A 135,610-nucleotide genomic window follows, 5' to 3' on the forward strand; every position below is an offset into this window, starting at 1 on the left:
GTATGATACACTTTGGAGCAGGAGATAGCATGATTCCATCTGTACTAACAACAAGATCAAGGAGACAACTCTAAGCCTCACTAACACACATGATCAATAAAAGGTAATTTTATCGTCTAACTCTAAGGAGACAACTATAATTCAAGCACCATCCATAGGGCACATCACAGACATCTAAGCTAGTGAATGTTGCTTTCCAGAATAAAGTGAATTCAGAAAGTCTATATCATATTTCTGATAGCAAAGGATTTTCTCACCTTCCTGGTAGCAAATGAGAATTAGTTGCTGGAGCTTTAGAACCACCAGGCCGCTTAGATTTGTTGTCCTGTTCTTTCTCTACTCTCATAGCAGCCACTTCCTTCTCCATTACAGCTACTTCCCTTCTCATCTTTTTGGCCTCCACTTCCATTGCTTTAGTCAATGTATCAACTTTTTTGGCCAGCATCTATTTTAGAAGATCCATATCAAAAACTACATGAGTTTTGGAAATGACAAGGGTTTCTTGTAACAAAAGATTCTTCAAGCACATGTACCTCAATTGCATCATCCTTATCTTGTAAGCTTTGATCCTTTTCATGGCATGCTTTTCTAAGTGTAATTACCTCCTTCTGCAGGATATCATATAATAATCCAGAGACACAATCATCTGTTTCAGCCACACGGAACTCATTGATTTTCTCATCTGGATTCTCCTTCCAAGTGTTGTGTGATACATTCTCACCAGTTGCATCTGAAGATTTGTTCAATAATAAACCTGTTCCATTCACAAGGACTTTACTTCGATCTAATGATCTAGAACCACCATCAAATGACTTGGATGCTCCTTTGGCATGTTTCAGTATTGTGCTACTAGAAATAGAAGATCTCATCTGAAAAGATGGTCTTCTTGATAGGAAACCATTAACACTCTTTGGAATGTTGTCAGCTCCACCAAGAGATTGCCGACGTGAAGGACCATTGCTTGAATTCTTCCCCTCTACATTGCTACATGTTAGAACTGCTTGTTGACATTCTCAAACCCTCTTCTAAAACTTTGAGACGCAAATGAAATTTCTCCTGAATGTTTGAACAGAATGTTAACTCATTCAACTTTAACTTTTTTTTAAATAAGAATTTGCTGTACAAGGAAAGCACATGGAGCATAACTTCTAAACAGGTGGAGATAAATAACTTACTTTCAATTGGGCTTCAGATCTTGCAGCACGCTCTACAATAGCAAGCTTATCTCTAAGTTGCTGCATCTCACCCTGCAAACAAATGCAAGCTGATGACAATATTCATCATGTGAGAAAAAATCAATTAAAATGCTGTGGATAGGATGGCATAATTTGGATATTTTCTCCAGTTCATTCTTGAAATCATCATCTTCAAGTGTTAATGTCAAATATTTGGGTCAGCAACATAACCTTATACTTCCATTTGAAGGCACTTTATGCATGTTATTTTACTAGTGATATCATGTATTCAAATCTTCTAATCACTTTTAACTATGCTGACTAGAATTTTCTCTACTGTCTTATGAACCTTAAGTATAATCTATTCAACTAAATTAACTTGAAGTAAACCATAAAAAACATCGCTAACCTGCATGAACCTACGTTCCTCAAGCCACTGTTTAACAGGCATTACTTTGTCATTAGCATCTTTCCATTCATTGGCCACTACCACAGCAACCCTATTAGCTGACACTTTTGCTCGAGAAAGTTCCCGGTCAAGAGTTTTCATCTCTTCCTGAGCCAATAAATGACAAAGTAATAATGACACACACAGTTAAATTTAAAGTAGCTTCAAATAAAATAATTCTTTGTGATCAAGAAATCACAGTAAAGCTCAATATATTACACTCATCTCCTGAACTTTTCGCTGGTAATCCCTCACAGCATTTGCAGCTGCACCACCAGCAAGAACAGCCTCTTCTAGTTCTCGCACAGTCTGGCATAGCTTTTCAACTTCTGCAACTTTTTGCCTATGCATCTTATCTAAGATCTTGTTCTCCTCCTAAGGAAGCAAAGGACAGTTAAAAAAATAGCACAAACCACCTATAACTCTGTAGCCAGTTCATTGCGTACAACAAAATTCCATTCAATATCTTCATATTATACCTGGCAGATTTCTATCTGCTTCATCAACTCTAGGTTCTTATTTTGTAGGTCATCTACCATAGAAGCCTTCACTAAAGCAATCTGCACAGTTCGTTCTGCTTCCAGTAGTGCTGCTTCCTTTGATTTAGTAAGCCGGTCCAAAGCCCTGTTGTCATCCTGTAGCTTTGCAATCTGCACAAAACAGTCGACTGGCCCTGCCAGCAGTCGACTGATGCCGAAGAATTATAAAAGAAGCCTGCTCGAGATCAACTCAAGAATTCTGCTATTCTTTTATTCTTTCTCGCTTCTTTTGAGAACGTGTTGTTCTCTGATCTTGTGCTTTCTTCCTCTCCTCCTGAACATTCTTTCATATCATTTTGAGGAGATTGAAAGAGTTGTAAAGGTTTCTCCGCCTTCGAGGTTTTCGAGAAGGAGAAGATTCATAGTGCATCGGGTGTGTGCGTGCGTATGGATCCTTGGATTAGTCACCTCTGCGAAGGTGGATACCAAGTAAACAAACCGGGTTAGCGTTGATCTATTGTTTTCTCTTTTATATTTTGCTTCCGCTAACACTCTTGCAGAGAAACAATCAAGAGGCAATCGAAAAACGCTATTCTAGCGAACCAACCGATCCTAACATAATATTGACTGCAATTCTATTCAACAACGTTGATCTAGGTTGAGGACAGTAAAAAAGATCATGATATGACAAATCTAAACATCAGATTGTGCACTTCCAAAAAAATTATCTTGTGAGTTAGAAAATGAAGACTTACCAATTATAAAAACAATTCTAAGAAGGATGACAGAATATTTGAACAAGTGTACCAAATAGAAAGTTATTCAAAACCAGTTCAAGCGTTTACTTTATTTTAATTAATATACCAGCAATAAGAAAATTAAAAACACCTACATGCTACAACAATTAAGTTATTCTCTAACCAAGGCAAGTACAGTAGTGAATCAATGTGCACAATTTTTTGTCAAAGAAAATATTCAAATAATAATTTTTCTGGATGAACATTTCAAAATGATACCTCTTGACGTGCTAGCTTCAATTCGGCCTCAAGGGGCGCAAGAATGGCTTCAATTGGAGGCATGTCATCATCTTTTTGAGCTGCATGAACTCTTCGAAGTGTTGCTTCAGCTGCAAATTGAGCGGCCAAGGCTGCTTTCTTCTCATCATTTAGCTTCTTAATTTCAAGATTCTACAAATTCATATGCCCGAGAAACACCATCGTAAAAAATAAAATAAAATAAAATAAAAATGCATGAGAAGTTAGGGAAACCCAGGAAATCTATTGATTACCCTGCTGTCTATGAGTGATTCACTGAGCTTCAGCTTCTCATCCATCTTTGTCAATTCTTCTGTTAGCTGATAGAAGTGAGAATAAACAAGATATAGCATGTTTATCTAATGACTTACCAATAACTAAATAACTAAAAGAACGTTAAGTTAATTATTCACCTCTTCCACTGCCTTCTCCCTAGCACGTTCCGACAGACGCAGAGCCTTGATCTCGGCCTGCGCCTCCGACAATTCTCGATCTTTCTCTGCACGACCCCAAAGCATTCATCAACCAAAATGTAAAAAAACTACAAAATCCAACCACATAATTTCAAATAAATGAGAGGGAAAATGTGATGGGGAAAGAATCATCATCCTCACCTCTAACCTCATTCTCGAGTCTATTGAGCTCTACCTTCACCGGATCAGATCCATGGAGCAGATTAATGAGCTCCTCCGCCTCCAAGTTGGGTTTACTCGAGGCCCTCCGCCTCTGTGCCGACGCTGACTTCCCTTCACTCTTGGACGAAGCAGACGCCGCTAGAACCACCGGCACCAGCTGTGCCGTCAGCGAAGCATTCGTCCTCGCTGTCTCGCCAGCGAACCCCTCGACGCCGTACTCACTCGGATCTGCCATTTTAGACCTGGCACGCGCTCATATCAAGGTCAAGGAAACAATCCGATCCAAACGAGAGCCGATAACACAAACAAACAAGCAAGTCCGCGTCCAATCGCAGCTCCGAAACAAAAGAACCAGGGCTTCCTCCACCACGAACGCGATTCAGATCTTCCCTTCCTGGCGGTCCAATCGATCGCTCACTTTGTAGACGAACCCTTATCTTCGCCGTCGTCTTCCTCGCCGTCGTCTTCCCAGATCGCCCGCGGCGCAAGCAGTGTGATGTGGGGGAACCATTAACTAAACAGGGAGCTGGTTTTATAGCTGTCATTATTATAAGCACGTAGCCGAAATTAAACAAGCGACGCTTTACGCCACTCCGTAACCGTTTGACTCGATCGCGACGGGTTCGCTACCCTATCCAACGGCGACAACCGCGTTCGCGAGAGGATCAACGGCTACGCGATGGATTTAATTTTTGAGACTTTTACGGTGCTCATTTAGGAGAATAGACCACTATTTCTATTATTATTTTATTTCTGAAGAGTTTGTATGCTTACACCAGGAGGAAGAAGCAGAAGAGTGGCAACCGCGTCTCTAGCACCTTTCTTCAAAACTCAATATACAATTCGCTCGCTATTGTAACAACAATTTTTATACAAGGAAGCGAAATAAAAGAAAACTATATTTGCAGATACAAAATTTGACGCAACAAAATAACGCTATACAAAAGAATGAACAAACCGCGAAGTAAGAAGTCATCTCACGGGAAGAGCTGTCTTCTTACTGGAATTCCCAACGACAAAATCATCCTCCACGAAATTGCCATTTGCTTCATCCTCATCGAGTAGCTTCTCCACCAAGTCATCCCAGTTCATTCCGCTGCTCGAATCGGAAGCGCTGGAGGTGGATATGTTTTCAAAGTTCTCACACACTGACGATTCCAAGTTCTTCGTGGGGTTCTTTAGACTCTGCTACTGAATGAGGCAGCAGCTGCTCAGAGTTCATAGTCTTTTCCAGTGCATCCTTGTGTTCTTTCTCGTGGGTCTCCCTTCGTTCCATCATTTGCCTTGTTGGAGGGGTTATCATGGAATCTTGTCCGATCATTATCTGAGAAGAAAGTATTCAAAGAATTAATTCATCACTTTTGAATCGTATCTTCATATTTAATCTCAAGAAATATGTGTGAAAAGCATTTATAATTCATTCTTCAAGCATTTCCTTGCCAAATAAGCAAGCAAATAGGTTGTGAAATTTGTCCTGAATTTTTATATTCATGCATCAAAGTTCTATTTAGATGCCTAAATATTGGTACATAATGCTCCTCATTAACGTCAAAAGTGATGTACCTAAATGTAGCTCACATATAGCATATATTACTATTCTAAAGTTATCGAAAACCTGTAGCTACCAAAGTTAAGATTTGTTAGCTTTGCTTAAATATAAAAGCTCTGGTTGTGTTTAAACTAAACCAAGAGTGCACTTTCACAATTTCTAAGATTTATTGAGTCATCAACTATGCCATATTTCAGGTTAATAGCAAAAGAAATCATGAATTCCCAAGGCCAAATAGAATAGACACCTTCATCAAAATACTCATGTGTGACAGTTCACCATCTAAAGTGTCACATAGTCTTTCGCTTAGTCAGGGATCAATTTCACCTCAAGGACCAGGATTTCCTTTTTAATTTTTCACTGGAGATTTAATGAAATTTGTCGATCAGAATGGTGTAAAAAGCAAGAAATCACCATTCATAATCTAACCTTAGTAATACTGAATCTAGAACATAAGTATATCAATTAGCATGTGCTAAAATCTAAAGCATAAACAAAAGAACATATGAAAATGGGCACAAGTGAAGATACATAAGCAATGGTATTTACTTACTTCTAAAGCCTTTTGAGCTTCTTGTTCTGTCCAAATGATTCCATGATCAAACATAGCATTGCATGAGAGTATTATGTGCTCAAATCTTCCTTCAATAGGGATGGCAGTTCTAACCTCAGGAGGGAATCTTCCACATCTGATAATTATCGCAAATGGATTTATGCTTGTCAATAAAGAGCATCTACAATTTGAAATTGGAACTTCTATGTAGCAATCTATATTCCTTCAGACTTGCACCCAGAAAAGTAGTATTTATACATTAGACTGAATTGTTAGTGATAACAGCATCAGTTAATTTCAAGATAGTCTGCCATTCGAAAAAAGGTATAAAGAAAGGCGTGTACAAATTAATTTCTGAAACCACAATTTTGCTTCAGTAAGAAAGAACCTCATAAACATGTTTTGATTCCTTCAAGGAACCTGGATGTTAATCAGGCCATAGTAACCAGATGAAATGTGATCAAATGTTTATAAGACTACCATAATTGAATGCAAGGCCTAGTGGTGACAAGAAGTATAATGCATAACATGTTAACGTTCACATTACATGGTTAGCGCTATGACACCTACACAAAAACGACGATATCATGTATGTTCTTTCCAGCACTGAGAATGAGAATGGTATCAAGTATAATTTATTGCCAATGAGTCAAGTGTTCAATAAAGGGGATACACAAACAATTCCTCATTGTATCAAAAAAATTAACATGCACTTCAGAAATCTACTTGGGAAGAAGCTACTCTAACAGAAACATGACAGTGATCTTAAGGACTTGATACCTGCAAAATTTTCGCTCCACTATATGATACATTCGGCCAGGAGCATAAAGTCTTCTAGGGTCCTTGAGCTTTTTGGCTTCCGATATGAAGGTATCTCTCATGCAAACCAACAATAATAAGCACGGCAAGCTGCACAAGATGCAGTAATGTTATAATTGTATTATAAGGAAAACCACATATGAAAATTTCCCCTGATCTAGCAGATGGAAACAGCAGGAAACAAATACATTAGAAGATAAATGATTACCAGAAAATAGACCCAAAAATATGCTGCAAAGGGGTTGGTGTTCTGGGTAGAAAATCATCCTGAAATCACATGCATTTGCATTTCAATAATAAGATCCGCGTGAACACTTGTACTAATATGCTTAAAAGCTTAGAAGGAACATCAATTCCATATCCATAAGTTAAGCTCTGCTCCCATACATACACATACAAATATAATGTGCAAGCATTAACAAAAAACTGACTCAGCTCCAAGTCTCTTCAACTGGAGATTGGAGGTAGACACAGTACCATATACAAATATCGTAAGCTATGAAGCTCTCAAGAAATTCAAGTTACCTAGTGCAGTCATTGCCATGACTATCAACTAAACAATGTAATGCTATTGGTCTTATGCATCATATTGGCAATTTCATTACTAACATAAGGAGAACCAACAAATTACAATTATCCATTAGTCAATGATTTCAATGCCCCGAAGGATAAGGAGAAAAAAATGTTGGCAAAAGGAAGTTTGAAGGTCAATAAACCTCTAAAAAGGAATAGTTTGCTGCTAAAAAAACAAAAATGTTGACAGTTCCGTTTAAGTTTTAACTGATAAGATTCTTCACCATAAGAACAAACTAAAACTGTGCTACAGATTGTAGACTTGCCTGCAGTACGACGGAGTGGATCACGTCCGCGTACTTCACCGCAAGGTTCAGTGACATGCACCTCGCCGGCGCGATGGCGTAGCAACGGACCTGGCTCCTCTGTAACCCGCCAAACCGATCAAGATGGTTCACGACCACAGCAGCCATCAAGGCAGCAACGCCGGCCCCGAGGGAGTGTCCGGCAAGCATAAGGCCATAGTCCGGACCGCAATCCCTAAGGAGGCGAGTCAGGGTTTCGGCTTCGCGGTTGAGTAACCAGACGGCCGCCTTGAGCAGGCCAAGGTGGACGTACCCTCCGTCGAACGGTTGGGACCCAGGCGGGTCATCGAGGAGGAGGCGGTAGTCGGCGTCGTGTCCGAGGTTGAGGCCGCGGACGGCGAGGACAACCTGGCGGGCGGCGCGGTCGACGTAGACGAGGTACGGCGGACAACGGCCGCGGTTATCAGCATAGGAGGTGCGCTTGACGACGGCGTCGGGGTCCATGCGGTAGCCTCCGGGGCGGTCAGGGGCCCAGAGGGGGCGGGCGAGGTCGTCCTCGTAGGCAGCGAGGACAGCACGGCATGCGCGGGGAACGGGGGCGAACTCAGCCGGAGAGGCGCGGGGCCAGGCGTCGCTGTCGTCGGCGCCGACGCGCGCGCAGCGGCGGCAGGCCCAGCGGGTGCAACCGAGGCAGAAGACGCATTCGATGGCGGAGGAGACGACCATGGCCGCAGGCGGCGGAGGGAGGTAGCTAGGGCTTTTAGTGGTCGGCGGACGGAGGAGAAGTGGAGAAAGGAATGTAGGGGGACGCGGAGGGAAAACGCGAAGGAAAAAGGAGAGACAGCAAGCGGGTCAAAGAAGAGAAAGTGTTTGACCACCGGTTCTAGAACCTGTGAATGGAACATTCCATTGAATAGACCGGTAAAAGTACCTGGAATTGAAGAAACCGGTGAGAGAACTCGAAAACATCTATCCAATTCCAAATGTTTTCATTCTCTAATTAAAAAGTAGTAATAAAAACACGCAAAAAATGATGATGAAAAAAATTCTGATTCTAGGAACAAAAGAGATTGTCAAAGAGACCAGTGAACCACAAAACTCCGACGATACAGAGCAGCGTTAGAGCGCCAATTGTGTTTGTACAAAATGATTCACTACAAGGGAGGCGATTTCAACAATGAATCTATCCACCTCTGTTCATCTCACCTCCCAATAACACAAAAAAGGGGTGTGAATCGAACAAAACTTGTTCATGGATCATTAAATTGAGTCACATCCCTTGCACTTCAACACAGCACCACCAGTTACGATCCATAAAAATGACAAAGAATGTTGAGCTACAAGAAAACCAGACCCAGTGCGAGAACCGTAACGATCTGACGAATTCCTCTCGCGTGGTGGGAACTATGGGAGCCACTGGAGGCGGCTGCGGCTGTGGAGTTGGAGGAAGGCGCTAATGATGTACCATTCAGAAGTGGACTGCTGTTCCTTCCTCCACTGCGAGAAAGATAGTTTTATCATAAAAGCATCAGATCATTGTCTAACATAATATATTTCTGAAAACTAAATAAGAACTAAAGCTATATGAAGTGCACCTTCACTAATAGTATTAACGCTTCAAAAAAGAGTATAGTGCTTCAGGTTAATACCATTAGGAGTGCACTGGGTAGCTTGTAATGTGTGCACCACAGCACAACAAAATAAAGAAAGGGAGAGAAGGCAGATCAAATATTGCAACTGATATTTCATGATGAAACCAACACCACACAAATACAAACCAAACCCTATCAGACTCCATGAACAAAAGTGCATGAAGGAGATTGTTAAAATTATGAACGCAGTAGAAGAGTATTTCATGAAGACACAAATGTTCAGTTCTTCAGCAGGGTTAAATAAAAACTCATGGATTCGATACTATCAACTTAAGAGATAAAGATAATTGCACTTTGAATAAGCAAGCATGATTTAAAATGTCAACCCGTTTCAGAATTTCGATTTATGACAGGAATTATACGGTTTCGATACTGCATCGTGCCGTACCAAAAAGATGCTAAATGTGAAACAACCGAGACTGTGTAAAGGAAGAGTACATACCTTCCGGCAAACAGACAAGAATCATGACCTGCACAAGAAAATACCAAGAGATTATCAGGTGTTGCAATTTGCAAGAACTTAAAACTTCCAGTAACAAACTGAAGCAATATAGTAAAGCTAGCTTTTATAACTATATTACCCACCACACCAATCTGATCCGAGTTTACTCAGGAAAAATTATTAATGCCACACCAATTATGTAAGAAATTATGCCGTTAACATTCTAGAGAAAAAAACATGATCGCACATCACAGATAATCACAAGTCACTCGTTAGAGTTGTCATGCAGGAACAGAGTATCAGAACATGCACAGCACATATAATCTCAATTTTGTGAATTGTGAGCACTAGAATTATAACAATGAGATCAAAGAGTGGCAAAAGTTTCAACAGCTTACTTGGATCTGTAGTAGTGATAGCAGCAACTCCACTGAAGTAGCATGCCCCAGCAGCCATCCCTGTCCCATGGTAGTACTCATTGAATGCATAGGAAGCGTGTGTTTCCACTGTATCAGGATCATAACAGATCTGCCCCTGCATCAACGCAGAGCAATTCACCTTCCCTGGCCCGCACGCCCAATCAATCCCCGCCTGCAGCATCTTCGCATCCGCCCCTTCCCTCGCCACGCAAAACGTCTGGTTCGCCGTGTCGTTGGCCAGCAGCGTGCCTGATCCTGTCAGGTGCAGTGAGTAGGCAGGCACGCCATTGGCGTCGAACAGACCCCAGAACTTCTCCGACGTCACCCCCGGCCGGAGGTCCTCATCGTAGAGCTCGTAGATGTAGGTGGGCACCGTCACGCCTGGGTGCTTCGGCGTGCCAGTGCTGTTGAGCACGTGACGGATGAGATTGCTGTTGTAGGTGTTAGCGTTGTCAGTGGTGGCGTCCGGCTCGGTCGTCGGGTCGCCCTTGTGCGGCCAGCCGGATTCCATCACCACCACGGGCACGTTGGTGACGTTGAGATAGGCCATGGCGAAATAGGCAGCGTCAACGACCGCATCGAAGACGTTGGTATAGTGGAGCAGAGTGTTGGCGTCGACTGCTTCTTTATTGGGCGGCAGCGGGCGGAATAGAGCGTAGTCCAACGGGATGATGCCGTTGGACTGAAGGTAGTCATAATAAGGGTAGACATTGAGCATGAGGTAGGAGCCGGTGGACTGAAGGAACTTGAGCAAGGGCACGACCACGGGTTCCAGGGTGCGATTGAAGAAGGCCTGCGACGGCGGGAAGGAATCAAGGATAACGGAGGAGGAGTGCGGGGTGGAGACCTTGATGGCGCCGTCGAGGTTGGCAGCAACGAGAGCAGAATGGATGTAGCGGAGAGCCGGGACGAGGAGCGGGGCGGCATTGGGCAAGGCGGTGAGGACCTCGGATCCCACGGCGATGGCGGTGATGTTGACGGCGGGAACGTGGGCGACGACATTGCGGGCGACCCAGTTGGCTGCGGTGGCGTTGGACTGGCCTACTGCGAGGATCTGCTCATTGGGGACGGAGACGGTAACGCGAATGCCGGTATTGGCGAGCGCCGCCAACATGGCCGGATCGGCGTCGTAGAGACGGACGTGGTCGATGTGCTGCGACTTCAGCAGCGCCGCCACCTGCGTCGGCGACGGCATGTCGGAGAGCGCCACGCCGACATTGACGCCGATATAGGCACCTACCGGGAAAACAACGGGAAAACCATGGATTCTAACATGGGCAGACGCAAGAAAGTACTACTGAGACAGCTGGGAAGCAACATCAACAATCAAAAGATCTAGACTGCCCGTTATCCTCTTGCAATTTTGATCGAACGGCAGTCATGCAATTTATTTTATCCTATTTGCTTCGACATAATAAATCCTTAAAAATATACAAAAATGCAATATAGTTTGTAAAAAAAATAGAATCGAGTAAATAGTGATTGCATGGCCAAACAACATTAATTTTTTATAAAAAATCATGATGTGACAATACAACATCTGATTGCCCGTCCACCAAATCATTTAAATTATTAATCGAATCCGCTTTGAAAAAAATATGAAAAAAATTTAAGCAGTCGAAGTAGAGGCCAAGAGTGGGCCCAATGGATGCCCTGTCCAATCATAATCATAGCTCCCGTTTCAAGTTCTTTCTCTTCGACCTCAAAGTATTAAATCGAAAGCAACGAAAAACTCACTCATTAATTATTATTATCAAAAAAAATAAATTAGATATTCTCATTCTCCAGAACAAAAGAAATACTAAAAACATTTTTTTCACACCAACAAAAGCAAGGAACCACGAATGAGAGGCGGCGACGATGCCGCAAGACAAATGGAGACGACGAAAATGAGTAGAAGCGTAAAACCGGCGCGATTACTGAATGGAAGCTCTTCTTTTGAACCACAGTCTCCAGATCAACTAGCAAAAAAAGGGAAATTCCAGAGATGCGAATGGATCTCACCTTCGTCGGCTCGGGCGGTGGACAACAGAGCTAGTAGAAAGAGAAGAAGGCGCAGCTCCATGACTTCTCCCCCCGAGTCCTTTTACCAGATCGAAACCAGAAACCGAAGCAGAAGCGCGGAAATGGATCCAAATCGGCGATCGGAGTTGCCTTTGTCTTCTCTTCGAGGGAAGAAACCGGAGCGAGCCGGGGGAGAGGAGAGAACAGTAGAAAGGCATGGCTTTAAGCTTTTTTATAAAGTTTAGTAGCAGTTTGTCTTTGTCCGCTCTTCCGCTCCATCTATCGCCGTTGGTCGGCAATCAGACGACGGAGGACCAAGATGAGAGCTTTGGGAAGCGCTGTGGGCTTCGGGCGGCGAGAAAATAGAGCCGTTTTGGGGACGATGTGGGCTCCCGCTTCGAGTTCGTGTTGCAGACAGGGGGAAAGCATCGCAGTGGGGATGAGCTGGCATCAACGATCGATTCTCGAGCCGGTACAGGTGCGAGCCGTCGTTTTCCTGGTTCGAGTTGGTTCGATTTTGCACGAATCGCGAGGCGGAGATTTCAGCACGTGGAGGGTGAGGATGCGGGGAAGATCAGAGTGGTGTTCATTCTCGTGTTTCGTGATGGAAGTACAGCATTATTGTCCGGTTTACGAAATATCCTCCGCAAAATCTGCTCTAAACTAGTTTTACTGCTTTATTAAACTTTATCCGTTGGCGTTGATTAATTCAAATCTCATTTCATTTCATTTCATTTCATAAAAAATATCTTGAAATTATTATCTGTCATCCTTGCCTCCGATCCGATCCATTGTACTGCACTGCTATATAAGCACAGCACCTCTGTGTTTGTTTTTCGTCGTTTCTTCCGGCACAAGAAAATGGGATCGAACACATGCTCCTTGTTCTTCTTCCTCCTCCTCCTTTTGCTCTCTTTCGAGCTCAATCAAGCCTCAAATGCCGATCGCGGTCTCAGTCGCGAGGCGTTCCCGGAGGGATTCGTGTTCGGGACAGCGGCATCTGCTTATCAAGTCGAAGGGATGGCGCTTCAAGGAGGAAGAGGACCCAGCATTTGGGATGCATTCGTTAGAATCCCAGGTAATTAAGCGATCTTAAAACTGTATTTGCTTGTGACGCTTCAGATCCCTCTCTGATTATTGTGAGTGAATGTCGAGGTGTTCGTTTTGTTGGTGAATGCAGATATGATCGCTGGCAATGCTACTGCCGATGTTACAGTTGATGAGTACCATCACTACAAGGTTTATCCTTTCTCTTATCTTCCACAAGTATTCATCCTTTTTTTTCCCTGTTAATTATAATTGTTTTATTGCTTACAAAATACTGAAACAACAGTAGAAAAGGGGAAACATTTTATTAAACTATACTATGTGCGATCTAGCAGTTGTATCTTTGATCTTCAGAATGGATGGCAATTTATTTACATTCTGTAGCAGACAAAGATCTTAAAAAGGATGGCAAGGATTGATTGCTCTCTTGTAATTGCTTTGTGCTCATTTGCTCAAGTACCTGCTGTTGCTTTTTTGACTAATTAAATGTGGAGATTCTATTCATAATGTGTTCTCAAAAAAATAATAAAGGTTGATGTGCATAGGTTATGGGGCATGTCTCTTTCGCGTGTTTTTTTCTTTTCTTGCTTTTTTATGTTGACTGATATGTCATAATTGAACTAAAGTATGCCCTTTTGTCTATTTCCTGCTTGTTATACTTGGGTCCCTTGTGTCTATTTGTAATATAGAATTTAATGAAACATTAATGGATTTATGATCAAATGATCGTGCAGGAAGATGTTGACATCATGAAGGACTTCAATTTTGATGCTTATCGGTTCTCAATTTCATGGAGTAGAATATTTCCAAGTAATGAAAATCTATATATTTTATTTATTGTCGTATATTCACTTAAATTTATAGTTTTAAATTATGTACAATTTTGATATTAATTTTTGCCTTGTAGATGGAACGGGTGAAATCAATTGGGAAGGCGTAGATTATTACGATAGGTTAATCGATTACTTGATACAACAAGGTACATTAGTTTCTAAATTTAGCACAGAGCAATATTGTCTTTTTATCTTCTAATTTTGATAAATTGTTCAATATTAATATTTTTCATATATATCTTTAAAAAATTTGGTATGATCAGGCATTACTCCGTATGCAAATCTTTATCACTATGATCTTCCTTTGGCACTTCATGAAGAGTACTTGGGTTGGTTAAGTCCAAAGATAGTGTAAGTTTTACAAGTTGTAAACTGTAAAAATTATATTCATTAATATTTGGACCAAATGATTTTGCAATATTTATTGATTATTTGGTATTCTTTTAGGGATGCATTTGCAGACTATGCTGATTTTTGTTTTGAGAGATTTGGCGATAGAGTTAAGAATTGGTTCACCTTTAATGAGCCTAGATGTGTGGCGGCCCTTGGTTATGATAATGGTATTCATGCCCCAGGGAGATGTAGCACCTGTGAGGCTGGCGGAAACTCAACCATTGAGCCTTATATTGTAGCGCATAATTTGATCTTATCTCATGCAGCTGCAGTGAAAAGATACCGTGAAAAGTATCAAGTAAATTGTTCTTCATTGATTTGGTTTAATTCAGTACATAGAATAAAATGGACAGCTATTAAAAATGTCCAATTTAAACTTACTATGATTTCTCATCGAGATATGTTTCTTGTTGTATATACTCTATTCAGGAAGAACAAAAAGGCAAAGTCGGAATCCTTTTGGATTTTGTTTGGTATGAACCTTATAGTTACTCGGCACAAGACAAAGCCGCAGCTCAAAGAGCTAGAGATTTTCACATTGGATGGTAAGGCCTTATTTGATTAAGAAAACAGTGCACTATTTTTCCATTCAAATTTTTTATGTTTCTATTTGCCATTTTTTTTCATGGGGAATAGTTGAGCAATGATGCTTCTTTGTAGGTTCCTTCACCCTTTAACATATGGACACTATCCAGAATCAGTTCAAGACATTGTCAAAGAAAGACTCCCTAAATTTACTGATGAACAAGTGAATTTGGTGAAAGGTTCATATGATTATGTTGGGGTCAATCAATACACATCCTTTTATATGAAGGATCCTGGAGCAGTTGATCCAAAACCTGTTAGCTATCAAGATGATTGGCATGTGGAGTACAAATGTTAGCTTTTCTCTGACTTTTTGAATAATGGTTCAATTGATATACTTTATGTTATACTAATATTATTTGTTTCCTTATTATCTTGCAGTCGATCGAGACGGTGTGCCGATTGGTCCCCAGGTAAATCTATTATTTTGCTAAACTTTGTCATTGTTGAATTTGGTTGCATGTCTTTTACGTTAGAATTGTACAATCAAACCAACTTGAATCTAAAAGTTTTAATCAAATGATATTTTAGGCCAACTCGTATTGGCTCTACATAGTTCCGTGGGGAATCTACAAAGCCGTGACATATGTGAAGGAAAATTATGGCAATCCTGTCATCATTTTAGCAGAGAATGGTAACGATTCTCGTCTGATATATATATATTTTTTATTGTTAGACATATCTTATCGTAGACGATCATACAGGAATGGATCAGCCTGGAAATGCCACTCTTCCAGAAGCCTTGCAAGATACAACGAGAATTAACTATTACAAGAGTTACATTACCAACTTGAAAAGGGCTATGGATGATGGCGCAACAGTTATAGGATATTTTGCTTGGTCACTTCTCGACAACTTCGAATGGAAGCTGGGGTATACATCAAGATTTGGTATAGTATATGTAGATTTCAAGAACAAGAAGCGATTCCCAAAGAATTCAGCTTATTGGTTCAAGAAAATTCTAGCGAGGAAGTAAGATCAAGCATTCATGTGCCATTCAGTTCAAGTTGTGTCTAGATTGGTTATTAGTTTTAATAAGGGTGCAAATTGTGCACGGAAAGGTGCCTAGTTTTTGTATATATATGCAAAAATGGTCATGTTAGATATTTACATTCAAGTTTGTCTTTGTGCTGAATTTAATGAACTTCATCTGTTAAATTGAATAGGATATTAATTAATTTATTTATTGTCCATATAAAATTATCTAATGTCATCCAATTATAATAATTTCATAAACTCAATTATAAAAATTTGAAAATGGCAACTACAAGAAATAGTTTCATAACCACTTTAAGAAACAAAGAAAAACTATTCTTCAAAATCCCATATAAATATTGTGAATAAAGTTTTTTTTTAAGAGAAAATTGCATTAATCGTCAAAAAAAAAATCCTTAAATTTCATAATCCAAATAGTTTGTTTCCTTTTTTCTAAAATTTGTTCTAAAAAAAAAGTTCAACCGATTTTTTCCCCTCTCATTCGGGTTTCGAATTCTATCGAAATTGGTGCTGTTCCGGTTGAGAACAACTCCGGGACGTGTCACCGACCCAATTTTCTCACTGGAGACGAATTAAGGGTGCAGGATCTCTGGGTCCTGCAAGCAAAACAATCGTGAGCAGGAATGCCAGAGGTACTCAGGCGCGACCACTCCGAAACTTAAGTCAGCGAATAGGAAGAGTAAGCAGAAGAAGAGAATGGATGATTATCGCGTGCGCGTGCGCGTACCTAGGAGAAAGGGGGAGTGGTCTTTATATATGGGAAAGGGGAAAGTCACATCCCATCTTAATTAAGGCAGTTGTCCCATCGTTAGTTATTATCTTGTCAAGGAGATATGGAATGATCAGATTGCAAATCTCATCGTTGACATACGTTCGTAGGGTCATTTCGCATGTGGATGTCAGGACGACAACCATAATTGCGGAGTATAGGACTGTCAGAAGAAATGATGAGAGTGACGAAGTCGAGCACCGTGATGATCATTCGGTATGAACCTTAGCCGAGTCCGAATGAGGGTGAGGTAGCCGAGCCGACTGGGAGGCTGCAAGTTCACAGGAGAAATCAGCCCGTGAGGTGACTCGAATGAGGATTCGGCTCGGATCTATACATTGGACATTGAGGAGTCGATTTCATGAGAGATTGGCTCCGTGGGATGCGACTCGAATGAGGGTTCAGCTCGGAGCTATGCATTGGGCACCAAGGAGTCGGTTTTGCATTCCATATTCGAACCGCGTCCGGATGAAGAGCGACTCGGCTCATAAGAAAAGGACTCACGAGTCGAGAACTGACTCAGATTGACCCTTGAATATAATAGGCCTACTCGAGAGTCGGGCACGGTGCCGAGTCATCTACTTTAGGTTAAACCCGTACCTGACTCTTCAAGGCCGGTCCACCACGACCATAACAGGTGCCTTTCTTCCACAATTGTCTAGCTATTTCTATCGATGCCGGAGGAGCAAATAAACCCGCGCCTTACCCAGGCGGCGGCCGAGAGAGCTGATTCTGCCTCGGTCATCGCTGCATCCGCCCCTGTCTCTAAGCGGTCCCCGACCAAGAGAAACCACGTCGCCCTCGGCGAGCTCCGGTCATTCGCCAATACCAACGCCCAGATCTCCGCCTCCGACAATTCCGTCTCTCCTTCAAATCCTATACCAAATACCGAGAGGAAGAAGGCAAAGCACCGCCCGGCATCTTCGGCCGATGAGAGCTCTCAGCGCGATGATCCCCAGATGGCTACTCCTTATGCATCGGATATATACCAGTACCTCAGATCCATAGAGGTTCGTGGTTCTTCAGCATAGTGCCAGATTAGAAGATGTTTCTTTCTAGTTGGATTGGTCTAATTAGGGTTTCACTTGCGGAGGCGAAAAGGAGGCCGCTTTCGAACTACATGGAGAGTGTCCAGCGCGGCATCACGGCAGATATGCAAGGGGTTCTGGTGGGATTGGCTGGTCGAAGTGGCCGTGGGATATGAGTTGATCTCAGATACGCTCTACCACACCTCCTCATTCATCTATAGGTTTCTCTCAATGCGATCACTAGGCAACAACTGCAGCTCCTTGGAGTGTCTTGTATGCTCATCGCCTCGTATGTTATGTTGTATTGCTTGTAAAATTGAAACCACTCTCCCCCCATGACTATTCATCAAAGTATTGATTAGTTTGCGTTATTTGGATAATTTACATTTCTAATGGGTTCTTCATTTGTTTTTGAACAGTTCGAATGCGTATCTACATGTAGTTACACCTGTACAAATTCCTACAACACTTAACAAGGACTTCGAATAATCCAGTACAGGAACAGAAATATTTCGAGGGAAGAACAAGCATAAAAAATCCCCAGAAACTCAACAACAAATGACATTGGTTTAATCAAGGAAGAAACCATTCAAAAAGTAGTATTTTAAATGTGAAGAATAAAGGTAAAAAATCAAAGAGAACCCTTAAATCCACATAGTGGTAACTATCTTTAAAAACAAGAATCACACAGATTGCAAGTGATCGATCAAAAAAAACCCATTCGAATAGTAGTTCAAGATTGAAGAATAAACACTTACAATAAACATCTTATGCATGAAGATTCATAATAAAAGAGGGCAGCTACTTGGGGCAGTATAGGATCGAAATATACTGCATAATAGCCCCAATGATCAATCATAGGAAAAATCCCTTGGAAGTATTTCGAATGTGAAGAATAAGCACTCACTATAAATATGTTTTTGCATGAAGATTCATGACAGATGACGGCAGCTACAGAGCTACTTGGGGCCAATGTCCTTGAGGGCACAAATCTGCTCTTCACCCATTGCAGACATCACCGAGACAACTAGGTCTTTTCCCTCCCCGAAACCATCTTTGATCTGCAATGTTAATTGGGTTAAATTGGCACAGGATGAACTTTTTTCTTCAATAAATAATTTTGAAAATACAGGGAAAAAACATAGGTAAAGCAATAAGCCTACCTGAATTTGAATATACTGACAAAAAAATCAACATAGAAGCGATACAAAATATCTTACACATTGTTGATATAGAAGAATTGGGTAAATCTCAAGTTAACCAACAAATGAAGACTTCAGCATGTAGGCATAAGTATGATGCAGAACATATACAAAAGTAAATCTTATATCCACTTTGCCAAACCTGAGTAAGCAAATTTTCATCTGTTGGGAGCCTCAGATCATCTTTGGTATTTCCATTTTCAGTCAAAAGGCTCACCTAACAAATGCATGTGTTAATTAGAATGAGTTGTCAAATTTAAAGAGCACATTAAATATCAAATTACAAGAAAACAGCATATTGACAATAAAAAAAATATAAACCATACAAAGCCATCCTCAGAGATGTCAATCAACTGGTAGTCTGTGCGATTAACATGAGGTACCTGTATACAGATTGAACAAATTTAAATATCGAAGATACATGTACAAAAAAAATCTACTTTTCTGCATGATAAGTTTGTAAACACACATCACAATTATGTGAGGATGGCACAATATCCTCAAGCTTCTTGGCATTGAAGATGTCTATTGCAACAAAGTGACACTTTGCATGACCATGCTTTCCAGTCTTGCTCGTTGAAACCTCAACAACCTAAAATACAAAATCAAAGCTGTAGTGCTTAAAAACATTGAAACAAAAAAGCTGTGCATATGAGGAATTAATATCGCATATCATGCACAAGAAAATGTGCATTCCAAATTGCTTTAAAAATTTCCAAATAAAATTAACCAAAAAGGATATCATGATAGGTATTAGCACACTACTTATGGAGTTAGAAACCAAAGTCCCATGTATGCAATAAGAGGAAAAGTAACCTCCAAAATTTTTAAATGTTTATTTTCATCCATTAGCTTAAAAATAACACATCAAAGTCAATAACTCCTAGTTTCCAGTTTATATTGTCCCTTGAACATTTTCCAGTCAATAACTCCCAAATTTCCAGTTTATATTGCCCCTGTGGCGGTGTGTCCATTGTAAAAGTATAGCTTACTCCACTGAGAAATAGGAAGAGCCTTGAGAAACTCTCATATAGATGAACCATCCAATGGAATTATTAGTGACAAGCAAAGACCATCACTACAGTGCAGAGTAACAAAAAACAATAACAATAAATAAGAGAGTGCAGTTTATTTAATCACAGACCCATAGTTTAGATCACCCTCATTCCCTCAAAATGAGATGGATCAAACCACAAAATACGTGACAACTCAGTCAACGCGCCAAACAATTATCACAGCAAATCTCGATCAAACCAAAGAATCCAACATAGTTGGAAGGACATACACGGGAAATGGTTTCAACAAGTAAGGTGAATTAACATAAGCTAGGCAACTAACACACACAAGAAGAAGAAGAAAGCGCATCAATAATCGAAGAAACATAAATGGGTGGAGCGGGCAAACCAAAAACCTTGCAGGGCCTGCCCTTGATGACGATGTATCCGTTCTTCCGGATCGTCCCAGCCTGCTGTGGATAAGTCTTGGAAGCCCCGGCGTCAGCCTTCGACTCGAAGTGATGCTCCTCGTCCGACATGATCGCTGATGCAATGGACAGAAAATGTTTAATGGATCAAACAACACACTGAAGAAGAGGCGCATCAGGGCGACCGATCGATCTAGGGTAAAGGGAGGATCAGGGCGACCGATCGAACGCTCAGTACCTGGCAGGCGGAGGGCGGTGGCGCAGCAGCGATGAAGCGAAACGCAATCGGAGCAGATCAGAATCCGCTTGAAGCATCGCGCTAGGGTTACCTTTCTATAGATGCGAATATGCCGTTGGGGAGACTAGAACCGTCGGATCTGGAAATAACGGATGGATTCAGAGTGACATTTCGTTTCATTTTATTATCAAAATAATCACATCTCCATTAATAAATAAAATAATTTAAAACATACTTTAAAAATAAGTATTTTAATTTTAGTTTAAAAAGTGTTTTATAATAGAAAAAGTTTACTTGTAGAAGCATTTTTCATTCAATTTTTTTTTTTTAATCTTGTTAGAGAAAGAAAGAAAGAAGCTGCCACTCCCACTCATCGTCTTCCTCTTCTTCTCCTCCACCAGAGCCCCTCTCGTTATAACTGCATTCCCTCCCTCGCTTCCCTCGAGCGTTCGCGCTCTCCGTCTCCTACCTTTTCCAGGCTTCGCCTGTGGCAATGGATTTCCCTTATATCGACCAGATCGCCGCATCGCTACGGAGCTGCTCTCTGGGCGAACACCGTCCGACTCCGTCGCCGCCGACCAGCATCCCCGATGCGAGCGCCGGGAGGATCACGGTGGAGTTGAACTCGGAGATACCCCTTCCCTTCTGCTGGGAGCAGCGGCTCGACATTCAGGTGCGATCTGTTTCTCTTTCCTTCCTTCCTCCTCCCTCCGATTCTTCTCGTCGCCGTTGCTTGATCTAAATGCTCTGAATGCTTTGGCGTCGATTTCAAAGTGCGATGTTGAAACCCATTTTGGTGTCAAAATGCTTCCTTTATCTTCCCAGTGAAGAATACCGAGTTCTGATCGACGATGAGCTTCTGCGATTGCTTCTCCTTGTTTTTCTCTTTAATTTCCAATTCAAATGTGTAAATGCTCTTTTTTTTTATTTTGTTAACTGATTCGCTGTTTCCATCATGAAGACGGGGGAAATCCACTACATCAACTGGGAGACCGGCGAGAGGACCACCGCGGACCCTCGCTCCGCAGCCACTGCTTCGACATATTCATCGAGCTATTACTACACCGACGGAGACGAGGCCTCCGGTACCGGAAGCGGCAAAGAGGGATGCGAAGAGGAGGAAGACGACGACAATGGCATCGCCGACACAGCCGACCCCGACGAAGACGAAGCCTATGGTACCGGCAGCGGCATAGACACGAGCGACGAGGAAGAAGATGACTACAGTACAGCCGGCTCCTCCGACCCTTCCTCTACCGGAGACGACAGGCGAACCCTCGTCGCCGCCGGTTGCAGCGGCTGCTTCATGTACTTGATGGTCCCCAAGGGCACTCCCGCCTGCTCCAAGTGTGGCGCCGCCCTCATCCACCTCGGCAACTGCCTCTGAGAATGATGCGTGTCAACAGCGGTAGCTTCCATTTTCCCCTTTCTCATATTCTTTCGGTAGAGTGGTGGCGATAGTTTCGTCGGCGTCGACGGAGGAACTTGCGATCAGTGAGGATGAGAGATCTTGATTCGATATTTTGGGCGTCGGCTTTTGTTCCTGCACTCGCTGCCAATCCGCCGGCCGCCTGCGCGCAGGGACATACAGCCGAGTGATAGCGGGATTATGAGTTAGTTTTGCTTTCATTTTTCTTAAATTGTATTCTTGAATTGCATGTATGGTAGTTGATTATGTTTTTAATAGTGCTTAATGAAGATAAATACATTAACAAAAAAAAAGAATTACAAAAATCAAGGATAAATTGCAAAGAGCAAGTATATATAGATATATATTTATAAAAAACAATTTAAGACAAAGGAATCTGGCTCAGTAGGAAAAGCCACTGGGTGCAGATCCACAACCCAACAGAAGACAGTTCATCACACAGTCTGGGCGCGTCTCAATGATTGAGATTTTTACCAAGACACGCAGTCTTTTTTACCAAATCATTTTTCTCCTAAAATACCCTTCATTTTAGTTTTGAATAGGTTTTAAATTTAAATATATTGCAGGCTGAATGTTAAAAATTAAGATATAAGAGCATGTTAAAAAGAATATTTTGACTATAAGAGGGAATCTAAAAAAAAAAAGTAGATGTAATTAAGAAACAAATTAACACCGATTATCTGCCTATCTACATTCTGAGCAGGTTTTTGCAAGTAGGAAAAAAAAAAATCTAGCTGGATCCAACATGGTCCTTGTCAGCACCAAGCAGTCAGTAATAACAAAAGTTGATACAGGGTTTTCCACAAGAGAAAAACAAAATTATTTCATCCAGAATTCAACAGTTAGTTTAAAGTTTGGTGCTATGAAATAAATAGTCCTCTAGGAAGAGCAAGTTCCCTGTTAGTTCTTGCGACAGAAACTGATGGTGCATTGAAGAGAAGTAAAAACTCAGCCAGTGAAATCTCCACAGAAGATTGGGTGTCAACGCTTCTTCTTACTTGCCTTTGCAGCCCTTGATGGAGTTGCGACTAGATAGATGAACGATCCAACAAGCGACAGAACAGACACCAAGGAGCCGTATTTAGCTGCTAGCCTCTGCATATTACGCAAATAGGTCAAACAGAAAAAAAAAAAAAAAAAAAAGAACTGCAATGAAGAATAAGATATCGTGAGACTCACCTTAGCCTGAAGTGGTAGTTGGATCAGATTGAGTGAGATCAATTGTGTCAGTACATGGAAGTTGAAATTGCACATTAGATGTTATAAGGTAGAAAGAACTAAATAATAATGACAAAATTGGCTCGCGAAGCAACTCACCCATTGAAATTTCTTTTCAGGGGGCTTGTCAACGAGAACATCTATAGGCAGAATTGGGGTCGAATACGCTTCCTACATTAGGCGAACAAGCTACACCATTCAGCCATTGAAGTAGATAAAAAAAACTTTTAAGGACGTAACTAGAATTTAGGAATTGATAATACAATAACTGTGCTTTCCTTGTCGTTCAATAAGAAGTCCTAGTAGATTCATGCCTATACGGGTAGGTCCACTTTTTGTGGAATACAAGTCGAACCAATAATGAAAATATTTCTAGTGAATATCAGTAGATAGTTCACATATCATGAATGTTTGGAATCCAAATTATGCAAGGGCACATTTCACTTGCTAATGCAAATTGAAAGGTGATATCGGAAGAAACAAACCCAGTATATAACCTACTGTACTTTAAGAAATCATATGGGTAATTATTCTCATTCATTGTTCCTGCAGCAAAATGGCTGAGGTTCATAAACAAGTACCAAAATTTTTAAGCATCCTAACAAGTTTTAGCGGCCAAGATGTTCGAGCCATTAACTCTGACAGAATAACTTTTTCGTTCAAATAGTTTAGTATAAATTACTAAATACATGCCATCATGTGAATCATTTTCGTATAAACATTCTATGCCCGATGCTTTGAACAAGGAGCCAAAGAAATTACAGCAAGGATTCATAATGTATCACTCCAAAACTTTAGTTGAGTTCCATTCTAAACAGCATGAAGGAGAAAATACCTGTAGGACAGCCTTTGTAGGAACCCGGAATCTGATAACAGCAGGAGAACCATAGAATACGCCCTTTGATTTGGACTCCAGAACAAAAGAGTGAGAAGCAGAGGTGCCACTAAAAGTAACAAAAAGAAAATCATTTTATCAGATAGGATATTGGATTTATGATCAACAAGGTTTCATAGATTTACTCACGCATCAATCCTCTCCCACGTATTTGATGGACTGCTAGAGACGAGATCAAATTTATCTTGAGACCAACTATCATCTCTCAGGCTCACATCGTAAGCAGTTCTGTGATGTTTTCGATTGACAAACATTATACTAGAGAAATTTTAGACAGGATATAAAGACAATAGTAGAACAATATAGCAAATGTACACATTAGAAAATAGTGAATGAATGAACAAATTTCCATTGGTTATAGACTTCTAGTGCAGGTCTATTTGGATAATTACTAAATTAATCATCATGGGCATATATTGCCTAACTTTTCCACAATAAAAACACAACGTAAGCTCTTAGGAAGTGAAGATCCACACTCATGGCGTTACAAATTTGAAATTGGGCCATGAGGCTTAAATTTGGATGAATCCCTAGCCTCTATAATCATTATTATCAGCAGATTTGGAGGCAATAGGCACAGGGAAGTGACATTTTTCATTCTAAGCTAAGGTAGCATTCAAAAAAAAAAGTAGATGAAATTACAGTATAACGCAATCAAAGATTATCGAACAAATTTTGAAGGAAAAATAAGAGATCACATTGATAAGTAGAAGCATCGGATGGAAAATTGTTAAGGAAGATCTGAAACATGATGAATAATATCCCATTAGATCAGAAGATTAATGTTAACATCACAATTTTACAAAACATAGAAAAAAAAACATGTAGATCTTCGAGATTAGCTCACGAGGATCCTTCGTTGTAAAGGTCTATCGAGACGGAGACACGTTCGATGCCAGATTTGAGCCGCGCAAGGCTCACCTTCTTGTGAGCGACCACGAAGGGGATATCAGAGTCAGCCAGCGATGCTGAAAATGCAGCGAAGAGGATCGCGGCGACGAGCAAGAGCAAAGAAGATCCCGATCTACTGGCTTTCGCCATGCCTAGGGTTTCCGGTTCCTAGGAAGTCAGTCCAAAATGGAGAACAAGCGCGAGAGGCGGAGTATCGATTCACCGCGATTTCCCTATGATTTATGCAGTTAAGACCCCAAGTTAATTAACTTTGTAAGTTTTTTAAACTTAATTGTTTTTAATTGCTAAATTTTTAACTTTTTTTTTTGCAGAATGATTATTTACACTTGCAATTTCTAAATCTATCTTATAAATTACAAAAAAATTTCATAAATATGATCTCAACGTTGTTTTTATTGAATTTTCTTCATTAAAAAATTACTAAATAAATATATACTTTTTTACTAAATATGATCTCTAATTATTCATATTATTAAAAAAGTTTTTTTTAAACAACTTTGGTCAAAACTCTTACAACTAATCAAACGTTAAAGAAAAACTATATCACTCTAAAATATTTTTATCAAAATTACTATAATATATCATTTTAATTAAATTTAGTTAGAGAGATATTTTTAAAATCAAATTCTAAATAAAATGTTTTTGTAATAAATCATGAAAGAGGATATCCTTTTATTTTAATGATATGCTACGCATAAAATTTAGATGTTATATGAATGATTAGATTAGTCACGTGCTAAAGTTTTTATATAGATTTGAAGATAAAATAAAAATTCTATCATATTTTTTTATCAACACAAAGAAACATGATTTTAATATTTTTCATTGGATTTCTCGTTTTATTTTATTAGGCCTTTTTTAGAATGAGCGGCGGGCCGAACGCCATCCCCGTCCCCGTCCCCGTCCCCGGACCTTCAGCCCCTGATTCCTCGCCGGTCTCCTTCCTCACACCGCTCCTGTACCCGGACCTCCAGTCCCGGCGCCTTCCTCTTTCCTCCTCCGCACAACGCCGCCGTCTCCCCTCCAAGACTCGGCCTCAGCCGGCATTGCAGGAGGCAACAAGCGAGCAATACTTACACCCTCTGTAAGGCTCTGCTTCTACTCTGCCGTTGACTACTCTGATCCCGGCGGTTCTGGGAGGCCGGTGCCGCGCGGCGGAGTTGAGCGGTTACAGTGGAGCGACCTCGCACGGGATCTTATTCAAGGAGGCTACATGCAGACCCAGTGCTTGGGCCGACGCCCGCAGTAGACGACACCTCACTGCTAGTAAAGTTTTAGCGTCGACCCACACCGAACCTTTCGAACAGTGAAAAACCCTTCCGGCTCCTTCTCCCCACTTCCAGTACCTTCTTCACTCAGCTTTCCACGTGTCCTTCTAGCGCCTTCCACCTGTCCCATCAATCGATCCACCTCGCACCACGTCGTCACCTGCTTCCCCTGCCGATATATTGCATCCCCATGGCGCCATGGCGGTACTCGAGCAAAGAACACAGTCCCAATCCACTCGCAGCTCGTCCTCTCATGGCTTCAAAAGCTTTGGCAAGATTGTTGCGCCCGCTCGCCGGCGTTCGCCCCTTCACCACTTTGACGCAGTCGAAGTTGCCCCCCGTCGCCTCGCCGTCCGTCAAGCACCTCGTCTTCTCCGAGTCCAAGCGAAGGTAACAGATGTATCAATTTATCGGTGAAAGCATAACGGCTTATATAATTTAACGGAAATAACTGTTGGTATCGGGCGACCAGAAAGGCGGAGTTTGTGCCGGTGTACGTGGCGCTGGGGCTGATCGCGACGTCGACGTCGCTGGGGCTCCACATGGCGATGCAGCAGCTCCGCCACGCGCCCAACGTGCTGGTGAGCAAGAAGAAGCGGGAGACGCTGCCGGAGGTGGTCGACCCGGACTGGGCCGTCGCCAAGGCCGAGCGCTTCATCTCCGGCTCCATCTTCCGCCGGGTGGCGCAACTGCAAGACTTCGACGCCGTCCGAGCCGGTATATCCGATCCCACCAGAGAAGAAACCAACGCGTGAGCTAATCGTCTCCTCTTTTACGCAAAGAAAATGAAGTGTCTTGTCGAATTGAATAGTTGATTTGATTTGATCTGGATCGACTGCAGGAAAGAGCATGTGGTGACGCTGAAGACGGTTGGAGTCGATCCAGTCGCGATTTCCACGCAAACTTGAACTACTAAATAACGCTGTCGAATATGTAAATAGATAAGAAGTTATTCGCTGTGAGCTCTACTTCGTTGTGTTATGTAAATAGCTGCAAGCTGAAGCTACTCGCTGTGCGTCCTACTTTGTTTGTTACTTGTGCAAGTCAGGAAAACTAAATTCGAGCTAATTCCTGCGTTTTTTTTTTCCAAAATGATTTTACACTTATTTGCTTTAAATATTTACACTATAAATGCGAAAATGATTTGTTATGAAAAATAAATTTTTTCCAAAAAAGTGATTGGCGGAACGTGTTTTTCCACTCGTAAAAAAATCTTTCCTATTATAGGCTTCGGCCCATTATGAGACTTAGCCTCAGTGCCGACGGCCCCTGCTCGTGCCCTAGTTCTTGAAGTACTAGCAACTGCTCACGACGGTGGCGGGAGGTGGAGAATCAATGGCACCTTGCCATGGGCGGCGTCGTTGTTATTGTTTGTGCCCTCAGGTTTAACGTGGAGCTCCAGAAGGGTATTGCTACGAGTGGTCGGGTTAGTTATCTACATTGCTATGCTTCTATCTCCATCCTTGGCTCGGATCCATTACATTTTTTTGATTCCATAAAAAAGGATGCGTCGAATGAAGATTTTTCTGTCTTTATTTTTATCCATGGATCATCACTTTGCTTGTTTCTTACTCGAATAAAAATAAAGGACGAATGCTTGAAGAGATGAATTTAAACAATCATCTTTCTTAATTGGTACGCCTAAAATAGAATGGAAAATTAATTAAACTTGTTGATCATTGGCGTAGAAAGATGTAAACAGTTTGATTTTGTTTTGTTTTCATTCAATCTTTGGAATCTATAACCTAAAACAGGGTCTTAGCTTATGCTCCGTTTATCAATTAACACCCATTAGTGAATGCAACTTTTTGTTTGTTCTGAAGTTTTTAGAAAGCGCAACATAGAAAAGAATTAACAAGTATGAAAGACACATATGAAATTTTAAGATTAGATGTCAAAGAAGAAAAAAAATCACCGTATTAAAAAAATTTATGGAGTATATTAGCAATAATAGTATGAATACCTTACATTATGTTACTTTTTCTTTGACGAATAAGCCATCGACTCGATCCTTGAGTCATTATACCTACTCATTCCCTTAGTAGGGTCTTCGAGGACCATGAGGGCACAAATGTATATCTTTTTTCTTCCTCCTCATGGTAGGTACATAAGTACATTATCCCACTCCCCATAGGTTTCGTGTGCGACGACGCGGGGGAAGTGACGAATTAGAAACCAGTGATTGATTCTTTGTTTATATGGCAAAATGACTTCCAACAATATCTTTGACATTAAACTATCTTGATCTCATGCATACTTTAGATGTTTATGATACCGTGGATGGGAGAATCACAAGATAAGTCAAAAGTTCGGTCAAAGTTAAGCGTGGAGGTCAAAACAACAACTTGATTCCTCCGCTAGCTCGGTGCATCCAATTCCAAAGGATTTAGATTCGTCGACTCTATAAGTTCGGTCCATCTAACTCTAAAGGACTCGGACTCTTCGATTTTATAAGTTCGGTCCACCGACTCTAGAGGACTCCGACTTCTCGACTCCATCAATTCGGTCCACTCGACTTTAGAGGACTCTGACTCTTTGACTTCGTCAATTTAGTCCACTTAACTTCAGAGGACTCAGATTCTTGGATTTCATTAGCTCGGTCCATCCTACTCTAAAGAACTATGACTTGTCGACTTTATCAACTCAGTCACCCAACTCTTAAAGACTCGTACTCTTCGATCCTTTTAGCTCGATCATTTCGACTTCAAAGGATCCAGACTCTTAGAACTCTTTCAACCTACTTTCTATGAGTAATCTACCATTTTCAAACACAATATCATGTTTGGACGGAGGAACAATCATGTAGTTGTCAAACTTGGTTTCCTAAATGCTTTCCTACATACACGTGGCATTCAACAAGTGAAGAAGCAAGTAACGGTTGTGTCAGATCTGATCTTCCATGACGTGGAGATGTTCTTTTGGTAACTATATAAACTCTGGAAAAGCCACGCACAAGAAGGTATGCAAAAGAACAAATTCATCTATTTCGTCTTCTATAATTCTATTACTTTTATCTTCTCTCAATCCCTGTGTTAATTTGAGCGTCAGAGTGGCCACGCTGAACTCCCTCGGTATCCATTTTAACTTCTACTTGAGTGTTGCAAACATTTTAGTATCTTCCTCGTCCTTAGTCCGTTGACAAAGTCTACAATTCGTCTCCTCAACAGTCGTCTTTTGTTGATTTATCAGACCACAGTCTCAGACAGAAACATTTTATTACATCAACTTAAAGTCTTAAATATTGGAGGAGTCTCTAACTAGAGCACTTTCGTGTCCTCAAAACTTTTCTTTGTAGATCTATAGCGATATAACTTTCTCGAAGGAGACCTCTTTTTTGTTATCCTTTGAATAAAGTTTTCATCAACAGTTAGGTGTAGACTTATTCTCAACATCCACTCACCATAAATATCAAGAGATCGCACTACTAGCTTGGACAATTAATAGCTTAGTTGAACTCAGATTAACATTGAGCTAGACTTGCCAAAACATGTCAAATCTATAAAGTCTCCAAAGCCCATGCTAAGTTGCTAACTTTTATTTATTTATTTTCAGAAGTAAATTTCATTCATGAGCTAATGTGAATGCAGGTGCTACAATCTTTCATAGAGCTGAAGAAGAAATAAGACTAGTGATCCCAAATGGGACAAAGATGGTCTGCCTTCATGAAAACTCAGTTTTCTTTATCATGACCTGGATTGATTCTGCCTGTTCTGGCTGTTGCAGAAAGAAACATATATACAAGCTTCTGTTTGGGATGTTTCACTGTACATCAATAATGATGTTCTGGATACGTGCCTATTTCTCACCAAAGTTTTTCAGGCTATTCTTTCTGTTCTAAATTAATTTGCGCAGTGCATGCCGTTCTAAATCTGTATTTCGTTTTGCTCAGCTTGCCGTTAAAACGCGATTATCAAATTTGAGAGCTGAGACGATGCTGATCTCAAGTGGGCATCATCATCAACCAATCGGTGAGTCTCGAACTATTGCTCCTTTCTATACTAAACAGGTTAAACTTTATCTTATTTTCAACCTTGTTAGGCCAATGGTTCATATCCTGCTCTACTACGATCCGAGTAAATAAATATTTAGTTGAAACGGTGGTCTATTTAAGAAATGCAATGGAACTCGAGGACAGGTCTGGAAATTTGTCGTATGTTTTCTTGCGATATAGAAAACTTAAAAAGTTTTCCTCTACTACTACCTCTGTAGTCCTCGTATTGTCTTTATCTCTCTTATTGAAAGAGAGACTTTGTGACTGTTTTAGGAGGTGAGACTTTGTAACGAGCTTGCGTAATTACATTGAATTAGACAGGACATTTAGACACGTATAGCATCACTTCGAAAATGTTTTTTTTTAGGTTCATTGACTTTAAATTTACTTCTTTTTTATTTTTATATATGATAATATTATTGATAATTTTTTGTATGCCAATAGTCTCACCTCGGAGAGTTCTATTTGGCTGGGTGTAATCGAATTCAGTTTAAGTTTGGTTTTTTTGTAAATTCAAGTTTTAAATAATTTTGAATAGTTTGAATTCATGAATGGTTCGAATTTATTGACTATTTATCTAGAAAGTATTTTTATTTTATTTTAACGAGATTCAACTCTTGTTTATTGTAGTAATATTTACAGTAGCCAATTCAATTGGAGGCTTGTTAATATGTGAAATAAGTCAAAGAGCATTAACATCCATTCACTTTAAAAGATGAAATTTTATTTCTTATGGTTGCTTTCACGATCATCTAAGGAAGTAAATCAGGAAGTTGATTACTGGAAGAGAATATTACTTCAATTTTGTTGAGATTTAATTCTTATCTATTTTTATAAGTCTAATTTGTAGTAATCAATTCAATCATATTCCATGAGCATTAATATCCATTCGCAATCTTGCACAGATACTCTAATTTATATATAAATTCGTACGACTTTTCATTGTTGCAATCAATTCGTACAATTTAAAGGCCTTCTTCACATTTTTTTAGAAGTAAATTAAATATCGCTCTCGGAACATAGCTGAGTTGGTTACGACGGAATAGACTTGCAGAAGATGGCAAGAATTCGAATTTCAGCGAAGTCGAGCAATATCCTTCTCCGTCGTGATCAATTGTAGTTTCTCAATTTACTTTCTCACAAATAGTCGTAGGGTCGATCGTGTGGAATTACTGAGAGGTGGATTCTACTTTTTACAGAAAATAGAAGTAAATTAAATATCCCATTATTATATTTAAAATTCACGCCGCTAAATTGCTTTACGGATCATTTTTGCACTGGAGGAACTTAATGATTAAAAAAAGAAAAAAAACACACATAATTTAAAAATATCATTTTGGTGTGATTTGGTCAAAATCGAACACAAGAAGCGTAAAATTGTCAAATTCATCACGTCGTCATCATCAATAATACTACCATTGATTGCTTCATGGATTTTGTTTTAAATGAAAATGGTCAAATTTAGACTGAAAGTCTCAATTCTCTCATCTCTTTAAATGTGTATACTATAAACTATATAAGAAATTAATATTATTGTGGTCAGCTTGCAACTAAACAATATAATGGTGTTTGTATTTAATTCAAAGCCCTGGATAAGATTGAATTGGTTATTAAGGATCGCTAGGTGACAGCTTAGATTCCATTGTGATTAATTTCAGAAATTTTCTGTGTGGAACTCGAACTTTGTGGTGGTCTTGTGCGAGAAATCCTGCGCCAGCTGACGCAGCTCCTTCGTCAGCGTCGGAGCTCCGCAGTAGAACACACCAATGCGCTCGTCGTGGTGGTTGAGGGCGATGCGCTTGTAGACGTTGCGCCAGTTGGGGCGGGCGAAGTGGGACTTGACGCGGGTGCCGGAGACGACGTCGACGCCGCTCTTGGCGTGGTGCAGCGACTGCAGCATGGCGATGAGGGCGGAGCGGGCGTCGCCCTCCTCGTACACGCTGGTGCAGTAGTTGTGCAGCTCGATCACGCGCTTCTTGTCTGTCTCCGCCACCTCGTTCATCACCCCCCGGAACCACTCGAACGACCCCTGCTCCCGCGTCACCCAGTAGAAGTACGCTCGCCGCGTCTTGAACGACGACGACACCGATGACGACTGTGGCTGGTCGCCGGCTTCTTCGTCCGGCACGACCGAGTCCAGCTCCTTCATGTTGTTGACGATGTCCTTGACGATGCTGATGAAGGGGGTGGCGCCGATGCCCAGCCCCACCAGCAGCACCACTTTGTACTTCTTGTAATCCTGCGCCGGCGCGCCGTATGGCCCGTCGATCAGCACTCTCGGCAAGCTGCGCGACAAGATGCCACAAAAACATCAAAGTTCGTCCCTTTTTCAGATCTTCTTCGACATACTCAACTCACCTTGGAGCGAGTCCGTTGCTGCTGCTGTCATCGTAGTCCGCCCTCAGCAGCCCGCTCTTCCCTCCGGTCGGTGGCTGACAAACCTGCGCAATTATTATTGCAAACAGAGCTCGTCAATTTATAGCTCTGTAAATCGAAGAAAGCATTGATTAATTACATTCACAGACCTGCGAGAAGACAGCCTTGAGTTGCCTTGTCCAGTCGCCGAGCGTTCGAATGTGCACGCTGATGTAGTCGTCCTGTGGAGCAGAGGTGATGGAGAATGGATGCCACTGGAAGGGGGAGACGGCGGCGCAGTTGAGGAAGATGTACTGCCCGCTTCTATACCTGAAGCCTTGCGGCTTGGAAACATGGAGGGTCAACACATTGCCAGGGTACACCGCCACCTTCAGTATCTTCACCGCCCTGATGCTTGATCTGAAGACCCTGATTAAGCGTTCGCTCGCGTACAGGATCAATGGAATCGCCAGGTACATCCATGTCTGCGACCAACGATGGTTTTTGGAACGGAGTTAGTAAATGAGGGAAGAAGAGATGCTTGCTTAGATTCAGTGTGCGCACCGTTCGCTTGTACCATTTCTTGGTGAGGTAGAGGAAGTTGCCATGGACGAGGAGGAGCGCGTAGACGACGACGAATAGGTGGTGAGAGTACCAGAAGGCGTTGTAGCCGGTGAGGCGGTTGAAGGGCTTGGGGAGGCGGGCGCGGCCTCGTCGGAAGTAAGGCGTGGCCAAGGTGAAGGCCACGGCCATGAGCACCACTATGACGATGCCCGTCCAGCCTTCGTTCCCCTTTACGAACCACCAGTAGTCGTCCGGCCGCTCGTCGCCGAAGAAGTTCTTCATCGAGCTATAATACTCCTCGTCGCTCGCGTGGAGCAGCCTCGGGAAGTCGCACGTCAGGTGCGAGACCGCGTGCAGCCCGACGCCCACGGCGATGCCGACGGCGATCACCTTGTGGAAGTTGAGGTTGTCGTCGAAGGGTAGGACGCGGCCGAGGCGGGTCTTGGTGCGGAGCCAGGTTATGGTGTTGCGGCAGACGGGGAGGAGGATGAGCGCCATGTTGAACTTGAGCGTCTCAGCGCCGCCCTTCGCCACGCAGACGCAGGCGCCCATGATGTGATACACCTCCCGCCGCCGGTATTGCACGTACTTCCAGGTGAAGAGGACGGCGCAGATGCAGAGCCAGAGCGCCATCACCCATACCCGCTGCCAGTTGTCCTCCATGAAGTACCGGAACCGCTGGTACCACCGCCGCACCGGGTTCTCTTCCTTCGCCAGCCGAAGCTTCTGGCTCAGCAGCTGGCTCAGGTTCCGACTGTTCGTCGTCCCGATCTGCATCGATTCGCTCGGCACTTGCAGCAGCAGCATCTCCAAATTATATATCTGCATTCAACACTTGGTCAGCCAAATCAATCATAATTAAATCGAATTCATGTATTGAAATGCATGGCTTACCTCGATGTAGCCGAGGTTGTCGGGGTCCAACTCCTCCATGATCAGGGCGGCGTATTCCGCCGCCTGTTCTTGGATCGTCGACAACTTGTTGGCCGAAGCGCTCAGCGAGATCAGCTGTTGAATCATCCGAATTCGTGAGTTTAGTTGATCATCCGCAGAGAGAGAGAAGAGAGAGAGAGATCTTGAGTTAATTAATCACCTCTTTGACCTCTTCCTCTGTTATCCTTCCGTCCAAGTCCTTGTCCAACCTGCTTGAGCAAGTCACGTTAGTGAGTTGCAAGATTCGGTGTTTTTATTAAATTGTGAAGTATGCGTAGAAATCGTACATGTCGAAGAAGGTTTGGAGCCGGGAGTCGAAGCTCTGGTCGGAGACTTGATCCCAGAACTCTTGTAGCTCATCCTTGGTGATCTCGTCGCCGGCGATCCTTCGCCTCCTCGCCAGCGCGTCGAACAGTTCGCTAGCGAACTCGTTCGACTCCTTCATGCCGATGCACTGCCCGAAGAGGGAGCGGTGGAGCCGGCCGTCCACGGCGAGCCCGTCGAAGCGCTTCTCGACGGCGGGCCACCCGGCGGCGTCCGTCGCCTTGGTGATGAACTTGAGCCGCTTCAGCGCGCGGGCCGCAGCTGACTTTGACCGGTCGATGGGCCCCGCCTGCGGCGAGCACTTGGTCAGCGACGCGAGCCGCAGGAGCTCCTGCGACACCTGCCGGAGCCGCGACGACGCGGAGCGGATCGACGAGAAGGAGGACGAGCGCCGCTCCAGCCTCCGCGCCAGCAGCGAAACCTCCGGCTCCTCCGCTGCCTCAGCTCCTCCGGCCGGCTTGACGCTGCGCACCGCCACTGCATCGTCGCGCAGGTCCAGGGTGATCTCCACGTACTCCTCGTCGTCGCCGGCGGCAGCAGAAGGTGGGAGGTTGAAGCGGGCGCTCTTGCGATTGCTGCCGCCGCCACGCTTTCCCAGATGGCCACTGAAGCCGACGCCATCCATCTCGTCGGCGTCTGTTTTCCGGTGATCATCGACGCTTCCCATCACTCAAAATTCTAACTCACAACTTCAATCAATACAGAGAAAAGACAGCAGGAGCGAATTCAATCAACGGAAAGGTAGATTGCTGCGTTGCACAAGGCGAATCGATTCGTGTGGTTTATATAGACAGAGTGAAGAATCGATGCCACAGTTACGCGGGAGAGAAAGAGAGAGAGAAGACGGCGGAGGTAGGTGAGGAGGACGAAGAGGGAGAAGCTTGTAATTTTGGTTTGACAAAGACGAGTCAACGGAAACGAGGAGAGTTTAACCGGCCATGGCATTTCAGTTCTTATTTTTCTCATTCCATCCATTCCATGAAATGGAATGCAAAGTTCATGCTGTGTAACCGGTTTTCGGCTAATTAAAACAATGAGCTGGTTTTCCATATAATAATAATAATAATAATAATATCCAAGAAAATAAAGATGAAAAACGACATGTTTAGTTGAATAATGAAAACTGAATTGAAAAAAAAACTAAATAATAAAAGTGAATGAGAATATATATTTATGGAAAATAATAATATTCTTGCTAATGTCATTCATTCGTCATTTTAACACCATGCATTTCTTATAAAAAGTGCTTTTATGGCTTGAAAACTTCAACCTTCGATCACGAATATCAGTACGGACAAGGAATTTCTTCATCCTCACCTTCAAAACAACACCATGGGCAATTTCATCTTGCGTTAATTCAAATATCTAAAGAACCGGCCAAGTCACTAACTTTTATCCTTCCTCTTCTTCTTCTTCAAAGTCAACCAGGAGTTAAGGATCACATGAATTGAAAGCCAAGTTGACCAAGCTTGTTGACTTGCACGCAACCTTCACTATTTCTTGTTTCCCACATTGCTCAAACATTGGAGATGTGTATGCTTTTTTGTTTTTTCTTTCTTTTCTTGTAGAAGCATTTTCAAAGTGTTTGTGTGTTCTTTTATGCCGGTGCATCTTCAGGTTGAGTCAATGGATTGGAAATCTAAAACAACGTGAAACAAAATCTAGTTAATTACTTGTCTTCGCCAAATTTGCATCTAAATTCTTTAAGACACACACACACAATTGTATGGGGATGATAATAACATAATAATAATAATATAATATCAGATTATTCTTTTCTTATACGACATGTCAAGTAAATCAACTGTTAAAATAATTGTGTGTTCATTTAAATCACAATTGATGGATACAATTTGAACTGCCGCTCATATAAGCAAATAGATAAATTACTATACTTTGAGAAGGTAGTCGTTCATATTTTGATGTTCTGAGATATAGATTTAAATATAGATTACAGTGACTGCTCAAGAAATTATTCTTAAATCAAGTCTTATCCATCGATCGTCGTAGATGGAATTAGCTAGTGATTATAAATAAGTGATTTATATATGATGCGGGTGATGTAGATCAGGTGATCCTTGTAGGACGAAAGTCAAGAGTTAAATGATGGTCAAGATTTAAGATGAGGTGTCAAGGCTAGTCAACGCAAACCCAACTCTGCTAGATCGAGTTAACTAGCCCTCCGACTCAGGTCGTATCGAGAGAGCCACGTGGGCTTAGTCCTGGCCTACCCTATTGGGCCTTCAGACCCTCAAGGCCGCTTCAGTCCCACCTCGGACATGTCTTATCTAGTCTCGGTCAATCATCTCATCTCAGTGAGTCGTCTCGTCTCGGCCAGTCATCTCGTCTCGGGCATTCCTTATTTTGTTTCAGCCAGTCATCTCGTCTCGACCAACCATCTCGTCTCAGACATTCTTTATCTAGTCTCGGTCAGTCGTCTAGTATTGGTCAGTCGTTTTGTCTCGGCCAGTCATCTCGTCTCGGACATTCCTTGTCTAGTCTTGGCTAGTCATCTCGTCACGGTCAGCCATCTCGTCTCGGACATTCCTTATCTAGTCTTGATCAGTCGTCTCGTCTCGGCCAGTGATCTCGTCTTGGACATTCCTTATCTAGTCTCGGTCAGTCGTCTCGTCTCGATCAGTCATTTCATCTCGGACATTCCTTATCTAGTTTCGACCAGTCGTCTCATCTCAACCAATCATCTCATCTCGGCTAGCCATCTCATCTCGGACATTCCTTATCTAATCTCGATCAATCGTCTCGTCTCGGCCAATCGTCTCGTCTTGGACATGCCCAAACTCGTCTTGGCCAGTCGTCTTGTCTTGGCCCGTCTCGGACATGCCCAACCTCAGCTATCTCAGGCATCCCTTCTCAGCCACTCCACCCCGCGCCACCTCATCCAGGGTTCCCGTCTCAGGCATTCAGCATGCTAGCACGTCACATAGCTCCTCAAAGGAGAATGTTCTTACAAGCAAGCGTCCATATGAGAATGTACCAGCAGGAGAATGTGCCCATGGCAGTTGCAAGTTCGGTCCCCCTTGATACCCTTTCTTCTGCACATCAGGACAAAGGACGTACCAAGTTGCCAGACGCGGTTTCCTCCGATACCTCCTCTTTTACGCATAAAGCCAAGAGGAATGTGAAGCTGTCAGACCTGATTCCCTCCAGTGCCTATTTTTGTTGCACATACAGCCAAAAGGAAAGGATTATCCGAGGGAATGCCCTTTCTCAACAGGCAATTGCAGGCAGTTAGGAAGACATCACCCCACCCGACATAGAGGAACGCAACGCAGGTTATAAAAGGACTCTCCCACACTATACTCGAGGTTGGATCTCAGAAATTCTGCTCGTACTATCTTCTCTTTCGTTTATACTATTCTCATCAGAACCCTAACTTGAACGTCGGAGTGATCTGTCGGGATTCTCCAGCACCAGTTTAACCTCTTCTTTGAAGTGTGCTTTAGGTCCAGATTAGGATCCACCCCTTTGCTCAATCCAAAGATCATCTACGTCGAACGGTTCGTTAACTGATGGCTTGACCATTCGCAGTATTTAGCCGAAATAATATACAAACTGAGAAGCATATTTAGTACAGCTGAAGAGGTCGTTGCTCAGGCCTTGAGGTAGGTACCCTACAACTAATGCAGTGGAAAGGGTGAGTGAGAGGACAGTCACTGGGCTTGATGGTTACTCATCATCTACCAGAGGACCAGCTTAAGATGAGCACCTTTTTCTTGGACCACAGCTGATGGGAGTGAAAGCTCTTTCTGATCCGATCGAATCAGCCTGCGATTCTCGGTTTAGCTGGTTGACAGTTGCTCAAGCAACTATTTCTAATGAAAAAGAAAATTTGTAAGAATGGCAGATCAGTAGGTCATAAGTTGTTTGCTCATGAACAAAAGCTGGAGGAAGTTGAAGCAAACAACAAAAACACTGCCTTAATCTTAAGTTGCACAGTAGTTGTTATGGTACAAATCACACTGAGTTCTACCAAACTCCCTTCTGCTTTCGAGTGTTACAATCTTGCACTCATATCTACTGGTCATAAGAAATCTATGAACGAATTATATGCTCAGATCGAATGGTCATTACTCATTCAGTAAATGTTTATGATGCAATTGTGGAACAATCTTGGGCTTATATACATACGCCTCTCTTTTATCTGGAATCGCAGGAGTTAAAGTGCAATCTTCATGTGGTTTGCTTGCATTTGGTCTGCATCAGAAAGTTAAGAGAAGAGTCAGTTTTACTCTCCATTTGTAAAGATTGAGACACTTGATCCTCAGGTTTCCCGTATGGTTACCGCGCAAATTTGCGGAGGAGAAAGAAGTCTCAGCAGTCTCCTAGAGCTGTCGGAAGCCAATCTGAGCAACACTTTGCAGATCATCTTCCCAAAAATCCCCAACCTGAGAAAGGATTAACCTTCTTTCTATTAAAAATTTGGTTAAGTGATTGATAATTTGTAAAGTTAAATTAGTTTGAAAATGCTGGCTTGCTGAATCCGCCCTATGAAGATAAATATCAAACGACTATGCACAAATAAGATTCAATCTGACAAATGGTTCTGCAGCACTACAAAAGGATCCAACTCATGAATTTTTCATTTAACAGATTCGTAGGAAAGTTACTAGTCCCTCGGAAAGATAAAGACTTTGAAAGCATGGCTGCATTCTTTACCTGAGAGGGAGCATCTGATAAACCATAGAGAGGTGCCAATTGTGATGCAAGGCCTGAAGTCACAATGCTCTGAAGAGGAGATGCCTGAGGCTGATGTGAGTATGGATATGCTGCACTTGCCATTTCTGCCGGATAAACCGGCTGCGGCATCGTTCCTTCTCCTTGATACATCTGAATTAACAGACACAGGATAACAATTAGGGTAGCCATCACATGAGCTCCTGAGTTCAGCAGGGACATAAAGAGATGAAAGCTTACTCCTTTAGGGAAGAGATTTTCCATGTTGTGGAGTTGGGGACTCAGTGTAGACAACTTCATAGAAAGGAACTAGAACAAAATTCGAAAAGATTCTAATAAAATTCCCGATCACAAGTCGATCAGAAGTACATTAAACAATGAAAAATGCTGATACCTCGACCTGCCGCTGCAATGACTGCACATAGTTTATGATTTCGTCAAGCATCACTGCCTTACCAGTAACCTGCAAACCAAGATCAATTCGCGGAAAGGAGTTAATGGAAACGGTAAGATAAGATCTGATATCGCTGAAACTCGCAGAGGCGACAAGCTCAGTTGTACCTTGTTGCAACCAGGAACAAGATCTTGCAGGAACTTCATCCTCTTGCTAATCTTCTCTCTTCTGACCTGCCGAAATAGCACAGCCCTTAGAATTGAAATCTGAAACAAATAACAAAACTTGCAGATGAATGGTGATCCATCCTCCTACTCACTCTCTCAGCCAGGCTGTGAGCGTCAGTGGCTTGCCCTCTTCTTGCTCTTACATGGATGTAGTCCTTAGGCGGCTCAGGTGGCTTATTGTCGTCGTTATCTTTGCGCGATTTTCTGCCAATATCTCCATCCTGCTCAGTCTTCATCATTGCATTAGTTTCAGATGGTTTGCACCTCTTGGCAACAGAATTCTCGCTTGTCATCTGCCCTCGGGAAAATTTGAAGTTGTCAAACTATATAAAGATGGAATTGCAACAAAGTTTAGCAAAAGAATCGACAAGATGAGAGAATTTAGTCTCACATTTGGAGGATGTGTGGCAGAATAGGGTAAAGATGCCTCCTTTCCTTTCCCTTTTCCGGCGGAGGCTTTCCTTTTCCTGGCATTGCTATCGCTGGTGCCTCTCAAGGAGGATGCCTCCTCGATCGATGACTCCTCCCGGCCATTGCCGGGCTCCGACTGCTCCGGCGTCAAGGATCCCCCGACTCGAGACCTCATCTCCATCTCCATCAGGGCAGCGCCTAATACCCAGGGGTCGTTCCCGTTTTCCGGCGCTCCTATGCGTGATCCAGTTAGAGACTTGCTGCTGGAGGCTCTCGAGAGCTTTCCAGGCGTCTCGGGAAGCCCTAATTTCCCTGCGAAGCCGGAGGAGTTCATTCCTCCGCCGCGAGAAATCCTTGCGGCGTCCTCCGCAAGCCACGGGTCGGTTGGCAGCGGCACAAAGTGGCCTCCGGGCGATGGATTTACCGACCCCGGGAAACCTCCTCTGCCCTGCATCAGGTAGTCCAGGACGGACAGATTGCGCTTTGGAGGGGAGTTCAAGGGGGTGCTGTAACAAGAGCTGCTGGCGCTATGGAGTCGAGAGCCCACGGAAATCTCACCAGAGTTGCAGATAGTTCCCAGACGTCCGATGATCCCCCCGACGACGCCCACGTCGGAGGAGGCCTCCGGATGGCAGGACGTGGAGGAGACGAGAGAGCTGAGCTCCGACTCCAAATCGACGTCATGGCGCAGCGATTGCTTCCGATTGAGATTGAGTACGCACGGAGGTAAGTGATCGTCCGAGGCGAAACTCATCGCCGGCGGTGGTTTGGCGATGACAGAAAGCCAGTTGGAGCCCCAAAATGCCTCATTTTCCATGGCGAAGAGGTCGAAAGGAAGGATTTTTGAAGCGAAAGGGAGGAGAGAGAGAGAGAGAGAGAGAGAGAGGTGAGCGGAAAGGGAGAAGAAAAGGAAGAGGAGGAAGAGGAATAAAAAGAGGTCGGCAACAAATGCATAAAACTCTCACTCACCGCGGAAAAGATTAATTAATTTTTAATTCAATCCAATTTAAAATGGATTGCAGAATCCATCTACAGATTTTTTTAATAAAAAATAAAAAATATATTATAATTTTTAAATTTAAATAACAATTTATTAAAAATTTTAAATTTAAATTTCAATTTAAATGGATCAAGATCACTAATTCATTCATTTTTTTATTTTAATTTTAAATTTTTTAAAAAAAATAAAATTTTCAATTCACAAATCAATTCAAATTCATCACGGACTGATCCATACAGATCATAAGCTTAGATGAGTCAATTCATCTTAATCCACTTTAAAATGGATTGATAAAATTTTAACTCAATCTACTTAATTATTTAATGGATCAGATCAATTTAAGTTCAATCTAAATTGATGACTTTATACACTAAAACTTAATTGCAAACAAATTCCATTAAAATTTTGTTTTTCTTTTAATTTTATCTTTGCATAGAAATTCAAAAATAAAAAATAAAGCATTTTTAATATTTACAAACATATTTTAAATTTCTTTCGATAAAAAAAATTGCCTACGTTATTAATAAATAAATACGTTTATTATTCCACTGCAATCTTTGGATTGGAAGTCAAGAAGTGTAATTATTGTTCGTTTGCATGGATCAAGGAGTATTTTACGGGACTTAATGTAAACAAGATAAAAGAAATAATATTATTGTTCTCTAAATTTAAAGTATAAACATAATCTAATTCATTTATTAATAGACTCAATAACAGTTAAGAATGGGGATCAAATTCAAGTCAAATAATATCTTGATTTCTTTTTTATATGTTTAAATTGAATTCGTTATCTAACTTTCAATTTAAATTTATTTAATTATTTATTTAATATATTGATATAAATTTTATTGATTAGTATTATTTACAACCTAAACACATATATCTTAAGCTTGTTCATTCAAATTTAATAAAGTTATTCAAATTTATTCATTTATATGTATTAAATGAATATAAATAAATTTTTATCAAATTGAATATCAAACTTATTCTATTCGATTTATTTATGACTTTATTAAAAATTATAGACAACAATTTATGTTTTTTTTTAAATTTTAGGTAATTAAAAAAAAGTAGAAAAAGAAAATAAATGGATAAAAATAAATAATAAAGATGACTTTTTCTTTAAAAAAGACAATTGCAAAAAGAATGAAGGTCATTGTTCACTGGGTGAGACGCCACTTGCAAAAGATTAATTCATTATTAGCAATAGTGGATAGAACCTTATCAAAAGAGTAAATATATATATATATATACAAAAAAAAAACAACCTTTATTCCGTGGGGTCAGCTTCTTATAGCATTGAGCTCCATCTCTAAATTAAAAATTATATAAAAATAAATAAAATATTTCTATTTTAATCCCCAAAAAAATATAAAAGTGGGTAAAAGTTAAAAAGATACCTTTATTTTTATTATCTCCTGTATTAAAAAAATCTTATTTATAGCCCCTAGTAGCTTTGAACAAAATTGCAACAAATAATTTTGATCAAAACTATTTTATGTAGATAAAAAAAATAGTCTAACTCTTAACATTGATTAAAATTAACTTTTTGTTATAAACTATTACCTTTTAATGTGATTTTTTACATAGAATACGAAGAAAAATAAAAAATACTAACAATTAATAAATTTTTTAAAAAAACATCCAAAATTTATCCATATTCTAAGCATGCAGTTTCCCAAACTCTTGTGCTGTTCATGCTAGCCACCACATAGATGCAAAGTTCATCAATATATATTATTTTGCATAATCAATTATGAAGTGGGACTTTAATTAATTCATGATACTATGTTTTGTGTTCTTCTCATACTTTTGTTAGGGTCTGCTTTAATAATAGCAAGCATATAAAATACAATTACTTTCTTTTTGGAATATAAGTACAATAGCGAACACACTTATAATTTTTCTCTCATCTCTTTTGCTAGAAGGGCAATAATTCAGAAAATTTTAATTAATCAAATATTCATGGACTCTTTTGATTGAGAACTACTTGAAAAGAACTCTTTGTTTCTAGGTGAGGCAAGAAACATGGTATGTTTTCACACCCTCTCCCTAATTATATATACATTTATTTATTTTCAAAAAAATTATGAGTTAATTTGTTTATCTTTCTTCTATCCAAATTGCCTCTATTTATATTCATTCATTTCCAGGCTTTTTCAATCGATAAATTAAAGTTGTTGTCGCGTGATTTTAAATTTACGGGGTTGAATCACGAAAATAACATCTAGTAATGCAAGATAAGACTACACATAATAGACTCAATGTAGTACGGTCTGGATCATATTGATGAGAGTTTTATATACCAAACTACTCTTTTTTAGAAAAAGCTAAAAAATGGATTCCAGCTATAAAATGAGGACGCATGGCTTTCAACATACCAATCACCACCACATACTTTTGCTGATTTTCTTTGGAAATGGCATCTATTTCATGCTCGAGCACACATCTGATGTGAACTACACATGTGCCCCTACCTCCTTATAACAAACAAATGGTCTAATAAAATCTTTCCTTTGTGTTGATTATTTTGTTCTCTCTTCTTTTTTTTTTCTTTCAAATTTGGATACATCTTTCAATTAAGCGTTAAGTGTGTGCTTGTTTTTAATTCGATATTAATTCCTTCCTATTATCACTAATAAGTCGCTCGAACAAACCGATTTAGAAGTGATATTTTGAATGCAAGCAAAATTAAGTCTAAGTCGAGAAGATCAGGATAGATTTTGGCGAGAAGATCTAGAGAAGGAAAAGGATCGGAAGCATCAAATAAATGAGAACGATCTAATGTCCATTGGAGAGCGATGGCGCATTAGTGGTTTGCTTCAGTCTTATCTCTAGTTGTGGCACTGTTGCTCCCAATGGCACACATCGAGCAGTTGCTTTCTCAGCATTTTGTTAGTTCTGATTGAATTTTCATCCAGTCTGTCGATCAGGCAACATGGCGTTCTCATGTCTGGTACCTCTCCTGATCGATCAAATTTTACAGTCAAATTTGTGAACTTCTTCATCTCGTCATTTTTGCAATATCTTGCGAGTTCAATGAATCTTGAGCATGTTACGTTGGATAATGATTACAGTAGAGAATTCCATCAAATCCCATTTTGGCGATATATATATATTCCTCCCAGCATCCTTCCAATCCTCCAGCTTTATTGAACTCAAACTGGCTGCCAGTAGTTTTGAGGTGACTGGGGCATTCGAATTAAATAGGGTTTAATTTGTTCCCAAATCTGAATCAGAAAATGCCAGTGAAAAGAGGGTTTAATGGGATAATATTTAAATAAGTTTGGATGACAAATAATGGTCATTAAAAAAATCAAATAAATTACTAGTTTCAGGACTCTTGGCTTTAAAATCAGAATATAATGATGATTTGGAAGATTGAAATGGGTCACCATCCAAACCATCTGAGGCTTGTTATTGGGAATCATGACTATTGTCATCTTTATCTATCTTCCACAGTGTTAAATTATTGAAGAATGCTGTACAGTCAAAGAGAAGAGCATGTGAGTTTTTCCTCATCTTGTGATTTTTTAAAATAATAATAAGAATAATGAGAAAAATAATAATAATGAGAAAAGCATAGAACGATGCAGTCACAAATGAAGAGAAGAACCAGTAGCAACAATAAGTTAACATAATCCATAAATTAGCTTACAAATTAATTAAAATTTGTAAGCCCTTCTACCACTGTGGCTACCACGCCCTCTGGCATCGTAGCGTAGCCCACCCCTCGAAGAGACAGTGATACCAGCCATCTATACGAATTAATAAAATTATACGAATCCTTTGCTCACAAGTAAAAAATTCTTAAATTAATAAAATCACTAATTGAGATGAAGAGGCAGTGGTGACTAACATAGAATGATAGACCATCCACACAGCAAGCATGGTCAGATATCTTTAGTAGTTGGGTTCTCTAGCTTCTGAGTTATGGAGGAAAGCTTAACCGGTGCACATTTTGCTTCGACCGCCAAAGACTTGGCGATGCGTCGACATGGATCGCCAAATACAGAATTAGAAACACTGATGGTACAACTATTTCTCCCCTGACATGCCTACACAGTGAAGAGGTGATTGGTCTCTATTCTTAACAATGTCAGTTCAAGGACAAGTAAAAGGAACACCCTCACCTCAGTCACCACGGAAAGAGAGCTCTCTGAATGGCATTTTCCAAGTGAGAAACTCTGGCAGCTACCAGTAGGCGTCCCATAGCTTGCAAAAGTGATATCAGAGATAATGTGGTTATCATCGCATCTTAGGAGCATTTCTGGTGCCACATTATTGATGGTGTTCTTATTGTTTATCAAGTTCGGATTAAACCAGGCTGACAATGGTGGATAGTCATTCTCTGACACGTGCCCACAGATTGTTTCAGTAGCGTGCACCTTGAGAGAGATTAACAAGGGATTTCCACCTGTTTCCTCAAATATCACCAGAAGGTTGTTTGAAGCTTGTAACCATTCTCTTGGAATATGGTACCTGTCACACAATAGTGTCACTAAGATGGGCTACATTGTAGCATGACATTCCTCATTGTTGGAACGGTGAACTTATGCGGTGAATATAATTGTGGTAAGGAATTTGGAAGTATCGCTGGTTCTATAAAGGAATCCAATAGATATATAATTTAAAAAGAAAACAAAAAATGAATCAATTAGAGTTGGAACTACAATTAGAAAAAGAGAGATTAAAGAAAACTAGTTAATGTAATAAAGAATGATTCAATAGATTTGGATATCTTGTGTATAAAGCTCAATCAAGGAGTAAGATCCATGTAACAGGTCCCAAATAATGGGGACAAGCATGGATTGATAAAAGATAAAATAACTAGTTCTATACAGATACTACAAATTCCATGGATGAAGCTAACAAGAACGCTGGTTTAATCCTTATGATAGATCACAAAGGTGAACTTAATGCAATTGTTGCTGAAATTAAGCAGGTCCCTTCTATGGATACTTATGGGCAATAAAATTAAGATTGGAGAAACCATGTATGATAAGAACTTTATTCATGTTTTCTCAGATAACCTCACTGCAATTAGTTTTGTCAAGGAATCCCACACACCTTCGTAGTAGCTTCAAACCTCATGATGGAAATCAAGAACTTGGCAAGCATTTTTCAAGTGAACGGGAGGCAAATACAGGTGGAGTTTAACGTTTCTGCTCATGTTTTAGCTGAGGCTATCATGAATGAAGTCCTTTGTCACTTTGGTACAGATAAACATAATAAACTAAAAATATTAGTATAAGTTTTGCTTGCAAAAAAGAAATTATGTTTGTGTTTTTCTTGAAAAAGAGACCAGAGATGAGTTCAAAATCGATAACATAGTTCTTGATGTGTTCATTTAGTGTGTTTAGCTTCTGGACATAAAACTTGCTGTGAACCATTCAGTTATGCAGTTAGGAAATTGTATCTACATGAAAATGCAAAAACATACCAGCTTTGAGTGGGCAGGCCACAGTTGGTAGTGCATTTGCTTTCATGGTAAGTTCCACGGTAGTCACAATATTTTGAACATCCATTTTCTGGAGCTATTAGTGTCCAATACCGTCCGATCCCATGACCATTGACCCAAACTTGACCTTTTCCCATACTCCCTAAATCAAGAGCAACAGGATCATCACCTCCAGGGGCATCAAATGTTGTCTGCATTGTGAAATCAGTGATCAACAATGGCGACCAAAGGATATAGTATGTTCAACAATGAAAATATATGTGGTAGGGAACCATGCCCCTCCTTTTTCCTTCAGAAGGAAAAAATGAAGACGCAAAATATAAATGCTATGATGAGATAAGATACCACTGATATTAAGTGCAAGCTCAAGTATCTATAGTATACTGCAACAAAAAGTGAAGATAATTATGAAACGCTAACATAAAAGGTGAGGGTGCATTTACTTGGAGGGTGGGTAGGAATTCAAAATAGAGGGGAAAGGGGAGGGAGAAAGATAGACATCTCATGTACTTTGAGCAAAATGAACGAATAGCAAGGAATAAAGGAGGAATCCCTTGGTCTCTCTTTTCCACTTAAATTGATCTGTCCAAAATTGGATGAGAGGAAAGAAAATGACAGAAGACTGTCAAAGCTCTTTCTTCCAAGAACACCAATGAGCATTGACACAGGCCAGCCATCGCTGGCACCAGATGCCGCAGTCACATTCCCAACTTGGGATGCAGAGGTTGGGCTTTGGAGAAGAGTGTATGAATGGAATTTTTCAATTCCTTCTCGTCCAAGTAAACAATTTCCCCCTTCTCTTCTCTTCCCCTTTTCCCCTCTCCATCCTCTTCTTCCTCTCCTTTCTCTTCAATCTCCCTACCTCCAAGTCAACATAGCCTCAAACACATAACAAGCCATGCTGGCAATGTGGTGGTGGCTTATTGCACACAAGGTAATTAATACTGTACATGTTCCACACGTTAAGATTGGAACCATGCCGATCCTTCATGTATCAAATAAAAAGATAACAAACCAAAATAGTATAATTACCCAACAACATAAAATCGCATTTGAAATTCAAAGTTTGAATCCTATTCATAATCTGCATCAAGTGTGTTAGGCTTGTGCTTAGTATCACATTTAGTTCTTATAGAAAATATTGAAACTTAAAGGTCAGTGAGATAACAATCCGTCTTCACTCATTAAACATCTTATAAATTGACAATTTCCAGAATTGTCATTTGAGATTAGAGAAGAACCAATCATCCATGTAAAACCAACTGATTAGCTCTAGGTAACTATGAGTTTCATAACTTTCATTAACACAAGACAGACTAAAATTGGAATATAGGACTCACTTTGACTGTTACTTGAAATAATTTGTTGTTGATTGGTACACAAGAAAAATGAAAAGTGCTTCAATTCTCTTTTCACTCCTGAAAATTGACTAACCTTGTACCATGTGAAGGAGGATGGAACTGAATCAAGCTGCAAGTCTTTCCAATCTGCATCCTCTTGATTCTCAGGGGAATATAGCTTTGTATGTTCTCCCATCAGTCCTACCTATTTTTCAAGGGGGAAAAAACTTACAGTTACTCTTAGCATCAAGGAATCAGGAAATCTGTAAGAAACTGGACAGCACGGCCAATGCTCTATAACTGTGCACACAAACAAAGAGAACATGAAAATTATCATTGAAATTCATGCCTTTGATTTAAGTCCATATAATCAGAAAGAAAAACACTAGAATGGTATGAAGCCCAAACTGAAGTCAGCAAGGTAAGATACCCAATCTCATAGACTATTGATTTGGTACCGATAAAGTGAGATCCAGAAGCCAAAAAAACGATACTGTTAGTACCATGGCTACATAGGCATGCCAATATGATGGGGAAACAGATATAAAATTAAATTGTTATCAAGCTAAAGAATGAGAACATGCCTCCTTTGAAAAACTACTGCCTATACTTTTGCTAGTTCTTCCACAATCGTTACAACAAAAACTTCTCTCCATGAAAGAATAGTAGCTAGAGGATAACAGTTCTAAACTTAACCAAGATAAAATATTCAAAATAACCAGTCAGAGGAGATTAATTCATGTGGCAAAAATATACACCAATAATCAATGCTAAAGCCAAAAACCAAAATATAGAGATTCTTTAACATAAATCAATGGTTATATTCAGATGGCATACAAACCAAAGAGTGAATACACAACCATCTCATTTTAGCTATCTATAGTGAAAAGTTGAAAAAAAAAAAAACTAGAATAAACAAATAAAGCATACCTGATATGTCCACAAAAAATTAGAAAGGTTGACATCCCCATTTCTGAAACCACTAAGCTTCATTTCTCCTCTAAATCCTGCTCCATCTTTCTCCAGGAAAGCACCATAATTCTACATTGAAAAAAAATAGTGTTGGTTGGTGTAGCTTATACAGAAGGTGGCATTTAAGTAACTCAATTGATTAGCCATCATGTCAACCAGCAGCAAAAAAAAAAAAAAAGAACAACCCGATGCACGATACTCTCACTAATGCGGGGTCCCAAGAAAGGATCTATTGTACGTAGCTTTATCTTACTTTGCAAGAGACTATTTCCAAGACTTGAATCCGTGACCTCCAGGTCACACGGTAGCAACTTTACCGTTGCGTCAAGGCTCCTCTTCTATCATGTCGACCAACAGATTAATATAAATCTGATGGTAAAAAGTAAAGAACCCGTATATCCAAGGGCAAGTTAAATTAATGTTGAGAAGTTGATGAATAGAATTACAACTGATACATAGTGATGTGGCTTATGTATAGTAAAAAAAATTGACTGTCAAAACAATTCTTTTTTATGTTATTCTTCAGTTGAGTGAATAATAAAATTACCCATCAGAAGATAACAGTTCAGCTGTCTACCACAAAAATTAAACCACAATCCCATAATATATTGTATTCAAGTTAGAATTAAACCAGTCAGAGTTAAAGAGACAAAAATTGCTTGTAAGCAAATGATGAAAGTGTCACCCTACCACAATCCCATAAAACACAAAGATCATACATAGGGCAGGTGGGCCATTTGATCTAACATCAAGCGTTAATCCAAAACTTCTTATATCCGTGTATCTACTCTGGTATCCATAGTTCCATGAAAATGAGGAAGCCATCCATTGGGTATGGAGGATGATTCGATCTAGCATTGGGTGGTATTATGAATATTTTGTACTGTTGGATTTTATTTATCGTATGCTAGCAACAGATAACAAACTGTACAAACCATTATGCCGCGCAACCATATGTATGTTGAGGGACTCGTTGGATAGCCCAACTCGGTAACTCAACTTAATTGACCTCAACATAATTGACTGAGACTTTCTTAAGGATGAGAAGACACCAGCAAAGCTGACATATCCAGATTGGAACAGCTAAGTAGGTTTCAATTACTATACGAAGGGTTGACTTCTGGAAAACACGAATACAAACAAAAGCATGAAGTTTCTTTAGAACCTTCAACTTCTATATTCTTGATTCATGTTTTGATTGGTAATAATCATTAAATCAACCATGTCAAGGAAAAAAATTTATTCATGTTCTTACAAAATGAGTCCTGAAATTAAGTAGCTTTTTAGCTTGTCAAACAAAATATACATACTAGAACAAAACAGTTGAGGGTGATCTACATACAAAAAATATATATCGAGAAGATATTCTATCTTCTACTTATTTGTGGCATGGATCTTGCAGTTCAGGCCATATAAAATCGGATAGGAACCATTAGTTCATATAGAAAATGGTATAAACAGATTAAAAATAGAAAAATAAATAGTACCTGCAAGCCAACAGTCTCAGACAATAAAACTAAATCATTTGATCCTTCAACCAGATGAATAGGCTGCTTTACCGGAATCCAATTACCAACTTTACTGGCTTAAATTTCACAGAATGTTAGATGAAAGAAAGGCAGCAAAAGAATATTATTCTGGAATGTAAATATAAAGTAGAAAATATTAGATGCATGTGTAATTACAAACTATGTTGACTAACTAATTGCCTAGAATGGCAACCAATTTGTTAGAGATCTCAAAAATAGTTGGCAAAAATATAACTATCCAATAAATACCTGAAAGACGACCATTCACAAACACTTGAACCATATCACGTGTTTTGTTAATTGTAAGCATTGGAAGTATGCCCTCTTCCTCCCAAAATGCAAGATCTTCCTTGGTGATGTTTAATCTGGATAAAAATTATTAGATCGACAATGAATGAGACTAAAACTCAAGATTATATATTTGCAACAAATAACTAACTAAATTGGCTTTGTCATTTTGATTACTTAATCTGGCACATCGGCAATGCTTAAATCACATAATTGCATTCTAGATAGTAGATGAAACTCTAAGAGTCCAGAGTTCCAAGTATTACTTTAAATATGTAATGAGAGACACTGGTACTGGTCTGACAAATTGTCATTAACCCATGCAGTCTGGTCCCAACACCGAGATATTTGAGCTATATACTTGTACTACCTACAATCTTTTTAAAAATATGAAAAGCCTACAAATGGTACAAAGCAAAATCTATCATTGAACAGCAGTGGCAACAGGCGAGGTAATATTTAACAGTCAGCAAGAATTTACCTCCATGTAAAACAAAGGTCAGCAATTTTGTCAAGAGCTAGCTAAGCTATCAAGAGATAAGACCACAATTAACAAATGCAACAATAGTTCCAATCTGTGTCAAAAGGGCCACAGAGCAAAAAATTAAAGTATGACTTGTAATTAGCTTTGATAGAAGTTCATATGGACTGGTATTTATTGGTCCAACCAAGGAATGGTTAGAAACTATACCACAATACTGGATGCTATTCATGTTTGTCATAGTTTCCTTCATACAGTATAATTTCAAGAAATAATAATACTATTAAATCCAAGAAATTTTCAAAATCAATATCAGACTGTTATCCAATACATTGAACAAAGATTCACTCCAGGAATCATATCAACGCTTTAGTCCAAAAGAAATATATTTCTAATCTTTGACAGTTCTATCTAGAAGCTGGAGGGTTTAAAATCCACAGAAAGCTTTAGGCACACAATGTGACAAATAAGACCATGGAAAATTACAACTAAAAGACCTCAGATGGAAAATCACCTCAACCCTAATGAGTTACAAAGCTAGAAGAGAAAAAATTACCTCACCGCTAATGAATAACAAAGCAAGAAAAAAAATTACAAACCTAGAAAGTACAAGAATAGATCAGTGCGGGTCATACCTTCATTTCACCAGCTAAACAAATTCTACTATAAAGTTCCTGAATTCCACATAAGCAAGCATGCATACAGTATAAAAATGCTCTGTTTGTTATATACCTGGTAGAGTACCATAAATAATCAGAGATGTCCTTCGTAACATTCAAATGCTCAAATATGCCTTGAGCTGTGAAGCTGTTATTGCCCCATGCACCAATTGGCTCTTGAAAGGTCACCCACTTATTTGAAAAAAGAGTGTTTTTATTATATAGCACTACATGTCCGTGTTTAGTTGCATTTGAATAGCTAGGAGAAGCAGATTCGATAGTTTTGATTGAAGTTTGACTAGTCACCTGGAAAGCATAATTTAAAATAAACAAATTTAAGTAATAAAAACATAAACAATAGAAACCTTTCCAATTAACTGAGTAGCAAGTAACAGTTGGCACAATTCGGTTTATCGGCTTAGTGAGGAAAACTGAAACCAAAGTAAAATATTTCAGTTTGGAAATTTCCAGTTTGGTTTTAAAACCACTTTGAAGTTTTCGGTATGGTTTTGGTTTGGTTCAAGTCAAAATTGTTAAATGAAAAATCAATTAAAAACTAGTTTACAAACAATAATAAAAATTATTATAATTTACAGTTAAAAGAAGTCATAATAATTGATATGCTAAGTTATCTATATTTACATATGTAAATGCTATAAACTTTTTAATGGTTCTGTTCAATTTTAACAATTTGTACAAATTCAAACCAAAATTGGTAATTTTACCAAGTATCCAAATTGAAACTGAACCAATAAACTAACAAATTGAAATTTTCAATTTGGATCAGTTAAGTTTATCAGGTTCCGATTATCAAAAATGCCCATCCCTAGTAGAAAGTAACCATGTCAAGCATCATCAATCTTAACTAAGATACAATTAACTTTATCAACTTCATTTACAACAATTGGTCATCTAAGTCGCATATGCTTTGGCAGGTGACCAAACCACCTTTTTCTTTAATGGAGATCATTTCAATTACCTATTGCAAGGTGATCCATGTTCTATAGAATAGAGAATAGACATGAAGCGTTACTGCACATGTAATAGTACATCAAACTTCTATCATATTTCTCTATCCTAACCATAATAACAGCAATTTTAGTTTAGTTTTAATTGGGCTATCTCCAATGAACATAATAACCATATCTTAGACAGGTTTCATCAAGCTCAGACCTAGTTTTGCATGACTAGTTGCCAAATTGCAGGGATAAGAAAGCACCATGAAAATAGTGTGTTTTGCATCTGCCTCTGAGCCCCCTACCACCGATCTCAAAATGCACTGACATATTGTGATAAATTTTACTTATGATATCATTATATAAGGAGATCTCCCCCTCCATTTTCCTACAAAAGGAAGGTCTGACTCTGACTGAATGAGCTTGGGCATAAAAAGGCCTATTCAAGTCATGATCCCTACAGTCCATTATAAGTTTAGCAGTAACTTCCATCTTATACATTTCAAATATTATAGTTAACTACTATTTGATCAAAATCTAAAATAACATAGCCGCTGGCTAATATGATACCAAGAAATAATGCTTTTACACTTCCTTTTGTTACTGTCGTCCAATCATAAAAGAACAAGTTATGGGCATGTCCAAGTTTCCAACCAAACATAAACACATCACTACAAAGTATGAAAACCAGTTTATGTTGGTCTAGCAAGTACTGTGAAAACAAGGAGCGTTCAGGCTTCTACCAAAAAAAGTCATATTAATGGTTGTCCCTTAAATCCCAACTTAAACATCTAGGCTTTAGGATTGGACCTCAAAATATACTATATATTTACACCTAACAAAGTTTACAGTTAATTCAAACACTCTCACCAAAATGTTCTTTCTGAAATTATTGCCATTGCATCCTTTTTGTGCCAATAAATTTTCAATCTGGCGTTGGCTAATAACTATTGTCCAACTATTGATGACAATAAATAGTATAATTTGATTTTAAAAAGGAAAAAAGGAGAAAAACTTATTCAAAGAAGTTCATATCTCAATATCGAAATCTGACCTTTGCAGTGTTGAAAGCAGTGTGTATGCAATTAGGCAAAATGCTCACAGACCAGGGCGGAAGAGTATAAGTTCCACCAAAAATGTTCACAGTAACTGTTTTTTGTTCATCAATGTTTGCAAGAAAAGCTGAGCAAATGCTCACATTCTCTGAGACACTTTTGCTTGTGTCTACAAATTCACTAGCATAAACATGTGCCTGTCAACACAAAAAAGAAATTTTAACTTGAACCAAAATAAAAAGCCAGCATACTGAACAATGATATCATGCTAAATCTGCCTTATGAAAATTTATTCAATATAACCATCTAAGATATTGAAGATTAATCACAATGTTGCCACAAGTGTCACCAACATCTACTGATTTTTTTTGGAGATACAGAAAGTCTAAAACCAGAAACAAACATGTATTACGCATCTAAAGACTTTCAGGACACTGCCAAAAACACAGTTCTTCCAGTTACATGATAAGAGTAATCAATAAAATCCTTACAAATACCAATGCTTTTAGGAAATCTCTTAAGTTGGTGAGTTTACTAAAAAGAAAAGCATGGCTTGTTTCCATAAGCAATTGCAACTTTTGCTCTAATGTTCACAAGACTGACAACATTAAGATTCCTAGAATAATATGAGAAAATTGCTATATGCTTGTCATCTTGTATGCAATTTGAATTAACAAATGCATATATACAAATTTTATTATGTTAAAATGAAATTAATCATCCATTTTTGAACCATCCTTTTTTCACATCAACCTGTTTAACAATACTCATAAAGAATATACATTATGTGTACTAAATAACAAGGTGGAATACTCTTACAGAAGTCGGAAGTGCTTCTATTTATAATATGAATAGTATTCATAAGAACATTATAGTAATTATCACAAATAGGAGAAAACATTGTTTCTAGAAAACTTCTGAAGATACCTGAGCATAACAGATTAAGCTGTAATATCTATTATAAATTGGGTTTTGGTTCTATTAGTTGGTTCCTCTCTCATCTTGAAGAGATATTAGGCATATATTACACATTGAACCTAGGTGTTTTCATGGTATATCATATTGAAAAGATAAGAAAACTATAAGCAATTCTTCATCAACAACAAAATTATTCTGCACTATGTTAGTAATTAACAGCATACTTCTTGCATTGGACCCAATTTAACATATTGTGGTCCATCATCAACAGCAACAAGAGCCGGTTCACAAAGCTTAATAGCTGCATGTAGATCCTTCAAATGTCCCCACTTAGGTTGGGTTAAAAGGCCTGATGAATTCAAGAACTATTAGTGAACACTATTTTACCAAAGATAAGTATTTAAGACAGGTAATAATAGAAACAATTTGGGATAATAAAGCTTACAATTCAGTCGATAATTTATATGTTAATATCACATATTTCACATACCATATTCATCTATTGGAGCATCGTAATCATAACTAGTTGTTTGCAAGGGACCACCAGCTGTCCGGCCAAAATTCGTTCCACCAAAAAACTGGCATCATTTGAATGTCAAACAATATATTTGAAAAGTCAACTTTTTTAAGTTGGTAATTAGAATAGTACTAGTTAACACATCCATAGAAGAGTTAAATTTGCAGGCATTCATCCAGCAAGAACTTGAGGACAACTCAGATAACAATACCACGATATTATGGTACAGTAATTATTTCCAGCTTATCTGTAGAATTAAAAGGAGTGGAGAGACAAACTTTGTCATCAAATCAGAGAAAATTTGGTAAAACAACTAAAGAAATTATATAAATTATACAACAAGCTGAACAAATTATAGTCCAACTTAAGTAGATCAGCTGAAGAAATATCTTTTTTCAGCAAAGCTCTGCAAAGGCGATCTGATGAAAAAATCAGTCTACTCTAGTTTTTATATATCTAGGTTTGTTTGGAGTAAGACATCTGATTTTCTTAGGTTTTTTTTTACTTCTATTACACAGATATGCAGCATAAATCATTAAAACGTGCTAGAATAGTAAAGAGATCAGAAAAAAAAAAGTTGGAAAGACAAGGTGCACAAAACATAATCTTAAGCTCAAGTTGTGTGGTTAGAATTTTGGCCCAACAAGATTAAATGTGTGCACAAGTTATATATATACACACAACGTTGAACATGTGTTCATCAAGACATTTTTCACCAACAAGGCACATAGAAGATAGGACCCAGAAAGAGTAAACATTCAAACCAATGAATCACTTTAAACATATAGCTTATATCAAGCTATAGAAAAGATTTTAATTTGGATATTTACTTTACCATGTAATAGTTATGATAGCTTCCTCCCCTTTGAAAGAAACGAGCAACTGCAAATGCATTGTCTTGAACAGGTCTATGAGGCACCCTTCCACCCCAAGAAGCAAACCTGACATGTGCAAGATTCATCCAGTGAAACATGTAATACCAACAAATTTATTTTATTCACAGAACATACCACTTGTATTATAATCAGTAAAGCATTACTAGAATATAAAGGGAAATTAGATTATGAGGGGAAAATGTTCCAAGCATTTCGTGGTGTTCATAATTACAGAGAAAAGAAACAAGTTAGCAATAAAGTGGCACTAATAAGCGCCATCATACCATCCATTCCAGTCCTCTGTCCAAAGTGCTGGCTTACTGTAAGAATTTGGCCTAAAACCATCACAATAAAATGCATTGCAGGAATCAATCTGCGAAGTTTAAATCAATTTCAAGTGAGCTACAAAACTAAAGTCAGAATACATATTAGGAAACCCCATTCATTACATAAAGAAAATAGAAGTAATAAGACCCATCTCAACTAGCTTTCTCAAAGAGATTATGAAAATAGATGATAATAAAGAAACAAGAACTCTTGTCTTGTGAGATCCTTACGATGTTTTCAGGAGCATCAGTTTGCCTGCACATTACCCATGGCACACCTGCACCGAGGCTAAGAGCCATATCAGCAGCCCATTTAACATAGTCCTTGCCACCTTGCCCATAATGGCCTTCAATGTTTCCATATTCATTCTCAATCTGTTGAATGTTTTCAAGGTTAATTAAGAGAATATATTAAACTAGAGCCAAGAAAGATTATATCAAGCCAAGAAAGATTATAGCAAGCTACAGAAGCATAAAGTTACCCATATAACTTTCTGTTTACCACAGATTTATCTGACTAAGAGTGAATATAAGAACACATTTCCTCACTGATTTCAAACAAAAATTACAACAAAACTACAGGATAGTGTAATAATTGTATGCCCAAAAAACCATTTCAAAGATAAGAGTTATGATGACCTAGCCACTTAGGTGGCAATGTGACAAAGCCACTTAGGTGCATTTAGCTAGGTATTGTATAGCAATACAAGAAAGGATAAATTTGGCAAGCACATTAAATGCTAATCTCAACAATGTCAACATCTCTAAATAACTGTGGCTCACAGCCTGTTATTGCATAAGAGGCAAATGTAAAAAATCACCGTAGCAAGCATTTATTTGTAGGTTTAAGATTTGAAGATATGGAATGTATAATGTTTGTTTTCCTCTCACAATGAAGAAAATATATAATAGGCTGAATTTTAAATGCTTCAATTATATACATAGTGCTTCAGTTGTACAAACAAGAAAATGTCAAGTAAATCTTGACTAAACCCATAGTCAAAGCATTCAGCCATTCTTAAAACTAACAGTTGGAAACTAAAAGTCTGTTGATTTGTTCAGGATTTGTAGCATTTCTTGTATTGATGAGCCAAAAAGCATTTGCATAAAGGAAAACAATCAATGAAATTAGTAGCAAATCTCCAATTTTATTAAAATTAGATACTCCAAAGTTTTTACTTTTAATTCTTTCAACGAGACTATGTGAGTTCTCATACAACCTGCAATAAAATGATTGGACCACCTTGCCATGAAAATAACATTTCCTGCTTCATCAGATCAACAATCTTTTTGACAAACCTTTGCATTTCATCCTGTAAAATACCAAGTATCATCAAAGATGTACTTGCATAACAGCAAAGACAATACCAAACTAGTTACAGTCATGAAATCCTGATATGGAAATCAATATCTCATGTTTACTGGGGAAAGAAAAAAGACCAAATCTGAGATAATTTTTTTTTCTTAACAAATGAACTAGAAATATTTTTCCTTAACAAATGAGCCAGAAAAAGATTCTTTTTTCCAATTTAAGGAAACCAAAAAAGCAAACTATATTCACTTTGTATTTGTGGTGAGTTACTAAATTGGATAAAAGACCTACCAAAGAGAAACCACTTTATTGTTTAAGATGGCCTTTGTTGATTAGAAACATAAATAGGACTTATTTACTAGAATGGCATCAAATTAGCACTATGGATCACAGTAAGATACAGAAATAACTGGGACAAAAAGTACAATTAAAAAAGTCTGAGGGACCAGGATGTATCTTTATAGGTGATCCAATGCACATCAATAAAATGGACTAGTACATAGTGGTCTAGTGTTTTAATTCATTTAAGTAAAGGCATAAAAAATGTCAGCTTAACTTACTGTCGACATAAGGAAGCAGACATGAATAGGGATTTAGTTAACTACTGTTGAGTTAGTATACTAAAAACAAATCCACATGCATCAAAAGGGAGAGGAGGTTGTAGGGTCTAGTTTTTATACAATTAGATATGACCAACAAAAAAAATGTTGATCAATTCAAGATGCTTAAAAATTTTCCTTGAGCTTTAGAACAATAGTAACTTAGAGACTAGTCAAAACAAATAAATAAATAAAATACAAGAATAAACATGAAACTGCTTGTCCAGCATGGTCTTCTAATTTTCTCTAAAGGGATGCCAAAAGATCAAGAAGTTTATTCCATTCAGAATATAATTGTTGAGCATGATAAGTCATGTGTTAAAATAAATAAAAAATAAACAAATATATGTTCCTAACTAAATGAAATAGAAAATTGTAAGGGGAGTTTTAGAACAGATACAAAGTGAAATGCATGCCACACCAGAAAGCATGATACCTCAAAAGGTTTATTTTTTGTTCGAAATATGATGCCAGGAATGTCCCTTAACCAAACAGGGAAACCCCTAGAGTAAAACATAAGCAAAAAAGTGTTAGCAACAGCATCATAAAAGAAAGGTTGTTTTCATCATTCAAACCCTGTTCAATTGTATGGCAACAAGCTTTGCACTATGCCAGCCCTGTTATGGCCAGCCCTTGAATAAGGACACTAACTCGAGTATAATTTTAATGGTTTTCTTTAGATGTTTTTAGTAGGTATTGATTCCTAATCCTCTGAAAGAGAAGACTACTTTGTACAGAATTACAGTAACGAAATTGAAGTTACAAGCAAGAGTGTGTTGCAATCAAGTGAAACATGTCATAGCATGTTACTACTTGGCCATTTTTATTGGAAGTAAATGAAATATGGATATTTTACAACTATCCTCTTTCCGATCTACGCATCAACCTGCTGTATTTACAATAAAAAAGCCAAGAGCAACAAGAGTGAAATTTTTCAGAATAGATTGTAAAGTTTATTTGACTATTTTCTAATTGGCAAATACAAACCAACTTCATTTTTTATTTGTTTCTTTAAATGAATACTGAACCGAGTTTAGAGAGAAAAAAAAAACTTACACTAATTCTTTGGAAATGAATTTTTTACTGTCTGATTTAAATAGAAGAGAAACAAATTGTAGATCTTGAAAAAGTTCAAAGGAAAAGAAAATAGGTGAAATAGATATCCATCTAAAAATATTCAGATGGCAAATGTGACATGAGAAAATATCGAATTATATTAGATCTTAAAAAGACAGACCCAAAATTCCACTCAGCACAAACATAAGGGCCAATGCGGAGATGAAGGAATAGTCCTTGTGAACCAATGAACTTTGCAAACTTCACGAGATCATATCTTCCTTGAAAATTATACTGCAAAGAAAGGACCACAAGTGAGATGAATAAATAGGATAATCCTTCAATGAAGGGAAGCAAACCTGTACCATTGCAATAGTCGCACAATTACCTGACCTCTGACTGGTTCATGCCCATTCCAGAATACATATGTTTGTATCACATCAGCACCACCTTCTTTGCTCTTAGCTATCAACCCAGGCCACATCTACCAGGTTCACAATCAAATAATCCAAAATGAGATGGATACAGCTATATAAGCAACTATTACTAGAATGCATCTGAAAATGCACTAAGACAGGCAATAAAGTGAAGAAAAAATAGTAAACATAGCAACTACTATATTGACACTCTACCACAAACTGCTTTGGGATGATGATACAAACCACGCTATTCGATGAAAATGCAGATAATGAAACATGCCAACACACTCAGAGGACTATTCAACAATTAAAACCTAACATATTTTGCACTGGAAAACACATAAATCTGCTAATCTAGATTGAAATTAAAGGAATGATATTAGTTGAGACATATTTGACATTCTACCTAAGCAATTGGTTATATTATGCGATCGATTATACATTATCTCAGATATTTGATCTTCAACTTATACAACTCCACGTATGCCTGCACTAATGTACTGCATGATAAAAGTTTTACAAAACTAAAAAAAATTGCAATATCGAAACACTCGTTGAGCCAATTTAACCGAATATTCACTCCGAATAGCGGGAAAATTCAACCGAAAACCAGGGGCATACATCAGGCGTCGCTCGGGGGTAATGGATCCCAGAGGATATAAGCATGCGACGCTTTCCCCCAATTATGATGGCCCGGTGGTCGTAGCTGACATTGAAGGGTTCGAAGAAGGCGGCCGTCGCCGCCGCCCACAGCATCGCCGCAACGAAAGCGGCGACGAAGAGAACCCCGTGGTTGATCAGAAACCCCAGCATCTCCCTTCCTGTTGGTTCCTCTTCAGATCATACTCCACTCCGCCACGAAATCGATAGGAAGCAAGATCAGAAGGTGGCTATGGATTGCTTGAAGGGGAGGGGGAATTGGGCGGATATATAGGAGTTGCGAGTTGCGACTACGGAGTGAGCAAGCGAAGTGCATTTTGGTAAATGAGCGCAAATGGTGTGAGTTTTTGGATCAACGCATCCAGTACACGTCACGTTGCTCGGTAGTCGGTTCGTTGACGTCTAAGGGCATCTTTGGTGGGAGTCATCGGAGAGTTCTTGCGTCTCTTCCAATACCATGCCACATAAAAAAAACCAAACTATTCATTTTTTTCATCGTAAAAAAATATCCTAACAACTCTCATTTATACGTCCTGATATCCTTACCTTGATGCTAAAGTAGAGTAAACCCTCGGAGCATAATTAAGTTGGTTACAACGCAGCAGAGTTATAGAAGAGAGTAAGAGTTTGAATCCAGGTGAAACCAGGTAATATCCTCCTATTTCATGATCAATTGTATTTATCTCTTCACATATAGTCGTGAAACTTACCGCTAAGATGACGGATTCCATATTCTATCTTTTAAGAAGATAGAGTAGAGTAATCAATAATTAATTATGAAACAGAACCATATATATATATATATATATATATATATATATGAAATCTTTATTATTATTATTAATTTTTCATATTTCCAATGTGTTTTCTAACATGTTCTCATAGCTCGAACCACTTTAACAATGAGCATGCTTACAATAAAAATTATTATAGTACGTAGAAATTCATTTACTATCGGTGCGAATGCATGATAATTTTACTACTTTCAAATTCTCTCTGCAATTTTAGCGGATCGATATTTGTTATAGTAATCAGTGTCTTCAAAAAACTTGACCTTTTTGATCAATGATTTGATCAATGTTGATAGTGGCCCATAACTTCACAATGATCATGTCTTTACTGACAGATTAAAGGACTATGTTTTCGTCGAGAAATCAAAATTGTTATGATCATGTCTTTATTGACAGATTAAAGGACTATGTTTTCGTCGAGAAATCAAAATTGTTCTTCTCGAGTAATCTATTTTTGATACAGAAGATAACCTTTTAAGTTATTTGTCGCTAATAGATATATTTGTTGGAAATCAAATCCGATATGCTTATTAAAGATTTCCAAGATTTCAAGAATACTTGATCACGGAGAAATTCCTATTATGAGAAAACTTGACCACGAAAAAACTCTCTTAAGGAATGTAATAATTTTGTTCTTTATATAATCATTGTACAATGTGTATATATTTACATATTGAATTAAAGAAAGACATAGAGAAAATTTCTCCAATTTGGTTCTTCCTCAAATCCTGTCGTTTCTTTTCTTGTTGCATTTTTGTACTTCATCAATACACTACTTTGTGTTTTTGTACATGGTGCGGTGAGCGTGGATCGAACACGTAATTTCTTATATACAAACGACGAGGAGAGCGTGCTTTACTAGCACTTCTATGCGGCGTTATTGTGAAAACCACGGCATACTACAACAATTTTCTTGCGTCGGGCGTCCTCAACAAAATGGTCGGGTAGAACGGAAGCATCGGCATTTATTGGAGGTCACTCGAGCATTACTTTTTCAGTCACACTTGCCGCATTCATATTGGGGTGATGCCTTACTTACAGCAAATTACCTGATCAACCGTCTTCCTTCCTCTGTGCTGAATTGGAAGACACCGCTAGAAAAGCTCACAGGTACGACACCTTCACTATCCCATCTACGAGTCTTTGGTTGCTTATGCTACATTGGAGTGGTCAACCCTGCCGGTGACAAACTATCTCCTCGAGCTCGAAGATGTATTTTCTTGGGCTATGCCGGACAAGAAAAAGGTTATCGTGTGATGGAACTTGACAATAAGCAAATGCATATCTCACGGGATGTGGTGTTTTATGAATCTGTATTCCCTTTCAAAGGACACAATTTGCTCACACAGGATGTTGAGCCTATGTTACCATTGTTATTTCCTGAAACGCAAGCACCTAGCTTGGTCGCTTCTGGTACAGATAATTCCACATCTCAGTCAAATGATATTGTTGCTACCAGACAGCATATTTCCGATCCTCCTACTGTAAGTGAGCCGAGCACCACTCATTCTTTTCCAACAAAAGATGAGCAGTTATCAGAAGCACCAGTTGGCCTGCGTAGAAGCAATCGCAATAGAGAGAAACCGGCCTGGATGTCTGAATATGTCACACTATTAGCGCAATCCAACATTGACACCAACATTATAGATTCAGAACCATGTGCCATGGAGGAACCACAGTATTACTCAGATGCTAAAGGACATCTCGCCTGGGAGGTAGCCATGAAGGAAGAATTACAAGCGATGGAACAAAATCACACCTGGTCAGTGGTGCAACTCCCCCCGGGAAAGCATGCCATCGGGTGTCGCTGGCTGTATAAACTCAAACGTCATCCTGATGGAAGCATTGCAAGGCACAAAGCAAGATTAGTAGCAAAGGGCTACAGTCAAATCGAAGGAGTTGATTATGTCGAGAAATTTGCTCCAGTAGCCAAAGCTACGACGATACGTCTCTTATTGGCTTTAGCGGCTAAGCATAATTGGCATCTCCATCAGGTTGATGTAAACAATGCTTTCTTACACGGCCATCTCGATGAGACTATTTATATGGAAGCACCTGCTGGTTATGAAGTTCAAGAGGGGGAAGTATGCTTGCTTCACCGCTCCATTTATGGCTTGAAACAGGCGTCTCGCCAATGGAATTTGGAATTAACTAAATTCCTGGAGTCACTTGATTTTCAGCAGGCATCTGCAGATCCGTGTCTGTTTCTTCGCCATACGGGTACATCAATCATGTCCCTTATCGTCTATGTGGACGATATTCTCATTACAGGTAGTGATCTGTCAGATATTGCACAAGTGAAAGAGGCTCTTCATTGCAAATTCACTATTAAAGACTTGGGAACAGCCAATTATTTTCTGGGTGTCCATATCCATCGGTCAACAAATGGTATTCATCTGTCCCAATATCGCTACATACAGGATATCATCGCCGGTCTTGCAATCCCTGATTCCAAAACATATGATACACCAATGCCGCGGAATTTCAAGTTTCAACCGCCAGGTACTTCACCACCATTGGCCTGCCCAGAAGCATATCGTAGTCTGATAGGACGATTGTTGTACTTGGGTTTCACTCGGCCAGATTTGGCCTTTCCCGTACAACAACTCAGTCAATATATGCAGGAGCCAACCATGGAGCATTGGAGTGCGGCGCAACGCGTGGTGGGTTATTTGCGAAATACTTATGCCCACGGTTTATTCTATCCGGCAGGCGGCACAACAAATTTGGAAGCCTATAGTGACGCAGACTGGGGTTCTTGCCCTCTCACTCGACGATCTGTGACCGGGTTTTGTGTTTTAATGGGAGGGTGTTTGATATCTTGGAAAACCAAGAAACAAAACACCGTATCTCGGTCTTCCGCTGAGGCAGAATACAGGAGTCTTGGAACTACAACAGTGGAAATTTTATGGCTTTCTTATTTACTTCGGGATCTGCGTCAGTCCTATCCTACGCCGATCCCTCTTTGGTGTGATAACCAATCTGCCATTCATATCACGGCGAATGATGTATTCCACGAGCGCACTAAACATCTTGACATGGACTGTCACTTGGTGCGCGATGAGTACAAGAAAGGCTTCTTGTACCCATGCTATGTGCCCACCTCTCGGCAACTAGCAGACCTTTTTACCAAGTCCTTGAGTTCCCAACCGTTCCACACACTCTTGTCCAAGCTTGGTCTGAGAGTTCCCTCTTCCCAGCTTGAGGAGGGGGTGTTGGAAATCAAATCCGATATGCCTATTAAAGATTTCCAAGATTTCAGGGATACTTGATCACGGAGAAATTCCTATTATGAGAAAACTTGACCACGAAGAAACTCTCTTAAGGAATGTAATAATTTTGTTCTTTATATAATCATTGTACAATGTGTATATATTTACATATTGAATTAAAGAAAGACATAGAGAAAATTTCTCCAACTTGGTTCTTCCTCAAATCCTGTCGTTTCTTCGTTCTTGAAAAATATTTGCATTTTTGTATGTTTTCTTCCACATCAATACACTACTTTGTGTTTTTGTACAATAATAGGAAGAATGGAAAAATAAAAATACGAAGACGTATTTATAAGTATTTTTTTAAATAATAATTAATCGTGAACAACGGCTAAAATATTAGCCGTTGAACAACTTTTTATATTTGATATTCTTTTTCTATTTTTTATAAATATATTAATATAAAAATATTTTAATAATAAAAAAAAAAGTGCTCCCAACCTGAAGTGAAAGGAGCTCCCTCCCATTCCTTCCCATGGCTACGTAATTAGGGTGTTTAAAAAATCGAAAATATAATCATTTCAATCATGCCTCAAGAATATCACATATCCATACTTATTAGATAATGAGAAAATTAAATATAATGTGTATTAATAATTTTCTTTATTATATCTGATTGTTTATTTATTATTTGATAATTATATATATATATATATATATATTATTTAATTAGATAAAATAAAATTTTATCATATTCATCTCCATATCCGAATCTACAAATTTTCATACACCATTACTTAATTATTTTGCTGGCTGACTATGATCAGATTTGATGTTTAGTATATATACTTACCTTGCCCAATAATTTTTTTTTTAAATTAAAGCATTTATACGACTCCTCGAATCAGATTTGAAGGAGGTTAGCACTTATTTTTCAAAGCTCTTTGCAATAGTTTATAGTTTTGGCTTCTGTCTGTGGACTCAATTTGATTATCAACTTTTTTGCGTTATCTTAAAGTATCAGTGGAGATATATTATTTGAGTTATTCATGAGATTAAGTGCTAACCAAAGGATATATTTGTTTTCCAAAATATCTCTCCATCTTAGAGACTTTAGATGATTAATTATTGCCTAATCAATAGTTGATTGAATGCAATTTCACTATCATTACAATCAAATGGATTAAATTTGTCCGATGATTAAAAGATTAAAATCATAATATATATACTACAAATATTTAACGTCGGTATAAAATTTAAAATTATAAAATATAAATATAAAAAACTAATGAAATATTAAGAGTTCAATTCATTTAAGTATGAATTTAATGGGTTTGTGGTTGTTAAACACCGATAACTAAGAACTATTTACCTAAACTAAATTGTCGAAAATATAGAAAAATAAATAAATATAGACAAACTTACTAAAAGTATACTAATACTCATTTTGCACATTTGAGATTTTATGGGCATTACATATTTTTTAACATATATAATTTTAAAATATATATTGAATAAAATAATTTAATTTTCCAAATAGAAGAGTTTTCCTTTTTCATAATAATTAAATTAAGGATATTTTTTCAAATTAAAAATGACTTATCCTGATTTCTTATCCAACCGATTCAAGATCAAAATAAAAAAGTAAAGATATATTTATATTTAAAATTTAGGTAAATTAATAAATAAGTATATTCATAAATTATTTATAACCTTATAGATAAATAATAACGAACCAAAATTATTTATTTTTAAATATCTTTTAGGAAGGTAAATAAGTTCTATCGAATTTAACATAGAATTTATTAATAATTTAATGTCGGAATTAATTTGCAATCCTAGTTCCAAAAAAAAAACAAAACAAAATTCCTGTCTATACCTTGTTTCCTGCTTCGCACAGTCCCAATCCCCAACAATGAGGCTGGGGGCAGGAAAGATGTGGGACCCACTATTTACTTTCCCACCCATCAGACGGAAGGTAAGGGCACGGGTCTCCGATGTCAGTAACGTGAATTCGAAGGAGCTACCCGTTTTGTCTTCGTCGATCTCCTACGATGTGCGGAAGATCTCCACGATTCGCGTGTGAATCAACGGTCCAGACTAACTCAAAGGTCGTCAGATTTTGTGCAGGTTCATTTACGGCATCCCAACTGCCGATTGTCACGAGTGGAGGGCTCTGTTGAATCCAAGTATCGGGTTCGCTTCCGGAGGAGGTGAGCGCGACGCGAGCAACTAGTTAAGAACCCTAGCGATGGTGGGGGAGTCGCTTGCGGTTTTACGAGGGTTTTGATCGGCATGGCGCTCGGGAAGCTCACTATAGTCATTGGAGCAGGTACGCGTTCATCTACCTTTCTCTTACGGAAGTACAGGTTGTTTTTGTGACTCTCAATGCTTTCGTTTCGATGAAGTTAGAGGATCGGCTATGATTTTAATCGTCTTCAACCTCGAATACCTTTTATTTTTTAACGAGTCCCAATTGCGCTAGAATGGTCGTATCGAGAGCTTTCATGGAAGACATCAGTTTCGCCGATCCGCGTATCATGATCCGTGGTTCATTTGCCATTGGATTTTGGATTTGATAGATTAACTGTTCCTTTGAAATAAGTAAGATAAAAGTGTACTTGTCCATAGCAGGGGCGAGAATGTTCTGCCTAAAGAAGATTTTCACGTGGAGGTATCTGTTTAGACACACACACACACACACACACACAATATTTTATCTTTTGGAGTAAATAGATTATTTTGATAAACTGGTTTTGTTGTAAGGACGGGCTACTAAAAAGAATTGCTGGAGTTGTTTTTGGATATGTTACAGGGCCTTTCAGAGTTTTATATTTTGAGAATTGTATTGTAATTGGTCAATAATTCAATCTAAATATCAGCCTGATGTCAGTATATACCCAACTTAAAACCACTTTCACCACCAAACAGATTTTGAAGCTCTCCACTAGATTAGCTTTATACACCATCATACTTATTTTGTGTTTCTCTATTTTGGTGGCTCTGTGCCTGTAAAGTGTGATCATCAACCATTGTTTGAAAAAAACAGCCCATGTAATAAGGTGTGACATTGCATATCACAGACATGAATCATGATTCCTCTATGTACCCAAATTCCATATGCAGCCCAATTACATTGAGTTGTGAATTTTGTGATACCACTACATCTGTTTGGATGTGCATTTGATAATGACCATAAATTAGCTGTATGTTAATGTTTGTATAGATCAATGAAATTATCACTACAATAAATAGACATCGAGATATAGGGCTTACTTCTAGTGTATACTTTATGGATTTGACTGCATTGTTGGAGAGCCACATCAAGAGGAGAGATCTTGAATATCAAAGTTCTAGGGATTTTTCTTGTCTTGTTTAAAATTCTTGATTGATCTTGAACAAATCTTTAGATACGTCATAACAATGGATTATCTTAGGCTTGGTGATCCACTGTCTTTTTGCAGGATATGCTGCATAGATTGTTTAACTTTGTTTGGTATCAGTGGTCAGTAGGTTTGTTTTCACTTGCTGGTTTTCTTCAATTTCCTTTCCTATTTCTTATGCACAATTTGTTGGATCACTTGGCTTTCAGTTGATTCTCTATATTTGTGTTTGCTTCCTTTCCTCTCTTGCCTGTTTCCCAGCGTAGTTTAGAGCCTATAAGTAAGCTAGAATGATACTTACTATGCTGCCTTTATTTTATAAATGCTCTATTGAAGAGGAGCCTTGGTGCAACGGTAAAGTTGTTGCCGTGTGACCTAGAGGTCACGTGCTCGAGTCTCGGAAACAACCTCTTGCAAACTAGGGTAAGACTACATATAATAGACCCTTTCCCAGGATCCCGCATTAGCAAGAGCTTCGTGCATCGAGCTGCCCTTTTGTGTTTTGCTTATTCAGCCTTGCCTTTTTATGCTTATGTGATACATATATCCAACAAGTGTGTTCCATGTTGGCAACTTGAGCCTTGCTGCAGTCCTAGTCTCAATCTGAGACTGAAGTGTAAAAATTTTAGGATAGTTATCAATTATTCTTTTATCCATTAGCATGCCCCGCTCATTTATAGTGTAAAATGAACTCCTTGTAGGTATAATTGGGACTGTTCTCACAAAGGATGGGCAATTACCTGATATTACAAAACTCTTTTCTGGTACTTTCAAGGTATATTAACTAATGTCGCACTCTTGAAACCAAATTTTCCATTATTTATTATCTTATCTGTAGTTTTTTTCCTATAGATTGTGACAAGACACTTGAAACAAGACAACTCCCAGTCGACGAGTAAACCACAAACTGATTCTCTATTAGCTCAGGTTAGTATGCCTAACCTAGATGTCTTGCTAGAATTTTTGTAGTTAGCAATATTTGAAAGTAATTTCATGGTAGTCATTTTCGTATGCTGATATCTATATTGAATCTCTTTGTGTAGTGGACAATTTTGTTACTCTCAGAATGTCACATTTTACTGTTTTTAGTTTTGGTATTTTGAAAGTAAACAACTGTGTCTGAAAGTTAAAAAAGAACACCATAGATGCTAGCATGCCATGCAAATTCACCTTGGGAAGTGCTACTTAACTTGGGATATTGGTGGTGCTACTTTCTGATTAAGGATTTGGAAACTACCTTCCTTATCGACTTACTTGGCAGTACACACTATAATTTTTGTTTTTTTTTCACCAAGATAGATAGAGTTCTTCAGATTTATAGTTGTTATCTTTAGACAATTATTTGCGATGCAAAATGGCTGGCGCAAGCTTTAAGAACTTGTACTTAATCAGCATACATCACCAATCAAAATGCAAGATACATTCTCATGTCCTTTGACACCTAGTTTAGTTGTTTGCACAAGTTATAACTTTTAGCTGTATCACTTAAGTTTTTGTAATATTATCATGGATCATTAAATGGAATTGTGTTGCTGACTAGAGACATGTGGTCATCGGCATTCATGCTTCTAACTGTCAAGATTTTGAGCTGCAGTAATAGGTAACAAACTACAAAGTGGGAATGCCATAACAAGAGGGAAAAAATCATGCTGAACAAGATAGGGGCTAGAAGTTGGAAGAAAGACTAATTTTCACACATTGATCTGTCAAACCTAAAGCCTTATCTGTGAAAAGAACTTTTAACTACTATGAAGAGCATGTAAGGTAATAAAGTTTATGCCATTGTATCTTTAACCAACTTAAAGCCTACAAAAAAAGGAAAAAGAGGCTAGGCAGTGTATTTCTTCTATCTTAATCAGATAGTTGATGATGTAACGATTACCATTGAATGAGTCATTGGCTATAGCTGAATTAATCATGAAGGGGAAATAAGGTAACCACAACTGATACTCTACAGTGGTGCTTGTTGTTGCACATGGTGGAATTTTTTTACGTTCTGTTGATTTTAATATCCACCTGTTCAATTTTACTATCATTTGGATATATATGACCAAGTGATGATTTTTGATTCTGCAAAAGAAAAAGCAAGGTCTCTATTTCACTATCATATCTGGCATTCATCGTTACTTTTAATGAACAAATACTTCTAGGGGTCCCTCAAGAGAAACAGTTCTTGGAGTTTTTGTTTACATTTCTGTTTCAGCTAGAGTTGGTCTTTGGCTAGTCATCAGAGATCCAACCTATGTGTTACGTTTCCCTTCAATGAGGTAGTGAAATACAAATTCTTTCCTTTACATGGTCAAATTGCAATACTACCAGGGTCCACACTTCACAGTTGATGATCATAACAGGGCAGGTTTACTGTTTTGCTTTAAATAACCATGACTGATGAAATGGAATGTATCTTACCCTAAGTTTAGCTTACTAAATTGGATTTTCTAACCCTCTTAAAAATTATTTACCTTGAGAGTAAAGTTTAAGGAAAGAGAGAGGAAAGAAACAAATGAAATAGAATTGGTTGATTTTCCATTGTCACTTGATGGTAAAGAGGCAGTGAAAGAAAAGTGAAGGATACTTATTCTCTGAATTCTTTCCTCCTTGATTGGCTAAAGAAATAGAAAAAAATGTAGAAAAAGAGCAATTGACTTCATTTGCTGATTGACTAGCCATTGATAAGAAAAATTGGTAAACAACTATTGATTAGTTACATGATTTTGCTAGTAGTGGTCGTCCAATTACTTTATTTTATCAATTTATTTTTTCCATTCTTCCTAGCAAACTTGGAAAGGTAAATTCTTCTTTTGCTCACTTATTTCATCCCCCTAATCTCATCTTTCCTTTCTCTCATCCTTCCAAGTAAACACATGAGAAATTCAAATACAAAAGATTGTCCATTTAATCAAACCAAACTAAAACAAATCGATTCAAATTGTTTTTACCAATTTAAAGACCAAACTTCTATAAATACTGGACTAACCTGATCCAAACCTTATTAGCCAAAATGATTTGGTTCAGATCAGTTTGTTTTCAGGTTTAACTCATTAATGGACATCTCAACAGATGTTGGATGATAGAATGATGCATGATTTCCTGTCCGTTTAGTAGGAGATTTTTGATCAGCTGATGATATGATTGTATCACTGTTTTCAGGTCAATACTCTTAGAGAGGAGTTGCAAATCTTGGCTTCCTCAAGATCAGTTACAATCATTACTGGTGGAGGACCAGGTTCTTCACATTCCTCAATCTTTGTAAAATTTCTTTTGACATCTATAATATGCAACAGACAACATTCTGCTTTTTTTGCTATTTGTTTGTTTCTTACAATGTCTTGCTTATGTGCAAAGTTGCTAGGGCATGGCTTAGATTGTGTGAATTCTGATGCACATACATACACACGCATGCACTTGTGCGCACACACATATAGAATTTAGATATGGAATCTGATTGAAAACTGATCCAGTGCTTGTAGTCACAATGCTCAATTTATTATTCATTGACCTTCTGACCAATTAAGAAGTTAAAATCTCCTTGTCAGCTTGATGTTATCTGTAGTTTTTCGTTGTATCTGTGTTGGGTTAGCACCATAGGGAGATGTATTGTCCCGAGTGGCATATCAAGATGTAACATCAAGTATTCCTAGACATACAATAATAAAAAAATAGAAAGTATGGTGAAAATAGGATTTTTTTTGTCATGCAATTGCAGGTTCTGCATATATGTATATTTGTTGTAAATTGCAGGTTCTGCAAGATTTGGTGTTACGACTGTCATTGTTGTTGGAGCTCTTGGATATGTCTTCATATGGTGGAAGGTAATTTTTCTTGTTTCTCCCCAAGGATTAGATCAACTAACTAAGGATCAGCAATAACAAATTTCATTCTTTTAGCCTTTATGGAAGTTTATCTTCATGCATTCCTATTTCTTTGTAAATTTCATGGTGAAAGAGTAGAACACAACCCCACACTGTCTTCTTGCTACAGTTGGCTATGTTAAGGTGTCGTGATTGTTGGATTCATTTACTTTGTTTTGGCACTGGGCAGACTAGTTTATCTATGCTTAGTCAGATGCATTTCATGATTGCTAGCAGTTTATATTATTCCCCTAACATTTTATCAGTATTTAGGGTTGTCATGGGCCTCATGGCACATAGACAAAGCCAAGACAAACATTTTACTTAACTAGTTTTTGATAATGGTTTGCACTTGAAGCTTCAATCCTATTTTCTCTATTTTCAATAAACAAAGTAAAATGTTTATTTTTGCTAGTCAGTAGCTTATTTATAAGATTCTGGTTAGTACATTAGATCTCAATGGCTTATAGTATTTAGATTTCCAACTTTTCCTTCTTATTTTACATTAATGTTTAATTGAGTTAATTATATTACAGTTATTTGGCATCACAACTAATATTATGAATCATCATACACCTCTTATATGTGAATAGTGATTATATGTGAATGGTGACTTACTCTTTGTAGGGTGTACTACAATGGTTATTCGCCATTGGTACTAAATTTTAATTAATGAACTTTTTAAGAAAGGACAACCTTTCTTAAGATTAAGGAACTATGTGATACAAACAACAGTGCAGAAGCAGTACAAGTTCCCATGAGCACTATAGTATCTATTAGTATTAAGAGAAATAGGCGATAAGTATAAGGGGAAAAAATAAGGTTTTTGTCACTGTATTAATGTTAGATTGTAGGAAGGGGATCTAAAACTCCATCCAAGACATTATGTGGCAGATTTTTTTGCCAAAGTCAAATAAGCTGAAATGGGGATAATATCTCTGCTTATTGTTGCAGTGGGATGTTGCTTTTCCAATTAACTTTTTTGATTATTTCTTCATAGACTTGTTGAATAATGTCTGAGACTTTTGACTAATTGTTTTTTTAAAGTTAGTTTTATTTGGCTTTAGATCTGGAAAATAAGGTAATCCAATAACTTGTTCCTATGATGAATATTGGATAGGATATTTTGGCTATGCTGTTTCTATATTTTCTCCCTTTATTCTAATCCTTTCTATTACCATTTGAAGTATCCCAAGGACATTCTTTCTTAACCTTGCAAACTAAATACTAATATTTACACCTCCTAGGGATGGAAACTTTCAGATTTGATGTTTGTTACTCAGCGTGGCTTCTCGGATACTCGCAATTGCATTGGCAGACAGTTAGATCTTGTTTCATCATCTGTTTCAGTATGTTTTTTTCCTTTTAAATTTACTTGAATCTTTTTTTTTCTAAAAAATTATTATGGAATTGCTATGCGCTGTCATTTCATTTTTGCATGATGTGAATTATAAATACTACAAAAAGGATGTACCTGCCATTTTCGTTGTAATGTATGCTTGGACCTAAATTATGCTTCACGCCAAGGTGCGATAATGATGTTCCCGATACTTTGTCCAGAGGAAGAATTTCTTTCCCTTAACATGCTAAAAGCCCCATAATTATACAAGCAGGAGGTAGAGATGACAATTTGCCCCCTCCCAAGCAACACCCACTCTGCCCTGACCTGATTAAGGCTGCCCTAAACCTGCTTGGATTTAGTTTAGAATATATATATATATATCCCATCCTCACCCACAGACAAATATTTTGATAAGTTTTGCTGAATAGCAATATTTCTAAGAGCAGAAAATTGCTTGCATATTTTCAGTATGTTTTGGCAACTTTTCTAAGTGTTATGTTCTTTTTTTTGACTTCATAAACTGCTGATTGACAGGCTGCTATGCGACATTTATCTTCAAAGATTGACCATGTAGATAGTAACTTGGAGGAGTGCAAGGAGCTTGCCACTGCAACCAAGTTTGAGGTGTGTCACTATATTTCTGTACTTTGATGTCTTTCAGAAGCTTTGACAGATAGCAGGCTGAATATCTTGTAATAATCGGTAGGTGTCGGAGCTAAATGGGGACTTAAGTATGGTTTGTTCTGATATAGAATCTGTCCAGTATGCCATTGAGACTCTGGTGCTTTCTGTTTACTTTGCATTTATTCACTTGTAAAAAAACTAAGTTACTTTAAGGAAATACTTTCAGTAAGATCACATGCTGATATCTGGCTTCTTTCTGCATCAGAGGTCAAAGCTTGATCGGATTGAAGGAACTCAGGTATCCATAACAGTTTTCTGTTTAATTTATCTGTATTCTGATGTTATTGGATAACACTGTTTATTTAGGACTCGACATTGGGAGGAGTCTATGATCTTTGCCAATTTGTTGGGAAATTAAAGCAAGGCAGGAATAAAGAACTTATTCAGGCAAGCTAAATTCGTCTAATTTCATTTGTGTGTGACTGCATCGTGTTACTCTATAGTTTGGCTAGCTGATTGTTTTCACCAGCTTATTGACAAATAATTAATCTAACAAAATTTCTAATTTTCTTCTTATCAAATGATTGTTGTTTAAGTGGGATAACTATAAAAGGTTCAAAGTTGATCATTTTCTTAATTGTTTGGTGAATACCATATCATGCAAGTAGATTAACTATAGACCTGGTCGAGTACAAGTGATTAGGGTGCTAATCAAACATTATGATTAGATGAAAATCTGAGGAATCCATCTTGAATAGAGTGAGAGTGTGATGGATCAGTCATTTTCTTCACCTGATTCAAATTGTGAGGCAAATGGGAGAGTAGGACAAAGAAGGAAAAGAAACAGGAGAAAATACCAAAAAACTAGATTCAGTGGGAGAACCTATCTCAGTTGCAAGTTGTTGGAGCAGCAATGGAGGGTGGCAGAGTAACAGTAGAGGGGAGGAGCAACGTGGAGAAACAGAGGGGGTTCAGTTTGAGGATGGCATCTGTTTGCTAAATTTGTGAACATTCAAACAATAATGCTGCTAACTACTTAAGCTGGGTTCTAGCGACACTAAGCGGGTTTGGTCTTGAAATTAATGGCTGAATTCCTGTTAGGTTTATGCTCCTTTTGTGTTGGGTTCAGGTAGTGAATAGTCTGTTCATTTTATGATTGACTTTGGGTATCGTCTCAAGGTGGAGGTGAGTAAAATTCTTAGATACCTAAGCAATTTCTCTATCTAGTGCAAACTGATGTGGCCATGGTTTGTCCTGACGGAGCACTTGATAAGATGTTTGTATTGCATGCATGCTGCCTAATCAATTTCCAGTTCAAACATCAATTCTTATTGGTTACTTGGAGCACACCTTTCGTCTTTCAGGACTCACCGCAGCGAACAATTGAATTTCCACAAACAACTGCAGTAGTGACAAGGGTATTTTCTCTTTTCTTGATTCTCTTTTACTATACTGTCAATTTTCCATTAATGTTTCTTATCCCCAAAGCAGGCACTCTCTTTACCACCATTGCCCACAGAATCAGTGTCATTACCAGAATCACCATTACTGTCTATACCATCTACTCCTCTTGGGAATCCCAGGGTAAACATTTTTTCTATATTATTATTAACTTCCTGTTGCTGCTCCAACAACCATTATATGTCGATAATTTGATGCTTCTCAGGTTCTGCATTCATCAGCAGTTGTATCCACTTCAGGACTTAAGGTTTGTTTGCTCGTACGGCTTCTTAATTTGACTGCCTGTCCTATTCCAATGTTCGTAAAATGGGCAAAAACTAAATTTGATGTCATGATTAACTGCCAATAAATTGTTAATGAAACATCAAAATTGTTGGATTGCTGAGGCAGACTGTTCCACTTGCTGCAAAAGCATATCGGATTTTGATTTCAAACCACTTTCACCTTTTTTTACTTATCATTTGAAATTGTGATTTCTCAGGATTTGCAGGGCTTTTCAAACACTACTAAACGGGGAAATTCTAAGACAACTATTCCTCCAGGAAACACTTCTAAAGTTTCAAATGGAACTGCTGAACAATTCAACAGTACTGCATCGCCAAGTTCTTCTCGATCCTTGTGGAAGTTCCCAAGCATCAATATTCTTTCAAGAAACCGTAACGCTTTCAGCTAGCGTTTACACTTATTTGGTTTCCTGAATACCACTGCAAATTTCTTAATACAAAAATTTAAATAGGATGAGCGTAAATACCATCAATTTGAACTGGTCGCTACATTTTTGTAGATGTATAGATTTATTGCAAGCAGTTGACCTTTTGAGTAATCAGGCATTTGGTCTTATGAGAAATGGGTGTTACCAGATCAAACATGTTGCACACCGTGTCGTTTCTACTTAATTTTCAGAAGAGGGAGACATTTGGAGGATAAATTCCCATGAGAATTTGTGGAATATGGTAAAATATGTTTTGAGTTTTCTTCTAAAAAAAAAAAGAATCAATTGCAATCAACTTGAGGGAAGCACTACAATATTTCTTAACAATCTCTAATGTCTTTTTTATATAAAAAATAGAATCCGTCATCCTAACGGTCCGATGTGGTCAGTCTTACGATCATATATGAGGAAGTAAATCGAGAAATTACAGTTGATCACGACATAGAAGGATATTGTTCGGCTTTATCGAAATTTGAATTTTTATCTTTTTCTATAAGTTTATTCCGTCGTAATTAACTCAATTATGTCAGAGGCAACAATCTCTAATGTAATTATCATGTGAAATGTGAAGCTTTTGCTGTTTAATTGCATTAAAAGAAAACATAATATACCACTTATTACAAGTGCATAAATTTAGGCAATGCCCGTGTCGACGGGTCGTCTTATGAGACGATTGATGAAGATAACTTCATCTATTCTCAATCTCTCCCTTAACCAAGTAAATGAAAGAAAATGTTTTCTTTTCTCACTTCCTTTCTTCACAGAGTGAACACAGAAGCCAATCACGTGAAATAGAAATTGGATGTAATTGTACACTGATCATGCTTGCTTTGTCATCCTCGATCTCTGTTTCTGGACATCTGACTTGTTTGTAGAATGGCAATCGAGATTTTCCTGCTCTTTTTTTTTCACCGAAAAAAATGAGAGCTTAAATCAAGAAGGAAAGCAGCTTGGTAAAGATTGCTGTGTAGACGACCGACAAAACTGCGCCGACCGGAATAGTGACGGCCCAGGAAGTCACGATCTCGCGCACGGTCTCTGCGCGCACGCTGTTGAGCCCCCGCGCGAAGCCCACGCCCATGACAGCGCCGACGAGCGTGTGGGTCGCCGAGATGGGGAGTGCGAGCTTGGACGCCACCATCACCACCGACGCCGCCGCGAACTCCGCCGCGAAGCCCCGCGTCGGCGTCAGCTCGGTGATCTTCTTCCCAATGGTGGCGATGACGCGGTAGCCCCAGATCATGAGCCCCGCCACGATGCCGAAGCCGCCCCAAGCGAGGACGTCGGTGGGAATGACGACGATCTCAGAGGCAGCCGAGGCGCCGCGGTTGAGGATGGAGAGGGCGGCGGCGAGCGGGCCGATGGCGTTGGAGACGTCGTTGCCGCCGTGGGCGAAGGACATGAAGCAGGCGGAGAGGACCTGCATGTAACCGAACACGCCGTAGACGATCTCCAACTGCGCGCCGGTTGGGCCAGCAATGTCGGAGAGAAAGCTCACGTTTTGCCGGTGCGGCTTCTCTCCGGCGATCTCCCCCTTCTCCGCCTCCGAGATGAGGAGGTGGCCGAGCTGCTTGTGGATTACTTTGCTGACGATGAGCGCGCCGGCTGTGCCGCAGGCCAAGGCCTGAGCAAGCGCCACGGCGAAGGTCTTGCTTAGGGGGAAGGCACAGAAGGAAATGGCCGTGACACCGAGGAAGACTGCAATGGGCGCCGCCGCCGCTGCCGCTTGCCCTGGATTTTGGGCGCTGTATACGAACTGAAAGACGAATCACGAGTAAGTACTCAGAATCCATAAACTGGTGCTCCAGCGATCAGAAGCATACCCTGCGGATGCATTTGTAGACCAAGAACGAGGCGGCTGCTCCCATGACCGGTGAGATGACCCACGACGAAGTCACTCTCGCCAGGGAAGCCCAGAAAACCGCGTCGACTCCGCCATAGGCCAGCCCGAAACCAACCATGGCTCCGACGATACAGTGAGTGGTGGAGACCGGCCATCCGTAGAACGATGCGACCTGTAGCCATGTGCCGGCGGCTGCGAGGGAAGAGAGAAGGCCAGCGAAGAGCAGAGTGTCTTTCCCCTGGAAAACAGAGGCCACGAGGATGCCCTTCTGCATCGTGCCGGTGACGTGTGTTCCCATCAGGAAGGCGCCGGAGAACTCGAGGACGGCGGCGGTGAGCACGGCCTGGCGGAGCGTGAGGGCGCCGGAACCCACTGACGTTCCCATGGCGTTAGCCACGTCGTTGGCGCCGATGTTCCACGCCATGTAGAAGCCGGCGAGCAGGGTGAGGTAGGAGAGCACCCGCGCCTTGGCGCCCGCCGCCTGCGCCAGCGTCCGCATCGTCAGCGGCAGCGTCAGCGCCGCGAAGGCGATCAGGAAGCACACCGAGGTGGCCGTCCGCGACGAGATGTTGAAAGCCTTCGCCATCTCCGGGAGCTCCTCCTCCGGTGTCTTCCTTTCCGCCACGGGCTCCGCCCCATCGCCTGCGCTCGAGAAGGAAGATAGAGTAGCGCGGGGGAGGTGGTAAGATTGCTTCTTGAGCAGCGTCAGACGACCTGCTTCCGATGGAGCTGGAAGAGGGTAGAAGCGGAGCGGAAGCCGGAGGGCCGGCCGCCGGAGGAGGAAGAAGGAGGAGGAAGCTAAGGCCGATACGCCGCCGACGTGCCTCCTTGCGAGGGAGAAATAAGGGGAGGGGAGAACCATCACGAAGTGAAGCAAGAGAAGGAATGAGCGAGACGGTTATGGTGGCGTAGAGGAGGAACGAGTGGTGGTGGCGCTGGCGGCGGTTGCCATGAGAGGGAGGAGGAGATTGTTGCGGTCGTGGCGTACGGTAGCATTCTTGAACTTCTTTCACGTTCTGCGGTCCGGTGAGAAAGCGTGCGGGCTCCATCACGGCCAATGGGTGGCCAGACAGTAAGCAGACCAGATTCCCTCATCCACAACTTATCAATTTTCTGAAAAACCCCCTTATAGTTTTTTATTTAAAAACTGTTTGATTTGTACATAAAACAACAGCGTTTCTTAATTCAAAATTGAATATGACTCCAGAAGCAAACGAAGAAGAATATGCAGCTTTCACACCACAACTTCACCTTTTTTTGTTGCCACAAATGAATGGATAAGATTCGAATATCAGTTACATTTTCATTTTTCAAAATTTTAATTCCACATAATTATTTCATATAATAAGTCCGTAATAAATATATTGAGATAGATTTACCAATTTAACTGTGTTAAAAAGAAAAAACTTAGCTTAACTTAGCTTTTGCCCACTCCTAAAGACTCGGGGATATCGTGAGAAAAGTTAGAGAACTTTGAACGCATTTTAGTCATTTTGATAATTTACGAGTGTTTTTAAACATAAAAGGTAAATTTGAAGGCTAAATTGAAAATTTTCTACATAATTCTGCTGCGACTGACTCCGCATGTGAATGTGAAGCAGGAAGCGACAACGATTAGGAAACAAATTGTAATTTAGTAAATTCGGAGGGCTGAAAGGAAAATATTTCCCGCTCGGCGTGTCTCTTCCGCCTCAACTCGCCGCTGCAGCGCTGCTCCCACCACCTCTTGCATCGAGAGACCGGCTTCTGGAACGCAGCCTGACCGACTACAAGGCGGCCACAGCGTGGTTTCCATCGGCTCTCGCAACCCTTCCTCCACCGCTGCCGATCCCGAGACAACGCCCAATCGGCCGTCGACCTGATTCTGGGTATCTAGGTTCGTACTCCATGGCGTCGCCTTGAGGACGAGGGGTTGCTGTAGGCGGCACAGAGGATGGAACGAGCTCTGCTACCATGTAAGAATCTAGGAACCGAGACGTGCACTTTTAGATTTCTGTCATTTTGAAGAATAGGCCTTTTTTTTTTACAACAGTTTTCACACGAGAAGATGTTCAAGAAGAAACCTGTGTGCGAGGAAGGTGACAGCGAGTTCTCCAATCGAAAAAAGCCGGCTTCTTGCTCTTCCACTCGTCATTTTCCCAGTCATCTTCTTCCGGTTCAGCCTTCCTTCTTTCTCTCGAGATCATGATTGGTGATTGCAGAGAGGGATTTTTCTGATGTCTGGTTTGTTTGTTTTATGTCTACGTCTGAATATCCGATTGGTTCACGTTTATGCAGTTCATCCCTTCAGGAGAGAAGATTGATCTGTCGTGTGCTAACGAAAATGTTTCTAGATGTATGGGGAAAATGAGGTTCGCTTCGGCAAAAATTCTGACAATGACTTCTCCAGAAAGAAGAGAAGGAAGGCTGATTCCTCTCCTGAAAGATCACAGCTGGTTAAGAAACCTCATTTGCTTGAAGCTCCAAATGCTAAGAAAAGATCAATAGGGAAGAATGATCCTACAAATTTTGCCAATTCTATTGCTAAAAAAAAAAACGATGGATCTGTAACATAATTATACATATTAATGTCTTAGATTATTCATGCACGTCGAGTGCCCTTATAGCTCAGTGGTAGAGCGTCAGTCTTGTAAACTGAAGGTCCGTAGTTCGATCCTGCGTGAGGGCATTTTTTGATTATTTTTCTAAATTAACACATTTACCGTCTAGGAATATTCTGAAGTATTTTTAAAAAAACATGAAATTTCATAGCATACATTTGATTAACTTAAATAATAAATAATGCACAAAATTTTGAGGAATAATCAATTGTAAATAATTTTATTTATAAAGATTAATGTGCTCAGCTCATTTGTATTTATATATATATTTATATTTATAACGAAATAGAGTTGTTGAAGTGAGTAAGAATTTTTTAAAATATATATATTATTTTTTTACATCAAACCATTACAAATGAACTCTTCTTAGTTAAATATGGATTTTGAAAATAAAAGGTTTTCTTTCAATTTTTGCCATTAAAAAATATCTTCCATCCACTAGATAAATCAGAGGTCAGGATTGGTCGTTGTCAAGATTATCATCCGCCACGTCAGCTCTACTAGCCCAACCATATCTAAGCAAGAGATTACGATCTATATGAACAACCAATCAGCGGCCCAGATCCCAACCAATTGGCCCCCACAGCATCCTCCTTTCCCACCATTTAGGATCGCTCGCGCCATCCCTCAACAGCAATAACTGCCATCCGCTGAAGTAGTCGTCCGGCACCATGGCCACCATTGCCGCAACCACCGCTCCCGCGGCCCTCGGGGCGTCCGAAATCCTCGGGACGCGGCTCAACGCCACCGTCACACCTCGCGCGGCTCCGTCGCACTCGCCTGGCTCTTCCAAGGTCGTTGCGCTCTTCTCCAAGAAGACTGCTGCTGCCAAGCAGAAGCCGGCGCCTGCTTCTTCGGTGAGCGACGAGCTCGCCAAGTGGTACGGTGAGATGGCCAACTTCCTCTGTTCATCATGTTCTGCTGTTCATTTGCCTCGGCTGCCAATGCTTGTTAAGTGTTTGTTAGAATGACACAGTGAAATGTATTCAAGTATCTGACTTTTGATTGCTGGTGGCAGGTCCTGACAGGAGGATTTTCTTGCCGGAGGGGCTCTTGGACCGATCGGATGTTCCTGAGTATCTCACCGGAGAAGTGCCCGGAGAGTATGTTTAGTCGAATCTGACTTAATTTGCGTAGTTATTGAACAAAACAAAGCATGCTGATACTGCTAAAATGTAGGGGATGATAGAACTTGCCCACTTATGGTCTTATTAATGTTGTCGTAAGGTCTTCATGCTTCTTCAAGCAAAGAACTTATTTTCTATGCAAACTAAGGAAATTGTTTTGGGCTTGAGCTAAACATATCTATGTCATCATCTCCTTGCAGCTATGGCTATGATCCCTTTGGGTTGAGCAAGAAGCCTGAAAATTTCGCTAAGTATGTGCACCGTGTCAAATTATTGAACTATTCGTCATCGTTTTTAACTGCTCTTGAGTAAAACACTCTGCATCTAACCCCTTCAGTTCGTCTGACTTACAATCTCGAACGATGTGCAGATATCAAGCTTATGAGCTCATCCACTCAAGATGGGCTATGCTTGGTGCGGCAGGGTTCATCATCCCTGAGGCTTTCAACAAATTTGGTGCAAACTGCGGTCCTGAAGCTGTCTGGTTCAAGGCATGCTTCTTTAACAACCTTAATAACTCATGGCTCATTTACTTACTCTTTAATTGATTCTTTCATCACAATTATGAAAGTGTTTGGAATATTCAGAGCATCGAGTTCTAAATCATAACTCAACTATATTAGGACTCTTTGATGTTATACTGAATTTCGTACTAGAAGCATAAAAGATCCATCTTTTTATTGGGTAATGTCGAGAAGTTGTACCTTAGTATTTTATGGTCCTTTGGTCTGTTTGCAGACTGGTGCTCTTCTCCTAGATGGAAATACATTGAACTACTTTGGAAAGAACATTCCAATCAATCTTGCTTTGGCTGTCATAGCTGAGATTGTTCTTGTTGGAGGTGCTGAATATTATAGAATCACCAATGTATTGGTAAGTGAAAAAGATCTCGATATCAAATCATCAACTCACAAGTGCTTCTAATATCATGTATCACATTGCTTATGTAGGATTTGGAAGATAAGCTGCACCCTGGAGGTCCATTTGATCCCCTTGGGCTTGCTAATGACCCAGACCAAGCTGCAATTCTCAAGGTGAAGGAGATCAAGAACGGTCGTCTTGCCATGTTCTCGATGCTTGGTTTCTTCCTGCAGGCCTATGTCACAGGGGAAGGACCAGTGGAGAACCTCTCGAAACATCTGAGCGACCCATTTGGAAACAACTTGCTTACTGTGATCTCTGGAGCAGCTGAAAGAACTCCAACCCTGTAAACCTGTCATCTCTAGAGCAATGAGAAGAACCAGGGCACTGTAAAATGTCACCTGAGACTTGTGTCAAGTTCCTATTTCAGTGAAAATTTTCATGATCTAAATCAAAGTATGTAATTAATTGCACTATTATTAGCGTAATCATAATGCTCGCAATTGATTAGATATGATATGGCATACATCAAAGGAATGCCAGAAGTCTTCAACTAAAATTCATGCATAGTGATACATCAAAGTAGGTACAGAAGAATTTGGAAAAATGAAGCTCAAATGCGCAAATGGTAAGTGTTTTGCTCAGGTCCGCTAGGCATATCTTTGTGATTTAAGGAGAGACTGGCAAATTGGGAATCGAAATCTCTACTCGTGCTCCGAGTATGTGCAGGGGTTGGTTGTTGTTGTTGTTGTAATTGTTGCTGCTGATACAATGTTCGAAGATGAGCCGCCTCTTGTTCTAGCATCTCATGTTGGACTGCAACATACATTTGGAAGTAAACATTCACATGCTGGTGAGAAAGCTAAAACTAAATGCTGACCATGCTTAATAAGTCGTTGGTGAGAGAGATTGTCAAGCCTTTGCCTTAAGGATCTATTTTCTAGATTCAGAATAAGATTCTGCCGATCTAGAAATTCCAGTTCTGCTGAAGTTTGCAAGCTTTGTGCCTGTTGAAACATCAGGTAGAATAAACTCTTCAGAATTCTAATTTTCAACACATTCTAGCCAAGATCAATTTTGTTGTGATGAACTCTAGAGGCCTGCCTGTAATCCTTGGACAATCATCTCTAGCTCAGCAATGTATTGAAGCTTTCGAATTCGAGAGTGGCGAGCGAATTGCCTGCAATGACACAAGAGGATAAGACATTCAAGTGAAAGAACAATCAGCTTTGCCCCTTTTCCTATATCAATTCCTTCCTTCTATAAACTATGATGAATAGTCTGAGGCTCCATCTAAATATCAGAAAAATAACATGGATTAAGAGAAACTTACTTCTTATCACTCTTTGAATCGATCTCAAGTCGTTTAGTAGTAAAATCTTCCTTCATTTCGGAAGAACAGTTTGCTTCTTGGACTAATTCTTGCTGATCTTGCCTCTTGATATTGTGTGATGTTGCATTGTTTTCTTTTCGTTTGTCATTCTCTAACATAAATTCCCAACTCTTTCCATCTCTGAGGTTATTCATTTCATTCAATCCCCAGAGAGAGCTTGAAGTATAGCTTTTTTGGCTGCCTTCCTCCACATATAGATTGGTTATGTTAGAATAGAAGTTAGATCCACCAAGAATTGGAGAAGAATCACTAAACGAACGACGATGACCGCTTCTTTTCACCGGAATCTCTGATTCGTTAAGTAGATCATCAAGCCAAGGAGGTTGCTCATCGATATGGAAACTCTCGGACAAAGTATGTCGATGTCGAGTTTGCTCATATCTAGAATCATAGACATTCTTTGGTCTCTCATCACCCCATGATGAAGATGATGTGGGAAAGGGGCATCTAGGAGGAAAAACTGTTTGTTTATCTGTAGTATCTGAACTCCTAGAGCTAGAAACTTTGACGTTTGTCATGACAATGTATGAGTGCGTTCCTACATCAAACAACAAAGAAAAATTTATCGAAGTTGCGAAGTAAATCAATTGATAGAAACATGTCCTTAAAATCTAGAATTCAAGATAAACAAAACATAGCTCAAAGAAAGAGGACGAGAAACTAACTAACTAATGATCATGAAAACACCATTTGCCTCATTGATAACGGTGTAAACTACACCATATCCAATATATGTGGCGATAAATGTGGTTGATCTCATCTCATCCGGCGTGCTTAACAACCTCACTTGTGGCGCAAAATGAATTGAAGACAATTAAGCTAGAGCTGTCAAACGGGCCGACCAATCGTGGGGCGCAGGGGGAGGGGGTTGACCTGCCAACTTGATAGATTTGAAAATCTCCAATCAAATCCAACCCCCAAAGGCAGGTTACGAGTTAAACGGGTCAATCCACGAGTTTGTCAAAAAAATAAAAAATATTAAAAAATTTTTTAAATTTTTAAATTTTGATTACGATTTAAATTGGTGGATCAAGTTGAAATTTTTAAGTTTGAATTGTAAAATAAAAAAATAAACTTTCTCCCACCGCGGGTCAACCCTATGAGGGTCGCAGGCCTAAACAGGTCAACCCACTATCTTAAAATGGATTGATAAAATTTTAATTCAATCCGTCTAAATTACTTGGCAGGGCAGACCAACCTGACGGACTCAATCCAAATTGACGACTATAAATTAAGCTCACCTTAATTTAATCATAATTATGATGATCATATTGGTTAGAAGGGATAATTTAATCATAATTACGTCTAAATTACTGCATTTCGATTTACCTCCTCACAGATGGTCGTAATTACGGTGGCGGATCCACTCTTTTTTTTTTTTTTTTTTTTTGCAGAAGAAGGGATAATTCTATTTTTTTATAAAAAATAAATTAATTTGAAATTTATTGGGTTTAGCTGGATTTAAAACAAAACTAAAATATTCGATTTATTTATTTTTTAATAAAAAAAATGGTTGAGGGTGGAGGTTTTATGCCGACAAATAAATCCATTACGTAATTTATGCACAGGCTTTTTATCCTTATTTGTATTTCCATTTCCATTTAGTTTCATTTTCATTTCCACTCCAAAACCCTACTGCAAGAGTCGTCTCCATGGCGCTCCAATTCCGTCTCCGTCGAGCCGCCGCCATCTCTTCCTCGCTCCTCAAATCCCGCAGCCCATTTCCGGCGATCTCTGCTTCCTCTCCTTCTCCTCTTCGTCTCCATGCCTCTCCCTCCACGTCTGCCTCCTCTTCCCTCTTCCTGAACCTTGCTTTCCGACCCCACGCACGAACTCAATTCCTTTCCTTCTGGTCTTCGTCGTCTCTTTCCAACCGCAGAAGCGATGGGGGAGATGAGAAGTTTGGGCCGGACGAAATCCTCTTCGAGGGCTGCGACTATAATCACTGGCTCATCACCATGGACTTCCCCAAGGACCCTGCTCCCACGCGCGAGGAGATGATTGGAACTTACATCCAGACCTTGGCGAAGGTAGTCGGCAGGTACCTGGATTCTCTTCTCCTTCTTAAGAGGTCTGATGCTCATGTTGTATACTGTTTGACAAAAAAAAAGATGTTTGGTGTTAGATCAATCAGAAAAACTGGTAGACTGGTTGTCGACTTTGGTTTTAATGGTCCTTCACTTTCGTTTCAGCTGTTGCAAACTCATGTACGAATTCGGTGTGAAGGTCCATGTCTATTATGCCTGCTCTTAATCTGTGTTCACAAAACTTGTACTATAATTTAACAACAGGCAATTCTGACTCCAGCACTATCTGAAAGCAATAAAATTATTCAACAAAATAAAAATAAAAATGATCTTGGAGCCTGGAGGCATGCTATGCAACCGCCCAAGAATGTGCATGTAGGCTGTTTTCAGAATGTCTATTCCCGAGGGATAACCCTTCTCCACCTATTAGCATATTTGGATGAAGTTTGACCATATTCTGTTTTTGAACGAAATAAAAGCTAAAAAATGGTTCAATAATAATAAAGTTTATTAATTTGAATAAGTACCATATTAATGTTGTTCCCCTTCTCAGAGTGTTGCAACCGTAACTGCACATAAATACAAGAAATTTAAATTTTGAACCACATGAAACATGCAAAAAGAGAATCTACATCATCTTAAAACATAATGTGGATATAGATCTGTATATTTACAATACATAGGATCTCAAAAGTATACTAAGATCCATTGGTAAATAGACACCACAAATTTTTCCTGAAAATTTTTGCCTTCTACTAATTAGGAAAATTTATTCTTAGATTGTTGTCTGAACTTAAGGTATTTTATCATTCAAGATTTAATAAATGATAAAAAAAGGTTTTATCTGCAATGTCATTTGAACATAAATCAAGCATCAATAAAATTACAGAAAGATAAAGTGAGCTGAAAGGTGTGTTAGGCATTGCCCTAAGAATAAGAGGTGCTTGCATGCATAGTATATCACCTGCCTATCCTAAGGTATTAGCCAATTGGCTGTAACTCCATCCATTAACATGTTTGGATGTTGAATTATTTTAGACTCTACTCACTTATTCATCCTTGGAAATAAAATTAAGATAACATTATGACAAACATAATAAAGTTATTTGTTTACTGTTTGACTGTATACCAATATTCTTATATGGATATATGAGCAAGTAACTTTGGAGTGTCATCCTTTACTTTTGAGCTCGATTATTGATTGGAAAAATTATAAAGTTATTAGCCTTCCAATTGATTCCTAATAATTGCACAAGTTGCTTATTTCAATGAAATGCTTTATCTGTTCATATTTCTTGAACAGAAACATTTAGTTGTTAACCTTCAAAAATTAGTTGCAGTATACTTTGACCTAGTTTTTATTTTGAATCTAACTTTTTTCTCCAGGATTGCAAATTTCATATGCTACTTGTGAGTTAGGATGAAAAGATTGATATTATGAATTCACATGGTTTTTGTTGTTTAAGAAATGATAACCACGTGATAGATTCATTTGGAACTCCAGAAGAGCGATTGGTGCTACAAAATTTTCCAAAAATTATTGTAGGCTTTGTTGTTTGAGTTTCATTATTTTTTTAGCATGCATCTATTGATTAATTTTCAAAGGGATTTAATGTTTTCAACTAGCAATGGGTTTGCTTCTTTGCTTAGTAAAACTATGCTTGCAACATATTAAACCACCCATATGTTACTCTTCTGTTTCACCATTCTTGAAAGGTGTCGGTATTTTGTCATTTTTCTCTTGTCAATTCCGTGTTATAGTTTATTTGGTAAGAACAAACAGGCAGCCTGATTAAAAACAATTGGTTAGTGTGGAGGAAGCTAAGAAGAGGATGTATGCATTAAGCACCACAACTTATCATGGATTTCAAGCCGTAATGCCTGAGGAAATGTCTGAAAAATTTCATGGTAGTCTTTATCAGCTTTCTATTTTTTAATTTCTTTTACCAATTGATTATGAAATATTTGTCACACACATTTTTTTGCTCAGGTTTGCCTGGTGTTGTCTTTGTTTTGCCTGATTCATACATTGATCCTGTGAATAAGGAATATGGAGGTGTGTTTACTTTAACTACTTTATATATAGTTGTGCATTACGAGGGTCCACTTCGAGGCCATCTTTAGATGAAAATGATCAACCCAACTTCTACATTTGAATGTTGAATGAAGAGATTTGCTTTTAGTTGTATGTTCACTAGATATATGTTTGACTTGTATAAATATTTCAGGCGACAAATATGAAAATGGGGTGATTACTCCCAGGCCACCTCCAATTCAATATGGCAGGCAAGGGAGACCAAGAAATCAAAACAGAACTGACCGGCCAAATTATAACAGCCCTCCTCCCCGAGGAAATAATTCATTTGGGCAGCAAGGATTCGGTCAAGGAGATCAGAGGAACTATGCTCCACCACAGACAAATAATCACATGGGTCAAGATGGAAGAGGATATGCGCCTCATGGAGGACAAGACTATGCTTATTCAGGAGAGAGGAGAGACTTTGGCCGAGGAGAACAGAGAAACTTTGCACATCAGGGAGAATGGAGAGATCCAATGCCTCAGTACCAACAAGATTTTAATCAAGGAACTCGTGGAAATTTTACTGAAGATCAGAGGAATTTCTCTCGAGGTCCTGGAGGAGATAATCGGTTTTCTGGTCCTCCCGGCTATAACAGAGAGTACACGCAGGGGATGGGGCCTGGTTATGGTGATGAATATGGAAGAGGTGGAAATTCAGGTTATAATGGAGAATACAGGCAGCAAGGGCCTGGATACGGGGGACCTTACAGACAAGAATCAGCTCCTGCTCATGGACAGAGTCAATCTGCTCCTGGGGAAGGGCCAACAGGCGAATATGGAAGGGGTGTAAATTCAGGTTATAACGGAGAATACAAGCAACAAGGGCCTGGCTACGGGGGACCCTACAGGCAAGAGTCAACTCCTGCTCATGGACAAAGTCAGTCTGCTCCTGGAGAAGGACCAACAGGTTCATGGCAGGTAAAGAATCTTATTGCTTCTATTTTTCTAGAATAAAAGACATCATCTACTATCATTTATATCATGGAATAACTCTGTTTGGCTAGCTGAAACCTTGGAATGAAATGCTCGAACATGAATATTGCACTACTACATCAGGGTGATGTTTGTACCTTTATCTCCATTTGTATCAATTAGTTAATAGGTGCATGCTTCATTTGCGGTCTCACTTCAGAATTCGAGTGCTAGATTCTTCTTTTTCGTTCAGTTAACCTGAGTGCTAGATTTTTCGTTTTCTTTCAGTTAATCTGTCTTATTGCTGCTATATTTCTACTACATATTGTTTCAGTTTGCTGCCTATTTGATAGATGCGTGATTAAACAAGACTATATTTTTTTCCCCGATGTTTGATTTATTTCTTCATTGATGTTTGATAGATCAAAGGACCATAATTTCATATTTGTAACTGATGAAATCATTTTATAATCCTATCTTTTGTCGTTAACCGAAGGCGTTCGTGAAACAGGGAAGAACATAATATGCCAATGCCGATTCAGTCTCCAGATCTCTTGTGGATGGATTACTAGTCAGAATACTACTCTTCATTGTATTAAACGTCAACTGGTTCATGTTTTTTGGCTGAGTTGTGTAACTTCACTCGACAATATGTGTTGACCATGTTTTGCTGTTATCCTCCTTGAACAAGCCTCTGAACAATAATCAGATACTCTTCTATATTTTTAACTTTCTATGGTATTGTGCCAAATAACTATGTTTTAGTGCTATCTGTATTTTTATTTGGTATAATTGACTTTAATTAAATCTCTTGAGTAGGTCTATAAATGAATTGATTGATCGTAAATAAGTTTAATTTTTGATTTGGTAAGAGTTTATTTGTAAGAGTTTATTTGTGTTCAATATACATGCATAATTTATTAAATTAAATAAAAAAGTTTATATATGTGTGTTTAATTTGTTAATGTTTATGAATAATATTTGTGAATAATATTTATAAATAATATTTATGAATTATATTAAAATTTAAAATAAATAAATAAGTATGTATTATTAAATTTAATAATTAATTAAATAAATTTAAAATGTAAAAATTTTAAATAATTAAATAAATTAAAATTAAAATTTTGATAATATTTAAATAAATTAAATAAAAAATTAATTTTAAAAAATAAATTAAATTTAAATAACCATAAGTAAAATTTGGGTGGACTTGGTTTGTTTATAGTCATGCTCACGAGGAAGATAAATGAATATTTGCTTTAAATAGACAAAATATATTGATACCTCCAGCGCACCTGTAATGTTATAAAATTAAGAATTTAGTTATTAAATATAGTTGAGCGCTTCCATTTAATTTTTATAAATATTATAAATAATGGCCATTTTCAAGTCAATTCAGGATTTTTAAGGGGAATAATTGTCCCTATCATTAATTAATTTTTTTATTTATTATATATATAATGTTTTTTTTATAATGTAAATTGCTACTTGTTAACGCTAACATTGTAAATTCAAATCTTTAATTTCTGACTGAAAAATCTCACATTAACTCATCTACCACATGTATTTTAAAAAAATAAAATTGATAAGCTATAACAAAAATTATTAATAAAATGAAAAACTCCTATCTGACATGAGTCAGAATATTTTATTTCATATAAATTCATCTAGAAAGATATATATTTCCATCAATTCATTGCTGACAAAAACCAAACGTGTAATTTCTAAAATGCAATATAATTGTTTTTTTAGGCTTTTTTGGTGATTAATTAAGTTTTGATTGCCCAACAAAGAAATAAATGTCGTTGTCCCTTTTAGTTTGACGGTCACGTCAGAGATAACTCTAACGCCGTCAACAGTTTGTTGACGGCGAGAAGGATACGCGTTTTTGAAAGAGAAAAAACACTTAGCCAGTTTGCCCTCTGATTTATCTAAATTTAGACTTCACCCTTTGAAAAGATGCAGGACAAAATTTTAAAAATATTTTTTATTATTCTCATAAAGGCGAACCGTAAAACATAAGATCTTTTTTATTTTCCCCTCAATTTATCCGCTATAATATATAATAATTTCACTTAGAATTGATATGTCATGTAAAATACTTGAGTTGATATATCTCATAATTTTCTAAGCTCCAACGAACATAATACAAAATTTAGGAAGTATCTAGATCAACATAAAAATAATCATCTAAATTAGGTTATGTACAGTTTGTGTTTTAGAAGGTAAAGATTGATAATTGAAAAAGAAATTTAGCAATAAATATTTTTTTAATATTTTCACAATATAGAACATACTTTTAACATCAACGAAAAAATAGCCGACTGTTTTATGATTTTTAACTAAAACGTAATGGCTCACATCAAAATTCCCTAAACTTTTGGGGGCAAAATGATATTTTATAGAATAAAAACATTCCTTTCGACGCATACACATAACATGATCCCCATCCACACCATCCATCATGCATACCATGCCATGGGTATGGAATGATGCGCTGGAGGACTACGAGGGCAGTCTCGTCATTTGATCCGATTTGATAGCGGTACCAGAGGACGAATAGGAAGGCGGCTCGTCGCGCGAGGAAAGTAGGGGCATTTCGGGAACACAAAATATTCGATGAAATTCCCTAAATGCCCCCAGCCGCTCCCGGTCGCCACCGGGCGCCGTCAGTTGCTTTGGAATTATCTAGTAGAAATATCTGCAAATTTCCGAATGTTTACGCGAAGAATACCCTGGGAGCACATGGTGGAGCCCACGGGTCCCGTCAGAGCAAGTCCTAAGATTGGGTAAATAAAATGGGTACAGAACATACAGACGTCCTGTTATAATTTTATTTCGCAAATATACATCATCCAATACCATTGTTTAGAAATTATAGTCATTTCTATCGTGTATAATAATTATCGAATAATTGTAAAGCTATAAAATATTTAAAATAATTTAGGATTTATATAGTGTAAATGTTATTATAACGTTTAGAATATGAGTATTAGGGTAAAATTGAATTGAACTGAATTAAATTAATTAAAATCGAATTGAATTAAATTTTTTAAAACTAATTGAATTGATCAAATTTTTAAATAAAAATTGAACAAATCGAACTGATAAAATATCAATTAATTTGATTTTTGACTGAATTAATCGAATTAATCAAAATTTTTAAATATTATAAAAAAATTATCAATTAATTAAGAATTTATAAGTTTTCTAATTTAGGAATTTATAAATTATTTTTTTATTTTGATTAATTTATTTTATTCAATTTAATCGAATAAAAAATTTTAAAATCAGAAGTGAACCAAATTAACTTAATTAATAATTTTTTAAAAAAAATAATCAAAATTTTGAAATAACTTAATTGAATTTTTAAATTTAGTAGGTTTAATCTGTTTAACTGAATTTTTGCTCACCCCTAAATATAACTGTTATGATATATTTAGTTAAATTTAGGATTTAAATTTTTAAGTATTATTATATAAAAAATTATATATGAATTTAGTCAAAATTGTTTAAATTTTATTAAAATTAATTTAAATTATATGTAGTTGTTAAGTCATTTGCAGGATATAACAATTAATTTTTATATATTATATATATATGTTAATTTTTATATGAACAATCATAATTATATAATATTTATTTAAAATATAATGAATGTTATATAATTTTGTCATTTATTTTATTTATTAAAATATTATTTTAATTAAATTATTATTTAAAAAATAAAATTAAAATGATATAAAATTATTATTATAAACATTAGTTGCTATCTTTTATACATTTTAAAAGTTAGTATAAATGATAAATGACCATTCGATTTTGGTCCAATAAAACATTCCGTAACATCTTAAATCGTTTTTATGAGTTATTTTCCGTATTAATCCATGATTGAGTTTGTGGGGTTTCAGATAATCATGACCATTATAATACTAATATATTCACAAATTATTTTGCTTTATAGGTCACTGCGAATGATTGCCAATAATTAAGAATACGAAATAAAAAAATTTCATTTCATTGTTTTAGATCGTCGTCACTGCCGGTGAAGTTAAGGCTCATGCCCACTATTCTTACAGTCGCAGGAGACGCCAAGGACAACTGGACACCGCGACTCAGCGCAGGTAATTTTAAAATTTTAGTTTTTTTTAAAAAATAGTTAATTTGATTAATTCCCGTAATTCTAAAGAATTAATCAAATTAGAAAAATAATTTATAAAATAAAATAAATTTATGGGAAAAATAAAATTTTTATAATATTTAAAAATTTTAGTTAATTCAGTCAAAAATCAAATTAACCGATAAAATATCGGTTCGATTTGTTTAATTTTTATTAAAAAATTTAATCGATTCGGTTGGTTAGAAAAAAAATTGATTTATTTAGTTTTTGGTTACTCCAATTTGGTCTAACTACATCATAACCAATGTTCATCCTACCCATAATTCCATAGAATTTTGGGAAAAAACGGAAAAAATTCTCTCGGTCCATATAATTTGACAAAAATTTCTTCCATCTTAATTAAGATTTATTCGATTAAAATTAAATTAAATCAATCAAAATTAAATAAATTATAATTTTTCAAACTAATCGATCAAATTTTTAAATAAAAAATAAATAAATCAAATCAATAAAATATTAATTAATTCAACCAAAAATTAAATTAATCAAAAATTTTAAATATTATAAAAAAATTATCAATTAGTTAAAAATTTGTAAATTATTTTTTATTTTAAATTATTTGATTTAATTAAATAAAAAATTTTAAAATTTAAATTGAATTGAATTAATGGATATAATCATTTAAAAAATTAAAATTTTAAAATAAATGAATCAAAATTTTTTAAATTCTATTGATTTATAGGAACTTTTACTCCTCGTTAATCTTAATGAGTTAGAGAGGTTAACGCTATGTTTACTTCGTGAAACGGATAAAGAAAAGAAAGGAATTCCTGGGGAAAATAAATTCATGGGGAAGAGAAAGGAAATCCCTCGCCGCAGGAAGTGTAAACGGAGGATTTGCGTTCCGCAGGAGGCGTAGGCGGAGGCGACGAGCAGCGGAGGCGGAGGCGACGAAGAAGAGAAGCGGAGGCGGAGGCCTGGAGGCAGTCGATCGGCGGGATGGTGGCAGTCTGGATCGCGCCGTAGGCGTTCTAGCAGAAGGGGTCGTCGAGCTCGTCGCGGGATCTTCGAGGGCCGCGAGCCAGAAGGGGGCCATGATCGAGTGGGTGCGCGAGGCGTACCGGGAGAAGAAGGTGGTGGAGGTGCTGGTGGACGAGGAACTGAAGAGGAAGGGGTACGACGAGGCGGAAGCGGAGGAAATGGTGCGCGTGGCGCTGCTGTGCACGCGGTACGTGCCGGGGGAGAGGCCGAGGATGGCGGAGGTGGTACGGATGCTGGAAAAGGAAGCGGTGCAGGCGGTGGCGCTGGATAGGTGCGAGGCGGTAGCGTCCGGGCGAGGACTAATGGGCGGTAGCGTCCGACGCAAGTTCGAAGCCGGTGGGAGGGGTGCGCCGGCGATAGAGGAGAAGAAGAGAAGAAATCGTCGACGAGATTTTTTTTTATTTTTCGTCCGTCCGTCCGCGTTTCGCCCGATTTCGGAGTGACAGATTTTGGAGAAAAATTGATCCGCGGACGGATGAAATTCCCTTTCCTTCCTAAAAACTTCGAGAGGTAAACGAGGGATGCATGTATGCAAAAGAAATCTTTCCACGATTTCTCTTTCCGCACCTCCAAGTAAATTGGGCATAAAGGATAAGAGTTTCATTTATGCGAAAACAATTTAGTTATTAAATGACTCTATGGGATGTCACATGGATCTACGTAAACATAGATATTAATGTAAACATTATCTTTAACGGCAGAATGAATTGAATTTGAAATATTGAAAGGGTAAAATAGTATTTTCATAATCACAGGTGGAATGTAGGATTTTGATAAATTTTGATGCGTAAATTGAATATTTCTTGTACGATTATAATAGCTCGTGCACGCGTTCGTATTCCATATCTATGCGACCGTATTCCTCACCGTCGAAACTTCCCAAAACGAGCCCATCGATTTAGCTCGTAGACGGCGGACGGTGGTTTCCATGCCGCATACGGTAAATATGCGTGGCTGTTATATCATGCATGGGTTTCTGCCGCATACGGCAAATATGCGTGGCTGTTTATCATGTATGGGTGTGGTTGGATGATGATGGGCATGGACATGTGCATAACATGGCATGTCATTTAACATGACGGGAAGCAGAAGCAGCAGCTGTTGACTAACACATGGTGAGGAAGGGAAGAAGCAAGAAGATAAAAGAAGAGAGCGAAAATGGTGGCGAGGGAGGATTAATCGAATCCAAGAGATCTCTGACGTCCGCTGGAACACGAGCAGATCCTTCCCTTCTCTCTCCGTTCCTCTCAATTGAAATCGGACGGAGCGTTTATAATTGCATTTAAGACAAACCCTAAAGTCTAGAAGTAGACGCAAGACGAGGTGGGAAAGGTGGAGACTTTTCCTTCAATCTTGTTTGGTAAGGGATTCGGAACTCTGTAACTTTGTCTCGATTCCTCGCACGATATCCTCGTTGTTTCTCGCTCTTCCTTTCCCTCTTCGGATCATTGCAAAAGTCGGCTGCTTTGGTTCACTGGGAGGAGGCGTCACTTTCTGCACTGGCGTTGCGATGTCTTCGTTGTCGGAGTCGGTATTGCGGTTCGACTTCAGGTTGCAGCGAGCGAAGTGGGAAAGATTAGCGTGAGGGAAGCTGCGGTGGAGGAAAGATCAGATATTTTAGCCTCTTGGGTGGTCCTTGGGTTTCGTCCTTGAAGAAAGATCTAGCCTTTTTTCCATGTTGGTTCGAATTTTTTTGGCATTTGGATAACCACTGGTTTCTCTTCCCTTTGGGTTGCTATTTTTAGCTTGGATAGCGAAGAAAGATTTGGTGGATTTTAGATTAGATTTCTTTGTTTAAGATTCGCTTGCTCAAGAGTTAGTTGAATGGACTCTATTAGTAAGGGGAACTGAAGTCATTTGCTCGGGTTTCTCCCAATGCCGGTAACCTCTCTTCTTGCCGCATGTTTAAGGAAGTTTCCTTCCGACTCTTTCATTTCTTACTGATCTGAAGAGTGAAATCTATAGAATCGTCTCGATCTGAGCATCATTTCAAGGCGATAATTTTATATCAACTGCTAGCTGTGGCGTCTTAAGCCATGGTGCCATCAGGGTCTTCGAATTCCATCGGCGGGCCTCAATCAGTTAACCCGTCCCTTCTCCGGTCGAATTCTGGCTTGCTGGGAGGATCCCAGTCTGGTTCAATCCCATCACAACCTCCTTTCTCATCTCTGGCCTCCTCTCACACCCAGTTAAACAGTAACAGTTTGCTTGGCAATATAACAAATATCCCACCGCTTAGCAATTCATTCGGGAATGGAGGACCTATTGGTGGTCTTTCTTCCTCATCAATGAGTCTCCAGCAGCGTGGGGGATTTGGTTCTGTTGATACAGTTGGCTCTGCTGAGCCTAGTCCAATGTCATTCACATCTTCGTCAGGTCAAGTACAGGGACAACAACAATGTTTCCAGAACCCTTCAAGCAACCAACTTGGTGCAAATCAACTGCAGACTAAAATGGATACGATGCAGAATTTCCAGCAGCAGATCTCTCTTCCTCAGAATCAGCAGCAGTTTCTTCGGGGAGGATTGGGTAATGTGGGTCACGTGGTGCCTGTTAAGATGGAGCCAGAGATGGGGACTGTTAAGTTGGAGCCCCAAATGGGACCTAACAATCAGATTGGGCCATCACAACAATTACAGTCATTATGTGGCATTGGTGCAGTAAAAACGGAGTCACAACAATTACAATCCCTGAGAAACTTAGGCACTGTTAAAATGGAAAATCAACATTCAGATACATCAATGTTTCTGCAGCAACAACAGCAGCAGCAACAGCATATTTTGCAGCTATCAAGGCAGAACTCTCAGGTTGCTGCTGCGGCTGCACAGGCTGCACAAATGAGTTACTTGCAACAACAAAGGATTTTGCAGTTGCAGCAGCAACAACAGCGGCAGCAACAACAGCAACAACAGATTGTTAAGAACCTCCCTCAGCAGCGAAGTCAATTGCAACAGCAGCTTCTCCAGCAGAATCTTCCAATTAGAACTGCAATGAAATCAACAATTTATGAGCCAGGGATGTGTGCTCGGAGACTAACCCAGTACATGTACCATCAGCAGCACCGATCACATGTAAGCTTAAATTTTTGATTGCCAATAGCCTTTGTGAACTTCCTAACTCAACCGTTACCCTGACCTTCTTGTTCCTTTTTTACCCCTCACATGACCAGTGCTCAGAGTGTTTACTCCTTGCTGGACAACTGAAAATTTAGAACCTTGTATCAACATGCTTTATACTCTACACTGTAATGCAGGACAACAACATTGAGTTTTGGAGAAAATTTATAGCCGAGTACTTTGCTCCCGATGCAAAGAAGCGATGGTGTGTCTCTCTATATGGAACTGGTCGTCAAACTACTGGTGTTTTTCCACAGGTAATTAGCCTGCATTCGCATATGTAATTTCTTTTTTTACTAGCTGACTTCTGTTTTGTATATGTTCACTAATAGTTTTCACTTTAATAATTGATCATATGGTTATTCTGAGCATCAAATTTTCTCGTGTGAAGATCTTCAGTTTATTAATCATTTTGTTGCTCCTTAACCAAGCTATATTGTCTGAATTCTGTAGGATGTGTGGCATTGTGAGATCTGTAACCATAAGCCGGGACGTGGTTTTGGTAAGTCAGATGTAAATTTTGAATGTTTAATTGGATTTTGATGCAGGCTATTCTTGATGTCATAGTAATGGCTTCTTGAATTGCCACTTTGAGGCTTGTGCTTATTACTTTAAATTGTATTTGATTTGCAGAAACTACTGTCGAGGTTTTACCAAGGCTCTTCCAAATAAAATATGCTAGCGGCACCATAGAGGAACTTCTGTATGTTGATATGCCCCGTGAGTATCAGAATGCTTCAGGCCAAATTGTGTTGGATTATGCTAAGGCAATTCAGGAAAGTGTCTTTGAACAACTACGAGTAGTGCGTGATGGACAACTAAGAATAGTTTTTAATCCTGATCTAAAGGTAAATATTTGCAAATGTTTGTATTCTAGTATTATTTATTCAACTAAACACTTCAAAATAACTGAGGATGCTATGGATGATCACACTTTTTTGTTTATATTATTTCATTAGATATCTTCATGGGAGTTCTGTGCCAGACATCATGAGGAGCTCATTCCTCGAAGGGTTATTGTTCCTCAGGTATGGAGGTTACCAACTTACAATTTGTCTTTGATCTAAGTGTGCATATTTGATGCTTGCCATCTTTTATAACTTGTCGTCCAAGTTACATATTTGGATCTTGCTGGACAGGTTAGCCAACTTGGTACTGTGGTGCAAAGGTATCAGGCTGCAACTCAAAATGCATCATCAGGCCTATCGACACAGGATGTACAAAACACTTGCAATTCGTATGTCCATTCTAATGTTTCATACTTAAATATCTTGCCTTTGTTTTTAATTTAGTAAACTATGTGGATGCTGCCTATTCTTACTTTCATTATCCTAGTAAAACAATGGACCTTTTGCTTCTTGTCTTTGACATATGTTAGATATGGATATGTTTTCAGAATAAATTATGTTATGCATGTAATTTTTAATATTTTATCGATGTTACCTATTATTTTATACTGGGTTATATATTTGCAGTTTACACAACTCTAGCAACATTGATGATTAAATGGCAAATATTTTTTGTAGAAATTTCTAGGATTAGTTAGTTGAATGACCCTTGCATTGAGCAGATAACAAACAGATTAAATATAAGTGAAAACCATAAAATGCCAGTAAATCTATTAGATCAATTGAATATGTTAACATACCTACTACATCCTAAATTTCAAACATATATTTCTAAATACTCAATGCCTAAAAAAAGAACAATTGTGGCCTAGATCAAGTGGTGACAACGTATACTCACCTCTGCTGTTCAAAGCCTCAAACTATCCAGCAGGAGAATGCTGATTTTGTGATACAGCCATCCTATGTTGTTGACTTCTCCAATCAGTGTGTACTATTGAGTACACAGTCAAAAGTAAAATATCAATTCTGCTAAGATAAATGTACAAAGTGACACCAGTTTCTTAGTCACTAAATCTAGATTCAAATATGCTAACTACACTGAAGATTTCACTCCAATTCTAACCAGCTATTCTAAGTTTTACCAACTAAGAATCTAGAGAAGAGCAGCGTTCTGCATAAGATTTACATCTTAGATTATATAATCAAATGGTCTTCTTACTCATAGCTATTATTATACCAAAATTGTGTAAGACAGAATAAAAAATGGAATTATATTTATTTTTCTTCAGTTTTTCATAAGAACATCTAAATAAACTTGTCCCTTTCTGAACCTTAGTTGGGTTGATTGAAGCAACAAAAGAATTCCAAACACAAACCAGTAGGAAAGATCAGTGAAGCAACAAGAGGATTAGAAACATTCCACCCAAACCGGACTGGCCTGTCAACTGGTTAAACTGGAAAACCTCATTGTCGTATATGATCATGCGGGCATTGGCCTTCTCATTTTAGCACCCTTCAAAGGAAAACCTTATTGTTCACTGCAACTTCTTGCTCTTGTTCCACACTTGTAATCCTCTATTTTCTTGTGTCACGACAAACACTTAACAGTACTGGAACTGGAAGAAGCAAGATAAAAATATGCACTACTTCCACGAGGAAAATAACATGACCATTTGCCCTACATCAAGAAGACCCTCTTTACGATAGTTTCTTTAGCATTTGTGCTTTATAATGATGCCACCCTATCACTTTGCACCTTCCTCATCTTCCTATCTACAATTGCCACCAATGCTTGTCACTGTTCACAACTCCTTTTTCCTCTTGGTCACCTGATCCTCAGAATGAGCTGCAACACCATGGTGGGCCATCATTTCCCTTCCCACAACAAAGCATCAGGAGCCCAAAGGGGGAAGAGACGGAGGGGTCAAAGCGTGAGTTGGTGCGGTGGAAAGAGCTGTAGAAATTGGTTGTAGCAATGGAGAAGCAGTGCTTGTTGACGTGGATGAATTCACATGGTAAGGATGTTAGATGGGGATGGGAGGGGAAGAAAGGGAACCATGTTTAGGTGAATGAGAAAGGGAGTGTGGGTAGCTAGTGGAGGCAATGGTGAGGAGGGTAGCTGGTGGCTAATGGAGGTAGTTGGGATAAAGTGATGAAGGGAAGGGAGCAACAGGGAGGGCGGGGTGTGAAAGGAGTCGATTTGATGGCTGTGGTGGATATCTAGCTTTATAATTTTTCATTATTAGATTCCAAACAAATTTTCTTCTTACTTTTCTTTTTCATTTTGAATTTAGGATTTTCAATTCTTGCTTGCAAATCCTACCAATCTGAATAGACTATATTAAGATTTTTGGTCCATCCAATCCTAAACCAATTATATGAACCATTTTATAAAATAAGTCTTTAGTCATATGTTGTTATTGTTGAGTCATTAAAATATATACATCATAGCCACAATACCCTTCTCAGGAAAGTTGCCAATTGTTTGATCATGATTTGTATGATATGATCCATAATAATTTACGCGTGAAACAATGAGGTCCCTACATATGAATTAAAAATGAAAAGAATCGTAAACATTTGGTTTGATTCAATATAATTCCATATGAATCTTATTTTATATGATTCTAAAAGTAAAGAAAACTCACTGAAGTCACATCTAAACAAGTAAAAAAACAAATGTGATCCATTAAGAAATAAATTAATCCTAATTATGTTGCATGGAGACAGTCACCAAGAGGCAAAGTGGATTCGACACCTAAAAATAAATGGGAAGAACAAAAGAACAAGTCTTATCACATCAATATACGAAGTGACAAGGAGGGATAACTTAGAGGTTGTCATAGTAAAGTTAAGTCTTCCATTTGACATAGTTATTTCTATGTGAAAAGCATTTAACAACATTCTTTTTATTTCTTATTTCATTCCAATCTTAATGAAATTAATGAACAATAATGTGAACATTGTCACTAATGTGAGATATGTACCTATAAATTATTGTTAGGGATCAATATTAACTTCATCTATAATATTATGCTATTAAATGGAGGATTCTTATTTTACATATTTTTGGATATCAAAACGTAGAACTTTTATTAAATTTTGTAATTTTGTATCTGATTCACAATTCAACATGATTTATGGTTGATGAAAAATCCACCAAATAATTCTTGGCCTTCTCATTCAGTGCCTGATTCTTGTTTGAAGGAGGAAAAAGCTCAAGGTTAATCTCTCAAATATGGCCTTTCTTCATCTCATCTATGTCTTGGTATTGCTTGCTCTTTCCTATTCAACATCCCCTTGTGGTTGCATATACTCTGTGATGGTGTAGTCCACTAATCAGTGCTGACTTTGCAATATCCTTCCTTCCTAGTGCTGCTATCCTCCTCCTTCTGAAACCCTGTCCAGAGCGTTCCCTTGTTACCCTTGTGATTGTGACCACCCAAATCTTCTCCTGCATCTCAGCAATTGATCCTCTACCTTCTCAATTTGTTCCAACATCTCAGAGAAGTCCATTTTGAGGCTTGATCTCCTCTCACTGAGCTTTGACATCATCTCCGACATCCACCTTCACACTTCGCAACATCACTGCAGTGATTCACATCATCATTTTCAACTGTCCATCAACTTCACAGTCTCTTCACTGCTTGCTTCATTCAGATCTTCACTAGGATTCACCCTGACCTTTTTCTTACTGCCTCAAACTGAAATACTGATTGCTATTCTGCTATTACATTACATGTTATTAAATGCTTGTGTTTGCATCTCTACATTATAATTCATGTTACATCAATTAACTAGTGGGCCTCTTGTTGTTATGATGTTTATGCAAATCCACAGTTGGGACAGGTAGATGACTTATATGGCACTGTGTTAATCTGAATTCTCTGCTTTGGTGAACGATCATAAACAAGTCGTCATTTTTGTTGGACATGTAGATCATGTTTTGGGTCAAATGGGCAATTTGATCTTGCATTGAAGGGCATTTGGGTGTTGTGTCTCTATCATCTTTAATTATGTCAATGTGCAAACTTTATGAATTGCAATATCTTTAATTTGAGGGTTAACAAAATGTTCCTAATTTCCTCTTCAATTTACTCAGGTTCCTTGCCATCTTACGATGGCATCTTGTTATTATAGTATCTTAATTCTGTTTGTGTACCTGCTTTGTGCGCCTTAACTTTATTGCTCAACTTCGGAAATAATTTATATTGGCATGTATCATTTAATTTCTTTTGAAGATTAGGCAGTACTTTAAATTACGTTCTATATTTAGACAACTGTAGGAAAATAGATAGCAAACATTTCCATGTACTGATACCTTGACATATGATTATTTTTTAGTTACTTATCTTTCCATATGCACATTTATTTTGTTGTCCTCATTCGTTTTAGGTATTATATATTATGTGATTACAAACTTATTTTCGAAAGTCTGTTGTCTCTTGTAGTTTGATTTTTTTTTTATTTCACATCCCCTTTTATTATTCTTGATATCACGGATATCATAATCTTTTGACCAGTTGGAAATAATAGAATCATTTCAGTAAAATGCTCAAGTGACATTTCAACTTGATTATTATATGTTATCCAAATTGTATTTGCTTCGTGTAATGTTATAAGGCAACTGTGAGAAGTAAACATAAACAAGGAAAAAGTGAGGATGTGGATATACATTTGAAGTAAGATTCCCTTAAACTACATGCCAAAGTGGAATTCATTTGGTTATGTATGCTGCATTTCTGGCTTCATTTCTTATTTTTTGTTGAGCTAGCATTAAATAACTATTATCTTTTCCTGATTTTGGTAATGGAGAAACTTATAGAACCTGGAGTTTCTGTCAGTATGTGATGGTCAATGACATTTTAACACATCATGTATGAATTTGTGGAATTCACATTGTACTATAAACTATAGATTTCAGAGGATATGCATGTTAATGCAGTGCGAGTTTCAACACGAAAGAAATTCTTTGTGTCTATGCTTTCTTTCTGCTGTGTATATTTCAACCTCATTGTTTTTAAGTTCCACATCTCAACATTATATAAGTTAAAAAGTTTGCATGGATATCTTCTTCAAGTTTCATGTTAAAATCTGCATGCTTTCGCTCTGTACATCCATGGGTGTTTTTGTTTGGTGCATATCTCTAATTCTTATATAATGGAATATGACATTGTGGTAGGTTTGTGGCATCTGCTCGTCAAATAGCCAAAGCTCTGGAAGTACCATTGGTGAATGATTTAGGATATACAAAAAGATATGTTCGGTGTCTTCAGGTAAATTGTTTGCACTTTTTAATTATTTGAAAAAAAAATCTTAGGGATATTCTAAAAGTTTTCTTTTTAAATTCTTTTGTACTGCTTTGGTGTGATATTCCAAAAGTTTTCTTATTAAATTCTTTTGTGCTGAGTTTGGTCATCTTTGCCTGTTCTAGTATATGATTTTGGTCTTCAACTTAATCAGTTCTTTGGCTAAGAAATATCTCAAGCAGTTCTTGGTGCTTTTTTTTTTTTTTTTTGAAGATTCAATAGAAAGCTGTGACTTTTATTTTCTAACTAGTGGATGATCCACACATTGGTTCACACTTTTGTTATATTATTTACTAACACAATGAATTATTAAATTGTATATCTCACTAAGTTGGAATAAGATTGTAGCATGATTCATTAGGTTGATTAATTAGCTCAGAATAACATATTGTATGATTCATTAAGTTGATTTTAAATTTTTCTATGTGAAAAGAAAAATTATAATTCTTTGTTTTTATGAATCTGTAAAGAAATAAGACCCTTTCGTATACTGTCAAAAAAGAAATAGGAAATGATAACAAGAGATTCTCAATGGAGGAAATGGAAAGTTCATGTATGAGTTATTTAATCCCCAAAATTTTGAGATACCATTATTTTTATTAAAAATAATACTGTAAAACAAATACAGGAAAACCCTAGATATTTAGTGATTAAGTTGCTTCTCTATTAGATAAATGTAAGAAAAAAATATTTCAGCAAAGATCTATAGGAATACTGAGCAACTCTTGTATTTTTTTTCGAAAATCCAATAATTAATATTGTTTTATTAAATATGTTGTATTCCCCCCAAAATTCTAGGAAAAATATATTTTATGAAATTGAAAGCCATTTCATCTCTTGAACATGATGAAGGAAAATTGGTAGTAATATGCGAGGTGAAGGAGAATATGAAGAGTCGTTAAGTGTTAAATGCATTTAAGTACCACAATATAATTGGAAAATTATAGTTGGTGGTTGGAATATACAACTGGACAAATGTAAATGGACTTATGCACTTTATAACTCGCTATTCATTCTACTACCAAAACCCTATTTGGCAGCAAAATGATAAGCCATCTTATGATTTTTCTAGACAGTTTTTTTTTATTTTCTAGTTCGATTGTATTGCTTATATCTTTAGTATAGGAACATATATATTGTTCGCAACTGCACTGTTAGAGTCTGTCAGGCACTTCCTAATCCGATTTAGGAGATATGGTTTTCATTCCTTGTAAGTTTTTCACTTGTAATCTCTTTTTGAGTTTTTCCTAAGCTGACACAATATGCAGGCATTATAGCTCATTGTTTGTTTCTTTGTTTATCTTTTCCTAGTTTAATTGTATTGTTCAAAGAGTACAGGAATACTAAGTCATAGTTCGCTGATTCTTTTACCTCTGACAATGTTAGATATCTGAAGTGGTTAACAGCATGAAGGATTTGATTGATTTTAGCAAAGAAACTGGAGCTGGGCCTATGGGTAAACTCTTTGCTGTTCTTTTTCTTCAATGTTTGCTCTACGATAATTTACTAAACAATGTTCAACTGCTAGAATAGTGGTTTATTCATTTTGTCATAGTTTCAGATCGCCTAACTAGAGCATTGAGCATTTAAGAATTAAATTCATTTGGCTGATCTCAAATAGTTTAGAAATTATAAGTTCAAGACAGCATTGTTTCTCGATAGCAGCTTTTATGATACCTTAGTTATGCTGATAGTGTGCAAGCTAACTCTGTTTGTTATTTCTATTCGCCAGAGAGCCTGATTAACTTCCCTCGTAGAACTTCATCAGGGCTACAAACTCTGCAGCCCCAACAATCTGAGCAACCACAAATCGTAACTCCGAACTCAAACCATAATGATCCTACCTCTATTCATTCCTCAAGCATGCCAATTTCTGCTGTCAGTAATGACCATGCCAGTATGAGTAACTCTGTTAATGCTTCATCTACGTCGGCATCGGCTGCCACAGTTATTGGTGCCCTCCAAAATCCTATGAATGCTGGCCAAGAAAATCAGATGAATACTCTGAACAGCACTCATGCCGGAAATAGTATTCAGATTCCTTCTGCCTCAGTACCTCCATCTCAGCCCAATGCTTCCACTTTTCCTTCTATGAAACATGCATGTAGCAACAATCCCATGCCAACCTCACAAATTGCTCTTCGCCTGAACTCCAATTCCCCTGCAAGTTTGCCTACAATGCAACAGCCAACAGCGAAAATGCACGACAACGATCCAAATGATTCACAGAGCTCTGTCCAACAGATTTTACAGGAGCTGATGATGTCTTCACAACTGAATGGTGTCAATTCGTTGGGGAACGACGTGAAACCGATCAATGGGATGATGTCTAACATGAACGGGGCAAATTGCTTGTTTGGAAATGCGATGCCGAACAACTCAGCTATTAATGGCACTGAAAGTTTTACAAGTATGTGTGGGACTGGTCTACCTACTGCAGCGAGCGGGATGCGAGCAACAATGACAAATAATGCTATGGTTATGAATGGGAGGGTGGGAACAAATCACCTCCTGCAGGATCCAACAACTATGAACTGTCAACCACAAGACATTAATAACCGACTATTGGACAGGTTTGGAGCTATGAACAACTTCAATAATTTTCAATTCGATTGGAAGCCTTCTCCATAGCAGGTGTCGAAAGATTTGAGTCAAGTTCTCAAGCAGAAGATGAATAGTCAAGTCGGGTTTCACCGTCACCATAGATAGCGAGAGCAATACCTGTCTATCCGACCCTAGAGCCTCTCAACTAATTTCACCTAAAGATAACCTCATTTTCTAGTCCTTGTTTCATTTACATGCTTTCTAACTTCACTAGTAATGCAGCTTTCTTCTGCATAGTATGCTTTCAAGAACATCTAGTTATCGATCAGATACTTGGTGGATGCATGGAGGGCTACATGCTTTCTAACTTCACAAGTAATGCTGCTTTCTTCTGCATATTATGCTTTCAAGAACATCTAGTTATGGAGGATCGGATACTTGGTGGATGCATGGAGGGCTACCCTGGTACTGTGTGTTGCCATTTCTCGATCTTAAAAGTGCGAATCGGGATGGCTTTCAAGTGTTGAGTGGTTTTCTTTTACCCCCTTCTCAAGGATTTGTATAAACACCTACAGTTCTACTGCTGCAATGTGGAAAACTGAATATCTGCAAAGATTCACTGAAATCCACAGGGAATGAACAACAGGCCTTATCGATACGATTCATGTGTTGTTTGCCTTTGGATTATTCTTGAGCATTTTGCTGAGATCCTTCACCACGTTTTCTTGATCACACGTGGTCTCTTTTGTTATAGCCCTGGAAGAATTTCACTTTTGCACTCTTTGGAAATTCAATTTAAAGTGCGATTATTACATTTAAATTACTCACTGGATATATTAATACCTCATCATGTTTATATAGCAAATTTATTGCAAATGCTCGTGGTATCCTGTGTAAAGGAATTAAAATTTACCATTGCATTTAAAATGAATATAAATTATCCTGTTTTATTTTTCGTTTTCCTAGATTTAAGTAAAGAAGAAACTTGCAACCTCAAACATGCTATAGAATTTACCATTGAATTTAAAAATGGATAAATAAATGCACGTCCCATGGGACTGGAACTTGCTGTCGCGACCATACTTCAAACCTCATGAAGTCCATCAGGCATCAATACGATAGTGTGCTCCAATGCAAGGAAGCCTCTTTTGACTGAAGATATTTGCAAGCTCAAACATGCATTTTTTTCCGACCACCACCAACCGCCGACTATATATATAATTCAGATATAGAGCTTTTTAACATTCCATCTTTAAATTAATCTATATATATATATATATATATATAATACATCATTTTAAAATTAATAATTAAAAATTAATTTTTAAATATCTGATTAATTACGAAAATATCTTACCATTTGCCATAGCTCCAAATCAAAAATCACGAAAGTCACACCATTGGAGTGGTAAATTCCACCATGAAAGAGGACAGATTTTACACAGAAGAAACAATGAGGCCGCATCTTCTTCTTCATCAATTTAGAAGATTGCAGTTGCTCCTCTCCAAAAAGAGAATCAAGTACTACTATAACTCATCAAGAGCACCTTAGGTTGCAAAAACTTTAAACTTATCAGACAATCACTGGCACAGAGCATTAGCTCGAATGTAAAATTTCATTGAACCATAAAATTGATCGAAGTTTCCTTGTAATATAAGGAAAGAGAGAAACTCGTGAGCAGTAATGAGTACATATGTAGTTTAAATGTTGTAGAAATAGGCGTTTATGATTGTTCAGCTACATGAAAGGCTAATTTTTGACTAAACTAAAGGTACAACCATAGGCAATGTAACTAATGCAATTTGCAAAATGAAACATTCATTCATCTAGTCCAAAATAGAAACGAAACTAAAGTAAAAGAAAGTCAAAAGAAGATGGCACATCCCTCCATACATTTTCAGAAATCATCATCAATTCTTACCAAAAAATTGTAGACACCATTCATTCTCCTTGTATCCAAGGCTAGTCACATTTAATGTTTCTGTAAATCCTTCTCACAAATAAAGTAGATCCAAGATATCCGACAGCACCTGAGTGATCAAACAGAAGTGATGCAAGGAGCAACTCGTTAAGATGTAAAAGTGCATTTTAGAAGCCAAAAATGTCAGATGATTTGATTACTCACCACAAAGTATTCCTAAACCCAAACAAAACATCAATGTGTACCCAAAGTAGAAGCTAGTCTGGAAAAACCCTGACATCTTTGTCTTCACGTGGTAGTAATATATCGAGTAGAGATACACATAGACAGAAGTTGAAGCGGCAGAGAAGAATGAAGTCCACTGCCAGTGATAGTTCTCAGCATTTAGCAAGAAATATGTGCCAACTATGGTCACACAAATAGTGACGATGAAGAGGATCAGGAACACCAGTAGCATAAAGCCATACACATAATACACCTGCAAAAGAAAGGAATAAAATCAGATATACTGTATCTTTGTCTCTACAGATGCCAATTTCAGGCTAGAAAATTATAGGCACCTCAGAACTTTTAAATTAGATACAACACGTATACGCTGGAAGAGAAAACAGGAAACACCACCATAGTCAACATAGTGAATGCTGCAAAAGTTACCTTGTAATTCCAGAAGGAGGTGAACACAAAATACATCTCAATGAAAATGCTGCCAAATGGAAGCAATCCCCCCATCAATGACACGACTGAAGGTGTAAGATACCATTTCTTCTCAGGGATAGGACGAGGAATGGTCTTAACACGGCATGGATTGTTTGGTGAACCACTCCAGTTCCTACCCACAACAGTGCCTAGAAGTGCTAGAGGAAATGAGATGAAAGCCCATAATACAAAGACAACCACCATTGTCCCAAATGGAATAGCTGCTAATGATCCATAAAATATAGCAATTGTGTTTAGTATGAACCCAATCCCAAAGCACAAAAATGGAAACAATGATGCTGTCACAATCATTGCCTTTATCCAACTTTTACCTGCCAACAAAACCAGGAAAAAAAACTTCAGGCTCATGTTAAAACCTTGCAAAGGAGAAATTTTCTTTCTGAAAGATTCTTCATTGTGCATGTTTGTGTTCTAAGTGTGGGTTTGCACATGCTCAATTTTATTCCTAGATCTGCAATGCAACAAAGTAGAAGGTTTCCAAATCCAGATAAATCATAGTACTTAAATAAATGCAGAAACTTATAAGGCAGCCATGTGAAAGGAACCATACCACCATTACGCGAGTAAAGTCCACCACTAACATAGCCCGAAATGAAAGAGGTGAGTGCATAGCAGACGATGAAAGTTGTAATGATAGATCCTCGCCTGGTCAAAATAAATGGTTAAGAGAAGAACTTGGATCCAGATAGAAAAGCTAGATAATAGAATGCATCTTCAGACAAAATATGATTGTTAACACCAATAACCACAAATACATATCAACCAAGAAGTTGAACGCTATGTCCAGAAGGACCAATATTGCTATTACATCTGTTTTCCACATGCAAGTGCAAGCACTGAGAAAAAGAAAGAATGCATTTTTCAGTACTGTTGAAGTCTGAATCATTTTTCAGTATTACAAATGGTATTTACATGTTCCTTTTTTTTGCGTATGTATTTTTTCTATAATTGATTAGTAATAGAAATTAAAAACGAAATTAACAATTTCCAGCACCAGATCTCATATATAAATAAAATTGGGATACAATCCTCAGTTTGATATATATATAGATGTAACTAAACAACCTAAAGCTTGCCCATATAGACTAAAATGCCTCACAGTTGAGCATCTAAAAGTTGATAAATGATATGAGAAAATTGCATAGTGAGTCTGGATCTGCCAAATTTCAGTTTCTCCAAGGCAGAAGAACAGTGGCCTTGACGCCACTGGCCCTTGGTTTCAGGATCTCTCTGATTAAATGTACTACAATGATATTGACTATCAATACAAACAGTAAATGCAGTTCTCTAGCGATATAAATATTGCAAAATAATATGTAATGAAGTTCAACTCACTAAGCAATTTGATAAATAAGTGCAGACATACCCAATGTATAAGGTTCCAACAATTGCCAACAATATCACCAAAAGAACAAGTGTTGTCAATTGGGCACCTGTACCAACAAGGGCAGAAAGAACAACCAAGCTGCGAGGAGGTCGAAAGACATCCCCATGAACAAGTTTCCATCCTGATTCTTCACTCACATCTCTCTCCTAAAAACAATTGAAGTGTATAGGAATTTTAAAAGAAATACTAAAAAATGGTAATCTCAGTAAGTTATTACCAGAGTCTCAAGATCATCATCTTCACGAGCATATTTGGCATAATCATTTCTGAGAGTTCTCATTAATATCATAGAAACCAGTCCAGTAAGGAAAATAACCATCATGAAAGAATTGAAGATAGAAAACCAGTGAATCTGCAAATGGAGAACTAACAATCACAATGACTAAAATTTTGTAAAAAATATCATCCATAATTATCTCCAACAATAAACACCAAAAGTTAATGCGATGAATATGGTCTAGTATGTTGTGATATATAATATTAACAGCATTTACTAGGTATGTTCCAGTATTAACACAGGCAATCAGCATTGAACTATGCACTGGTATAGAGCCATTTAGTATGAAATGAATTTCAAAACCATGGATCACCATGATAAAAATAATTTAAGGTAGTTGCAAAATCAGTATTGAAGTTTCAGGGTGAGGAAAAAGGTACATCGAAATTGCACTACCTGGTGCTCAAAGAAAGGGTAATCCAAGTAGACTTCAAAACGACGGGCAAATGTCACATTGGTGGGCTCCCATTTTACTGAATATGTCATATCCAGTTTTTTCCCCACTTCCAATAGTTTAAGATTTCCTTGAGTAAGATTGACGTGAATAATCTGCAAAAAAGAGGTACATAGAAGAAAGTTGTATTCATAACAAATTTGACAAAAATAAGTGTGTAAAAAAAAGTCTTCCAAGGCATGGAGTTCATAGAGCACCAACAAACTACCAACCTGATCCTTGTTATGTTGGATGGCAATACTTTTATGTGTGGAAATGTAATGTTTATCTTTGTTATTCTTGTCAGTCTCTCCAACAAAGCCTGCATAAAAGTAGAAAAACTATATACTGATAACACAACTACACAAGTATAAACAGACAATCTGAGGCACACAATACATGTGAACAGGGAAAGAACATACCCCACATAGGCAGGTCGTCTACATCATGTCCAGGAACAATGAAGAAAAAAGAAATTAAATGGAGATAAGTACCAGAAAATATATGAGAACATAGACAAAAACAAAACAAAATAAAGGCTGTTCACAGTACAGTTGTAGAATCAGATATAAAGGGATAAAAAAATGATTGAATTAACTCACCTATGAATAACTCAAACCAATATGAGTTCTCTATGGCATCAGTAAATTGCTTCACTTTTGTGGCATCGAGTTCAATCGTGCAAATGGATCCCTTTTCAACATTTTCTGGCATATCAATTTTCAGAAAATGATCAATCAAGGACTAGCAGTGCAATGGGACATATACTAGTAAACAAAGCTGAATACTTCTAAACTTTATCTGGATTTGGCTGTCAATCAGTTCATTTCCACCTAGGACTTCTCCTAGTCCACCCCATTTATGTGCAGGGTTCTCAGATGGCTGACAGAATGGAAGGCTGTAATAGTTGTATGTCTCTTGAGGGTTATTGTAAGGGCCTACTTTATTTACCCAGAGTGTGACCAGATCTTCAGCTTGATACTGCATGTGCATTGATAACAATTTGAAAACTTAGCATAAATGGCATGCTATGGAAAGATATAGCAATCAGATATTATTCAATTCAGGTTGTTTTGGAGTGTTACTATTTCTTCTGCTCAGTATTGCATGTGAATTAATAACAACGTGAAAACTAAGACAACCATAGAAATATTGTGGCGGCATCAGTATTAGTCCCACAACCATTTGAGGTGGCTACATGGATCTTATTCCATAAATGACCTCTATGAAAGGATATATTGCTGGTGCATAGCCACATTGTTTGAATTAGAAAATCAAACTTATACAAAGTTAAGTTTCAGGTAATATTTAAATACCATATACCAACACTAAGATCCAAATCAAAGGCTTTCTATTCCTAACATACACACCTCACTGTGTGCCCCCATAGAGATAGATCCTAGTTTTGTTGGAGATTAAGTTGTCTGACAAGTTAAAACTTGTAAAAATTTATCTAAATTAGTTTTTGTTAACTAACCAGCAGAGCAAAACTCTTTTACTCTTGTCAACCTATCCACGAGACAATAATCCTATATGCAAGCACTTGGTCAATGTGAGTACCAAACCCATAGAGAAAGATAGAAATAAGAGTGTCATAAGCAGTCCAGATAAGCAGATATGTAATCTACCCCGTAATACAGAAGATAGACCAGGATGCTGCAGATGCTAGCTGAACGCCCAAAAAGAAATGCAACTTCTTACAGAAACCAAAAAAAAAAAAAAACTTTTCAAACTATTGTTTGTGAGACATGGCGAAATCGTCCAAATTACATTCGGATATCGAACTCTCAACTTGATTATGACGTCTAAGAACTCCTCCAGCTCAGTCGTATGAGTTAGGTAAAAGACCCAACCAGAAAATTCCAAACACAACGTTTCTTTTTTTGTTTTACCAAGAAAAAAACCAATTTTGATGCGAATCTATGACCAAACAAACAGTTACTACCGAGAAATTCAGTCTAGATCTGCTAAAACCAAGAGACGAAAGGCTACAGTAGCTAATCGTATCATCTTATTTGCGAACGCAAGTGTTCAACGAGATCCCGGTGACCCGAACACTGAAATCGTCAAAGAAGAAATGGGATCGGAAGCACACCTTGTGGTCCGACTCGGAGGCGAAAGCGGATGATAAAAGGAGGAGGAGGAGGCACGCGACGAAGAAGAGAGGAGGAGATCGGGCGCCGGGAAGCATGGCCGCGGCTGGATCTGGGAGCGGAGCACGGCGGCAGCCGGATTGCGCCAAGCTTTTTGGATCGAGCCCCTTTCTCGGATGCACCAGAAGAATCGCGCCCTCGAGTACAGCACCGAATGAGGCTCCGATTTGGGTTCGTCGTTTCGCTCTCCCCTCCCCGATAAATTATTAGATTGGGCTAAATCGCTAATATATATCCAAGGACATTTTCATTTTCCCTCTATATCTCTTTTTTTTTAAATAAAAATAAAAATAATCTTTATATATATATATATATATATATATATATAATCAAATTTCTCTCTGAGATCAACGACTTAGTTGACTAAAGCAATGGGCTCAATGCAATGAACTCAACTTTAATATCATGCAATTCATTTGTTTTAATGAAAATACTTTAAAAAGTGGAGTTCATCATCCCAGTGATTTCATGATCATCTGTGAAGAAGTAAATCGATAAATTATAATTGACTACGATGAAAGAGAATATTGCCTAGACTATCCATTTCAATAATTTTATTCGATAACTAACTCAGTTATGAGCAAGTAACTCTTCTTAATGAAGATACTGAAGAGCTTGTAGCATGAAACCTCTGAACCTGGCCATGTTGAGCTTCACATCTTGCTTAACCAAATACACAGACCTCCTGACAATCCACCCTTGCCTTGCAATTGATCTGGGCTCTTTCAGCACAGGATGGTCTCTGGGATACTGATCTATCAGTGAGCTCTCTTCCTCAGTTATACTGTAGTGCAAGTACCTGATCTTCAAATCGAGTGCAGGTTCACCAAAATCCACCCTCGAGATATCGTCCATCTCCCCCAAAGGGACGACCTGGATGAGCACCGCGTTGGTCGGGAGGAAGACGAGGTTGGCGAGCCCCGCGCCATGAACCCCCATCATCACATCGCAGGAGTTCACGAGCTGAGCAAATTCAGACAAGTCGGACTCCCTTTCAGTGTCTGTCACAACTACTTCAAAGCCCAACTCTCGAGCCGCTCGAACTATCTCATCGACGTTCTTGAATCTCCTCGTCCTCGTCCTCGCGATAATCATAAGCCTTGGCTTCTTCTCTCGATCGGGTCCTCCCAGTTTGATCGCGCTTTGCCGTTTCAGCGCGAAGGTCTCCCTCAGCAGTCGCCCGAAGTCGGGCATGGAGACCCCTTCCGGGCTCGTGGCGGCGTCCACGCTCATCTCTTTGTGGAACTTGAGGCCTACGACGGCACGAGAAAAGCATCGGACAGAATTGTCTTTGCTCAAGTCTATTATTCGGTGGCGGGAGAGCCTTTTCAGTATCGAGTCGTACTTCTGGATCCACCACGGCGCGATGTCGAGCACCAGAAATTGGACTCCTCCGTCGAACTGAGACGTGGTTATGAACAGAGGGATGAGGACGTCGGTGAAGTCGTGGAATGCATTGCCCGTGTAGCCGCCAGTGGAGAAGATGATGGCCGGTGCGCTACTTCTCGTGCTACATTCCGGTGCGTGTGCGCGATCGGCGATGGATTTCACCGAGATTTCGGTGACATGGGACATCGCGTACGGATCTTCCTTCCGAGGATGAGGCTTTATCAGCCATGAACCTCGCGATTCGACATCCTTTGGTCTCGCCACTAAGACGGAAGAGTTGGCACCATGGACTCTGATATCTCCCTCCAGTTCGCAGACATTCGACCTTCTCTTTGAAAAATCACACAACGGAACTTTCCCCTGCTTTAATTCTTGCTTCCTCACAAATTCACCTAAAACAAATTAAAAGATTTTAAGCAGCCATTTGCTTTAACACAGAGCTGCATGGTCAAACAGCTGCCTTATACCTAATCGATGATCAAGACTGATCACTCCTGAAGGTGGTGTATCAGGAGCTGCACGATTTCTCAGCCAGGAACTTACTGTTAAAAGAAAGGCAAGGTTAAAGACCGGTGAAATAGAAACGAAAATTGTTTACAAAAACATCAGAAGCAGCAGCAGAACTAGCAGCGTTTTGTTAGTTGTATGAGACTTACGTTTGGGGAAGATGATGGAATATCTCACGTACAGAGTTGCAGAGATCAAACAGCATGCAGCGAGCAAAGACAAGTGCAGCAGCTTTCGGTGTTTTCTGGAGCTGAGTCTTCTGCAAAACTTGTTTTCACATCCCATTTCACTTCGAGAGGAAAATTAGACAAACTTTGGATGAACAGAGTGAAAAATAGCAATCTTTGAGCACTAATGACAAAAGAAAAGGCAGTGGGGAGAAGTGGAGCATGGCTGGGTTGATATAGAACTACAGTTTGAAGGATGGTATCGAAGATTTTCAACCAACATACCTTTTCTATGTTTTTATTTTAATAAAAAAGTAGATTTTATATTCTAACCAAGACAGTTCACGAAAAACTTAACCTGAACCAAGATCAGAAAATTGTAAAATTATGGTAGGTGTAGATGGAAGAACTATTATAGCGCCTTGTTGTTGTTGTTTTACTTAGAAGATGGATTAAGAACGTTAAACAGTAGTTTTACACAAGAAAAAAGGAATTGGGTGGTCTCTACTGTTTTGACAATTCACCAATAAAAGTTAAAAAACTATGGAATGTTCTGATGCCATTCTTGCCTACATCAACTAATATTTAAAAACAAATGAATATCTGGACGTCGCACTTGAAATTGTATTCCATCTGTACTTAATTATGCAAATGTGATATGCATTTGGAATTTTCATTGAAGAATTTTTGTATATCTAATTAGACAAGTGAGAGGCCACCATCTCCACTACCAACAGGGAGCCCAATTACTTACACGATCAAAACTCAGAAGCTTCCACAATGGTTGACTATTTTCTATTTTTACTTGTTACTTTTTTTATCTCTCAAAATTTTAAAATAATTTTTCCTCTTATTTTTGATAAAAGTTAACTGTAAAAGATATATTTTTATTTTCTTACTTTAATGCTAATGTATTATCATCCAGTCTGATTTTGGAATAATTTCGTATTTTTAGTTTTTTCTTCGATTTTTTTCTTGATAAAAGTTTTTGAAAATATGGCCGGTTCAGACCGGCAGTTTTAGAATAAACCGGACCAACTTCGTCGATATGCATTAAATCGAGAACCCTTCTCGCGCTCCACTTCGCTCCACTTCGATTGGTTTCCTAATACCGTGCTCCGACGACGGCGGTCTTCTCTTCTCCACATCGCAGACGGAGCATCTCCCTTCTCTCCCTCATTTTGGCAGGAGGGGATCTTCATGGGGAATTGAAGCTTCACGGACTGTCCTTTCCTTGGTCTCGATTCTGTGCAGATTAGAGGCTTTAGGTATTATTTTTAACTGAACAAGTGTTTTGTTTTTAATCTCTTCAGAAGATGGCTACATGTTTTTTAGATCCATCTTTCGTGTTTTTATTTTTTGGTATTGATTCGAGGTGTCTTCATCGCCTCCAAGGTTAGCTTAGCCATTGATCTGGAGTAGGGTTGGTTCCTTTTTTGTCTATTAATCTCAGTTTATCTGGATACTGGGACTGGGAAAGTAATCTGGGTGTAGTAGTAAATTTTGGTTAAACTTCTGTGCTTATGAAAACAGAGAATACGGTGGCGTGCTACTTCACTCCGATTCCATTACGTCCTTCCAAGAGTAATACAATTTCTCTGCAGCTTGTTTTTCCCGGAAAAGATTGTTTGGATCTTGTCATACCATTAAAAACTCCATCTAGTTTTGCTGGTTTATCTTTGGAGCATATCCATACCTCAATTTCAGGAAGCTAGGACGCAGCTGTTCAGGTTTCAACGTTTTTCCTGCCGTTGGATGTCTTCGCTAAAATTTTTACTCCACGTGATTTTATGCTTGAACTTGCAAAAACACAAATGTTCTTCACATTTTTTGCTTCTAAAATTACAATTTTCCTAAAACCATCAATTCCTCCTCTTGAATTAAATAGGCTTACTCTTCTTTATTGTCTAGGGAGGTTGAGATGAACAATCTTTCAAATATTTTCTCTACTCTTAGAGTGGATGCTGAAGATGACAAAGAACAGATAGCTTCTCTCTCAGTTGCCAAAGGTGAAAAAAGGGCAGAAAATTCAGGTATTTTCTTTGCTATACATGAACAAAATTGAGTTACTTCAAATCTGGAGAAATCAGTATTAGAATAGGTTTTCTGGGATGCGTCTGTTTTCTGATGGAATTTGGTACATTCACACCACAGATGTAACAAAGACTAAAAATCAATTTCCAAGGGAAAGTACAAGCACAAGAAATGATAAGTTAGAACAACAAATGCCTCCATCGCCTTCAGGAGACTACAAAATGCCTCTTGTATGGATTGACTTGGAAATGACAGGTATGAACTTTAATAATTGGTATGTTGGAGGTTGGAAGGATAAACATTGGTTAGTTGATTGACTCTAATATGATAATTGTTGCTGGTGTTAACTATTAAGTACACTAACAGGACCAAGTAATGCTCTTAGACTTTGTTGTCCATTTGAGTATTTTGAATATATTTTCCTCTCAAGGATAACTCTATAATTTTACTCCCATTAAGTTGGGCAAGTGTGGAACCTATCAGACACTAAGATTAGACAATAAAAGAAGCGGAATTTAGCTTAATGTATTTGCAAGTTGACATAATTTATCCATTTAACTATATAACCCCTATGTTCAAGTGCAATTCAAATGGAAGGTTATTGCTGGAATATTTTGCTGTCTGTGCACTCATTTAAATGCTAACTGCTAATTGTTTATTTCATGCTCCACTTCTGTTGATTATATATCCAATCCGTTCAGTCTCAACTATTCATTATCATAGAGTCGATTGTTGTGTAAACTTTTGACTCTATAGATCCCTGAAACATATTTATACTTTCCAGTCTGAATAATGAGCTTGCCTTACTCACTGTTACCAAACCAATGACTTAGTTCTGTGTCAATGTGGAAGACCTGATCAGCGAAACAATAGAACTACATAACTAGAAAAATTTGGAAAAAGTGTGAATTACAAGGGTGACAATAAATCGGACCACATAAGTCGGTGAATTTCCTGTTATCTAAAATTTAAGATAGCTGATTCTTGGTTTTGAGTGTTTTTTTAACCAATTCATTTTAGTCAGGTTGGAGTTTGCCAGCATGTCAAACTAACCTGGTTTTACTTTTTACCCCTACCTCTAGGTCATCATCTGCAGGACAAAGTTGCAGACACTAAAGCATAACAAGAAACAAATATACTGAACATAATATAAGAAAGAAGAAGAAAATCTATCGCTTCGTAGAACAATTTCTAGTGTGCTTGAATTCCACATGTGGGCAACACCTTAGAGCAATTCAAGTATGGGCTTCAGGTTTGTGATTTCTCAAGGAAAAGCTATCACTTCTCTTGCCAAAAAGGAAAGCTCAACTAAAAATTCCAACAAAAAACTTAAAATATAAAGATAAATGATGCACATCGAAAAACAAAGTCACGAAACACCTAAAAGAATAGATTAAACAGTATGTATTGCTTTATGAAGCTCATGTAAGCATTTTGGAGGTATATAATAAAATTTTTTGTGGATAAGGTCTGCAATTATGGAAGATTTTAAAAAACATTGAAAGCACGGTATGCTCAATCCACTACATTGCGCATATGTGGTGCGATCAGTATTAAAAATATATATTTATATACATGAAAAGGATTAACATATGTTGGTCAACAAATCCAGTTAAAAATGTAGGGTTTGTGTATATACACACATATGCAATTAAAATCCAAAGTATTTATTATTTGCAAAACTAGTGGTTAAATTAAACACTCAGAGGTTACAAGCTGCCAATAGAGTAGCTTGGTTTTGAGTGATCCCTTTTTGGGATGATACACTTAAACTTGGCTAACTGAGTCAAGATACTACTTTCTAGTAGTTAGCTACAACTCAATTTGGACACGTTCCCCTCGGATAAATTTTTTTATCTAAGTATTTTTCTATTATTAAAGCCTGGACTCAAACCCTTAAGGAATATTTTTAATTATGTCAAAGGGGGAGAGATAATTAAAATGAAAAATTTCAAGTCAAGGCTTTTTGAAAATTTAAAAAATTCAAAATTTCTTTTTGAAAAATCTTTTAAGGCACCAAGCAATGTTTTAGGGGGAGAAAGAAAATTTTTCAAACTTGTTTAAAATTTTTAAGGCACCAATTCAGGGGGAGATTGAACTAAGGGGGAGCCTTACACTAGCCTTAAACTTCATGCATATACTTTGCATTTTTGACTTACTGTTTTAAAGTTATGCATTATTAACTTAACTTAAAACTAAGTTGTCATAATAAAAAAGGGGGAGATTGTTGGTGCAAGGTGCACTCAATGATTGAACCTTGGTTTTGATAATGGCACTAGGTTCAAGTTAAGTGTGTTGTTGGACTGATATTGTTTATCTAAGTGTGCAGGAAGCATAGATTTGACCTAAGTCCTAGTGAAGCTAAGCATTAGAAAGCCCTGATCTGGAGGATCAGGCGGAAGTCTTGGCAGAGTCAGAGCACCAGGTGAAGTCTGGGCTGCTCAGGAGCACCGAGCCGCAGCAAGAAGTCTGGACTGGTCAGGAGGACCAGGTCGCAGCAGAAGTCTGGGTTAGTCTAGAGGATTGGACCGCAGCAGAAGACTGGGCTGGTCAAGGAGGACCGAGTCGTAGCACAAATCCTGGAAGCCGAGGACAAAGCCGAGCAAAAGTCCAACGAGTCTGGACGACTCGGTTGGCATCAGGTAAATTCTCCCGAGAGGAGTGGGTGAGGACGCGTTCCTAAGTAGAACAGTAGGCGTCGGTCTAACCCAGGATTTCACAGGAAACTCGAAATTATGACCCAGAGTTAGTTTTCTAACTCTACCCTATTTATTTTGCATGTTGTTTGGCTAACTTTCTTGCAGGAATGGAAATTCTGATTGTAGCAGACTTCGGAAAAAAAAGTTGATTTTTGCACTTGGAGTCGACCCAGATGAAGCTTGAGTCGACTCAAGCTGAGTCAGCAAAGCTCCGAAAGTCAGCTGGTTAGAATTCCATAAACTCAGATTAGAGTCGACCGGAGTGTGCTTCTGAGTCGACCGAAGAGACTAGAGTCGACCCAGAGAGGAGTCAAGTCGACTCATCCGGAGATAAGCAAGCCGCGGAGAAAGCCTATCAAGATATCTGCCACGTAGGACTGGAGTCGACCCAGTTGGGACTCGAGTCGTCCCGAAGCTGAGTCGCCGCGCAGAATCGGGATCTGGCTGACGTGTGAGTCGACTCAATGGACAGTTGAGTCGACCTGATCATCTTATATAAGCAACCTTCGACCAGCAGCCAGAATTCACTCCATACGACAATCCTAATTCACTACGTTGCTGATACGATGGCTCCGCAACCTTCTGCATCCATCTTTTGAGCCGCTAAGACACCGAAACGTCGAGACCGCATCAATTTAACATCAAAGCATCGGCCACCCTTCGGTTTTGGTAACATTGTATTTATTTCTGATTTCATTATTATTACCAATTGTATAATTTTTGTAATCGCTAACTTGAGTCCATAAGGCTCAAGTTAATTAGTGAATTGCCCGACGTAAACGGTTGAGGACCGTGGGCCTTGGAGTGTAGCTTCGTGCTATGAACCAGGTAAACCTTTGTGTGCTGTTTTCTGTTTGTATTTTCAATTTCCGTTGTGCTACTTGAGATTTATCGAACAATTCAAAAACGGTCAAAAAAGTGCAATGCGCTATTCACCCCCCCTCTAGCGTGTAATATGATCCTATAGTGGAAAATTTTTCAACCAGCGAGTCTTGCTTGGAAGGAAAAATGACCAAGAGGCCCCTCAAGGCCAAGGGGTCTAGAGCCAAAGAAGTGTTGGAATTGGTTCATTCTGATTTTTGTGGACCTATGACGATCAAGGCAAGAGGTGGTTTCAAATATTTTATCTCTTTTATAGACGACTATTCGAGATATGGGTACATTTACTTGATGCGCCGCAAGTCTGAGTGCTTTGATAAGTTCAAAGAGTACAAGGCTGATGTGGAGAAACGTCACGGTAAAAGTATCTGTAGGGTCTTAGGAATCAAAATATCTCCACAATGACATGATATTATCCACTTTAGGCCTAAGCCCTCATGGTTTTGTTCTTGGGCTCAACCCAAAAGGCCTCATGCCAATGGAGATATCGTTCATCCTTTTAAACCTATGATCTTTTCCATGTGTTTTAGATGTGGGACTATGTTTGCACCCTTGCAACCCAACAATCCCCCCCCTTAAACAAAGGACCACAAGCCCCCCCTCAAATGGAGAGCCTCCATTTGATCCCCCCCTCAAATAGAGAGCCTCCATTTGATGTCTGAATCCTCGACCCACTAGGACTTCCTGCCCCTCGATCCACTCGACCTACTAGGACTTCCTGCCTAGCCGCAACTAGGACTTCCTTCCTGGTGTTTGGTCCTCTTGATTCAGACACGGGAGCACCCACTTCCTTTGTTTAAGGTTCAACTCACATGGTTGGATCTGGATCATGGCTCTTCCGGCGGTTAGTCCGGTGAAGAGCGGCCTCGCTCTAATACCACTTGTAAGGTCCTAGGAATCAAAATATCTCCATAATGACATAATATTTTCCACTTTGGGCCTAAGCCCTCATGATTTTATTCTTGGGCTCAACCCAAAAGGCCTCATGCCAATGGAGATATCGTTCATCCTTTTAAACCCATGATCTTTTCCATGTATTTTATATGTGGGACTATGTTTGCACCGTTGTAACCCAACAGTATCAAGACACTACGGTCTGATCGTGGTGGAGAGTATCTCTTAGGAGAGTTTAGGAGTTACTTATCAGAGGCTGGATTCAATCCCAATTGTATGCACTTGCTACACCCTAACAGAACGGTGTGGCGAAATGAAGGAATAAGACTCTTATGGAAATGGTTAGATCGATGATGACTTATTTAGAATTATCGAATTCATTTTGGGGATACGCTCTGAAAACGGCTGCGTACATTCTAAACTTGGTACCTTCTAAGTCAGTACCCTCTACTCCCATAGAATTATGGACTGGGCGTAAGGCTAGTCTAAGACACATTTGGATTTGGAGTAGTCCAGCACATGTGCTGAAGGGAGACGCTTCAAGGTTGTTCAAATTTTTCGAGCATCCGCAAGGATCGGAAGCTCGAAAAATTCTGCAGCCGGCCTGGTTGAAAAAATTGAGCCCGGTTGAAAAATTAGTCTGGATCCGCCACTGCTTATACGGTTATACCTATATGGCTAAACGGAGGGTGGCAGGACGCGATCGCAGGATCACTTGAAGGGGCGGACGAGCGGTGCGGTTCAGACGGAGGACCGAGGACGCGATGAGGAGGATGCGATCGGCGGTGCCGCGGTGCTAGAAGCGGAGAAAGCTAAACCTAATCCAGCTTAACCCAAAACATTAGCCCATAATCTAAATAAACCCAACAAATTTGGCCGGCCCGGGCCCGTCGCCCTGGTTGTCCTGGGCCGGGCTCTGCCCGCAGGCTGCAGTGGCCGACCCTTTTTCCTGCGCCGTTCACGTACCATTTGCGGCCGCGCGGTGGAGCTCCCCGGCCGACGGTTCATGGTCGGACGATGGACCTCCAGGCTCCAGGAGGGAGCTACCGCGATCTCAGGGGGGGCTCAAGCCCCCCCTCGCCCCCCCTTGGATACGCCACTGTCCAAGGGATTACATGACGAGGAGATTGAGGTGCAAGTACTTTGGTGAAGAGTGAAGGATGTCACGTGTAGCAAAACAAGGGTTTAGTGAGTCTGAAGGGATGAGTAACTTAATGGGAGATGGTCTCATAGCGAAGAAACCATAATTTAAAATCTTGACCTGTGCTAAGGTTTCGATCTTGGACTAGAACGATACAATTTCGGTACTGTATCGTGCTGTGCCGATATAGTTTCAATATTTTTTAAATATAAAATATATTAACTAAAAATAAAAAATTAATATAAATATTTAAAATAAAAATATAAAAAATAAAATATATTTTTTAAAAATATGAGATAATTTTATTAGGCTTTAATTAAGCCTAACTAAATTATTTTAATAATAGTTAAGAGTTGATTAAAATTATTAACCTAAACTATTTAATTAAACTTAAGTTAAAAACCTTCGCCCTTGTCTCCTATTCCGCACAACTCTTTTGTAGCGGCCTCCGGGTTAGCACGATGGATCCGGACGGGTCAGCATGATGCATCCAGACGTGTCACCAAGCTCACGCGATGCATCGGCGGAGCCTTGGGGTGTGCCGACACTGGATGCGTGCTTGTGCCATATCGCTAGGCCAGCGTTATGCGTCCGTGGGGCCTCGATGCGCGTTGACACCGGATGCATGCCTGTGTTGTTGTCGGTCTGCTGGCAGAACTAAATGTTTCTCCTGTATCGGGTGAAATGACATGAGATTGTAAGGTAAATCTCTTAAGCATAAGATAGTTGAGTGATTTGTATTTGAGAGAGGTAATCTTCAAATTAGGCGAAGACTCGACTATTAAAGATGGTTGTAGTCCACAATCTAGTAAAGTAGTTTTCAATCGATTGGTGATTGAATCAACCAAGTAGTTGACTCAAAACTGATCACTTAGCAAATAAAATATTTTTTTGACACAAACAGACTAAAAAGTTGAAGAATAAGCTATTCACAATTTATTTTTCATGCATGCGATCGTTATCAAGAGAACAACAACAATAACCAAGCTTTATCCCACTAAGTGGGGTCGGCTATATGGATTTGATGGATTCATACATAACATTTGTCTATATTTTATGTTGGCTGGCAATCTAACGTAACTCTCTTCCTTTATCTAGGTTTGGGACCGACCATGGCAGGATTTATTCATCATAGGCGGAGTTATTATCAAGAGAACAAAGATAAAAAATTTATCCACCTCAAATAGACACTGACAGACAAAGGACAATAAGGTCAAGGTGCTTCTTTGGAAGAGCATTTACAAAAACATAGACGAACTAAAGATCACAACAACAATGCTAAATCTGGAGATTAACCAAAACTCTAAAACACTAGATCTAATCTGGATCAAATCACCACCACATAACTCATTTTAAAATGAAATGCAGTAACATTACAAAACTGCCTTAAATCTCCTAAATTACCCAATCAAAACATTTACATTCACTAAAATGAGCAACTAGGATCACATGATCTAACATAAGTATACATCCAAGAAAAAATGGATCTACCGTTACAATTAACACAAATCTTACCCTCCAAAACCCTGAACCAAAGGAGCACTAGCAAAAGGGTAAAATGGTGGGGAAGCCTCGAATCAACCAATCTTGACAAACATTAAGGCTTTTTGAAAAGATAGTCATGCAACATTAAGCAAGAGGGATACAATCTACACACTTCTACCACAAGGATACTTGAATTTGGATGGAGGTGGAAATAGATTTGAGCTAGAAACAACCCAACATTATAAAGTAATAAAATCACCATCCAAAAGTTTTTTTATAATTAAAACAAGAGTCAAATCTAACGCAAACTCACCTATAAGGATATTTCAGCTCCAGCATCTCACAAATCAAGAGGAAATTGAAGGGGGGGGGGGGGGGGGGGGGGGGGGGGGTCTCTACTCCACAACTCCAAAATTAGAGAAAGAACGAGGAAATTTGATCAATGGTGTTGCCTCCGGAGGATCAATTGCTGCCCATTCCCATGCATGGTGGAGTCGCCATGGAAATGAAGGTGAGCTCCACAAAGAGAAAACAAATGATTGAAAGGAGAGAGATGCCTACTAGAGGAGGGAAGATGATTTCATGGCACGTTGACTACTTGATTAGGTGCTCTGAAATCGTGATTGGGTCTGTGATTGACGCAACGTAACTATTAATTCCGTTGATTCGAACATGAATGCTGAAAACAATCCTCTAAACCTTGTTGATTCAGTAGAATATCAAGGAAAAGGCAACCAAACTCGACGTTTGGGGAAAAATAATGACGTGGTCAAAATTCTTATTGATCAAATACTACCCTCAGAAGCAACTAAACAGGTGTTTAAATATACCCAAAACGCTAACATTGTAAACACGAAATTACCCTCAAAACCATAACTCGACAAAAATTAATAAATAGACAATTTCTTCTAGGCCTCTAAAAAGGCCTTAAACGATGTTTTTTAGGCTTGGAATTGGTATGTTATAGGTTACACCCAATAACCAATTGTAGATCTCTGAACGAGCTTCGATTTGATAGGTTGTACATCTCATGGTTCAAACCGAGTCAAAAGTTATGACCTCCGAAAGCTTGCTTTGTTGTTCCACATCATTCTTCCCAGGGTAGAGAAAATCCACTCTCGAATTGCTGGTTACATCATCATTATCAGAAGAATTACTGTGGAAAGGAATCAAATGCTTCACATTAAAAATATCAATAGTGCAAATATGACTAAGTAGCTTCAAACGATAGGCATTGGGGTTTATCTTCTCAACAATCTCGACAGAACCAATCTTATTGGCTGACAACTTGGTGTAATGCCCAGTAACAAAATGATCCTTAATTAAAACCGTCCCCACGAAATCTCCAACATCAAATTCCAAGTGTTGACACTTTTGATAAATGTTCATGAATTGCTTTATTGACATCCTGCAAGCTATTCACAAAGTTAGCTGCTTTACCATGGACCGTAACCTTGGCAATAATAACAAATCCAACGAACCATGAGGTTGAGCCAATAAACCACCTGGAATGGACTGAACGGTACTGTGGTTTACTACATGGTTGTGAGCAAATTCCATTTGACACAGCTTCCGATCCCAACTCTTCACATGATCTCCTACTAAACAACGAAATAAATTGCCAAGCGACCTATTCACAACCTCCTTCTACCCGTCTGTTTGAGGATGATAAGCACTATTGAAATTCAACTATGCATTAACCATATTCCATAAACTGCGCCAAAAATGATTAAGGAAATGAGTGTCTAATCTGAAACAATGGTTGTTAGTAGGCCATGAAGATGGTAGATATCTCGAAAGAATAGTTGTGCTACATTAACAACATCTGTAGTCTTCTTGCAATAAATAAAATGAATCATCTTAGAAAATATATCAATGATAACAAAGATGGAATCACTACCTTGCTAGGTACGTGGCAAACCCAACATAAAATGCATATTGATATCAACCCAAGGTCGAGAAGGGATTGGTAAAGGCATGTACAATCCTGCATTAGTGGCTGCCCCCTTAGAGACTTGACAAACTTTGCACCACCATACATACTTCTTGACTTCCTAGCAGAGTGTAGGCCAAAAGTAGGAAGTCTAAACCAAATGCAATGTTCTATCCCTACCAACATGCCCCTCACTGTGCAATCCCTTGATTATTTATAAGCGAAGATTATAATCTGGAATGCATAATTGATTACCTTTAAATAGAAATCCATCATGCAATAAAAAATTTATTTTCCTCCCAGCCTGCACATCTTGCAATATTACAATAAAATAAGGATTAGTAGCAAGCAACTCACAAAAAGAGTTAAAACTTAGCACCTCAACCCGTATAGTAACCAGTAAGTTGTTCCTGTGACTCAAAGCATCTGCTGTAGGATCTATGGAGTGTGCTAGAGGGGGGGGGGGGAGGTGAATAGTGCGTGCTTCTTGTATGTTCGTTTTTCGTCCGTTCGTACTATCAAAGAAACTCAGCAACAGAATTAGTAACATAAGTAGGGATATGGAGATTTACTTGGTTCCTAACCCCTAAGGTTAGTACATCCAAGACCTATATACGGGAGGCGCCCGTCCACTAGTGATCTCCTTTCTGAATCTTGTTCGGAAGCAGAGAAATCCGTCTTACAGTCCAATCAAATAATAAATGAAAATGTACAAAAGTAAGACTTGAAAATCAACAAACTCTCGTTGGATCGATTTGGAAGTCCTGAGCACTGCACACTCCTCTTGGAACTTCTCCGGTTGCATGAGCAAGATGTCGTTCGCGTTGACCAACACCTCTGGATGGAGAGTATGTCGTAGAGAAGTTGATATCTGGTGCTTCATGCTGAGGTTCCTTATAAAGACCCTTCCGGGTGTCTAGATAAGATCCGATCCAATCCGATCTCCTCGGTCTTATCTGGGTCGATTCTTTTAGATCCAGGTGCCTAGAACCCATAGGGGCGCCTGGAACTGATAGGGGTGCCTAGAATAACATCCGGGTGCTCGGATCTAGTCAACTCGGGTTTGACCTGAGTTAACTCCGGGCTTGGTTCGGTTGCTTCTGTGTGTTCCCCTTATACTTCCTTCGTCTTGCTTCCAGCTCCTGGTTCCTGCAAGATAAACATACAAACACGCAAGCAACCTAAGCACACCTGTAGCCTGTCTGACCTACTAAACTTATCTAAGTCTTACCCTGTAGGTCTAACCTACTGGCTTATCCGTACCTAACCCCCGTTAGGACTAGTCACTTCCATAAGTAGATTTACCACCTGCCAAACATCCAGTTTGGACTTTTCCTCACCTAACCTCCTGTTAGAACTAGTTACTTCCATAGGTAGACTTCTCACTTGCCAAACATCCAGTTTGGAATTTTCCTCGCCTAACCTCCAGTTAGGACTAGTCACTTCCATAGGTAGATTTCTCACCTGCCAAACATCTAGTTTGGACTTTCCCTTACCTAACATCTAGTTAGGACTTCTCCTAGCCTCCAACTAGGACTTCGTTGCTTAATCCTCTAGATTAGGACTTCCTCTGCCTAGCCTCTAACTAGAACTTACCCTGCCTAGCCTCCAACTAGGATTTTCCCTGCCTAGCCTCAACTAGGACTTCTCCTTTCTTGATCTAACCGACTAGGACTTTTTGCTAGTCTTCTGGTCAAACTAACCTAACTAGACTTCACTTATATCCAAACATTATGTCTTATTTGGATCAACCCTTGGTCAAATTGACCAGACTTAGGTGTATTATCAAACATTGAAACTCTTAGGTCAGACCTAGTCCTCCTTGCACCAACATCTGCCACCCGATTAACAATCCCTATTTTACGACTAACCACATAAGTAAACTGTTCCAAATAAGCAACCCACCTCGCATGGCGAGGTGACACCTTGTTTTGTTGGTGTAGATGTCTCAACGAATATGATTAACGTACAAAATAAATTCCTTGTGAAACAAATAGTGACGCCAATGCCTCATTTCTTGCACAACGACATAAAACTCAACATCCTAAGTGTTGTAATTAAGTTTTGCTCCAGATAACTTCTCACTAAAAAATGCTACAAGTTGTTATGTTTGAGTACTATGCTAATACCAACTTTAGAAGCATCTGTGTGTAACTCAAAATATTGTGAAAAATCTAGGAGCACTAAGATTGACAGAAAGCTGAATCTACCACCTCAGTCCACTCAAACTGGCTACCCTTGATACAATCCGTTATAGGAGCCATGATATTGCTGAAAAAAGCAATGAAACGTTTGTAAAACAAGGCTAGACCGTGAAGACTCCTTGCTTTTATTAAGGTCGTCGGTGTATGCCATTCTTTTACTGATTGTACTTTAGCTTCGTCGACTTCCAAATCCGCTCTTAAATTTATATATCCCAAAAACAACACTGTGGAGACCATAAATACACACTTCTTCATTACAACATAAATTTTTTCCCTGCGTAACACACTAAAAACCTCCCTCACATGCTGAAGATGTTTTTTCAGGGGTCGCACTATATATCAGAATATCATCAAAGTACACCACAATAAATCTACTAATAAACGACCACAATAGCTGATTCATCACCTGCATGAAAGACCTAGGGACATTGGACAACTCAAAAGGCATCACTAGCCATTCAAACAATCCTTCCCTAGTTTTAAAAGCTATCTTCCATTCATCCCTTGGTTTAACATGGATATGATAATACCCACTCTTCAAATCCAATTTAGTAAAAACAGTTGATCCACTAATCTAGTCAAGCAAATCATCTAAATGAGGAATGAGAAAGTGGTACCTCACAACAATTTTATTGATGATCTTGTTGTCCACATGCAAACACCAAGAACCATCCTTCTTTGATATCAAAAGAGCAGACACAACTTAAAAACTCATGCTCTTTCTTATATGACCCTTAACCAACAATTCTTCAACCTATTGTTGTAACTCCTCATGCTCACGGGGGCTCATCCTGTAATGCGATATGTTCGGTAGTGACGCTCCAGGCTCCAAATCAATATGATGCTGCATATCACGTAATGGACGCAATTCGCCTAGTAACTCTCCGAGAAAAATATCACTAAATTCGACAATCAGTAGAGTCACGGAATCTAGAATAGTGTTAGATTTGGCCACCTTCGTTCCCATCAACATACCCTTTTTGCTTCCTACAACTCATCAAATTTAGCCAGAGACAATAAAGTCGAAACTTCACCTGCAGGTTTAGGTTGTTCCACCGTCTGCTGCAAGGTAGCAACACAATTTTAACTCCCTCAAACATAGAACTATAAATATTGGTTCGTCCATCACGATGCATGCCGCTATCATATTACCAAGGTCTGCCTAGCAAGAGGTGACAATTGCTACAACATCACACCAAACAACATCTTTATATTTTAGACCAATAGAAAATGAAACAAGAGCCCTCTTAGACAATGATACCTCTCCACCTTTCTTAAGCCACGCCAATTTATAGGGTTTAGGATGATTTTCAGTATGAATATTTAATTTCTGCATAGCTTCAGCAGACACAATACTTTCATAACTTCTTGCATCGATCACAAAATGACATACCTTGCCAAGGATGACACATCTCGAAAATACTACTCCGCAATCAATCATCGTCCACTACTGATTTTAGTATCAAACAGGAGTGCCAAACTACCAATGTTGTTCCGACATCTCCTTCCACCTCATCATACATCAGGTCTCCTATAAACTTTGCTTTGCCTTCTTTATAATCATCATTCTCGACAAACAATGCTTTCTTTCCTATAGCCTTTTTACACTCTGACTGCCTATGACCAACTCTCCACAGTTGAAACATCTTATACTGCCATTGCTGCGTTGACCGACACTCGTATTCACTCCCACACCACTACTTCTGTCAACAGTTATACCATTAGACCCTCCACTCCCAATGTTTGTAGGAAAGGAACCACCACTACGACGTGCATGCTTTTCCACTAACAACGTTCTCTGGTGTGCAACAGACATCGAAATGGGGTCAAAACATATTCATAGTATCCTGAATTTAATATTTCAAACCACCAATATATCGGGCCACCAACTGGTTTTCAATTTCTTGTATTTCATTCCTGGCAATTAATTGAAAACATTCGATGGTATATTCTTCCAATGATCGAGTGCTTTACTTCAAGTTCTGCAACCTTTGATACATTAATCGTTGGAAATTATACGACAGAAAGGTTTCTCGCATGTGCTTCTTCATCTTCTCCCAATTGGTAATTTTTGCCTTACCCAATTTGTTTCGGGCCAATTTTAGTTGTTGCCACCATGGAGTCGCTATCACACACGATCTGGCTACAACCAAAGGCACACGCTTGTCTTCTAGTACCTCTTTAAACTTTAGAATTTCCTTTACGGAGGCTAGCCAGTCTAGAAACTCCTCAGGTTATAGGTTGCCATGGAACTTAGGAATTTTTGTTCTCATACCCGTCTCTCAATGCCTACGATCCTCCTCTATTACTACTCCGCGTTGCCTACGGGGAACCTCCTCTTCATAGGCATCCTCCTCCTCGCCATCACCAACCTCCACATCTGATTTTGTCTAGTCATGGCGTTGGACCGGATTTCTTCTATTTAGGTTTTCAACACGCCTCCATCCTCTTTGTAAGCTATTCCACAATCAGTTCAAACTGCTCATCAATCATCTCTTGAACTCCAAGAGTGTTGTCAATATCATGTTCAAGAGTGTTGTCAATGTGTTGCCCTGACATGATTCCACAAGATCAATTCGACTCTGATACCAACTGATGCAGCGTAAGCTATTGATCACGTTGATTCAAACACGAATGTCGAAAATAATCCTTTAACATTTGTTGATTCAGTAGAATACCATGGAAAAAAACCAAATTTGACATTTACGGAAGAAGAAAGAGTGATAAAAAATTCTTATTGATCAAAAACTACCTCAAAAGCAACTAAATAGGTGTTTAAATAGATCCCAAATCCTAACATTACAAAGACAAAAATACCCTCAAAACCCTAACATAACAATTTAATAAAAAAAGATAAAATTTCTTCCGGGCCTCCGCAAAGGCCTTAAACGATAGTTTTTGGGCCTGAAACAGAATTAATTACGACTTAATTAAATTAGTGAGAAAATGGTTAATTTGGTTTGTCATTAAAGATTAATTAGTAGATACGGAAATTTAATTTAGCAGCTATATATTAAACAATATAATACTGACTTATTGTTCTTCTGTAGAAAAAGATAAAGTGTGCATATCAAGTATGGAATAATATAAATGAAATATTATGATATTTATTTTGGCAGTTGGTGATAGCCATATAGCGATATATCCAACTAGATCAATCATGCATCTACATGATTTAATTATCATCTATAATAAAACAATATCAAAACTAAATTAATACAATGGGAAAATTGAATGCTGACATGAATAGGATTTCTGTAATGCAGCAAAAGTCTTTATGTAGGAATCGGATAATAATCCGAAGTCCTTTTCAATGAAAAAGAAAGGAGAAAGAAGAAGAGTTAAGATCTTAGCATGTCGAAATGAAATCCAATCTTATCTTCTTCTACCAAAGTCTATCCTACATGAACCATCCAGTACCATAAAAGTCCTTAACGCAGTAGCAACCTATTAATGTTAACAATTTTACATATTGAATCCATCTAAACCGTCCTTCATGCTTTAAGTATTAGATAATTTAATTGAGATTAAATTTGTTAACAATAAATCGTTGTGTGTTTTATACTTAATCCTTCAAATCAGCAAAGGCAATTATATTTACGTGGTGCCACATAAAAGAGATTATAGATGAGATTCATTTATAGGCATATAAAATGGAGATAATACTAAATCATGAAGTTGATTGATAAGAAATGCCGGAAGCAACCTCTTTTCTTTAAAAAAAATAGAAATCAAAATCTCTTATAATTCATCAAAAAGGAATTCAGAACAATATTTTTATTTTTATGGTCAATGAAATTATCTATCTTACACAATATCTATCAATGCTTGCATTCTTCAAGAATGGCAATGGTTATTAATCCAGGTTAAAGAAACAGATTAATACTCTAGTGGAGAACAGAAAATACTGAATTACAGGAGAAAGAAATGGAAATTTGATCAGCTTTTTGTCGCAGTAATTAAGCTCCTTTTCCAGAGACTACACAATGAGGAACCTGGATATAGGCAAAAATATTTTAGTCTTAATTACAGAGGCTTTGCTTCCTTTGTGATTGAGCACTGATGAGCAGTTCCAACCACATCAATTTATAGTCTCCTATTCTCTTCTTCATAAAAAAAAAATAGAATTTATCACTTCAACAGTCTCACACGATCAACATTACAACCATCCGTAAAGAAGTAAATCAAGAAATTACAATTGACACTCTGACCAATTTCAATAAGTTTGTCTTATTGTAACCAACTCAACTATGTCCCGAGAGCAATATTGTCTCCTACTCCCAAGACATATAAAATTCATCAGATTTGATGGAAGGCCACTTTGGTGACCTTTAATCACTCCAATTGAATTGAAGGGATAGACAACTGGTGCAAGGATGACACATGAAAAATTACAATTTTAATAGATCATAATTTTTAACTCGAATATTAAAATGAGACATGATCGATCGCTAATCGAAACTCTTTCAAACCTTTATTTGATCTAGGTAAAATCTGTACCGATCCACTTTCAACTCTATCTGACATCATTTAGTGTTTTGTCCGTGGCTCCGAACTTATGTTTTACTATTTATAGTAATTTTTTATTTTAAAGATTTTTTTGATTTTTTTTCAAATTAGAGTTTGGTTTACCGTCTATTTATATACATGTTTAACCATTTATAGTCAGTTTGATTGATTAAATAAATTTTTTTGGTAAAAATCTCAGAGGCAGCGTCGTGACAACTTTCTCTTCATTTTTCTTAAATTCTAGAACTTGTTTTCTCTATAATTCTATTCCAATCTTCCGCCTTCAGAATAATCATTATTCTGTCCGATATCACAGCTAATACTGCGTCGACATAGATTCTTCACATCTCTAATTGGTAGTTGGAGTCTTGGAGAGTCACCATTAGCAGTACTGTTCTTGCAGTAATCAAACACCATTGGATCAACTTGATTTCTTGAAAGATTGATATCAGGTGACAGAGATCCGGCTCAATGCATTAGCACTCTCGATCGAGTTTCTTGGAGGTGGAATAGGGCGAGACCTCATTCACCCTGTTAAAGCAGTCGCTAATCAGTAATCTATCGAAACTTAATCTGTACAGAAATGTTGGCACAAGATTGCTTGATCCAATTTATCCTACTTATCAAAATGCTACGAGTCCTTCATTCGTAGACGGTAAACACTAAACGATGTACATGATCAACCGACCTCTCCTTCCGTTTTTCAAGGAATCGGGCCAATGATGCTTTCCGAGCTTGAGGTGCCGCTGGAGACATATTTCCAATCTAATCAGTCACTTAAAAACCATTAACAAACTAATGAAGGTACAAGCTTGTCAAAGTAAAAATTTGATGAACCAGTTAAACCAGGCACCCATCAGCAAAAGCAATACAGGTATCAAGTTCACCTTGGTGCATGCAAGAGTTTTGTTCTGGTTCCTTGTCGATGATAGCTACACCATCAGACAATATAAGGCCGTGTCAACCTGTTGTCTCACGTCGACGAGAAGAGTCTGAAGAAGTGGACACAGAACGCACGGATTAGCGAGGCGCCGGGGGATTCCGGCGTGGCCACTCCGACGCTCAAGTCAGAAGAGAAAAGTAGAAGTAGTAAAATGCGTAGAGAGAATTCCCCTTCTTTGATTGTCGTACCTGTGGGGTTTATATAGGAGTGAATGGAGCGATATCCTCGGATCTCGACGTCTGTAATTGGTGATGAGGGCGGGATTATCGGATCGATTTTGTGACAGATTCCGCTTATCTGAGAGTTTAGCAACGTAGGTTATCTTCTTTGGATGGTTGGGATCCTTCGGGACAAAGTAAGAGGACTTGGTCTATAATCCAACTCTTGCAGATAAGATGCTAAACTTGCTGAAAAGGTCAATATGGTGATCCGTTGATATCTACTTCGTGACCTGAGGTCGGGAATGACTGATTTGTATGTGCGACTGAGATGCGCAGGTATACGGTACGCTTAGATGGGCCGATGAGCTAGACGAGGTATGCCCCGAGCTCTTCGTGGGAGTCGTAGCTGATGGAAATGATGTCGTGACCAGGTCATGAGGTGGGCATGTGATGCCAGGACCAAGTCATGAGGTAGGCATGTGATGCCCGGACCAAGTCATGAGGTCGGATCCTGCGAACATCATAGCTAAGACGGGATCGGTCTATATTTTAAATCCTACTCTTATGCTGACCTCTCAGTGAGGTTGGTGCCAAATTATTACGCGAGGCCAAGCTTGGTAGGGGAAAATGAGGAAGATATCTGTTCTGATAACGAGGTCGGGCGATAAGGTGTGTAGAGATCATAATATAAGCTATGGATAGCTCATCTTGGAATCGATGGTATGCAATATCCTTGTAAGGAGGTCGGTATATGTGATTGGTTTGACGATGGGGCAATTGCATAGGTCAGATATCGCGCAAACCGAGGTTGATAATTAGAACTATTCTGTATGTGTGGCCGGAGTATGAAGGTATACAATAAGCTTAGGGAAGTGTACTCCGAGCTCTTTATGTACGTCATAGCTGAGGGAAATGGAGCTTGGACCAGGTCATGAGAGAGTTATGCGATACCCGGACCAGGTCATGAGGTCGGCCACGGATTATCGTGGAAGATTGAGCTTGGTTGGGAGAGTTTACGAAGGGACCTGATCCCTTAATGAGGTCGGCGTTTTGCTAGGTTGGTCGTTCGCTTGGATTGAAAGTATCAAACCGGATCAGAGGAGAGGTCGGTGTATTTGGGAGAAGTTGTAAGAGATCTTTAAGTACAATACTGAGGACTAGGCTCTCCTCTTAGGGAGGTCGATTTTTTTTACCTTCCTCATGATCTCGAGGGATCGAGATTTCTTTATCCCTATCCCCCATCATGGCCCCGTGTTTCCCTCGGGTTATACTCCCCCTCCACGTCACCGTGCCACGTACTTCCACGTCACTAGGAATTATCCTCGCCGGATCACAAGCCTCCCGATCTAGTTTAGTCGAAGGAGACGAAGTCGACTGACTGAACTCGAGTTTAACTTAAGTCGCCCCATCTTTACGGCGTTGTCTTAATCGAAACTGTTTTGACAAAGTTTCCGCTTGATTTATTGATCAAACCTGCCTGTCGATCTAAGGCATAGGACCTCAACGACTGAGATCACCCGACCGTTTGACCTTAAAACCCTTTTCTTCCTTCGTCCTCGCTACGCGCGTCGTCGAACCCTAGCTCCCTCTTCCTGTTCTTCTGCCCTTCTGTCGCCTTTGCTCTCACTCCCACAACGAGTCTCACATTCTTCGTAAGTCATCTTTTCTCCGGAATCTCCTTAAGTGTCTCTCAGTCAGGTCGTAGTCTTCTTTGTTTCCGTTGGTTTTTCATAGCCCTAGTTCTTCTCGTCGGAGCGCTTGTTCTCTGACTGGACCTTCTGCTTCATCCTTCCTTGACTATCTTCCCGCTCTCCCTTCGGTTCGATTAGGGTTTTGCTGTCCTTGTCTTTAGTTCGATCGGTCGTCGATTCCATTAGGGTTTCCCCCTCGTCTTTCTCGCCTTAACTTTCCCTCGCGTCTGGCCTAATGTCTGCGCCGACTCCCTGGTACGAGCGTTGTAAGCCCTCCCGATTTAGCGAGGATGATGAGATTTTGC

General features: G+C 38.7%; 17 protein-coding genes, 2 long non-coding RNA genes, 1 other non-coding gene and 3 pseudogenes across 23 annotated transcripts; 11 read left to right on the plus strand and 12 right to left on the minus strand.

Annotated features, from left to right (window-relative positions):
- Window positions 1-250: 250 nt before the first annotated feature.
- LOC141848482 (microtubule-associated protein 70-1-like) lies at window positions 251-4,248 on the minus strand (annotated as a pseudogene).
- A 282-nt stretch (window positions 4,249-4,530) lies between these two features.
- On the minus strand, window positions 4,531-8,247 carry LOC141848704 (uncharacterized; annotated as a pseudogene).
- A 343-nt stretch (window positions 8,248-8,590) lies between these two features.
- Window positions 8,591-12,213, minus strand: LOC141848682 (glucan endo-1,3-beta-glucosidase 2-like). Its single transcript, XM_074736725.1, has 4 exons — window positions 12,028-12,213; window positions 10,003-11,259; window positions 9,605-9,632; window positions 8,591-9,007 (listed from the first exon to the last, which is right to left on the minus strand). Exons 1-4 carry the CDS (start codon window positions 12,086-12,088, stop codon window positions 8,848-8,850), a joined length of 1,506 nt encoding a protein of 501 aa, XP_074592826.1. The 5' UTR covers window positions 12,089-12,213; the 3' UTR covers window positions 8,591-8,847.
- A 675-nt stretch (window positions 12,214-12,888) lies between these two features.
- Window positions 12,889-16,037, plus strand: LOC141848535 (beta-glucosidase 26-like). Its single transcript, XM_074736576.1, has 11 exons — window positions 12,889-13,105; window positions 13,208-13,266; window positions 13,809-13,884; window positions 13,982-14,053; window positions 14,171-14,258; window positions 14,355-14,598; window positions 14,730-14,845; window positions 14,961-15,178; window positions 15,267-15,298; window positions 15,417-15,519; window positions 15,590-16,037. Exons 1-11 carry the CDS (start codon window positions 12,889-12,891, stop codon window positions 15,859-15,861), a joined length of 1,497 nt encoding a protein of 498 aa, XP_074592677.1. The 3' UTR covers window positions 15,862-16,037.
- A 1,287-nt stretch (window positions 16,038-17,324) lies between these two features.
- LOC141811539 (cyclin-A3-2-like) lies at window positions 17,325-17,681 on the plus strand. Its single transcript, XM_074699563.1, has one exon. The coding sequence runs from the start codon at window positions 17,325-17,327 to the stop codon at window positions 17,679-17,681; it is 357 nt and encodes a 118-aa protein (XP_074555664.1).
- An 875-nt stretch (window positions 17,682-18,556) lies between these two features.
- On the minus strand, window positions 18,557-20,711 carry LOC141848542 (eukaryotic translation initiation factor 5A-2-like; annotated as a pseudogene).
- Window positions 20,712-21,034: 323 nt separating this feature from the next.
- Window positions 21,035-21,928, plus strand: LOC141848240 (protein CURLY FLAG LEAF 1-like). Its single transcript, XM_074736298.1, has 2 exons — window positions 21,035-21,214; window positions 21,503-21,928. Exons 1-2 carry the CDS (start codon window positions 21,035-21,037, stop codon window positions 21,926-21,928), a joined length of 606 nt encoding a protein of 201 aa, XP_074592399.1.
- A 721-nt stretch (window positions 21,929-22,649) lies between these two features.
- On the minus strand, window positions 22,650-25,172 carry LOC141811579 (uncharacterized). Its single transcript, XM_074699600.1, has 5 exons — window positions 24,931-25,172; window positions 24,213-24,311; window positions 24,024-24,132; window positions 23,150-23,359; window positions 22,650-23,065 (listed from the first exon to the last, which is right to left on the minus strand). Exons 1-4 carry the CDS (start codon window positions 25,122-25,124, stop codon window positions 23,231-23,233), a joined length of 531 nt encoding a protein of 176 aa, XP_074555701.1. The 5' UTR covers window positions 25,125-25,172; the 3' UTR covers window positions 22,650-23,065; window positions 23,150-23,230.
- A 1,321-nt stretch (window positions 25,173-26,493) lies between these two features.
- LOC141812004 (uncharacterized) lies at window positions 26,494-27,380 on the plus strand. Its single transcript, XM_074700092.1, has 3 exons — window positions 26,494-26,653; window positions 26,736-27,014; window positions 27,105-27,380. Exons 1-3 carry the CDS (start codon window positions 26,517-26,519, stop codon window positions 27,169-27,171), a joined length of 483 nt encoding a protein of 160 aa, XP_074556193.1. The 5' UTR covers window positions 26,494-26,516; the 3' UTR covers window positions 27,172-27,380.
- A 176-nt stretch (window positions 27,381-27,556) lies between these two features.
- Window positions 27,557-30,572, plus strand: LOC141811580 (uncharacterized). The gene is made up of 4 exons (XR_012600179.1): window positions 27,557-27,689; window positions 29,851-30,054; window positions 30,153-30,231; window positions 30,302-30,572. It is a non-coding gene; the product is annotated as an uncharacterized LOC141811580 (long non-coding RNA).
- A 1,274-nt stretch (window positions 30,573-31,846) lies between these two features.
- On the minus strand, window positions 31,847-35,097 carry LOC141848438 (respiratory burst oxidase homolog protein C-like). Its single transcript, XM_074736466.1, has 7 exons — window positions 34,394-35,097; window positions 34,267-34,315; window positions 34,068-34,181; window positions 33,174-33,995; window positions 32,780-33,094; window positions 32,613-32,695; window positions 31,847-32,539 (listed from the first exon to the last, which is right to left on the minus strand). Exons 1-7 carry the CDS (start codon window positions 35,095-35,097, stop codon window positions 31,909-31,911), a joined length of 2,718 nt encoding a protein of 905 aa, XP_074592567.1. The 3' UTR covers window positions 31,847-31,908.
- A 3,245-nt stretch (window positions 35,098-38,342) lies between these two features.
- On the minus strand, window positions 38,343-41,038 carry LOC141848640 (uncharacterized). Its single transcript, XM_074736690.1, has 8 exons — window positions 40,138-41,038; window positions 39,839-40,039; window positions 39,687-39,752; window positions 39,520-39,588; window positions 39,366-39,434; window positions 39,108-39,278; window positions 38,734-38,836; window positions 38,343-38,645 (listed from the first exon to the last, which is right to left on the minus strand). The coding sequence occupies exons 1-7, from the start codon at window positions 40,972-40,974 to the stop codon at window positions 38,774-38,776; spliced, it is 1,476 nt and encodes a 491-aa protein (XP_074592791.1). The 5' UTR covers window positions 40,975-41,038; the 3' UTR covers window positions 38,343-38,645; window positions 38,734-38,773.
- Window positions 41,039-44,760: 3,722 nt separating this feature from the next.
- Window positions 44,761-60,826, minus strand: LOC141811771 (beta-galactosidase 15). Of its 3 annotated transcripts, XM_074699823.1 has the most exons (20): window positions 60,542-60,826; window positions 59,890-59,985; window positions 59,683-59,795; window positions 58,882-58,948; window positions 57,755-57,847; window positions 56,766-56,909; window positions 56,493-56,581; window positions 56,169-56,274; window positions 55,307-55,394; window positions 55,041-55,165; window positions 53,898-54,095; window positions 51,961-52,193; window positions 50,709-50,824; window positions 50,418-50,515; window positions 48,889-48,999; window positions 48,053-48,163; window positions 46,601-46,809; window positions 45,291-45,639; window positions 45,017-45,215; window positions 44,761-44,915 (listed from the first exon to the last, which is right to left on the minus strand). In XM_074699823.1, the coding sequence occupies exons 1-19, from the start codon at window positions 60,731-60,733 to the stop codon at window positions 45,051-45,053; spliced, it is 2,703 nt and encodes a 900-aa protein (XP_074555924.1). In that variant the 5' UTR covers window positions 60,734-60,826; the 3' UTR covers window positions 44,761-44,915; window positions 45,017-45,050. The 3 variants fall into 3 exon arrangements, with proteins under 3 accessions (XP_074555924.1, XP_074555922.1, XP_074555925.1); XM_074699821.1 differs by having other exon boundaries at window positions 44,761-45,215; XM_074699824.1 differs by lacking the exon at window positions 60,542-60,826 and having other exon boundaries at window positions 44,761-45,215; window positions 59,895-59,976.
- A 5,935-nt stretch (window positions 60,827-66,761) lies between these two features.
- LOC141811393 (uncharacterized) lies at window positions 66,762-76,067 on the plus strand. Of its 2 annotated transcripts, none has more exons than XM_074699439.1 (14): window positions 66,762-66,915; window positions 68,668-68,741; window positions 68,819-68,893; window positions 71,117-71,192; window positions 71,708-71,778; window positions 73,065-73,166; window positions 73,694-73,783; window positions 73,866-73,940; window positions 74,049-74,081; window positions 74,150-74,230; window positions 75,148-75,201; window positions 75,272-75,367; window positions 75,450-75,491; window positions 75,726-76,067. In XM_074699439.1, the coding sequence occupies exons 1-14, from the start codon at window positions 66,879-66,881 to the stop codon at window positions 75,915-75,917; spliced, it is 1,098 nt and encodes a 365-aa protein (XP_074555540.1). In that variant the 5' UTR covers window positions 66,762-66,878; the 3' UTR covers window positions 75,918-76,067. The 2 variants fall into 2 exon arrangements, with proteins under 2 accessions (XP_074555540.1, XP_074555541.1); XM_074699440.1 differs by having other exon boundaries at window positions 75,275-75,367.
- A 479-nt stretch (window positions 76,068-76,546) lies between these two features.
- LOC141848456 (inorganic phosphate transporter 2-1, chloroplastic) lies at window positions 76,547-78,746 on the minus strand. The gene is made up of 2 exons (XM_074736488.1): window positions 77,780-78,746; window positions 76,547-77,712 (listed from the first exon to the last, which is right to left on the minus strand). Exons 1-2 carry the CDS (start codon window positions 78,659-78,661, stop codon window positions 76,885-76,887), a joined length of 1,710 nt encoding a protein of 569 aa, XP_074592589.1. The 5' UTR covers window positions 78,662-78,746; the 3' UTR covers window positions 76,547-76,884.
- Window positions 78,747-80,395: 1,649 nt separating this feature from the next.
- TRNAT-UGU (transfer RNA threonine (anticodon UGU)) lies at window positions 80,396-80,467 on the plus strand. Its single transcript has one exon. It is a non-coding gene; the product is annotated as a tRNA-Thr (tRNA).
- A 564-nt stretch (window positions 80,468-81,031) lies between these two features.
- LOC141848459 (chlorophyll a-b binding protein CP26, chloroplastic-like) lies at window positions 81,032-82,843 on the plus strand. The gene is made up of 6 exons (XM_074736490.1): window positions 81,032-81,284; window positions 81,418-81,502; window positions 81,727-81,777; window positions 81,897-82,017; window positions 82,265-82,399; window positions 82,477-82,843. The coding sequence occupies exons 1-6, from the start codon at window positions 81,071-81,073 to the stop codon at window positions 82,735-82,737; spliced, it is 867 nt and encodes a 288-aa protein (XP_074592591.1). The 5' UTR covers window positions 81,032-81,070; the 3' UTR covers window positions 82,738-82,843.
- A 157-nt stretch (window positions 82,844-83,000) lies between these two features.
- LOC141811540 (uncharacterized protein At4g06598-like) lies at window positions 83,001-84,298 on the minus strand. The gene is made up of 4 exons (XM_074699564.1): window positions 83,721-84,298; window positions 83,492-83,567; window positions 83,268-83,394; window positions 83,001-83,203 (listed from the first exon to the last, which is right to left on the minus strand). The coding sequence occupies exons 1-4, from the start codon at window positions 84,296-84,298 to the stop codon at window positions 83,001-83,003; spliced, it is 984 nt and encodes a 327-aa protein (XP_074555665.1).
- A 1,111-nt stretch (window positions 84,299-85,409) lies between these two features.
- On the plus strand, window positions 85,410-89,611 carry LOC141848458 (uncharacterized). The gene is made up of 5 exons (XM_074736489.1): window positions 85,410-85,821; window positions 87,618-87,715; window positions 87,798-87,863; window positions 88,036-88,805; window positions 89,311-89,611. The coding sequence occupies exons 1-5, from the start codon at window positions 85,433-85,435 to the stop codon at window positions 89,320-89,322; spliced, it is 1,335 nt and encodes a 444-aa protein (XP_074592590.1). The 5' UTR covers window positions 85,410-85,432; the 3' UTR covers window positions 89,323-89,611.
- A 5,463-nt stretch (window positions 89,612-95,074) lies between these two features.
- On the plus strand, window positions 95,075-106,438 carry LOC141848526 (transcriptional corepressor SEUSS-like). The gene is made up of 9 exons (XM_074736565.1): window positions 95,075-97,034; window positions 97,217-97,336; window positions 97,533-97,581; window positions 97,713-97,927; window positions 98,039-98,107; window positions 98,219-98,316; window positions 103,110-103,203; window positions 104,623-104,692; window positions 104,969-106,438. Exons 1-9 carry the CDS (start codon window positions 96,000-96,002, stop codon window positions 105,865-105,867), a joined length of 2,649 nt encoding a protein of 882 aa, XP_074592666.1. The 5' UTR covers window positions 95,075-95,999; the 3' UTR covers window positions 105,868-106,438.
- Window positions 106,439-107,412: 974 nt separating this feature from the next.
- LOC141811399 (transmembrane 9 superfamily member 1) lies at window positions 107,413-112,838 on the minus strand. The gene is made up of 12 exons (XM_074699449.1): window positions 112,612-112,838; window positions 111,305-111,497; window positions 111,119-111,223; window positions 110,939-110,956; window positions 110,750-110,838; window positions 110,480-110,632; window positions 110,024-110,158; window positions 109,786-109,952; window positions 108,970-109,064; window positions 108,357-108,730; window positions 107,907-108,180; window positions 107,413-107,811 (listed from the first exon to the last, which is right to left on the minus strand). The coding sequence occupies exons 1-12, from the start codon at window positions 112,705-112,707 to the stop codon at window positions 107,744-107,746; spliced, it is 1,767 nt and encodes a 588-aa protein (XP_074555550.1). The 5' UTR covers window positions 112,708-112,838; the 3' UTR covers window positions 107,413-107,743.
- A 425-nt stretch (window positions 112,839-113,263) lies between these two features.
- Window positions 113,264-114,918, minus strand: LOC141811923 (alpha-1,3-arabinosyltransferase XAT3-like). Its single transcript, XM_074700003.1, has 3 exons — window positions 114,715-114,918; window positions 114,526-114,600; window positions 113,264-114,450 (listed from the first exon to the last, which is right to left on the minus strand). Exons 1-3 carry the CDS (start codon window positions 114,848-114,850, stop codon window positions 113,264-113,266), a joined length of 1,398 nt encoding a protein of 465 aa, XP_074556104.1. The 5' UTR covers window positions 114,851-114,918.
- A 920-nt stretch (window positions 114,919-115,838) lies between these two features.
- On the plus strand, window positions 115,839-117,026 carry LOC141848252 (uncharacterized). The gene is made up of 3 exons (XR_012603511.1): window positions 115,839-116,000; window positions 116,644-116,765; window positions 116,887-117,026. It is a non-coding gene; the product is annotated as an uncharacterized LOC141848252 (long non-coding RNA).
- Window positions 117,027-135,610: the final 18,584 nt, after the last annotated feature.

Source organism: Curcuma longa, chromosome 17, assembly GCF_044706935.1.
Source record: "Curcuma longa cultivar G26 ecotype Majalengka, Jawa Barat chromosome 17, ITB_CL_G26_1.1, whole genome shotgun sequence".
NCBI classification, from domain to species: domain Eukaryota; kingdom Viridiplantae; phylum Streptophyta; class Magnoliopsida; order Zingiberales; family Zingiberaceae; genus Curcuma; species Curcuma longa.

What these genes read in the sequence shown, in the direction of transcription:
- LOC141811399 (XM_074699449.1), bottom strand. Translation starts at nt 112,707, where the DNA reads ATGCTTCCCGGCGCCCGATCTCCTCCTCTCTTCTTCGTCGCGTGCCTC. An exon ending in ACTTTACTCGCGTAATGGTG is followed by an intron (nt 108,731 to 108,969) that starts GTATGGTTCCTT and finishes TTTTGTTGGCAG; the next exon opens with GTAAAAGTTGGATAAAGGCA. An exon ending in CCTCCTTCTGGAATTACAAG is followed by an intron (nt 108,181 to 108,356) that starts GTAACTTTTGCA and finishes TTTCTTTTGCAG; the next exon opens with GTGTATTATGTGTATGGCTT.
- LOC141848438 (XM_074736466.1), bottom strand. Translation starts at nt 35,097, where the DNA reads ATGGGAAGCGTCGATGATCACCGGAAAACAGACGCCGACGAGATGGAT. An exon ending in CTCCAAACCTTCTTCGACAT is followed by an intron (nt 34,316 to 34,393) that starts GTACGATTTCTA and finishes TTGCTCAAGCAG; the next exon opens with GTTGGACAAGGACTTGGACG. An exon ending in AGCAACGGACTCGCTCCAAG is followed by an intron (nt 32,540 to 32,612) that starts GTGAGTTGAGTA and finishes CTTGTCGCGCAG; the next exon opens with CTTGCCGAGAGTGCTGATCG.
- LOC141811771 (XM_074699823.1), bottom strand. Translation starts at nt 60,733, where the DNA reads ATGCTGGGGTTTCTGATCAACCACGGGGTTCTCTTCGTCGCCGCTTTC. An exon ending in ATGAACCAGTCAGAGGTCAG is followed by an intron (nt 59,796 to 59,889) that starts GTAATTGTGCGA and finishes CTTTCTTTGCAG; the next exon opens with TATAATTTTCAAGGAAGATA. An exon ending in TGTGCTGAGTGGAATTTTGG is followed by an intron (nt 58,949 to 59,682) that starts GTCTGTCTTTTT and finishes GTTTTACTCTAG; the next exon opens with GGGTTTCCCTGTTTGGTTAA.
- LOC141811579 (XM_074699600.1), bottom strand. Translation starts at nt 25,124, where the DNA reads ATGGCGAAAGCCAGTAGATCGGGATCTTCTTTGCTCTTGCTCGTCGCC. An exon ending in CTTTACAACGAAGGATCCTC is followed by an intron (nt 24,312 to 24,930) that starts GTGAGCTAATCT and finishes AAAACATCACAG; the next exon opens with AACTGCTTACGATGTGAGCC. An exon ending in ACGTGGGAGAGGATTGATGC is followed by an intron (nt 24,133 to 24,212) that starts GTGAGTAAATCT and finishes TGTTACTTTTAG; the next exon opens with TGGCACCTCTGCTTCTCACT.
- LOC141848640 (XM_074736690.1), bottom strand. Translation starts at nt 40,974, where the DNA reads ATGGAAAATGAGGCATTTTGGGGCTCCAACTGGCTTTCTGTCATCGCC. An exon ending in CATTGCAGCGGCAGGTCGAG is followed by an intron (nt 39,435 to 39,519) that starts GTATCAGCATTT and finishes ATTTTGTTCTAG; the next exon opens with TTCCTTTCTATGAAGTTGTC. An exon ending in AAAATCTCTTCCCTAAAGGA is followed by an intron (nt 39,279 to 39,365) that starts GTAAGCTTTCAT and finishes CTGTTAATTCAG; the next exon opens with ATGTATCAAGGAGAAGGAAC.
- LOC141811393 (XM_074699439.1), top strand. Translation starts at nt 66,879, where the DNA reads ATGGCGCTCGGGAAGCTCACTATAGTCATTGGAGCAG. An exon ending in ATGTCTTCATATGGTGGAAG is followed by an intron (nt 71,779 to 73,064) that starts GTAATTTTTCTT and finishes TACACCTCCTAG; the next exon opens with GGATGGAAACTTTCAGATTT. An exon ending in AGTATGCCATTGAGACTCTG is followed by an intron (nt 73,941 to 74,048) that starts GTGCTTTCTGTT and finishes TTTCTGCATCAG; the next exon opens with AGGTCAAAGCTTGATCGGAT.
- LOC141848458 (XM_074736489.1), top strand. Translation starts at nt 85,433, where the DNA reads ATGGCGCTCCAATTCCGTCTCCGTCGAGCCGCCGCCATCTCTTCCTCG. An exon ending in TTGGCGAAGGTAGTCGGCAG is followed by an intron (nt 85,822 to 87,617) that starts GTACCTGGATTC and finishes ACAATTGGTTAG; the next exon opens with TGTGGAGGAAGCTAAGAAGA. An exon ending in AATGTCTGAAAAATTTCATG is followed by an intron (nt 87,716 to 87,797) that starts GTAGTCTTTATC and finishes TTTTTTGCTCAG; the next exon opens with GTTTGCCTGGTGTTGTCTTT.
- LOC141812004 (XM_074700092.1), top strand. Translation starts at nt 26,517, where the DNA reads ATGGCTTCAAAAGCTTTGGCAAGATTGTTGCGCCCGCTCGCCGGCGTT. An exon ending in TTCTCCGAGTCCAAGCGAAG is followed by an intron (nt 26,654 to 26,735) that starts GTAACAGATGTA and finishes TCGGGCGACCAG; the next exon opens with AAAGGCGGAGTTTGTGCCGG. An exon ending in ACCAGAGAAGAAACCAACGC is followed by an intron (nt 27,015 to 27,104) that starts GTGAGCTAATCG and finishes GATCGACTGCAG; the next exon opens with GAAAGAGCATGTGGTGACGC.
- LOC141848526 (XM_074736565.1), top strand. Translation starts at nt 96,000, where the DNA reads ATGGTGCCATCAGGGTCTTCGAATTCCATCGGCGGGCCTCAATCAGTT. An exon ending in TTTTTAATCCTGATCTAAAG is followed by an intron (nt 97,928 to 98,038) that starts GTAAATATTTGC and finishes TTATTTCATTAG; the next exon opens with ATATCTTCATGGGAGTTCTG. An exon ending in GATATGTTCGGTGTCTTCAG is followed by an intron (nt 103,204 to 104,622) that starts GTAAATTGTTTG and finishes TGACAATGTTAG; the next exon opens with ATATCTGAAGTGGTTAACAG.
- LOC141848682 (XM_074736725.1), bottom strand. Translation starts at nt 12,088, where the DNA reads ATGGAGCTGCGCCTTCTTCTCTTTCTACTAGCTCTGTTGTCCACCGCC. An exon ending in CACCGCCCGAGCCGACGAAG is followed by an intron (nt 11,260 to 12,027) that starts GTGAGATCCATT and finishes TTTTCCCGGTAG; the next exon opens with GTGCCTATATCGGCGTCAAT. An exon ending in TCTTGTCTGTTTGCCGGAAG is followed by an intron (nt 9,008 to 9,604) that starts GTATGTACTCTT and finishes TCTTTCTCGCAG; the next exon opens with TGGAGGAAGGAACAGCAGTC.
- LOC141811923 (XM_074700003.1), bottom strand. Translation starts at nt 114,850, where the DNA reads ATGGGATGTGAAAACAAGTTTTGCAGAAGACTCAGCTCCAGAAAACAC. An exon ending in TTCCATCATCTTCCCCAAAC is followed by an intron (nt 114,601 to 114,714) that starts GTAAGTCTCATA and finishes TTCTTTTAACAG; the next exon opens with TAAGTTCCTGGCTGAGAAAT. An exon ending in CAGTCTTGATCATCGATTAG is followed by an intron (nt 114,451 to 114,525) that starts GTATAAGGCAGC and finishes AATTTGTTTTAG; the next exon opens with GTGAATTTGTGAGGAAGCAA.
- LOC141848535 (XM_074736576.1), top strand. Translation starts at nt 12,889, where the DNA reads ATGGGATCGAACACATGCTCCTTGTTCTTCTTCCTCCTCCTCCTTTTG. An exon ending in TGGTTAAGTCCAAAGATAGT is followed by an intron (nt 14,259 to 14,354) that starts GTAAGTTTTACA and finishes GTATTCTTTTAG; the next exon opens with GGATGCATTTGCAGACTATG. An exon ending in TTGGCATGTGGAGTACAAAT is followed by an intron (nt 15,179 to 15,266) that starts GTTAGCTTTTCT and finishes ATTATCTTGCAG; the next exon opens with TCGATCGAGACGGTGTGCCG.
- LOC141811540 (XM_074699564.1), bottom strand. Translation starts at nt 84,298, where the DNA reads ATGACAAACGTCAAAGTTTCTAGCTCTAGGAGTTCAGATACTACAGAT. An exon ending in TGATTGTCCAAGGATTACAG is followed by an intron (nt 83,395 to 83,491) that starts GCAGGCCTCTAG and finishes ATGTTTCAACAG; the next exon opens with GCACAAAGCTTGCAAACTTC. An exon ending in CCAACGACTTATTAAGCATG is followed by an intron (nt 83,204 to 83,267) that starts GTCAGCATTTAG and finishes TGTATGTTGCAG; the next exon opens with TCCAACATGAGATGCTAGAA.
- LOC141811539 (XM_074699563.1), top strand. Translation starts at nt 17,325, where the DNA reads ATGCCGGAGGAGCAAATAAACCCGCGCCTTACCCAGGCGGCGGCCGAG.
- LOC141848459 (XM_074736490.1), top strand. Translation starts at nt 81,071, where the DNA reads ATGGCCACCATTGCCGCAACCACCGCTCCCGCGGCCCTCGGGGCGTCC. An exon ending in CTGAAGCTGTCTGGTTCAAG is followed by an intron (nt 82,018 to 82,264) that starts GCATGCTTCTTT and finishes GTCTGTTTGCAG; the next exon opens with ACTGGTGCTCTTCTCCTAGA. An exon ending in ATAGAATCACCAATGTATTG is followed by an intron (nt 82,400 to 82,476) that starts GTAAGTGAAAAA and finishes TTGCTTATGTAG; the next exon opens with GATTTGGAAGATAAGCTGCA.
- LOC141848456 (XM_074736488.1), bottom strand. Translation starts at nt 78,661, where the DNA reads ATGGTTCTCCCCTCCCCTTATTTCTCCCTCGCAAGGAGGCACGTCGGC. An exon ending in TCTACAAATGCATCCGCAGG is followed by an intron (nt 77,713 to 77,779) that starts GTATGCTTCTGA and finishes TTCGTCTTTCAG; the next exon opens with TTCGTATACAGCGCCCAAAA.
- LOC141848240 (XM_074736298.1), top strand. Translation starts at nt 21,035, where the DNA reads ATGGATTTCCCTTATATCGACCAGATCGCCGCATCGCTACGGAGCTGC. An exon ending in AGCAGCGGCTCGACATTCAG is followed by an intron (nt 21,215 to 21,502) that starts GTGCGATCTGTT and finishes TCCATCATGAAG; the next exon opens with ACGGGGGAAATCCACTACAT.